This window comes from Manis javanica, chromosome 13 (assembly GCF_040802235.1).
Source record: "Manis javanica isolate MJ-LG chromosome 13, MJ_LKY, whole genome shotgun sequence".
NCBI lineage: Eukaryota > Metazoa > Chordata > Mammalia > Pholidota > Manidae > Manis > Manis javanica.
In genome coordinates, this window is record NC_133168.1 from 46404230 (window position 1) to 46523254 (window position 119025).

Here is a 119025-nt window from a genome sequence, read left to right on the forward strand (position 1 = left end):
GTCTGGAATCAGACAGACCTGAGTGCAGATTATTAATTTCCCAGTTAGTTGAATGCAGACTGGTTGCTCACCCTCTGGGGGCCTCAGTTCGCTTCTGTATAATGATGCAGGGCTCAGTGGCAGTGGTGAAGTTTAATGTACTTTCATTTAGAAGGTGCTCAGACAGTGCTCCCCATATTGCATGTGCTCATTAAATTGCAAATCTTATTATAAAATCTCCCTTCTTTAGATCAGAGCCAAGGTGAACTGAGCACAAGACACTATGGCTGAGGTAGTTTGTTGACAAGGTAGAGATGAGTAGCTTATCAGAGGCACCTTTGCTGAATCAAGAATGAATTCCAAGGAAAAACTTATGCCTCTCAATTAAGATTCAAGGCTGATTGGTTAAGGAAAAACTAAGAACCAGAAAGTCTCCCATTTTACCAGGATGCCAAATTAATTTTACTAATTCACTTTTCAAAGACTATTTAATGGTTTAAAGTTAAATCAATTTAGCAGTTTTCAAAAATGATTAAAAATGAATAATAGATGGTGGGGAAAGTTTGCAGATCTCCTAAGCCAGTCAAAACTGACTATGACCTCTCTTCTTAAGCCTCATGGCCACAGGACAGAACTGGTTGAAAGTGTAGGGTTTGGGACTTTTGTTCTTGTTTGAGATGTAATAAAGCCTCATGTAATGTTAAGTTTGCCTATGTAAATAGATACAGTTCCAGAAAACCAAATGGCTCTTTTCAGAATATATTAATTTTATTTTTCATGATTATGTGATTTGTTAGGTAGTTTCCTGTCTTGGCATTTTCCAAACACCAAATAGAGAAAGTCACAGAGACTTGGCCAATTCAGTCTCTTAAGCTAGGTGTTTTTATTCAGTTTGTAAACTAGTCCTTGAAGAGCATCGTAAGTGCCACATTTAAGGATTCAGTAACCAAAACCATAAATGTGCACCTGGAAACAAGCTGTACTAGAAAGTGGTGTGAGTGCCTTCGGGTTTGTATACCAAAGAGTTCTGTTCTTTTTGTTTATTACTGGCTCTGTTGTGGCTTTTTGATCACACAAACAAATGACTTAATTTTTCTGAGCTTTCAACTTCATCTTTATAATTGCATTTGTATCTACTGGGCTGTGGAGAGGAACATAGGGATTAGATTTGCTCATGTAAATTACTTTCTCAGAATGAGAGACCCCTGAAAAGAGGGACTTTCTGTGGAAGGAGACTCCGTGACTCAGAGAGTAGCGGGTGAAGAGGGAAGCTGGGTGCTGTCTGAGAACAATACTGGGATGCACGAGCAGGGATTCCAGGAGCTTTGTGGTCCTCCCATGTGTGTGTCCTCACTGGCATTCATTCTCTCACTCAGTGAGCAACCAGAGTTGGGACTTTACCAAGTTCAAGGCATTTTGCTAGATACTGAATATACAAAGATGACTAAGGAGATGGTGGTGGTGCAACTTCATAACCTCTGTCAAGTTGAATGGCCAAATGTCTTGCAGTTCTTTAAAAAATAAATCTATGAACATTCTAGTGCTTTATTTATTCAACTCTTCTTTTATATCTCCCAATACAATTTTATAGAAAATGGGAAAATTGTTACTTATTTCCCTGGAGGCTAGGGACACGGAATTCGCATGTACCTGTCTCCATATCTTTTCAGGTCTTTCTTCATGTAGTATTCATTGTTCCATTTTATTGCAGAGGAAAACTAGATTTTTGGAGAGATTAAGAGAATGGCTCAAGGTCATAAGTGACACAGCCAGGATTCCAAAGTTTTGTGGCCCATCCTACATTACAAAACCCCTGCAGTTGGATTTGGTGATGTATCTGTGAATCAGTGAACATTAGGGCTTGAGATGAGCAAGAAAGCCTCAGAGAGGTGCAAGAGGAAACAACTTTGTAGAGAAATAATTGCCATATAAACGATCAGTGACCACGCAATACAAAGGGCCAAGGATATCGCAAGCCCTGATCCACCTACTCCTTACATCATTTTTTTCTCAATGTACTACACAATCTCCTGATACCCTAGCAGTACTGAGGCATATATTGTAGCATTGAAAAGACAGGAGCATTGCCTGGTTTCAGTCTCAGTTCTCATGCAAACCTTCTTGACTGGTGAGTCATTTTACCTTTTCTTTGCTTCAGTTTCTTCACCTTGGAGTTTGGGGGCATCAGATGAGTTTATGATTGTAAAGTACGGGGCTTGGCATGAAGTATGCACTCTGGGCAGGATAGCTATGTTTTGTCGTCCATTTGCTTTGATGCCTGTTAGTAGGAGCTTTCTTTCTAGGCAGTGGAAACATGAAGACCCAAACCTTCCCTGGCCCTTTATATCGCATGGTCACCGATGGTTTACACGGCAATTATTTCTTTACAACGTTGTTTCCTCTTACACCTCTCTGAGGCTTTGTCTTGCTCATCTCAAGCCCTAATGTTCACTGATTCACAGTTACATTATAAAATCCAATTGTAGGGGTTTTATAATGTACATTGGACCATCAAACTTTGAAATCAGCTCTGGACAACTTTAAAAGTGGTTATTTCTTATATCTCTGGTCTTATTTAGACTTACTCAGGATATCGGTGGGGAATGGACCAGGTGACTTCTCGTGGTTGTTTTCAGCTTTGTGAATCAACACTAACAAAACTATTTGCTTTACCTTTAAAAGAGTAGGCGTATACTTCGCATCACATCTGCAGAACCTTAGTTATTAGAAAGTATCTGAACATAGGCACAGAGTGGTGGCCCTAAATTTCCTTTTCACCTGTGATATTTGAAATTATGCATTAGTGAGAACTAATTATCTCATGAATCAGATCACTCAAATTATACATAACCTCAAGCGCAGGTTCCTGGGGAAAAAAAAATCTATTTCTTCCTTAAAAATAACATGTTCTTATTTTCAAAAGAAACAGAAGTTTCTTTGAATGTTTAATAAAAATGTATTTAAATCGTGATGACAGGAAAGGAAAAGAATACAAATATCATCTCTCTTGCCCTGTACAGATGGTCACACAAAGATTGCTCTTTCTACCTTCACTCAAATATTGTCATAATGATCTAACACATCAAGTATTTTGGCAAAATTTTTATCTTGTGTTTCTTATTACAAATTCTGGGAAAAATTTTAAAAGAAATAAGCAAAAGGAAGAATGTTAAAAAACTTCCCTGTGGGTAAAATTATAATATTTTCAGAATCTCTCACCTGTCTTTAATGCATCTGCATATCAATAGGTGTTTCCAAGGGGTGGAGAATATTGGTCCATCTCCATATCAATAGGTAATTACAAGGGCATGTGAGGGTTTATCTGGACCGGAGAGGTTGGGCGGAGCTCTCTTCTGCTGCAGCCTGGTCAAGAGATGACTGCTTATAAGAAATAAACGGGTTTCTTAACTTTATTTCTCCCTTTGACTGATTTTGGTTTCAAAGGTATTTTGCCCCAGAATTTTTCCCCCCAGGAGTTACACTCCCACAGATAAAAACATACTAGTGTGTTCCTTCAGGCTTTAAAAACATGCATTTCTGGAGACATGTAATTGTTTCTTCAGTGTACATCCCCAACTATCTTCATCCTTCCTCCAGAAATGTGGTCAGGTGTCCTCCCATCCCTCCCATCCCCATGACCATGTGCTTTGGAGGGAGGGACTGACCCTGTCATCAGCCTCAGGGGTAGATCTTAAATCATCTAAGCCAGTCATGTTTGTTTCCCTTGCAAGTTATTGGCATAGGCATGTGATAAAATCTTGACCAACGAGACGCTGAAGAGAAGTCGGCTTGGCTTCTCTGTCTAACAGAGGAGACACTAAAGAGAAGTCAGGGGAAGGATTCTCTTCTCTTAAGAGATAAACACAGAAAGAGTTGGCTTCTTTCTTTCTTTGGACATTTTTATATCCAGGTGTGACCTGTAAGAACAATTTTTAACTTGCAGCCAGGAGGATTGCTTCCCTGAAAGGAAAGTGTTCACACTAAGGATGGCAGCACAAAAAACTGGAGATAACTTGAGTCCTTAATGGCATCACTGGGTTGCTGAATTAACCAACACTGGAGCTGCCTATCTCTGCTTGTACTTTCAATGATTGTAAATTACCTCATTATTGAAACCAGTGGTTTTCAAACCAAGCACCAGTACCCTGGAGAATTACAGACTTTCCAAGGGTAAATGGGTGGTGGATAGCTTTAAAGAAATCAGTTTCCAATTCCTCAGATTCTCTAAATACTCTTTCCTAAAGTAGATTGGCTTTGGAACCCATGTGAAATGAAGATGTGGTGCTTCTCCTTTCCCACTTGCTTTTTCAAAATCACTTCTTTTCTGTTTTGCAAAGGAGAGATTTACCACTCACTCACCCATCCCCAGTTTTACCAAGGTTCATTGCCCAATGTGTAATACAGCTTCAAGACACCTCCTTTAATTGCAACACCAAAGCCAATCCCCCATTTCTCTAATTAAGAGCTGCATTTACAATGAAATTTGACTTATGTTTAATAATTTGTCAAAATCTACAGTAATTTAAAACTCATAAAATCTAGGAGGCAGTGAAGTGCCAAAGGAAAACGTGAGCACAAAGGACATACACCAGTCTAACAAAAGGGCCTCTCATGACTTTATATAATAACTCAACTAGAAGGTATTTTGATTACATTGAGCTTTGTAGTATCAGGAAATTAATTTTTAAGTTTAAAATATTTAATATAGTTTTCTTGCTAAGAACTGCAATACAAGATCAGTAAAAGATTTTCAAGCATAAAAATATATACTTCATTACTATAGGTGTGAGGGTGGTGTAGTGGGAATACAAATTCAACAGAGAAAGAGGATAATTATTAAGGAAGGTATTGTTAATGCAGTCTTAAAAAGACAGAGGCTATAAAATTGCAAAGGTATTAACATGCCATTGTATATATTCAAAATTGAGATTAAGAACTTTTAAAGATATACAACTATTTATGTTATGCCAGATATTGTATACTTTGCTAATAACTAAACTTGTGATAAAAATTCTGTAATGTCAACTTAAAAATGAGTGGGTACATGATTTTCCAAATTATTTTATGGAATACACTGGCTAAAAACACTTGATATTTGCTGTATAAACTATTTGAATTGAGTTTTCTTGATGCCCAAAGCATGCATCTATCTATCATCTATCTATCTATCTATCTATCTATCTATCTATCTATCTATCTATCTATCTATCTATCTATCATCTATCTATATCTACCAACATTGCATGTATTTAATTTAATACATCATAAAATTGGATGATCCTGGCCACCCTTCTCTGCAGTTGGTTGAGTTTCCACCTCTCTGTTCCACCTGGCCAGTTACTGCTCCTTTGTCCACTTCCCAGCTTCCAACATTTGTTGGCATGTCTAGTTGGTTGTCATCTCCTTTCCTTTTTTGCTTTCTTTTAATTTATACCTTAGAAAAAATTTTTCTTGTAACGTAAGTGGTATTTCAAATTGGAACAAAGACAAGCGAATTGTTCAGTCTGCCATGTTCTATCCAGAGTTTGACAAACTGCTTTCTGATTTATAATTTTACTTAATCATAGAATGAGAATATTATTTGACATATTGTTAAATTTCCTTGTTCATCACCAATTTTAAAGGCCACATAGTATTTCACATCATAGAAAGTTATAAAAGGTGCAATTTTTGCTGGCTGGCCCAATCCATAAGGATTTTTTTTGTATTTGTTGGATATTTTTAACGCATCATTTGCACTACATTGAACAAAGCAGACCTGTTCCTCTTCCCTTCCTTCTACATCATTCAGCTTTATTATATCACTGACAAGATCTGTTATGAGTTAGGAATATGATAAGGACACAAATACATGGGTTTTCTTATTTGACCTTCTTTCCTCTTAGTGTCATATCCATCCATTTTGTGTGTGGTTCAAGATACCACAGTCCTGCTCCCTCGCTGCCCTCACCTTTCCTGAGGTGAAAACTCATAAAATCCAGGAGGCAGTGAAGGACCAAAGGAAAACATGAACACAAAGGACATACACCAGTCTAACAAAAGGGCCTCTCATGACAAGTAGACCCTTTCTTATCCAGGTGAGAAGAAATAATAAGGGCTCTTTATCAGTCAACTTGATCTGGAGTGGAGAAGAATGAATGCAGTCTTTGAAACAGCTTAATAAGGCAGAATAGACTTGGTGGGAACATTTTAGACATAGCTTACATTCTACTCTTAACCTTTCAGGACACAGTCACTGCCCTCTGTCAATTACTGCCATCTCTTCATTGACAAGCCTGATGGGTTATAAGTATAAGAATGTTCCAGATGCATGGCAGAGGAAAAAAAAAAGACCTCCAACATTGGAGTGGTGTGTCTGGTAGCAGGAATTTAGGGTCCGAAAGGGAGGAAACCGCTGTAGGGAAAGAACAAGGCCGGGACTGCTCTCTATCAAAAAAAAAAAATATGTCTTTATTCTCATAATGAGGTATGTAAGGATGTTCCTCTTTTTTGAGATAATTTTTAATGCATCTTCATGAAAGCTAAGAGAAAGTTTGATTTCTTCTACCATTCTCTATTTCTGCATCTTGTTTTCAGTTAAATCTGCCAGTGGATTCACACCTGAACCTGCTTGTAATTCCAGAAACACAAAGCCTGGATTCTTTGTGTTCACTACACTTATTCTGTCTTTCCATGAGCAGAGGCCGCAAATCCCACAGTGAAGCATGCATAAACACAAACTAGGCGGGATTAGACCACACTATTTAGTTAATCTCAGTTTACAAAACCCCTTCTTTCTTTTTCTGACAGGCTGCCACAGAAATTTAGCAAATGCAATTTGCAAACCAAACGTGAGAACTTCCTGCGCTATGGGTAGAGAGATGGTAAAAAATAACTACTGGCTTTCACAAGCCCTCCTCCTTTGAGAAACCCTAGGGATATTTTCCAGGGTGAAGGAGCTCTGCAGTTAATGCTTCAAATTATCATGAGGCAGAAGAACACAACAGCAGTTCCTTCCAAAATCTAAGCAGTATGACCTCCAAGAATCTTGACATGTATAGTTAAAAGTACCAAGAAAGGAGGCTCTCTCCCTGACCTCTACCCTCCAGCTCACCCTCTCTTCCCATGTTTAAAAGGTTTGTAGTTTTGGATCCAATGACAATAATACTGGTAGGACTTTAACTATAAAGTATTTTGAGTTCTAGGAGGAAAAACAAAGGATGGTATATACTGGACATCCATTAAAAAATTCATGTGCAGCTGGGAATAAAAATGGCTTAATGGAGAAAGTTCTTATAATGTATGTGAGCACAAAGCCAGAAAGGATTGTGAAGACTGAGCACTTCTCATATGCTGCCACAGTAACCTGATGTCTTTAGCACCTGCTTTATAGTAAAACCACTGTGGTAGAAACATCCGTGTGTGTATATGGGGTGACAAACTTTCCATTTCAGTTCTGTATTTAGATAAAAGATGCTCTGGGGAGTTTTTCTACAGTCCTCATGCCTATGGCTCTGCAGAGTGCTTTATGAATGTCCCTAAAATTCATGTATGCTTTAGTCAAATGTCAGATACATACCCTAATGCTCATATTTTCTGCTCTTTCAAGTTGAAACAATTTGAAGTTGCTTTTAGAGTCCAAATGTGTTAGACTCACCCAGGGCTCTTGAAGTGCATTATGAATTACAGAATTCATAATTTGTCACAGAACAAAACTTAATTTCACTGAAAACAGTGACTGTCATGGATATGTATGAAGGGAAGCTAATCGGCTATAGACCAAAGAGAAACTAAAACTAGTGAAGGGTGTTGATGGTGGCTATGGTGGTAGGAGAATGGGTATGTGTGTGGATGGTTTAAGTAGGAAAGATAACCACATTGTAAGATAGCCTGTAATTACCGTAATATTCTCTGAACTTAATGTTTATCATCTTCTCATCTAGAGAACAGCAGTGTTATTTTAAAGTACAAATTCAGAAATTAAAAAAAAAAACTTTACCACCATATTTTAATCTCTGGAGTTTATACCTTATTGTAAGTTCATTGCTAAGCAACGTATAATGATAAAACATTACTCTTTGGTGTTTAAATCTCCAACCTGGCCTAACAGGCATGAAGACTGACTCATCATTGGCTGGTCCTAATTTTTCTGACTTAGAGTAATTTCCAAGTTAAGGTGGTGGTTGTTAGATAATGGTGCATATATATATATATTCTTGAAGCATTAAGAATGTGGAATTGTGGAGATCTGTCTGCTAACAGGGCTTTAAATGCAGACCCAAGTAACCATCCAAAATGAGTTGCCTGCCAATATCATATTCCATAAGAAATCTTGGCATATTTACCAAATGATATATTTATTGATTAAATCTCCTTGGTAACTACTTGGTCCATGGACAGGTGCTTCTCTCTATCTGGGATAGCTTTGACAACGCTCATCACAACAGTCGTGAATATTGGCTATTGATTTTAAATAATGAAGTTGATGCCCCAAATTTGCTTCTGTTAATGAAAAGAAAATATTAATAGGAAAAATTGGACACAAATTTTATTCTAAATACTTACCTTACATAAAATAAAGATATAAAAGTTGGCAGTTATAAGGAAAGCGATGTTTAGATTGTATATCCTGCATGGTGCATGTCATGCTGCATGTTCTATGTGCCCCCACTCTACATGCTCCATATGGGACTATCGCCTTCCAAGAACTGGAGAGCATTTCCACAGATGTCCTTCCCTGTGGATTTGTCCTGATTCTGTCAATTACACAGTGGACCCAGGAAATTATAGAATAAGCCCACTTTCCTGTTTTTGTTCAAATGACATTTCACAGGCCTTCATTTGTCTCCGTTTCTCTCCTTGAGGTGCCTGACTCCAGTCCAGTCTCTCCTTGGTTCTTCATCATAGAGAATATCATGATCCCCTTTCTTCTTCTCTACCCTTCTCCTAGAATTTTTTTCCTTATCATCTCTCTTTACTTTTTTTTCCCTTAAATTATTTGCCTACCCCTTCATTCTTTCATTTTCCTCTTATATTCCATACTCACATGATTACAAAGAATTTTTTGCCTCCTACAATTAAAACTTGATTTAGAGTACCTTCATACTCTGTATTAAATTGTATGGAATGTACCTGTGGAAGCTTGTAACCTATGTGATGGGGCCTTTCCTCTCACATTAAGTTGTAATTATTGTGAATTCTTTAATCCTCCTCCACTATTCCATTTTATACCCCATTGGAACAGTCTTACTTGTTTTTATATTTGTCTTTGTATTCTTCCATGTCCAACACAGAGGGGATGCCCTGTAAGTGTTTGTTGAATGCTGAATAAGTTAACTTTATTTAACCCTTTTGTCAGATATAAAAATGAACTAACCTAAACTCTTTTGTAACCTTGGTCCATAACATGGTATCTGGTATGTAACAGGTGCTCAATATAGGTCTGTTTAATGAATAAATAATCAAATACCAAGATTACACCTAAAGGCTGTTTTAATATATTGCCCACATAAACATATTTTCTGTCTTTCTTAAGTTAATGTACCCATATCAGAAACTGTTTAACATGCAAAAAGTATTCAGGACTTGATGGGACACTCAGAATTTCATTCACTTTCTAAGGCTTGAATATGACAACATTTCTTCTGATTACCTATCTGTATTTATTTCTACTTTTTTTCCTGTAGCTCAGACCACAAAAAATCTTGACTGGCAGCTAGTATACATTTCCATGGAAACCAAGCCAAAAGCAATAGAAAAGGGAGGCACTGAATCTAAATGTCTCTTGGCTGCCAAATTTCAGTCTATTGCCTGATTTCTTTTAGTTTTGTGCTGATTTCTTTAATTCAATGTAAATACACAGACCAGGACCTTTTATATTAAAAAAAATTTTAAAGTACACTGTGCTTACTGATTTAAAACATGTACTTACAAACATGCACAAACGTACAGCATGTGGAAAAATAGCATTAGTGAATGAGGTTTGTGTTTCAATGTTAATTTTATGGAAGCTTCATCTTTACTGGGTTAAGTGTATTTGGTGTAATTTAACTGTTCACCAACAGATGAGGGCATTATTCATTTATAGAATTAAGGTGATTTTTTTTCTGCTATATGAATTGTAAACAAAGTGTGGTTGGATATAATTAATGAGAAGTTACAAATGGTTTTATTAGCAGTTGCATAAAGGATTCCTCCTGCTCTTAGCAACAATATGAATGTATGAGCAATAAATGAGTAGATCTAAAAACTGGTGATGTAATTATGGCAGAGAACTTCTGGGTGAGGATGAGACCAGTTTTGGCACCTGACACTTGTGTAGTTGCATAGAACTCTGTGTTCAGAAGGGCCCTGTGCTAGATTTTTAATGCTATTCTATTGCTGTACTGATATTCTCAATACTTTTTGAATAAAAAATTCCACATTTTTATTTTGCAGTAAGCCTGTAAATTATCTAGCTGGTCCTGCATGAGGCTTACCTTCAGATCTTCTTCATAGTTAGGGACGATTACATGGATTTTTTCCTAATCATTTTAGGGGTATAATAAAGATTCAAAAAGTATAAGTAGAAATATCAGTGAAGATGTAGTCTTGCATCAGAGACTCTCCAAATGTACTAGGAATCTGTTTTTTATTACTTCAGCCCACCCTAGTCACCACTGGTTGAGAGCAATCTATCCCATGGGCAGTGAAAAGCAATTTATATGGTGATGAGAAAAGGCTTGTCTCAAAACTAACTTGTACTAGTATATTTCAAAAGCCTTGAAATATGCATTTCTGTTAACTTAGTAATTCTACCTCTAGGATACAGACTGAAAACTCCATGTACAAGTGTCTTGCCAATGGGTTTCAGCCCCAGGCAAGTTCTCTATGGATTCAATGAGGCCAAAGAAATGGACAGTAAAACGTTCTTTGGGGTGAAAGGGTTTATTACCCGGCTTGTTCTCCCAGTGGTAGGTCGAGCACTAGCATCTCTGCCTCCGCCCTGAGCACTGGGCCAGGCTCTCTATATAGCGCAATAATAGCTTATTGCCTAAAGCTGTGGATGTGGCAGCCCAGCAACAGGCCAGTTACATCATCAGGTGGTTTAAGTTCAGTGAGGATCCTGGCCATAGGAACCCCAACTTCCCCACAACAAGCAAGTTCATTACAATGTTATTTATCATGGTAAATAATTAGAAGTGATCTAAATGTCTATCTACACATTAATACTTAGGTTATACTCTACTTGATGGCATATTAGTCAGCCATTAAAATATTTTAGGTGTAAACTACTAAATATGAAAAATCATATTCCAATATACCATTGCATAGTATGATCCATTTAAAAAAACCTATGCACAAATAAAAAGTTTACAAGGCTGTCTAACATAATGTAGTGGGTGTGGGGTAATAGATGTTTGTTTTTTCTTAACATACTGATATATTCTAACTATTCTAGAGTGAAGTCATAGAGCAAACATATTAGTTAAGAACAACCAAAACACCTAGCACAAAATAAGCAATTGCTGAGCTTTGTTTTCATGCTCAAGAAAACTATTATGACTTTTTATTATTTTCCCTTATGAACTCTAGGCATTGAAGAAACAACTAGGCATTGAAGGGAAAGTTTCAGTGGGATATTATTTTCCTTCCATCAAAGATAGAATAAACTTCTTCATTTTTGTCTAGCTAGTCAGCTATAATTTACTGTTGTCTGGCCTTCCTCTGAAACTTCTCCAGAAGCTGTGGCAGGTGCAGAATGCATCAGCTCAGCTGTTGCTGCATCGAGGTGTGAGAGAAGTGGCAAAGCCCTCGTCTGTGATGCTCATTGCTTGTCAGTTTGAGAAAAGGATTCCAGACCACATCCTTGTTTTCAGCTATGAAACTGTGGCTCTCTCTCACAGCCTCAGAAAACAAGTAGCTATTGTATATGTATAATATATACATTCCTTTCGTTTATGTGAACAATATATTAAAACAGCCTTTAGGTGCAATCTTGGTCTTTGATTGTTTAGTCATTAAACAGACCTTTATTGGGCACCTGTTATATGCCATATACCATGTTATATGCCTAGGTTACAAAGGTATTTAGGTTAGTTCATTTTTGTGTCTGGCAAAATGGTTAATGCACATACATACAATATAATAATATGTTATACATACACATAGGTATATATTATGCATATGCCTAAGTACGTGTATAATATATATAAGCTCCAGGTTATGTGGATGTATATGTACAACACAATATTGTATATTGTATAAGCAGCTATGCATATGATATCCTTTCAATTTTTTTCTACCATCATAGGCTTTCCTGATGGATACAGTTCACTTAGCTCTGATCCTCACTTTAGAGGATGGTGACAAGGATGAAAGTTTATGAAATCATCCTGCCTGTCCTTATGTGTGTGTATCCTCCTGTTATAGGTCAATTTCAGCTTAGTATGATAGACTGGCAAGAGCCCAAACTTGTCTCATGGTGACCAAATTTCATTTCCTTAGGTGTTGATGGAAGTGATTTCAGTTCTTTGTTTCTACCTCAAACTTCTGCCAACATTATGGAGCACCATGTACTAACTAATGTACAATATCATACAGTATAGCTTTGCCTACAGCAAAGCAACACTTGTTTGAGCCAAGGGATGAGTTAGAAAGTTGGGGAGGTCCAGTTGCCCAAACCTGTTGGCTTTTTAATAGAATCCTTATGATAACTAGATTTGTTAATATTTATTATAAACTATTGATAATTAGGGACATATTCTCTTTTCATTCAGTCTATATATCTATATAGGTGTGGGGAAGTTGGGGTTCCTATGGCCAGGATCCTCAGTGAACTTAAACCACCTGATGATGTAACTGGCCTGTTGCTAGGCTACCGCTTCCACACCTGTAGGCAATAAGCTATTATTGCGCTATATAGAGAGCTTGGCCCAGTGCTCGGGGCAGAGGCAGAGACGCTAGTGCTTGACCGACCACTGGGAGAACAAGCTGGATAATGAACCCTTTCACCTCAAAGAATGTTTGCTGCCCATTTCTTTGATCACATTGAATCCATAGCAAACTTGCTGGGAGCTGAAATCCACTGGCAAGACAACTGGCGAAAGTCAGCAGGGTTCGTTGTTGACCAAGGAAAAAGACAGACGGCCCTTATGGGAGGGGTGCTTCAGCAGGCAGCCCCTGTGAATGGGGAGACAGTGGATTGTCCCCCAATGGGTATGTGGTCTGAGGTGGCTTGCCTCCTACAGGACTGGGCCCCACCCCAGGACTGGAGGCAAGTGGAGGTGACACCTGAGGCTGTAGGGGTGGCCCTTGGTATAGTAAGAAGGTCTTTTGAGAGACAGAGTGCCCATGAGGCAGCAGGGACTGTGGGTTGGCTGCTTCTCACAGTATTTAAAAAGTCTACAGAAGAGAAGGACATGCTCCTGAAAAAGACCCAAGAAATGGTGGCACGAGAACGTGAGCTGCAAACTTCTGTGGATTCCCTGAAGAAGGAAATGGCATTGATGTGAGAGGGGGCAACATGAGAACATTGGCAGTGAGGTGCCCTTGAAAAGGTAAAAGATTCCTTACAGAATGAGATGGCAGCACTGCCAGGTGCTCTGAAGGAGGAAAAGGCCATCAGGGAAAAAGACTAACTCCTGAGGGAAGCACAGGCCGAGGTAGCATGAGAACACCAGCTGCGAAGCATTGAGGTGAAGGTAAGAGAGCTGCTGAAGACTGAGCTGGCATTGCTGCGAGGCACAGTAGAAAAGGTAAAGGTTGTAGCAGAGGCACTCAGGGGAGGGGAGAGAAAGGTGCAATCAGCTCCGGAAATGGAGGAGCTGGGGAAGGATGAAAGGGTGGTGCCAGAGGCACTGACTCCCCAACCCCCATATTGAAAGCACGCCCAGTGGTTTTAAAGAAAATAAAGACCCAGCAGCTGAAAGTTCCCCAAGGAGAGGAGCAGCCCCCTCCCCAGGTCGTGGAGCGCTCTATGGTCCACCCCTATACTCAGGCTGAGCTGGTGGATTTGGGCTCCCAGTTTAGGCAGAAGCCCTCGGCGTCAATATCAGCTTGGCTCCTGCATCTGTGGGACTTAGGGGTGGATGGACTTATGTTGGGTTCAGAGATGGTAAAGCTGGCTTCCCTCACAGTGCAGCCTGCCTTGAGGCAGTGATTACAAAATGCACATCAGACCCCAGGGAGTCACTCCCTCCTTGATTGGCTTATGGCTGCACTTTGTGCTGTGTGGCCAATCAGGGTAGATGGCAGACAGATGCTGAGCTCCAACAGGTGTTATGAGAGGTAGGCATAAGAAATGCCATCTATAGTCCAGAGAATTATGGTGCAGATGAAAAGATTTTCACTACTGGGATAAGAAATATTGTGCTTCAAATGTCTCCACATCCCTCTTTGGGTCTCTAGTGGCCATTCTTTTCCCTCACTTAGGGCAGCCCATAAGCGAGATGACATATACAGTAGCATACAGAGGCTGAAGCAATGAGAACATGGAAAGAAATAAGGTCTGCTACTCACAAGAAGTGTTTTAAGGGTCCCATGAAGGTTATGAGGACTCAGATGTGGGTTGATTTAGTATGGGCAGGAGCAGATGGAAGGAAATTAGATGGGAAGTCAAATAGGATCTTACTAGAGCTATGGCAACAGCTGAAACCAGAGCAGCAGTTCCAGCCATTAAGACCAAAGAGGCAGAGGTCAGAGACAGAGCCACAAGTCCAACCTGTATGTTTGCAAGACTTCCTGCTAGAGAACGAGCCAACCTCACTTGAGCCCACACAGGAAGATGATTGGGGAACATAGTTTTACTGAGGAGAAGGTTGAGGCATCTGCTGTAAGGGACCAGCAGAGGACTGGAGGCCACATGTTGAAATAGCTATCCACTGGTCCCCAGTGAACATACAACATGTCCTGGCTCTGGTGGACATGGGGGCTGAATGCTCACTGCTTCATGGTAACCCTGAGCGGTTCCCTGGAACCCCCACTATCCTAGATGGATACGGGGGTAAGGCTATCAGAGTGAAACAAGCCCAAATCCCTTTGGGAATAGGGCATCTACCCACAAAAGCTTGTATATATCTCCTATCCCTGAGTATATTTAGGGGATTGATATCCTGCAGGGTCTATGGTTGCAAACTACTGCAGGTGAGTTCAGACAGAGTATGTGTGGTGAAGGCAGTTCTGAGGGGACATGCTAGGCACCCACCCATAGCTTTGCCTGTGCCTCAGTGGGTGACTAATACCAAACAATACAAACTGCCTGGAGGGCATAAAGAGATTGGAGAAACCCTCCAGGAGCTGGAAAAGGTGGGTATTATAAAGCCCACCTATAGTCCTTTCAGTTCCCCAGTGTGGCCTGTAAAAACACCAGATGGCTCCTGGCATGTGACTGTGGATTACAGAGAACTGAATAAAGTTATATCCCTATGCATGCTGCTGTCCCCTCTATTGCAGGCCTGATGGATGGATACCCTCAGCCATGAACTAGGAACATACCATTATGTGGTAGATCTTGCTAATGCCTTCTTTTCCATTGACACTGAGCAGGAAAGTCAGGAACAGTTTGCCTTCACATAGGAACTATGGCAATGGACTTTCACCGTCCTTCCACAGGGATACCTCCACAGCCCCACCATCTGTCACAGACTTGTAGCCCAGGACTTGGCTACATAGGAGAAACTGCCAACGGTGCAGCTGTATCATTATACTGATGATGTCATGCTCACATCTGATTCTCTTTCAGATCTAGAAGGTGCAGCACCTAGACTGCTGCAACATCTACAGGAGAAAGGATGGGTTGTGACCAGTACCAAGGTTCAGGGACCTGGTTTGTCTGTCAAATTCTTGGGGGTCATCTGGTCAGGTAAGACCAAAGTTATAGTAGAAGCAGTTATAGACAAAGTCCAGGCCTTTCCTACCCCCACAACTGTGGCATTGCTACAGGAGATTCTTGGTCTTCTACGCTACTGGAGAGTGTTTATCACACTCTTGGCACAAATTCTGAAGCCCTTATACCGGTTGGTACAAAAGGGCGTCAGGTGGGACTGGGATGAGACATGCGCATCTGCCTTTATTACAGCAAAAAGGGGCAGTCAAGGCCATGTAGGCCTTGAGTGTGATAAACCCATCAAGGCACTGTGAGCTGGATGTTCATGTGACTGAAGATGGTTATGGCTGGGGTCTCTGGCAGTGGCTTGAACGAACTCTCTAACCTATTGGATTCTGGTCACAACTCTGGAAAGGGGCAGAGGTACGATACACTTTGATAGAAAAACAACTAGCTGTTGTGTATTATGCCTTGCTGGCTACAGAACTCATCACTGGAATGGCGCCCATAAAGGTAATAACCACCTATCCCATCTTGCGGTGGGTACGAGGCTGGACCCAAAAGCCAAGGAGTGGTATGGCACAAACACCCACATTGGCCAAGTGGGGTGCTTACCTGCAGCAGTGTAGTGCCCTCTCTAGTAGCCCCTTGAGTGAAGAACTCCAACACTTATTGGGGCTGGTGACATATACTAGTGAAAAGCAGGAAGAACTTGCTTTTGAACCATTAGTAGCAGAGAGTCCCTATCAGAAGGAAAGAGCCCCTATACCTGAAGATGCATGGTACACAGATGGCTTCAGCCATGGGCAGCCCCCAAAATGGAGGGCCATTGCTTTCCATCCTAAGACTGAGACAATATGGATGGAAGATGGTGAGGGGAAGACCAGCCAGTGGGCAGAGTTGCAGGCTGTGCGGCTTGTGATCAGCCAGGAGCCCTCTCCTATAGTTGTCTGCACTGACAGCTGGGCTGTCTATCGGGGCTTGACCCTGTGGCTACCAACCTGGTACCCTGCCAACTGGCTGCTTGGTCACTGACCCCTTTGGGGGCAAGAATTGTGGCAAGGCTTATGGGCCTGTGGTCAGACTAAAATAATTACAGTATACCATGTGACAGGTCATTTGCCACTGGCATCCCCAGGAAATGTTGAAGCAGATAAATTGGCCCAGACAGGTTTGTTAGAAGGAAAGCCTGCCTCTGATGTAGCCCAATAGTTATATCAGTGTTTGTTGCATGCAAGACAAAAGACAATGTGGGCTGTAGCCTGTCGGTGGGGCTTGCCTTTGACCTTTGAAGAAGTTAGCAGAGCCTGGCAGGATTGTGTCGTGTGCTCCAAAAGGGCCTTACACCAAGTTCCACAGTAACATGGGACAATAGCTAAGGGGCCTATACCTGTTGTCAGGTGGCAGATAGACTATATTGGGCATCTACCTGTATCAGAAGGATATCAGTACATGATGACTTGTGTGGACACAGCTACTGGACTTCTGATTGCTTTTCCTACCTGTTGTGCCGACCAACAGGTGACCAAAAGAGGCCTGGAGTGTCTCTTTGCTGCCTGTGGCTGACCACAGGTAATTGAGAGTGATCAGGGCACCCATTTTACTGGACATACACTGCAACAATGGGTGCAACAGCTGGAAATCAAATGGAAGTTTCATGTGCCATACAATCCTACCACAGCAAGTATGATAGTCAAAATGGCTTGTTAAAATGCTAAGTCAGATACTAGTCTGTGAGGATGGTCAGTCTACTTATGGACTGTGCTATTGCATTTGAATGAGAGACCCTGAAAGGGAGCCCTGTGCCCTGTAGACATATTAACACATATGGCTGCCTCCCCTGTACAACTGCAAGTACAGACCAAGGAAGAATCACTGAAGCTGAATTTCGGCCACCAGAATAATATCTTGCTGCCAGCACCAACTGCACTAAACCCCAGAGACTCCATTGAGAGGATGTGGCCTTGGACCTTTTGACACATGGACCCATGATGGCTGGCTCTCATGGTACCTTGGGGACAAGGCCTGGAAGCTGGCCTCCTGTATATTCCTGGAATAACAGCGGGTGGCTGCCAAAGGTCACAGTAGTATATCCTGAATGGCCAGAAGGTAGGAGAATCTTACTGGGGTGTTTTATTTTATTATTATGACCAGTGTATGTGCCTCCAATAACACTATATATAGACCCTTCAGAAATCCTCATGGAGAAAGGAGTAAAAGTATGGCATACTAGACCTGGAAGGGACCCCCTTCCTGCTACAGTCCTATCACAGGACCACTCTCTTGCATGTATCCTACCTGATGGACAAGATTTGCCTATGTTGGTGTCATTAAAACATGTGTCTTATCGCCCCTAAGGTCTTTGTGGATTGGGAACTTCCTCTGGCTTGAGGATTATTGTAATTTTGTTATTAGGAGTCTCCTCTGGCTTAAAGATTACAATTTTTGTTACCTGTATCAAAATCTTATATCTTAATTTTTGTTATTATCTCTAAGTTGTTGTTATCCTCTGTTGCTGTTGTGAAATCTGGTTACAGTGCTACAGCTTTCTCACACAGGGACTGTTGCAGCAGATTGAAAGCGTGTAGATTGTAAGGTGAGAACCCTGGTGGGATGGAGTGTGGGTAAGTTGGGGTTCCTATGGTCAGGAACCTCACTCAACTGAAACCACCTGATGATGTAACTGGCCTGTTGCTAGGCTACCACTTCCACACCTTTAGAAAATAAGCTATTATTGTACTATATAGAGAGCTTGGCCCAGTGCTCTGGGCGGAGGCAGAGATGCTAGTTCTTGACCTACTGCTGGGAGAAGAAGCTGGGTAATAAACCCTTTTACCCCAAAGAACGTTTGCTGTCATTTTCTTTGGTTGCATTGAATCCATAGTAAACTTGTCTGATGCTGAAACCCATTGGCAAGACAATAGGCTTTTTAAAAAAATGATCAAAGGCATCTGAGGAAGTTTGGTAAATATACATATATGTTTAAATAAATGATGAAACCACCATTTTAATATTGCAATTAGCAATGTATTTTAATGCTGGTACATTTGAGCCCAGGTCAAATTTTAACACATATAAAAGTTTGAAATAAGTGCATTTATAGAGAGAGGGGATAGAAAAGTAAGCCTCAATCTTGATCTCCAAGAATGAAAAAAGTAGAAAAAATTTCAAACATTTTTAAGATAAGACAGCATAATATTCAAAAGATGATTGTCCACCAGTCATTATTTTAAGGGAATGTACCTTCATTTATCATAAATTTAATTTGAATTGTCAATTAAACTGTATTTTGATTTACAAAATACTTGCATTCTTTCCTTGGGTGTTCTAAAGTATAAATTTAAAGCACTACTGTTTAGCCCAGTTTCCTTGTCTCTATTTCTTCCTGGCAGAAGAAATGGAAGGATAAATTGTGCTAGAAGATGGCAGTTATGGAGAACATCTAAGAGATGGGATGACAGAAGCAAAAGGTAGATGGCAGAAACTTCAGACAGACAACTGTGGATAAACTGAGAGTTCCTGTGGCCAGGATTCTCACCTGGCCCTGGTTGACTAGCTCACTGCACCCCTGTGGGCAATACATGGCTGTTGACTCTATATAAAGAGCTCCACCCAGTGCTCTGGGCATGACACGGTGGCAGGGCTGCAAGGCTGCAGGAAAGCAGAGCAGAGGCTGGAGTGGTGGCAGCACCGAGGACAGAGGCCCAAAGGACAGCTGTGTACAAAGAGGGGCCCAGAGGCAGAGACTGGCTTGCTGCATACAGACTCACTCTGAGTGAGTGGGATTTTAGTGACTGACCTGCCACCTGGAAATAAAGTTGGGTATAACCCTTTCACCCCAAGAACGTTTTGGTATCATTTTTTTTGGTCTCATTGAATCCACAGTGAACTTGCCTGGGGCTGAACCCACTGGCAAGACAACAACAAACTAAAACATGTGTACATGTTTGAGAATGCATCCACACCAACATTAGGAATCAAGTTTCCCAATCAAAGGTACTGCTATTAACTGAGGTTCTCACTTCAGTTTGTAGGTATGTATGTTCTCACATAAGCACTATCTCAGTAATAACGACCACTGTTATTCTTCTTGGGATTTGTTTCTGTTTAGAACTCTGCCTTTTAAGACCTGCCGTCTAACTTAGAAATGCCATTCTTCTGATTGTTCCTTATCAGGCAGGCCAAAGCTGTTTCTCAGTATTTACACTTTATCTACATTGCTTGACAAAATAACCTAGCCTGCTTTGGAGTTGATGTGCTCATAGGTTTACTCTAAGTCACTGCTCTCAAGCTTTAATGTCTTTGGGAATCTTGACTTTGGGGCCCAAGGTGCTTCCTTTCTAAAAAGCTCCCAGATCATGTGGAGGCTGCCAGTCTGAACCACACTTTGAGTAGCCAGGATTAGATCAGTTCACAGCACAGAGCTGTTTAATTGTCTTGTTACTGTTATTCTCAATATCTTATAGGGTTGGAGTGTTGAAAGGATTACATGAAACCTAGCTGTGCCTAATCATCCAATACTCAAAACAAGTCGTATTTTCCTCACAGCATTGGTGGAAAAGCTAATTGTAATCTGCAGTGGGTTACTTACTGAGTGCTGCTGGTTCAGAGTTCATAATCCTTAGGAACACTTCAGACCTCCCTGGGATCTGGTGTCCATGCCAAAGCTCAGGTTTCCTTCAGAGCACACTGGTGTTTGTGAATAGGCTTCTTGTTACCTTGTCAATGAGAGAATATTTGATCACTAGTCAGTTCTTTAAGGGAAATTCACCTTAATTTAGCATAACTTTGAATTAAACTGTTTTGATTTGGAAAATACCTTGTGAGGAAAATGGAAGTTCCTATGGCCAGGATCCTCACCTGACCCTAAACTATTTGATGATGTAACTGGCCTGCTGCTAGGCTACTGATTCCACACCTGTAGGCAATAAGTTGTTATTATTGACTGAGTCACTATATAAAGAGCTCTGCCCAGCGCTCTGGGTGGAGGTAGATTACAGGCCTGCAGACTATTGGAGGAAGACGTGATTCTAGTTCTCAACCTACAGCCAAGGAGGGTAAAGCCAGGTATAAACCCTTTTACCCTAAGAACGTTCTGTTGTCATTTCTTAGTCTCACTGAATCCATAGTGAACTTACCCAGGGCTGAAACCCTCAGGTAGACACACCTACACTCTTCTCTTGAGTATAATAAAGTGAAATTGTTCCTTTAAGGAAATAAAATGTAAAACCATATCTTTTAGCCAAGTATCCTTGTTTCTAGTTCTTGGCAGGAGAACTTGCAGACTTTATGACAGTAATTTAATGTTAACTTCTATATCTATGGTGTCTAATATCTGTGGTGGACATTATTATTTGTCCAGTGCAGTTCCTCCTGCCTTTGAGAATTTATTCTTTCCACATCTAATCAAGTGATTCTGGTAGGGCTTCCTTTTTTGGTACTCTGCCTTATGTGATACTCTATCCATAAGGGCAAACCCATGACTAATTATATTGCTGTATTCCCCAGTCTAAAATGATTTAGTTCAAAGAGTGGATCACTTACCCATCTTTGAACTAAATCATTTTAGACTGGGGGATACAGCAATATAATTAGCCAATCAAAGACCTCTTGGGAATTGTTCTGTCTGGAGCTGCTTGTGAAGGCTCAAAGTACCTGGGCCACACAGATGGTAGGAGGTGAATCAGAGAGCAAGAAGATAATGATTATGTTGGGAGAGAATAAAGTCATTCAAACACAAGCAAAGATGAGACATGGGTTATTCTCAACATCTTGTAGGACTTAGGGGACAGAGCAAGGGGCACTGAGTTGATAGCTCTGGTCACAGAAGATCTCACAGTCGTCTGGAGTCCCTTTGGCTGTTCTTTCAGATCTCATAGCTTTTCGTATCTTGTGACCAACTAAATTCCTTTTTGTAAAGCCAGTTTAAGTTGGTGGTTGAACTGTTATAACTGCAAGAAGTCTATTAAATACATAACACGTTTCTTTAGAAGAGTAAGTGAAGAGGTACCTCACTATATCTCATGGCCATGCTGTAGTCAGTGTGTGGAAACTCAAATTAATTAAGAACAACTGACACATGTCTGTACCAGCAAGTGCATTACATTAGTAAGTGATACCAAGGGGCTGAAAAATAAAATGTAATCATTACAGCTATTGTCATCACAAGTTTAACTGATGAACTTTTTGAATACAAAGTGAATAAAATGAACATGAAGTTTAAACTAAAGACATTGATTAAAGAAACAGAAAAATAAATCTGCCTGGCTCAAAAAGTAAATGAGGTCAGGCCATTGTAAAACTGAATATAGAAAAAGAAAAACAGCTTAGACTAATTTTAATAGGAACAAAGGATTACTGGTGAGTGATGATTTGCCATAAAGAAGAAGTGCTCTGGAGTTTATTTTACTCTTGATATATGTGCATCAGAACATTTGCTAATAGTATCTAGGGCTCTCAATGAGGAAGAGGGAAAGAAGAGGAAGCCACCTATACCTGGGGGGAGACCTCTGAATCACCTGGAGTACTTTTCAAACTATGCATGCTTCTCTCCCTTTTTGGAGCTTCTTGTATGCTTTTCTAGGGAGTATGTTTTCCCACACCAAATCCCAGAACAAGGGAATAATAGTTATTGATGAGAGTGCATAATGTTTCTCAGTTGTATGGAATTTTAATAAAGACTGATAATAACAAGTTTGGACTTAATAAGAGAGCTGGTTCTTATTTAATGAAACGAGTGATTTATATGAAAACCAAAGCATATATAATGCAAACATAAAAGCTAAAGTTTTGATGAAAGGGCATAGCTGCCCATGAAAGAAACCAGACATAGTGGAAGGAAAGGGACCAACACATTGAGAATCTATGGTGTGCTCTACGGGCACATTATATTTGTTAGCTCATTAAGTCATCATAAAAATATTATGAGTAAATATTCTTATATGTATTTAACAGATAAAACAGCAAGTTGCTATGGATAAAATGAAAGTTCCTGTGGTCAGGATTCTCACCTGGCTCTGGTTGACTCGCTCACTACACACATGTGGGCAATTTGTCATTATTGACTCTATATAAAGAGCTCTGCCCAGCACTCTGGGCAACATGGTGACATGGCTGCCAGGCTGTAAGAGAGCAGAGCAGAGGCTGGAGTGGTGGCAGCACTGAGGACAGGGGCCCATAGGATGGCTGTGTGGGATGACTGTGCAGGCAGAGAGGCCCAGGGGACAGCCATACAGACAGAGAGGCCCAGAGGAGGGCTGTGCGGAATGGCCGTGTAGGACAGTTGTGCAGGCAGAGACCAGCTTGCTGCATGAAGACTTGCTCTGAAAGAATGGGATTTTAGTGATTGACCTGCCACCGTGGGAATAAAGTTGGGTATAACCCTTTCACCACAAGAACGTTTTACTGTCATTTCTTTGGTCACAGTGAATCCATAGTGAACTTGTCCAGAGCTAGAACCCATTGGCAAGACATTGCTTTCAGAGAAGTAACTAAATCAAAATCACACAGTTATTATGTGTAGGGAAAATGGAAGTTCCATGGCCAGGATCCTTATCTGACCTTGGTGTGCTTGCCCACTGTGCACATGCAATGCTTGCAGGCACATGTTTGTACACGTGCTGGCAATGAGCTATTATTGACTCTATATAAAGAGCTTCACCCAGCACTCTGGGGTTGCAGCACTGGAGAGGTCTAGAGGCAGAGAGGGGCTTGCTGCATGCAGATTGCCCTGGAGACAGACGTGATTCCAGTGCTCAACCTGCCATCTCAAGAATAAAGCTTGGTGTAAAACCTTTTACTCCAAAAACATTCCATTGTCATTTTTTGACCCCATCGAATCCAGAGTGAACCTGCCTGGGGCTGAAACCCTCAGGTGAGACCTTATGTAATAGCGGCTGGACTCAAATCTATTATCTGTTCCCAAGCCAATGAACATTTTTGTCCTCCATGGATGGACAAAATATATATGAGTGCCCATATATATGGGCTGGTAGCGGAAAGCTAACATAGACAATTTATGACATAGTTCAAGAGTTTTGACCAGAGGCATGCAATATTATGCTTGTAATAGAAAGGAATATACCACATAATTCAAGGGGTTTCAGCAGAAATAGAGACAATATTCTTACCATAGAATTAAATAATATCAACTAATGTTTATGGCCTGTTGGATAGGTTATATAAAAGAAGTAATGGAGGAAAAGTTCCGGTAGCAGTAAGAAAAAGTTCTTCAATCTTTTCAAATCATCAATTTGGAGTATTTAAAAAACTCTACAAAATGGTTTAATATTGCATTAGCATGATTCCTTGTATGCCATTGGAAAGTGTAATTAGTAAGATGGGTGAGGGGATTTTATGAGAATTGTCTAGAAAACAGAGCATCCTAGGGCTTCCTTGCTATATCCTGAGTAAGGAAGGGTAAAGTAAGAAATAGAGTTGTGTCTCTTAAATAACTTTAATTTTATTGATTATAATTTTCTACATAAGAATCTTGACCAATTGTAATCTCCTGAAAAAGATTTAATAGTTAAAAAACCCAGTACTGATTTCAGAGTTTGGAGATCTGTGGTGCAGCCATTCATCGACTGAATGATTTTGGTGAAGTCGATATTATCTGTATCATCATTAGTAAAATATGGAGGCTTTACTAGGTCATTTATAACTTTTACTCTATTAGAAACTTTATGCATTATGAGTCTAAAATATTAGTGAACTTCTCAGGTCACATCAAACTTCTTTATTAAGTTTCAAAGTCTGAAATAGATCAATTATTTGAAATACTTTTACAGGTTATGGTTAAGCATATTGAACTTTATAATAATAAAAATAATAGAGCTTCTACTTCTCTATCTCAGTCTCTAAAACTTCTATCCCATTATTAAATATTGGAAAACTTCATGGTTGTTTTCCTAGGTGTTATGCTTTTCTCATTCTGTACTTTCTCCCTGGGATATCCCACTCTTGGGCATGTGTGGTAAAGCAAAAGTGTAAGATAGCAACCAAGAGCCCTTCCATCCCCTTCTCTCCCCCACAGAACACACAGGCTTTATATTCCTCATCCTTTAGTGTAGGTTGGACTGGTGAGCATTATGGGAAGATTTCACTCCTATGATTAAGTTACATCAAATGGCAAAAATGGGAAGATTTTGTAGATATAACTTAGGTCCTTAAGAAGTTCATTTTTAATTAATCAGAAGGGGTATCCTGGTTGTGCCTGATCAAATCAAGTGAGTTCTTTCAAAGAAGGTCTAGAGATTCAAATTAAGAAAGCCTTGAAATGAGAAAGTGGAAGCTCTCTTTTTGACCCTGTAGAAGCAAACTGTCATGTTATGGACAGGGTCACATGGCAGGGAATGGTGGGTGTCATCTGAGAGCTGAAGACCTCAGACCTACAATGGCAAAGAACTAAAATATGCCAACAACCACTAAGTCTGGAAGAGGACCCTTAACCTCAGATTAGATTGCAGTCTTGGCTGATACTTTGCGGCCTTGTGAAATCCTGAGCTGAAGACCCAGTTAATCCCTGCCTGGGCTCTTAACTCATGGAAACTGACATAATAGATGGGTGTTGTTTTAAGCTGCTAAATTGTGGTTATTTGTGATGCAGCAATAGAAAATGAATACAATATGACTTCAATTATCACCAGATGACTCATAAATTCATATCTCCAGCAAGACCTTCTCTTGTATATCCAACTATCTGACATCCTCTCATGACCATCTCAAAGGTACTCCTGTTTCAGTGTGTTCAACCCCAGATTCATGTTCATCACTGTTAAGCTGAGTTCAGTGAATAGCATCTTTCATCTCTCAAACTGGGAAGCAAAAAACCTAAGAGTAATTTTTAATATCTTTTTTAGCTTTATCCTTTATAACCAATCCTTCAAAAATTCCAATTCATTTCACTGTGTGGCATGTACTTCAGTCTGATTTACTCATCATCTTCTCTATGTATCATCAAATATTCCTTCCCCATACTTCTTCCCCCACTGAGCCCTTTTTATTTTAGTTTTTACAAGTTCTTAGACTTTGGTTATGGTAGCTTCTTGGCACACCCCTTCCCTATACTTTTAAGGCTGAAAAGCTAAAGATAGCATTTATTTTTCTTTGTGGCTAAGGTTTCTCATGACACTTAGGCTCTGTGAGACAAGTGCACTCACGTGAATTTTGTAAGATGGACATGCACTCTGAGAGGTGGCAGCCATTCGTGAGCAGCCCAGACTAGGAAGCATGTTGTGGAGATGACTGTTTTTTCTGGGGTAGCTATGGCAATGATTGTACTGTTTTCTCCTTAGTATCTTGAGGGCCATGGGGTTTCCACCAGAACAACCAGTCTTGTGTGATTGGGTGTTTTTCTTTGTGGCAGTGTTTCTGGCTGTTGATCATGCCATCTTAAGTTTTTAAAGTAACTTAACACTTTGAGATATATCTTCTTTGCTTACAATAGATTAGATGGATGGATAATACATTTTTTAAAGCCACCTAATCTATTTTTCTCCACTTCTACCACCACCATTATACCTTTTACAAGCTGTCCTTATCTATTGTATGAACTCTAACAATAGCCTCTTAGCTGGTTAACTTCTGTATCCACGGTGGCCCCTTAAGCTTATAATCCATTCTCTGCTCTTCAGCCTGAGTGATATTTTTGAAATGCAATCCTTTCCCACTTAAAATATTCAATAGCTGCCTATTGCACTTTAGATAAAGGTCAAAATTGCTAGCCTGCAAAACATGGCCCCTGCCTCTCTATCCTAATTTTGTACTTCTTTTTCCCTTGGTCACCACTTCAGCTGGAGGCTTTTAGGTCTCTTGTAGGTCTTGTAGGTACCATGTACCTTACCATAACAGATCTCTGCATACAAGGGTTGCCTTCTCTGAGCGGCATCGTCAGCACCTTGGTATTCCAGAATTCCAGGTGCCAGAGGCCTGTTTAAATCTCAGCTAAATATAGGAGACTCCCACTGAAATCAGTTAGAGAGATATATGAGCATTTTATCCAAGGAGGATAATCTTTTCTCTCTGCCATGGAGCCTGGATTTGAACATGTTTATATATCTCCACATAATGGGTGTCCATGTAACCATCTGAGAAAATTGCTTTAAGAAAAAAGGATGGTGTTTTACAGGTTTTGAAGAGAAGTTTAATCTCATCTTTAATAGTAATGAAATTCTCTTCTACCTTCTGAAATTAACATCCCAGGAGATATTTACAATATGCTTCTACTTTGTTACCTTAGGGTACTAGTCCCTCCTCTAGTTTAGCTAAGGTCTTTCCACTTTTACACTCTTTATAGACCAGATTTCATCTCTCTCATCTCTCTTTGTCTCTGTCTCTTTCTTTCTCTTTCTGTGTGTCTATTATGTCTGCTCTCACATGACAGTAGACTCTGCAGAGCACCCTTGGAAACGAGACTACTTCCAATTAAGTGGTCCTGGGGCATAGGGAATGTAAAGACAACTGAGAACAAGATAGTGTGTCCTGCTGAAACGATACATAAAAGCCATAAAACACCAGAGCAGGGGAGGAGCACTAGTGGGAGAAGAGGGTGGTGAGTTTTGCCATGTGCTGTTTCTCTCCGAATCTGTTTTTGAAAAGTCACTTCTGGCCCTTTGGACAATCTGCACTTAATTACCTGTTCTTGCTCTATTCCCCAGGAAGCCAGCAGTGTGGCCAGTCTATTCCCCATTCCCTCTGTGAGGCCCAGCTCTGGTTGATGCATTACAAATGCCTCGTGGACCAAAACAATGTATGTGCCTGATGGGATTTTCCCGAAGTGATCAGGATGCCAACTACAGTCCTGATCGTTTTAAATGGCTTGTGATCTGAGGATAGGGAGATGCTCATTAGCGGCTGTAGGAGACCAATATCAGGAACAGATTGAACTAAGTCACTCTGCCAGCACAAGCATTAATAGAAGAGACCATGTCAATAACGTTGCCAAGATGAAGCCGTAGAATGAGGCACTTATGGACGATTATAAACATTTTGCCCTGTAGTGACTCTCTATCAAACCTACTCCAAGCCTGATAAGCGCTGCCTCTTTAGGGGTCATTAATTTCCCTGAAAATTTAAACAGCTGTCACTTCTGATCCTCCTCAGGTGCTCATGTGGGAGAGATTAGCCTGTGTTTATACGCTAGTCTGTTCATTAAGCGCCTGCCCGCGTGGAACCCCCTCCACAGGCCTGCAGATCGCCCACAGATAATTGGGGGCAGCCGTGAATTACATGGAGGCGCTGCAGGCAGCAGGAACAGTGAGGCCTTATTAATATCAGCTGGGGAGAATGCACCATTTTAATGATGTCCAATAAACCAAAGCAAGTCCTGGGAGCTTCACAAGCACTTGGCTCTGACAGTTAAAGAGATTGTACAGATTTGAGATTCATATAGTTACTATCAATTTCTTTCTCATTAACGTTTGAAAATCTTAGTTTAACCCTTTGCAATGCATTTTTTCATCTATAGTCCACTTATAAGTTCCAGTTACTTCTGATACTTTTCATGCCTGCTAAATCTTCTTGTTATAGCAGAAAAAGATACTTTATGAAGATACATGGGTCCAAATGGAGGAAGTATAAGTTAGTCTGTGCTTTCTAAATCAAGATACTCATGTTTTAAATAGAATTCTCCAATTATATTATCTTTTAATGAAATTTGGTGTATTTCTGTATTCTCTGACCTTAAGTTCTTGCAAAATAATTTTTAAAATGTTATATTTTAACAGTTTTAATAGGAGTTCAAAACTTACTGAAAATTCTTACTGAAAATTTAATAACAAAATACTCTAAGAGTAGAAACATTCCCAAAGACCTTTTTCAAAATGCTGTCTTCATTGCAGGATTTGCTTTTGTAAAGTAGGCACTCATACTCTTTGTTGAAACAACCATCCACGGGCTATATGTGTTCACATTAAAAAAAAAATCTTGGGAGGATAATATGGGCAGCCATTGTAATCACACTAAAATGGTTGACAAATTTTTACATATTTAAAAGAAATGTATTTTACCTTTGAGTTCAACAATTTTTTACAGAACTTTGTCATGAGCTAGCCAGCAAGACTTTGAAGTACAAAAGATTTCCCTGATATTTTCCTCTCATTCAGAATATTCTCATTCTAATCTTAAAAGTCTTATTTCTATACAACTTATCATACTATTGGCATCCTATAGCTTGAAGAGCACCTCTGACTGTAATGTCTTTGCTACCACACTTGGCCTATGAAGGATGTAGGTAGTGGGCTCTTGCACAAGACTATGCCTGTAAGCTTAACCTTCATCCTCTTCCCACATTCTAGTCCAATCAGTGGCTCTAGCAAAGGTTATATTATCAATTGTATAAAACAGTGTTTTGTTAAATAATTTTTATGCTATTGAGAATCTACCTTCTCTGTTTCATCTTTCCTTTGATGGCTGATAAAAAAAAGTAGTTCTTTATGTATTTCATTTGAATAAAATCTGACAGATGCCGTAAGTTGAGACTTGAGGGAACATCACTATGTTCACCTAACTTAGAGCAAATCTCCCACGTTTCATCATGCTTATTTTGCCAAATCTTCAGCGATGTTTCCTTTGCACCTTCCAAATCTATCTGTTGATAAAAGAATGCTTTGTAGTTTGTTAGTATATTGATTTCCATAAATTATACCAGACATTTTTATTAGGAAGAGAAAGTGTTACCCCAGCGTTATGTGGCTTGTACTATTAACTAAGGAACTGTAAAAGTGGCTCCTAAATATTTATCATTACATGTAGTAAAATATTATAAGTTGCCAGCTTGAGAATAACATGCCTTTAAACACTATTGAGAAATGATTATGATTATGCTGCATTTTACATGCTTACATTAAAACTGTCTTGCTTCTCAAAATCATGAGTTACTTTTTTAAATTATGATATGCCTTTAACATGAGGCATTGATAAAAATGGTGGCTATGCATTGTTAAAAATAGTGAAGGTAAGCCCATACTTCAAATGTTCCTGACAGTTTTGGTTTTCAGATGGAGATCTTTTTATACATGACTACATGATTTTTAAAAAATATATTATGTGGCTGATAAAAAAAATTATAGTTGGAGCTAAAACATTAATTTTGCCATTTTCCTAGTAGTTTGCTTGTGTTTAAATTCCTATAATTTTTCAGTCCATGAATTACTTTTAGAAACTTTTTTATCTTGACATTCTGTGAGGGTAAATTCATTTAAAACTCAGTAATTATTTAGTCCATTAACTGGAGCCACAAAAACTACAACATGATAGCATATACTGGTAGCAAGCATATGAAATAGTATATTGCTGTCACTCCTGACTTGTTTTGAAACTAGCTTCTTATTTCCAGAAACTTTGCTTATTGTATGTGACAGAGGGCTCTGACATACAGACTGAGTGAGGGGAGAGGTGTTGGTCTGTGTAGTAAAGCTTGTTGCGTGGATAACAAAGTTCCAATATTTTCCTCCACATCATAACAAATGGTGTTTCACTAATGCTATTTTGGGGGTTACTCCTAGAGAGGCGAAGAGTACCTTTGCCTTACATTCCTTTATTTAACTCTGGCTCTGGCTACCAGTCTTTTTGACAGGATGAACAATGACTGACCAGTTATGGTTTTCTGTCTTTGTGGACCAGCTTTGATCTTGGGAGATAAAAGTGTACAGTCGCAAGGTTAGTCTTCTGGCGATACTCCTATTGCTTTATCCAAAATGAAAAAACAAGTTGGAAGTTTAAAAATATTTACTATTGGGGGATATGGGATATAATAAGTATATCTGAGTATTGCACATTCTGTGTATATATCTATGAGGGAGAAGCTTGATTTTTTTTTTTAACACTTCCAAGATGACCTAGACTCACCTAAGAAAGGAAAAGAGTTCCAGGGAGAAAATGATATCTGTGCTCCTTTCTTTTGTTTACTCTAATCAACAATGAATACAAGACCCCCCACACTCACTGAAGTATCTTTTTAAAATAAAATATGGCTTTTATAGAATAGTAGAAATTTCCTTTGCTTGCTGGTTACTTTGAAAGAAAAGATTCGAAAACCAGGTGTATACATGGAATATCTTAATCTTTAAAAATGTGAAATTCACTTAGTAACCAGGCTGTTTAGTGTATGCAAAGAACAAGAGTAAGTGTTTGGGCCGGGGTCCTAGTTCATGTTACAGTGAGGAAACTGAGGCACAGATGTGTTTTCTCAGTGTATTCAACACAAACCCACTTGGCTGCAGGGACACGTTGGTAAGGCAGGAAAGGCTCAGGAGGGATGAACCTATATTCTCAGGGTGAGTAGGAAACAACTGGTATATTTGTAAATATTTCCAACTAAAATGCTTTTTCCTGGAATATTTTGTAGACTCTTACCTCAGTGAGACACTTGGTGTCAGTGGAAATTAGAAATTATCAGAGCCAAAAATAATATAAAAACTTACAGTTAAAGCTAACAGATAAGTAAAATGCACTGATCCATCATTTATGTGAACTATCCCTTTCTTGGAAAGTTTCTAATACTTCCTGGAAGTAGTCATAATTCAAGATGTCAAGTCATGCGGTACTGGCAACAATACATATTGAATGTTTCATTTTTTTCTTTCCATTTGTTTTTTGTTTGGATTCTCTTTTGATGGCATTTATTGCTTCATAAAGTTTATGCTCTCTTCTTTCTCTCATAATTGCTTTGTTCTCTGTGCTTTTTGTTTCTCTGAACCAAGAAGACAATGTGGCAAGGCAGTAAATAGAGCATAGGTTTTGAATATGGATAGGTTTTGAATATTTGCTGTGTTTTAATTTGTGCTGAATCCATCGAGAAAAACACATCTGTGCCTCAGTTTCCTCACTGTAAATGTGATTCTGTTACTTTGTCTATGGGTTTGGCTGTATGTAATCAAAACCCCAAATAGAAGGTTCTTAAACTAAATAGACATTTATTTCTCATTCATATACAATTTGGGCTGGTATTGTCACTTTGTTCTGAGAAGTCATCAGGGATCCATGAGGTGTCAGACCCAGGCTCTTTCTATCTGTTTGTTCTAGCATCTTTAGAGTGTTGTCCCCACTTACACGGTCTTGATGATTCATTCCTACCACTGCCAAATCCCAACTGTAGGAAAGTGCCCTTTGCTTCTACTTACTTTCCATTGGCTAAACTTGGTATCTGGCCACACATAGCTGCAAGGGAGGCTGGGAGCTGTAGTCTTTATTTTGGTTGTCCATGTGTCTGGCTAAAAATTGGGGGTTTCCTTATTCTAGAAGATAGGGTGAATAGCGATTGGGGTTTAACTAGCATTATCTGTCATTGGCAGGACTGACTTACACATTAGCCAGTAGGCACATTACCAAGTGCCTACACTTTTAGAGGACCCCCAAAAGATTACAATTTTAATTTCTTTTAAAATCAGAAGAAAAAATCAAAGAAGACAATAATGGATATATAATAATGGAATCCAGTTGGGGTTATATTTGCCTTTATTCCAATGCAGTCATAAAATATTAAAATACACTTTTAATAGTCTCTTATTTTTTATTATTTTCTTATAGAGGAAGAGAACCCCAGAGGAAAAAGTGCCCATAGCCTACAGAAGTCATGATGTGAATTGAGCCATTGAGATGATAATAAACCTTCCATACCATAATGTAAATATAAAGATACTGTAGGACTAAATAGATATTATAACTACTTTTTCTTCGTGTCCTTTGCCTTTAATCCTTACATTATCACTGCAATATTAATTTTCTTAAAAGATACTAACTTTTGTGAATTTTGTACCATCATCTTAATTTCTACTGAACCTCTTCTTTTATATATAATAGCTATATCTCTAATGGGAGATAGCTCAGCTAATTTGAGGACAAAGGGCATATTTGTCTCTAAATCTCTCATCTACTAATCTGTCCTGTTAGAGACATTCCTTGGTTTAAGACATCAGCTCTGGGATGCCCTAGTTAAAAGTTGAACACAGTATTTAAAAAACTTCAAAACAGAATATGCAATATTGTTTTTTTGTCACTTGGGAAAGATAAACACCAAAATGTTTATAAAATTTCCACTGCAAGGTGGGATATTTTTACTGTTTTCTTATCTATCTGATTTAATAATTTAAATGAATGATTTTTATAACCAGAAGCACACAGTAAATATGATTTGAAAATTTAAATATATTGATCAATTGGCAGTTACAACTCATTAGAATTTATTTTATTAAGATAGTCATCTCTTGACTGAGAACAAGCCCTAAGGGTAAGAGATCATGGGATAAATGGAGGAACTTCTGGAAGCAAATCAAGAATATACCAGATTTATAAGGATAGCTTATATCACGCTCATTCTTTCTTTTCTCAAAAATCTTAAGAGGCAGTTCATTTTCTCTACTGAATGACACTGAGATATGATTATATTTATAATGTAATATTCTGTGAATATCAGTATTTAAAACTAAAAATGAATAAACCCACAGCCAACATCATACTGAACAGTGAGAAGCTGAAAGCTTTTCCTCTGTGATTGGGAACAAGACAGGGAAGCCCACTCTCCCCACTGTTATTCAACATAGTACTGGAGGTCCTAGCCATGGCAATTAGACAAAACAAAGAAATACAAGGAATCCAGATTGGTAAAGAAGAAGTTAAACTGTCACTATTTGCAGATGACATGATATTGTACATAAAAAACCCTAAAGACTCGACTCCGAAATATCGGAGCTAATATCGGACTAGAGCTAATATCGGAATTCAGCAAAGATGCAGGATACAAAATTAACACACAGAAATCTGTGGCTTTCCTATACACTAACAATAAACTAATAGAAAGAGAAATCAGGAAGACAATTCCATTCACAATAGCATCAAAAAGAATAAAATATCTAGGAATAAACCTAACCAAGGAAGTGAAAGACCTATACCCTGAAAACTACAAGACACTCTTAAGAGAAATTAAAGAGGTTACTAACAAATGGAAACTCATCCCATGCTCCTGGCTAGGAAGAACTAATATCGTCAAAATGGCCATCCTGCCCAAAGCAATATACACATTTGAAGCAATCCCTATCAAATAACCAACAGCATTCTTCAATGAACTGGAACAAATAGTTCAACAATTCATATGGAAACACCAAAGACCCCGAATAGCTAAAGCAATCCTGAGAAGGAAGAATAAAGTGGGGGGGATCTCACTCCCCAACTTCAAGCTGTACTACAAAGCTACAGTAATCAAGACAATTGGTACTGGCACAAGAACAGAGCCACAGACCAAGGGAACAGAATAAGACTCCAAACATTAACCCAAACATATATGGTCAACTAATATTCGATAAAGGGGCCATGGACATACAATGGGGAAATGACAGTCTCTTCAACAGATGGTGCTGGAAAAACTGGACAGCTACATGTAAGAGAATGAAACTGGATCATTGTCTAACCCCATACACAAAAGTAAATTTGAAATGGATCAAAGATTTCAATGTAAGTCATGAAACCATAAAACTCTTAGAAAAAAAACATAGGCAAAAATCTCTTAGACAAACATGAGTGACCTCTTCTTGAACATATCTCCCTGGGCAAGGGAAACAAAAGCAAAAATGAACAAATGGGACTATATCAAGCTGAAAAGCTTCTATACAGCAAAGGACACCATGAATAGAACAAAAAGGTATCCCACAGTATGGGAAAATATATTTGTAAATGACAGATCCGATAAAGGGTTGACATCCAAAATATATAAAGAGATCACACACCTCAACAAACAAAAAGCAAATAATCCAATTAAAAAATGGGCAGAGGAGCTGAATAGACAGTTCTCTAAAGAAGAAATTCAGATGGCCAACAGACACATGAAAAGATGCTCCACATCACTTGTCATCAGAGAAATGCAAATTAAAACCACAATGAGATATCATCTCACACCAGTAAGGATGGCTACCATCCAAAAGACAAACAACAACAAATGTTGGTGAGGTTGTGGAGAAAGGGGAACCCTTCTACACTGCTGGTGGGAATGTAAATTAGTTCAACCATTGTGGAAAGCAGTATGGAGGTTCCTCAAAATGCTCAAAATAGAAATACTATTTGACCCAGGAATTCCACTTCTAGGAATTTACCCCAAGAATGCAGCACTCCAGTTTGAAAAAGACAGATGCCCCTCTATGTTTATCGCTGCACTATTTACAATAGCCAAGATATGGAAGCAACCTAAATGTCCATCAGTAGATGAATGGATAAAGAATATGTGGTACATATACACAATGGAATATTACTCAGCTATAAGAAAAAAACAGATCCTACCATTTGCAACAACATGGATGGACCTAGAGGGTATTATGCTCAGTGAACTAAGCCAGGCGGAGAAAGACAAGTACCAAATGATTTCACTCATATGTGGAGTATAAGAACAAAAGAAAACTGAAGGAACAAAACAGCAGCAGAAGCACAGAACCCAAGAATGGGCTAACAGTTACCAAAGGGAAAGGGACTGGGGAGGACGGGTAGGAAGGGAGGGATAAAGGCGGGAAAAAAGAAAGGGGGCATTACGATTAACATGTATAATGTTGGGGGGGCACAGGGAGGGCTGTGCAACACAGAGAAGACAAGTAGTGATTTTATAGCATCTTACTATGTTGATGGACAGTGACTGTGAATGGGTATGTGGGGGGGACTTAGTGAAGGGGGATCCTAGTAAACATAATGTCCTTCATGTAATTGTAGATTAGTGATACCAAATTAAAAAAAAAACTAAAAATGAATATGTATTTTTCAATCATATCAGTAGTATTTACAATGACAACCGATTTTTACCCACACTTTCTTCAAAGACTCTGATTAAAACTCTAATAACTTTGACCCCAAAGGCTTGTTTTCCAAGCTAGTATTCTGCATATATTGATGGAGTATTTGAAATCACAGGATCAATAGAGCACATCTTTCTGAGGCGTAAATTTTACTCCATGTTATATTTATAGTAAGACAAAAGTATTATGGACTAGAATGAGATCTCCACATGAATTTTCAAAACAAAATAAAAGGTTTCAAAGAGATTTCAATCACATGACTGAGAACTCTTGGGTATGCCTATAGAGGTCATACTTTCCTTGGCCCTTAAAATTATTTCAGTAAGAAAGTTTGAGAACTATTATTTTAAGTATTTGAGGATCCACCTAACCCAGCTCCAGAACATGGATACCGCACATATTATGAATACTTGAGTGGGCCATTTGAAGCAGGAAACCTTGGCACAATCAGTTAGGAGATGGCCCATTACACTGGAGGGGTCATGGCCTACTGAGGAGGAGAATATCTCATGATTATATCTAGAGATGGGCCCATATAAGCTAGGGTCTCAACAAAGCCATTTGCTTTGCAGTCAAGTGCATTATCAGGATCTTGTATCCTTAAGAACTTGAGTTATCTATAACATGTTCCTGCGTCCTTTGGAAAAGGGCTGGTGTCAAAATGCCTCAACTACCTTATTTTTTTAAAAAAGACTAATTTGGTGATTGGAGACTTTTACCAAAATTGAATCCCTAATTTTAAAGCTTAACAAATTCACTTTTTCTGTTTTTTTTCTGGCAACCAAGTAGTACTTAGCAGTTTTACTGACTCTAACCAATCCTTTCCAACTAGACAAGGATGGCTATTTTCTTTGGCTTGACTATTTGGAATCATCTGCATGAATTTGGTTGGTTGAAAATCTATTTGACAGTTGAGTCCCTATTCTCTCTGCCTTGGCTCTGTAGACCGAGCTTGTAAAGTTATTCTGTGTGAGTATGTTGGCACCTGAAACATGTGTATTTGTACATGTCACAGGGGTCTTATTCAATAATTTATTACTTTGATTCCTTAAGTAGACACTTGTGACCTGAGTTAAGATTCCTTTAAATGGACTAAACCAGTTACACTCAGGAAGTAAACTTTCTCTCATGTGGAAGTTTAGGTTTAGAAAATGTTTGCATTAGCCCTTAAGCATTTGACATGGTATAGGATATAGCACATAACATAGAAAGGCAAGATTAAACAAACTACAGGCCCTTCTGTGACGGTTTCTTATTGAAACCTTTCATTGCTTTGTTTGGCCTAATGTTAATGTCCTTGAGTGGTTAGGGCTCCACTTCTTCATCATGGATATGATTTCACTCTCTGTACTCTGTTACCTTCTGAGATTAATTGATTAATATTCAAATGTAATTTTACTTCTTTGTATCTAAGTTGTATTCAGCCAGCATGGGGTGAGAAATTACCTTGCCATAGATAACTATTAACTCCCATTCTTCCTAATCATTTCTCATATCATAAAAATAGATGGAATGGAGATGAATCTCTGTTTACAGAGTTGAGTGTGAAGAATATAACTTAAAAATTTTTGTGTTACTCAGTTTACTGTCTATTTTGAGCTCTCTTTCTGTTAGAGTGGGGTAGAATATTTCTATTAATTTGGGATTTCCCCTCGTTCACATTTCTCTAGGGCTTATATCTAAGAATATATCTAGGATTTTGGAGAAGATATACAGTGCCAAGGCACTGGAAGAGGGGATCCATGTCATCTCTGGGACATTTTTCCATGAAGATAGCAGAATGAGATACCCACTCTCCGATTTGGTCCAGGTTGTCACTTCATGTGCTTTGCTGCTGAGATGTCCTTAGCAGCCTAGGCATACCTCTTTGGCCATGTGGGCTCTTTTTTCTGCTTCTGTGGCATTCATAGAAGCAGGAAACATCTCTGCTTTCTCTCTGCCATGTTGAGACATAGGCAACTTTGTGAAGCTGTCCATGGCCTCTTAAACTAGAGATGTTACAGAACCTTTCCCTTTCTAGGTACTTGTTTACTTAGAGAAATTGAAAGAGTGAGACTAATTATTGACATATGTATGTATAAACAACCCTTAGAGCAAGCATATACAATTGTGGTTCCTGAGGCTTTTCCTGGGAACCAGGTACCTTTTGTTTTGGTGACCCATAAAAATAGCTCAGATCTCCCTTGGGATCTTCTCTGGGATGCAGGGCATAGTACCCTCTTCCTGTGATCCAGGGAAGTTTTGTTCTAATTAGACCTCTCTTCTATCTTTCTCTATCTACCATGCTGGAAAGTATTTTTCTAGTCTAGATGGAGTTCAGATTATCTTCACTTTTAAAAATCTCTTCAACAAAAATTAGGAAACTTGCCTTAAACCCTCAGTCAAGGAACATGGGTCATATAACTTGTTCAAATTGGGGGAAAGGAAAGCAAGAAATACCAGGAGAAAAAAGGAACATGAGTGACTATCACATAAGTATGATCTCAGTCTATTTAGGTTTTAATTGTCTACATAAGTTTCTTCTATCTGAGCCTTCTGAAAGAAAATTAAGGTCTCTATTTTTCTAAAGTTTCCTTGGAATTGAACATTGTTGATTCAGTCATCCAAGTGATGGTTTTCTAAGCATCTTGTCTTTTTTCCTTCTCATACTACTTCCTTCATTTAGAAAAAATACTCCATCAATGTGTGGGAGAAAGAAGACAAAGTAGAACAAAAATTCAGATCATAAGTAGTTTTTTATTATAAGCTTAGCATGGAGAAAGACACATTACTGGCAGAGTTTGGTACATTCTATAAATTTATCTAATCTAATTTATCTATGCCTTTTCTGAGACTTGTTTATACACAGGTCAATGATATCTCTGTCTCTAACTCTGTCTTTCACTTTCTTGCCCTCCTAAAGAAAGTGAATAGTAAGTACCTAGTATAATGATTCACAACTCCAATGTGCTCATGGTTGACATTATTGCTCAGTTTTGATACTGACTCACACTGTTTGGTGACCAAGTTTTTTTAACACCCTGTTCTATGTAGTTCTATGTATGTTCTATGTAGTAACTACCAATCAGTCAACATTGACATACAAGGTGAAATCTGTTTGATATCCTTGCCTAGTGGTTAAAAATGTGTGCTCTGATATCAGATTGCCTAGGTTCAGGTCCCAGTTCTATATTTATGGTCTGGGGAAATGACTTGGGCAAGACTAACTTTTCTAAGCCTCAGTTCTCTATGGGATAATAATAAAACCTACCCCAAAAGTTATTGCAAAAAGTTGAATGAAATATTCTATATAATGAGTTTAGAGTAGTACTGAGCCCTCAACATGTGTTAGATATTATTATTATTATTAGTCATATGATGTTTTTTCTTTTTTGCAATATCCAGAGAAAAGTTGACATATGACTCCAAATATGTGTAAAAACCATTTGTCTACAGTTCTCAAATTTAAGAAAGGTTTTATGGTTTCACTGGAAGAATATGTGAGTAATCATTGTTGGAAGCCTTGAATGTGGGGGCAGATTGGCTGGACCAATTCATGATTAGAGCTAGAATAAGAGCTATCACTGTGTATGGAACAAACACCGTTTCATTAGGGGATGGATAATGGCACTGTGTAGACAAAGAACCTTGTTTTGTTTTGTTTTTTAAACATTGAAAGAATCCATAGTGTTGGGGGACCTTGGCTAATTTTAAGCTTTCCCTCATTCTGGAAGAATTGGACAGAATCTATGTCCAGTATCAAAAGTTATTGCAGTTGAAATGCTCAGACTAGAAGAGTGACTGTTATTAGCTTTTCTTCCATAGGAAATCAGGCTTAAAATGAGTAATTTAAAGCCAAAACAAAGGGCAGACTGGCAGAGGTAAGCATATCCACTTAGGGACAGATGGATTGAATCTGCACTTGCATTTGGTAGCCAACTAGGTAAGTGAAAACTTCTGCTTTGAGTGTTTTAGCTTGAAAAACTTGATATAACAGATGTTTGATTATAGTAACTGAAATTAGAAATAGAATTATAGTGTTATATTGTAACTAGAAACTGGAAATTGGTGTGGTTCTTGGTTCCTGTCAAGTTTTTTAGTTGCCACTCTTTAGGGAGGTGAGATAAATGAAGTTTGAATACATTGTTATTAGAAAATAAATTACATATAAAATTTGGTAAAGAGGAGGCACTGGGTAAGGTGAATGAAAAATTCATTAATTATTCATTTAATATTCATTAATTATTTTTTACACTTAGGAAATAATATGGTATAGTAGAAAGATTACCTTAAAGCCAGTTCTAGATCCTTTAAGCATTTGTTAATTAATTAATTAGTTGATAAAAATTACTGAGTATCTATCTTTTCCTGACATTGGGTAGTATCTCGCCTGAGGGTTTCAGGCCCTGGCAAATTCATTCTGGATTTGGTGAGACCGAAAAATGGCAATGGCACGTTTTTGGGGTAAAAGGTCTTAGGCAAAACTTTTTTCTCATTGTCTTGCCAATGGGTTCCAGTCCCAGGCAAGTTTGCTATGGATTCAGTGTGATCAAAGAAAATGATAGCAAAATGTTCTTGGGGTGAAAGGGTTATACCCGACTTTATTTCCAGGTGGCAGTTCAGTCACTAAAATCCCATTCACTCAGAGTGAGTCTGCATGCAGCAAGCCAGTCTCGCCGTCCTCTGGGCCCCTCTGTCTGCACAGCTGTCCCGCACAGCCATCCTCTGGGCCTCTCTGCACATTTGTCCCACACAGCCATCCTCCAGGCCTCTCTGCACATTTGTCTCACACAGCTGTCCTCTGGGCCTCTCTGAACAGTCATCCTACACAGCTGTCCTCTGGGCCTCTCTGCCTACACAGCCATCCCTTACAGCCATCCTCTGGGCCTCTCTGCCTGCACAGCCATCACTCATAGCTGTCCTCCAGGCCTCTCTGCACAGTCATCCTGCACAGCCATCCTCCGTGCCTCTCTGCAAAGTTGTCCCACACAGCTGTCCTCTGGGCCTCTGTCCTCAGCGCTGCCACCACTCCAGCCTCTGCTCTGCTCTCCTGCAGCTTTGCAGCTCTGCCACCGTGTCATGCCCAGAGCACTGGGTAGAGCTCTTTTTATAGAGTCAACAGCCATGTATTACCCACAGGTGTGCAGTGAGCTAATCAACCAGGGCCAGGAGAGAATCCTGGCCATAGGAACTCTCGTTTTATCCATACTCATGCTAGCAGGTAGAGTGCTAGAATCATGTTTGCCTCTGGGGAAGTCTGCATGCAACAAGCCAGTCTTTGCCTCTGGGCATTTCATAGGCCTTGCAGCCCAGAGTACCCTTTAAACAAAGTCAATAATAGTCCATTTCCCACACGTGTGCAAGCATTCTCCTGTGAGCATTCATGAGCACAGTGGGCAAGCAGACCAGGGTTAGGTGAGGATCCTGGCCATGAATCTTCCATTTTCCCTACAGGAAGAAAAATTTAATATGTCAAATATATAATAGTCTGTAGAGGATACAAAGCTGGAGCTCAGAAAAGAAATGAGAGCTGGTCATTAATGGGTTCACTGGCTTAAAGTGAGAGTTAAATCTCTGGGAGTGAGTGAAAGTCATCCATACAGAATAAATAGGGCAAAAAGAGGGACAGACAAGCATGGAACACCAACATTCAGGAAAAGGTAAAAGGAAAAAAGTCAGCACAAGTGGGACAGATAAGTATCAAAGAAGTGGCAGAGAGTAGGCTAGGGGAGAGGGCTTTGAGATTGAGAAAGTGAAGCTTCTGGTTCAAGGTAACAAGTTGAATATGCATACATCTCGTCTCCTTTCACAAATCCCAGTGCAATAAAGTGTAAAAGTACCAAGAGTGACACATTTATGGCAGTTCACAAATCAGGAAAAGGTATACACAAACTATTAACCTTGATGAATTTCTGGAAGATGGAAAATATGTGATACAGTAAGAAATACAGTAGCAGGAGCACAGCCCACATGTGCACACACAAGGGTTGCTGTGAAGATAGAAACCTTATCCCTAACCATCATGCCTCTGAAATGCTCCCAAACTGGAGATAAAAGGTCCAGTGTAAGAAGCAAGTGGTGTTCAGAGACCAGGGTTGATGTTTGTGGGGAAAATGGAACGTTCTGACCAGTATTCCCACCTGGCCTTACTAACATCCACTATGTATATAATAAGAGCATGTTTGCATATTTATGGGATGTATACCAGCAACAGAGACACTAGTCAGTCAAGGGATTGCCAGTCCAGCGTAGGGGTGGAGAGGAAGCAGCCACTCTCTCCTCCCCTCCATTCCTGGTCTGTAATTGGTCAGACACCTGCCAGTCACCGGGGACCCACCCACAGAGTTCCTCCTGGTGCACTGTGGAGCATGGCCAGGTGCAAGCAGGAAGGGAGAGCTGAGCAACTTAGGTTGTGAGCAAGAAGAAACTGAGCTGTAAGAATAAACTCTTTCTCTCCTAACTTCTTGCCCCTGTCTTCCTTCAGTCTCACCAAATTCATAAAGAACTTGTGCCTGGCAGAGAACCCCCTCTTCCCCGAGCTACAGTGTTTGTTCTCTGAACAGCTGGGCAAGTTAGCACTTCTTGTACTGCTTGCCAAAAAAATAAGCTTGGGATTCCCATAATAAAACCCAGTTAGTGTGGGCCTAGCCTGATCCCTGCTCTCTACTCACACGATTTAAAGGAAAGTTGTCCATGAGCTCAGAGCTCACGATTTGTACCTCTCATTGAAGGGAGGCTAGTGGGGGAAGGAATGAGAGGGAACTCAGGATAGAAAAGTGTACCAAGTAAACTAGCCTTCAGTTCACTATTTAAAATAAACAAATATAATATTAAAAACAGGAAATATAATCAAATCGGAAAAATATTCTCACACACCTCCACAGTGCCAATGTGAACCAATGAATCAACCCTGAAAGAAACAAATAATTCTGGACATGGCATATAATTTTACCTATATCTTCATAGATCCCAAAGAACAATAAAGACTTACTGGAAATTTAAAAATACAATGTCTGAAAGTGAGAAAAATTAAAAAGAAGTTTTGGAATAAAAACCTGAGGAAATCTCCCAGAAATCAGGCAAAAAGGAAACAAGGAACATTCAGGAGAAACTGTAAGGTCTTAGAAGAGCCATCCAGGAGAGCTATAATCTTTCAAAAACAGTTTCAGAAAGAATAGAGAGTAAAATTAAAGAAACTTCCAGAGAAATAATAGAAGAAAATTTATTTTTTTAGACAGAAACACATACATTATCAACTTGAAAGGGCACACAGAGTGAAAAGCAATCAAATGAAGAAGAAAGGCCATATCTAGACAGATTTGTGAAAGCTAAGAGAAGACCCTGAAAGCCTCCACTATTGCCTCTAACAAATGGGATTCTAGCTTCTCATCAGAGACATTGTATGCTTCAAGACAGAGGTCTAAGAAAAATGTGACTTGAAAACTTAAATTAAATGTCCAGCCAAACTATCAATTAAGAGTTCAGGTAAACCAAGGACACTTTGAGATATGCAAGACTTAGAAAATTTTACCATTCATAAACAATCCTCTTTGAAAGATTTGTTTACTATCTATCCAACAAAACAACAAAAAGGCTGGAAAAGGGAAAAGTGAGATCCCTGAAACAGGAAGCAGGGGCACGAAACACAGTATAAATTGTTTTCAAGAAGTTCTGATGAGCAAAGGGAAGGGAGAGAGTATGTTGAAGCTAAATAGCTAACATTTAAAGAACATGGTTATTTAATGATCACTCAGATTATAAAACAAACAACTGTAAAACAATTGTATCTAATACCTTTAATTTAAAAATGAAAGGATCATGATATATAAAGAACATTGAACGCTTACATAAAGATTTTCCAATAAAAGATAATTTCTACATCTTTCCGTTTTGGATGAGGTCAATATCCATGCCATTTTGGAAGATTAGTTTTACAATTTTAAGGCTTTTCCCATCTCCCTTCCTTTGGCCCACATTTTCAGAAATGCCTTTCACAGACATTCCCTACAGAGGCTTCTAAAGCTGTTGAGAAGTAATTATGTCTCTGTATTGTATTATATTCCAGGTATCTTTCACTATATCTGACTACTGATGTATTTCTAAAAAGGCAGTAAAATAGCAAGTGTTTTCTATTTTACTTCATAAAATTATGCTACATTAAAACTCAAACCCAGTCCTTAGCCATTATGACAAATACACTAAATTGATTAACCATCTATTTTTGCTGCCCATAAATGATTACTGTTGCCTCTGCCTTTCAAGGCCAGATACCAATTTATGCTGTCAGACTGGATTGATAAAACAATATCTGAAGTCATTTTTTCCCCTCTGTCTTCTCTTGTTCTTATTCTTCCTCCATCCTCTGTACTGCCTGCTGCTTATTCATGCTCAGCATCCTAGTATACTTAGCATCTTGCCCAGTGCCTCGACAACCCAACTTTGAGTGAAGCCTGATCTCCAGAAGGAATCAGAGAAATTCATCCAACCTGAAAGAAAGCTCTTCATTAGGCCCTTATGATAAATGTTAAATACATGGATATGTAAATTACTAATAATGATTCTTCTGGCTGGTGATTGTTTGTAACAAACTACCACAAACTGAGTAGAGTAAAAAAAGCCATTTTATTATGTTCACAGATTCTGAGGATCAAGAATCCAGAACAGTATAGAAAGACAGCTTTTCTCTTCTTTTTATTTGGGACCTTAGCTAGAATGACTCAAATAGGTAGGGGTCACTCAATGGCAGAGTTGGGACAGCTCAAGATGGCTTGTTCACTCACCTGTCTGGTGTCCAACCTGAGATGGCTGAGGGTCAGGGCTTACCTGGGATTGTCAACAAGAGTACCTATATGTGGCTTCTTCAGTGTGGTGGTTTCAGGGTAATTGGATTTCTCACAAGGCAGCTTAGGGCTTGGAGAATGGGTATCCCCTGAGTCCCAGGGGGAAGCTGCATGGTCTCTTATGATGGTTCATAAGTTCATAAGGTAGCCTTGGGACTCCCCTAGTGTCATGAGTCAAAGCAGTCAGAGCCCACCAGAACTTGAGAGGACACCAAGGCCTCCTATCAAGGAGCCCTGGCAAACTTGGGACTCTGATCAAAATGGGGCTGTGATTAAAATAGTCACAATGCTTCATTAGTTATCTAGGATGATTTCCCTCTTTGAAGAAAATTAGAAGTGAAAAGGCTAAATAGTAAATAGAAGACATACAAGTAAGTTAACATGAGCAGGTGGAGAAAATATTTTTAAGAAAGGAATCGTTTCAGCGATGCATAAATGACTCAAAACATTTCCAAGAAGCCTCTCTTTAGGATGTTGGAATGACTTTATTGAACTTTTCCAGACTACTAAAAACATTGCTATACCAACTTTTAACTATGCATTTTCCAACATTTCTTCAGAGTAGATGGGAATAGGGGAAAGAAACTAACATTGATGGAATGCCTTCTGTGTCCCAAGAACCCAAGGACTGCTCCACTGCAGTCCTTTTGACTACCATGTGTGGTGGTCAAAGCTGTGATCAGTTCCAATGCAGAGCCTGAATGAGAATTCATGGGAGTTCGTGTGCATGTCATCACATATCTTTATAAGAATGATATAGTTTCAGTGTCTTTGGATTAAATGGAAAAATGTTGTAATCTAAAATGTGCATATAAATGCTGTATTTATAGTTACATTTGGTATAACATATGGTAAAGTTTTTAGTGTAGTGTTTATAATAGATAGTTGGGTTCCTCAGAACATTTGTACTATCAAGTATTATTTACAAAAATGAATTTTTTTCAGTGAGGGGAAACTAGAGGCTACTGAGTTTCAGATTTCCAATATAAGAGTTATACTTCCTATATTAATTTTAATAATAAAACTTTTCCTATCTGTAGTTGTAATAGTTATGGCAACACACTAAATTCTAAAAATTGTTAAAATGTAATGAAAAAAATATAAGCATTATTAAATGTATTCTGAAGAATGTATAAGGCTAACCAAATGTGAGTTTCTAGTCCATAATTAACATAGTCTAGTTTTATAATAAGTAGAGCATTGCTTCAGGATAAAATGGTATTAAAAACAGAAAATAAACAACAAATTGCAGAATTGTTCGCAATGCCAATGGTAAATAAAGGAATGCAATTATGAAATCATGCAATTAGCCAATCGTAAAAAAAGAACTTGTGTAATCTCTTTCACTGGTCAAAAGAATGTTTTGTTCTGTAGGCTGTGCAAAGTTGTCCTGGTAAATGGTTGTAAGTAGTTCTGGGAAAAGCTTTGTAGAAAACTCATGGTATATATACCTGTTGTCATATTGCAGGGTCCTTTCTCAAATAGACTTAGTCTGTTTCAGGGACCACCGGCTTGTCAATAGTCCTAGGTCTGAAACAAGGAAAAGCCATCAATCTCTACTTGGGTGACTCAATTTAAGTTTATTCTCAGCAGGCCTAGAAATTTTCCATCTATGTTTCTTCCCAGCAAACCTAGCATTTTTCCATGTATATGTCAAATAGCACCTTAGTAAACTGTTCATCTAGTTTATTGCTAGAGACCAAGTGATCAATTTGGGTAAAACACTCTTATTCTCATTCTAGCACTTTGATTTGTTATGGTAATTTCTTAACTTGTCTGTGATCTTAAAGCTCCATCCTGGCCTCTTTCATGTTGGGATCCCATCATTCATACTGAGATCAGGGAAGCCAACTCCACCGCAGCATCAGTAGAGAAGTTTTGTCTGCTACAGAGCTCTTCAGGCACCCAAGGCCCTAATGCACTGAGTTAAAGGAATTCTTTAGTTAAGGGAATGATCTTTGAGATCTGTCAGGTGGGCACGGTAAGTGCTAGTGATGGTATTACAAATGCTGTGTCGACACTGTACATTTCTAAGTAGAGATAATGTGGATGTAAATAAAGTTATACTTGTCATTAATTTTCATTCATTTTTAGAATTTAGGGTCTAAAGACTTCTTTCATTCATGTTTATATTTTAGGGTCTAAAGACCTCTTTCCATTTTCTACTGTGCTCGTTCCCTTTAGTCCAATCTGATGGTATTTATGCTAATATAGTTCACTTTAAGACATTATGAGTCTAAGTATTATTGGGGCTCACTCCTGAGATAGGCATTACATTCATAAAACTCTTCAGGATAAGCCCTGCTCCACTATGGGCTTCTGCTGAGATTGCTGAGGGATAGCAGTTTAGAAACCCAATTTTTTAAATGAGAGGAGGCACCTCCAAATCCCTAGGGGGCTTTTTTACTAACTGAAAATGTCTCTTAGGCCTTCCTAAGACCTCAACAAAGAATTTTACAGTTACACCCTTAGTTTCATCTTTATACCTTTTTTCCTAATTGAACTTTGGATTTGTTCTACTTAGAGCCAATATTTTGTTTTAGCATTGTCTGGAGTCTGGAGAGGCCACAAATCCAGTTCTGGCTTTTTAACAGTTCTTCCTTTTGTTTCTCTGTCATGTTGCATTTTACTGTAAGCAGACAAGCAACCAGATGAGACTTTCAGTGCTGCCTGGAAATCTCCTTGGCTCTGTCACCCGGCTCACTAGGGACAGTTTTTCTTTTCCACCGTAACACAGTCAACAATGTTGCTAAACCTTTTGGCACACATAACCAAGATCCTTTTTCCAATAGCATTTTCCTTATTTTTTTGCCTTTGTCAACTACCTTGCAGAAGACTACAAGATTCTTCTAAGACTTCTACTCAGAGTCTGTTCAAGACCCTTGCATTTTCACAAACAGTCTCCTCAAAGTTCTTCAAGCCTTTGCTCATCATGTAATCCCTAAGCCACTCCTGTGTTTTGGGGATTTTGTTATGGTAGCACCCAACTTCCAGATAACAAAATGTATGTTAATCATCTATTGCTGTGTAACAAATTACCCAAGAATTTTGTGTATTAATAAAAATAATATTTTATTTCTCACAAACACTGTGGGTAAGGGATTCAGACAGGGCACAAAAGATCCATGACATCTAGGTTGTCAGCTAGAAGATTTAAAGTCTGGAAGCCAGAAATGTGAAGACTGGTTCATCCGCATGTCTAGTGCTTGATGCGGATGTTGGCTGGAGGTCCGGCTGGGAATGTTGCTTGTAAGAGCCACATGTGTGGTGTCTCAGCTTTTATTTCTTTATAACGTGGTGGCTAGATTACAAAATGCAAGCACCTGGAGAGTCAGATGCATCTGTATCTTTTAATGATCTAGTCTTGGAAGTCACATAGCATCACTTCTAATGTATTACATTGGTTCGGTCATTTACAATTTCTCAGGCAGATGTAAGGGGAGGAAACACATATCATCTTTTGGTGGGAAGAATATCAGCCATATTATAAAAAGAACATGTGTCTGTGATAACATATAGGTGTATGCTATATATATAAATAAACAAATATAAACATAATAAATATAATATATATCAATTATTATATATAAGTATATAATTGTGTATTAAACATGTATATATACATTATAAATATGTTTTATATAGCACATATATAAGTATATATTACATATACTTTATCTAAATTTTAATTATTTTAATGGTGACATGAAATTCTAATTTTACAGAAAAAATTAAATCATGAATATAGTATTAACAGATAATTTAATGAAAATACAAATATTTTTACTATTATAATTGATGACAAAAATAATAGAATTTCAAAATATAAGAGCAAATGTTAAAGACTTGGCTTGAAAGTTTTGAAACTTTGAGAACAATTTCACCGAATTTTCAGAATAATACAAATTCTTCCATTTAGAACATTATATCAAATTTTGCTGAAGTTGAATTTTTGTGTTATATACTTGTATTTATGCAGTATATAGTTAATCAAAAGAGAGGGCAGAATGAAATGCAACTCCATATTGATGGACATTAGCATGAAAAGGGAAATCTCAGCCATCTGGAAACATTGGTTCCAAGGTTCCAAATACAGACACATAGAATATCTATATAAATCTCTGCATGGGAAAGTTTGTATCATACATATGCAACTTGGTGGGAAACAGATGCTTTTTGCACTGTTTTGACTTTCACTGTTTATTGGATATATATTTGGTCAATAATATAAATTCAAGATCCAAAATGTGGCCCATGTACCAGCAGTAACAGCATTGCTGGAAGTCATAGAAAGGAAGAGAATCTGGTCCTGCTGGAGCCACTGACCTGGACTCTGCGTTTTCATAAGATCACGTGATGATTTGTGACCACACTGAGTGAGCTCTGAGGCAGACAGTATTTTTTAACATGAATATATTCACATTCCATAAGAGATATATAAGTCAGTTTATGGACTGACCTCTACTCTAATTTCCCTGTGTGTTTCAATTATGACTGACTTGTGATTTGCCACTTGGCCACATGAAACAATAGTTGTTTAACTCTACAGTATTTTCTGACCCAGCCATATTTTCACTTTTTTCCTGTCATATAGACAAGAGATTGACCAGGTTGGCAAACGATTTTAACATTAGATGTTGCCTCCTCCACTTTCATAATGAACCATGCACCCTAAACATTTTTCTGGAAGGTGATTTTTTGTAATAATGCATTTTGTTTTTTCAAGTATTTAAGATGAAAATTTCAAAATTTAATACAGAAAAATTTAAAGAATAGCACAGAGCATATTGATTTTACTGCTACTGAATTTAGGGAGTTACAGACTGGGGGTTTTATGCAGTCCCCTCACCATCAGCACTTGTTCTAAGCTAACTACTAGTTCTTAAGATTTGTGTACTGACTGCCTAGATTCGATTTTTGCCATTTTCTTTAGCCTTCTGTATGTAAGACTTTTTTTTCTGAATTATTAAAAGTATAATTTAGGGATATAATAAAACTTCACCTATCAAGATTTTCCACCAGTCCATATTCAAATCATACCAAGTGTCTTTTATAGTTTCCTTTTAAAATCCAGGAGCAAAGATTATTTTTGTTTCATTTTGTTTGGAAAAGGGCAGGGCAAAAATCAAGAGTTTATTTTTTAAACCTTTTCTTTGAAAAATAGTTTCAACCTGTGGCCTCAGTTTAGGTACAAGTTATGTGAAGAAATTTAGAGGCAAAAATTTTGGACATTATTCAGATAGGGAAGACAAATGTGGTTCAAATATTTATGAATTAAGAAAATGGAGCATAACAAGACATTTGAATCTGAACAAACATTTTTTAACAAGATTCCATCAGCTTTTTCTTAAAAATAAATATTTGTATAGTGTCCCTGCGCACAGGAGCTCTGCAGCCTCCTTCAAATATGAAAAGGAAAAAGGAGGCAGTTACCTTTTCCTTTTTTCTGTTCATTCATCTTTATGTTCTTTATCCAGACAATGGCCATAGCAATGTTTGCCCTAAGCAAGAATCTTCACTCTGTGCCTAATTTCTCAAGCATTAGAAGTCCTAGCTGATGCATCATATTGTAGAGCGCACTGTATTAAACAGAGCAGCAGTTTTGAAGAGCAAAAACTTTAGGTTCATAAAAGGCCAGTTCTGTAGGTTTGTCTCTTAAGTGAGTTTAAATCCTGCTTCCTCTAGCTTCACAGCTCTGGCGCTCAGGAGGGAAGGAAGAAGACGGTGAGAATTCAGGAGAAAAGGTGAAGATTGTATGGGATACTGATTTTATGGCTGAGAAGAAGGAATACTAGCTGGGCCAACATTTATTCTGACCACTCTCAAAGGCACTGGTTAACTTGTTGGACTGAAACCTTTGTAACATTGACTAAAATATTAGTAATTGACATAGTTTGATAAAATATTCACAAGATTGATATAGTTTTATATCATACTGATTATTCCATTTTCTGACTGCATACTTTGGCATTATGTGGACAACAAACTATATACGAATGTTTGATAGAAATTGCAGATTTTCTACTGAAATGGGGCAAGGGGTAACACAGTGGAGAGGACTTAGACTCTGGATGTAGACAGAATTCAGAATCTTGGTTCTGTCAATGGTTATGAATCTGGGTAAGTTATTTAACTTCCCTAAGCCTCACTTATAAAATGAGGGTAATAATGATGACTTCCTAAGGTCGTCACTAGGAATACCTGGACAGATACAGAGTACAGTGTCTGGCAAAGGCAGGATGTGCATCAGCTTCCCTTTCATTTCCTTACTGATTTTGACTATTTTGCATATCTGATCCTTGGGCCACCAAACTGCACACAGAGGGACAACCTAAAACATTAAATCTTCAAAACTGAGTAATTCCTGCCCCTGTGTAATTTGCTCTGAACTGGTAAGTTGTTTATTGTCCACTCTGTCGGTTTAGATGGGGAGGAATAGTTTCTAATAGTTTTCTCTGTTAACCTAATTCTAAGGTGCTCTGTGATAAAAAGTCTATAAGCAAATGATGTTGGAACATGTTCTACACTTTATTTCCTTTCTGGAGTATCTCAATTTGACATATTACACTAAATGATATATTTCCTAATAACTACCTTTATAAAAATCCACATCTGTACCCCTTCTCTGTCTGCTCTGCCAACAGTCTAATCTCTCACCATCTCTCACCTGAACACTGATGGTAACTGCTTTGTCTGCAGGCCTCCTCTTCTGTCCACAGAGCAGCTGGAATTATTTTTTCAGGCTTAAATCAAATCCTCCCACTCAATTGTTACAGACCCGCAATGCTTTCCATCACTCATAGAATTGCATTCCCTGACTACCCTGTTTAAAATAATCACCTAGTTACTCTACTTTTTTTTCATTTTGGTATCATTAATATACAATTACATGAGCAACATTGTGGTTACTAGATTCCCTCCATTATCAAGTCCCCACCACATACCCCATTACAGTCACTGTCCCTCAGTGTAGTAAGATGCTGTAGAATCACTACTAGTCTTCTCTGTGCTCTATCGCCTTCCCCGTGCCTCCCAGCTACATTATATGTGCTAATCATAATGCCCCTTATTTCTCATTTTCCTCCCTTCCCACCCTCCCACCCCCAGGCCCTATCCCTTTGGCAACTGTTTTTCCATTCTTCAGTTCTGTGAGTCTGCTGCTGTTTTTTTCCTTCAGTTTTTGCTTTGTTCTTATGCTCCACAGATGAGTGAAATCATTTGGTGCTTGTCTTTCTCTGCCTTGCTTATTTCACTGAGCATAATACCCTCTAGCTCCACCCATGTTGTCACAAATGGTAAGATTTGTTTTATTCTTATGGCTGAATAATACTCCACTGTGTATATGTACCACCTCTTCTTTATCCATTCATCTACTGTTGGACACTTAGGTTGCTTCTATTTCTTGGCTATTGTAAATACTGCGGCGATAGACATAGGGGTGCATATGTCTTTTTGAATCTGAGAAATTATATTCTTTGGGTAAATTCCTAAGAGTGGAATTCCCAGGTCAAATGGTATTTCTATTTTTAGTTTTTGAGGAACTTTCATACTCCTTTCCACAATGGTTGAACTAGTTTATATTCCCACCAGCAGTCTGGGAGGGTCCACTTTCTTCACATCCTTGCCAACATTTGTTGATCCTATTTTCTTTGTTGGCCATTCTAACTGGTGAGAGGTGATATCTCATTGTGGTTTTAATTTGCATTTCCCTGATAATTAGTGATGTGGAGCATCTTTTCATGTGACTGTTGGCCATGTGAAGTTCTTCTTTGGAGAAGTGTCTGTTCATATCCTCCACCCATTTTTTAATAGGGTTATTTGCTTTTTGGGTGTTGAGGTGTATGAGTTCGTTATATATTTTGGATGTTAACCGCTTGTCAGATATATTATTTACAAACATATTCTTCCATACTGTAGAATGCCTTTTTGTTCTGCTGATAGTGTCCTTTGCTGTACAGAAGCTTTTCAGCATGATGTAGTCCCATTTGTTCATTTTTGATTTTGTTTCCCTTGCCTGAGGAGATGTGTGGAGGAAAAAGTTGCTCATGTTTATATTCAAGAGTTTTTTGTCTATGTTTTCTCATAAGAGTTTTATAGTTTCATGACTTACATTCATGTCTTTGATCCATTTTGAGTTTACTTTTGTCTATGGGGTTAGACAATAATTCAAGACAATAATTCAGTTTCATTCTCTTGCATATAGCTGTCCAGTTTTGCCAAAATCAGCTGTTGAAGAGGCTGTCATTTTCCCATTGTATATCCATGGCTCCTTTATCGTATATAAGTTGACCATATACGCTTGGGTTTATATCTGAGCTCTCTAGTCTATTCCATTGATCTATGGGTCTGTTCTTGTGCCAGTACCAAACTGTCATGATTACTGTGGCTTTGTAGTAGAGCTTGAAGTTGGGGAACATAATTCCCCCAGCTTTATTCTTCCTTCTTAGAATTGCTTTGGTAATTCAGGGTCTTCTGTGGTTCCATATGAATTTTAGAAATATTTGCTCTAGTTCATTGAAGAATGCTCTTGGTATTTTGATAGGGATTGCATTGAATCTGTAGATTGCTTTAGGCAGGATGGCCATTTTGACAATATTAATTCTTCCTAGCCAAGAGCATGGGATGAATTTCCATTTGTTAGTGTCCTCTTTAATTTCTCTTAAGCATATCCTGTAGTTTTCAGGGTATAGATCTTTCACCATCTTTGTTAGGTTTATTCCTAGGTATTTTATTATTTTTGATGCAATTGTGAATGGAATTGTTTTCCTAATTTCTCTTTCTGCTAGTTCATCATTAGTATATAGGAATACAACAGATTTCTGTGTATTAATTTTGTATTCTGCAACTTTGCTGAATTCAGATATTAGATCTAGTAGTTTTGGAGTGGATTCTTAAGGGTTTTTTTTATGTACAATATCATGTCATCTGCAAACAGGGACAGTTTAACTTCTTCCTTTCCAATCTGGATGCCTTTTATTTTTTTGTGTTGTCTGATTACTATGGCTAGGACCTCCAGTACTATGTTGAATAAAGTGGGAAAAGTGGGCATCCTTGTCTTGTTCCAGATCTTGAAAGAAAAGCTTTCAGCTTCTTGCTGTTAAGTATGATTTTGGCTGTGGGTTTGTCATGTATGGCCTTTATTATGTTGAGGTACTTGCCCTCTATACCCATTTTGTTGAGAGTTTTTATCGTGAATGGATGTTGAATTTTGTCAAATGCTTTTTCAGCATCTATGGAGATGATCATGTGGTTTTTGTCCTTTTTGTTGATGTGGTGGATGATGTTGATGGATTTTCAAATGTTGTACCATCCTTGCATCCCTGGGATGAATCCCACTTGATCATGATGGATAATCTTTTTGATGTATTTTTGAATTCAGTTTGCTAATATTTTGTTGAGTATTTTTGCATCTATGTTCCTCAGGGATATTGGTCTGTAATTTTCTTTTTCTGTGGTGCCTTTGCCTGGTTTTGGTATTAGAGTGATGTTGGCCTCATAGGATGAGTTTGGGAGTATTCCCTCCTCTTCTACTTTTTGGAAAACTTTAAGGAGGATGGGTATTAGGTCTTCACTAAATGTTTGATAAAATTCAGCAGTGAAACCATCTGGTCCAGGAGTTTTGTTCTTAGGTAGTGTTTTGATTACCAGTTCAATTTCCTTACTGATAATTGATGTGTTCAGTTTCTGTTTCTTCCTGGGTCAGCCTTGGAAGGTTGTATTTTTCTAAATAGTTGTCCATTTCTTCTAGGTTATCCAGTTTGTTAGCATATAATTTTTCATAGTATTCTCTCATAATTCTTTGTATTTCTGTGGTGTCCGTAGTGATTTTTCCTTTCTCATTTCTGATTCTGTTTATGTGTGTAGACTCCCTTTTTTTCTTGATAAGTTTGGCTAGGGTTTATCTATTTTGTTTATTTCCTCAAAGAACCAACTCTTGCTTTCATTGATTCTTTCTATTGTTTTATTCTTCTCAATTTTATTTATTTCTCCTCTAATCTTTATTATGTCCCTCTTTCTACTGACTTTGAGCTTCATTTGTTCTTCCTTTCCTAGTTTTGTTAATTGTGAGTTTAGACTCTTCTTTTGGGATTGTTCCTCTCTCCTGAGGTAGTCCTGTATTGCCATACTTCCCTCTTAGCATCTCACAGATTTTTGCGGAGTTGAATTATTGTTGTCATTTGTCTCCAAATATTGCTTGATCTCTGTTTTTATTTGGTCATTGATCCATTCATTATTTAGTAGCATGTTATTAAGCCTCCATGTGTTTGTTGGCTTTTTCATTTTCTTTGTGTAATTTATTTCTAGTTTCATACCTTTGTGATCTGAGAAGCTGGTTGGTACAATTTCAGTCTTTTTGAATTTACTGAGGCTCTTTTTGTGGCTTAGTATATGATCTGTTCTTGAAAATGTTCCATGTGTACTTGAGAAGAATGTGTATTCTGTTGCTTTTGGATAGAATGTTCTGTAGATGTCTGTTGGGTCCATCTTTTCTAATACGTTGTTCAGTGCCTCTTTCTCTTTACTTATTTTCTGTCTGGTTGATCTGTCCTTTGGAGTGAGTGGTGTGTGGAAGTCTCCTAAAATTAATGCATTACATTCTATTTCCCCCTTTAATTCTGTTAGTATTTGTTTGACATATGTAGGTGCTTCTGTGTTGGGTGCATAGATATTTATAAAAGTTACATCCTCTTGTGGACTGACCCCTTTATCATTATGTAATGTTCTTCTTTGTCTTTTGTTACTTTCTTTGTTTTGAAGTCTATTTTGTCTGATACAAGTACTGCAACTCCTGCTTTATTCTCTCTATTAGTTGCATGAAATATCTTTTTCCATCCCTTGACTTTCAGTCTGTGTATGTCTTTGGGTTTGAAGGGAGTCTCTTGTAGGCAGCATATATACAGGTCTTATTTTTTTATCCGTTCAGTGACTGTATGTCTTTTGATTGGTGCATTCAGACCATTTACATTTCGGGTGAATATCAGTAGTATGGACTTATTGACATTGCAGGCTTTAGATTCATGGTTACCAGTGGTTCAAGGGTAATTCTCTTTCTATCTAACAATCTAATTTAACTCACTTAGTATGCTATTACAAACACAACCTAAAGGTTCCTTTTTGTTTTTCCTCCTTTTTCTTCCTCTTCCATTCTTTATATGTTAGGTATCATATTCTGTATTCTTTGTCTATCCCTTGATTGACTTTGGGGGTAGTTTATTTGATTTTGCATCTGCTTAGTAATTAATTTTTCTACTTTGCTGTGGTTTTATTTCACCTGGTGACAGCTATTTAGCCTTAGGAATACTTAGGAATTAGCCTTAGGAATCCATGTATAGCAGTCCCTCCAAAATGCACTGTAGAGGTCGTTTCTGGGAGGTAAATTCTCTCATCTTTTGCTTATCTGAAAATTGTTTAATCCCTTCTTCAAATTTAAATGATAACCTTGCCAGGTAGAGTATTCTTGGTTCAAAGCCCTTCTTTTTCACTGCATTAAATATATCATGCCACTTGCTTCTGGCCTGTAGGGTTTCTATTGAGAAATCTGATGATAGCCTGATGGGTTTCTTTTGTATGTGATCTTTTTTATCTCTCTGGCTACTTTTAAAAGTGTGTCTTTATTCTTGATCTTTGCCATTTTAATTATTGTACGTCTTGATATTGTCTTCCTTGGGTCCCTTGTGTTGGGAGATTTGTGCACCTCCATGGCCTGAGAGACTATTTCCTTCCCCAGATTGGGGAATTTTCAGCAGTTACCTCCTCAATGACACTTTCTATCCCTTTTTCTCTCTCTTCTTCTTCTGGTACCCCTATAATGTGAATACTGTTCTGTTTGGATTGGTAAAACAGTTCTCTCAATATTCTTTCATTCTCAGACATCCTTTTTTCTCTCTGTGCCTCAGCTTCTTTGTATTCCTCTTCTCTAATTTCTATTTCATTTACTGTCTCTTCTGCTACATCTAATCTGCTCTTAAATTCTTCCATTTTATATTTCATTTCAGATATGGAATTTCTTAATGATTGAATCTCCATATTAAATTTGTTACTGAGTTCTTGAATATTTTTCTGTACCTCCATGAGCATGTTTATGATTTTTATTTTGATCTCTCTTTCAGGAAGATTGGTGAGTTCAGTTTCATTTGGCCCTTTTTCTGGGGTTTGTGAGATTTTGGTCTGAACCAGGTTCCTTTGACCTTTCTTTTTTCTATGTGGCACCCTCTAGTGCCCAGAAGCTCTAGTCTCTGGAGCTGCTCAGCCCCGGGAGTGAGGTTGGGGATCACAGGGGAGTGGTGCTGGTTCCTGGGGGGAGGAAAGAGCTGTTTCCTGCTTCCCAGCTGCAGTGCCTGTCCTCAGTGTCTGAACCAGTGGGCTGAGCACACAGGTGTAAGCCTCTGTGCTTTGCATCTCTAGCTGTTGTAGGCGGGGCCTCCCTCTGGCTGGCCTGATGCCAGCACAGTGACTGCCGGTTTGTGAGCCAGTGCTGGGAGGCCAGGAGGAACATGCAGCAGGCTGCATATCACAGTGAGGGTCCTCGGAGCTGAGTAGCCAGCCAGGTGGATGGAGTGCCTGAAGCTCCTCAAAGTTACCAACCTGCTGGGTGGAGCATGCCTAGACAACCTTGTCCATCTCCCCCTTCTCCCGTGCAGCAAGCTCCATGCAATCCCCACCTCTTCAGCAGCCCTCTCACTGCTAGGAAGCCTCTCAGACTGCCCACCTTTTCTTTGTCCCAGAGCTGACAGTTGTGGATCCCTGTCCTCCACAAACAGCTGGAATCTCAGTCTCTCAATCACTGTGCCTGTCCCAGCTCCCCAACCCACCAACCTCCAGAGCACCACACAATGTAGGTTTGTGTTCCAAAGTAGATCTCCAGGGATGGGTGTTCAGCAGTTCTAGGCTTCCACTCCCTCCCTGGTCTGTTTCTCTTCCTCCCTCCAATGAGCTGGGGTGGAGGAAGAGCTTGGGTCCCCCAGATCAAGGCTTTGGTACATTACCCTGTTTTTGTGAGGTCTGCTCTGTTCTACAGGTGTATTCAGTCTGGTGCAGCCTTCTTTCCTGTTGCTGTCTTAGGATTAGTTGTATTAACTATATGTTTGTATTCTATGTGGTTTTGGGAGGAGTTCTTTGTCTCACTTCTCATGCTGCCATCTTGAATCCTTCTCCTAGTTACTCTATTTTATTTTTTTGCATAGCATTTACCTTTAATATTCTTCTCACTTATATCTATCTACTTACTTACCTATATTTCCATCTTCATTTATTATTTGTGATACTTGAGAGCAGGGACCTTTGCCTTTCTTTTTCTCTGCTTTCTCCTGCATCTAGACTAGTGCTTAGCCTAAGTTTCAGCTTAACAGATGCAGTTGAATGATTCAAATGGCATGTACCACCTCTTCTGTCTTTGTTCTTGGCTTCAAGATAGTCTGATAAAAAGAGGAGATACTAGGAAAAAAGTACAATGAAAGGCAAAGATGCCATGAATATGCTTATCTAAGAAAGTTTCTATTGGTCAGACACTGGAAGATGATTTTATGCTACCAAAGATTCTTGAAGTTTTATTTTCATAAGCAAGAAAGTGTCTTACCACCAACAGCAATGTCTGATAATTGTTAATTTGATGAGGCTGGACTTTCTAAATGATTGTAGGTATGCTATGTTGTTTGATGATAAGTTGATAATTAATCATTGTGCTGAGGTTTATAAGATATAATCTTGATTCTTTACTCCTTTTTCATTTTTTCCCACCATGTACTATTAGAGTACATAGGTTTCACTTGTAGATCATAAATGCCTGAGAGTCAAGTAGCATATATTCTAATGAAAATGTTCTACATCTGTGTTACACTTCATACACTGTAAAATGTTTTCACATTTATTATTCCATTTGACCCTCTAAAATATTTGATTTCTAAGTTGGGTTTATTTCATATATTGCCTATGTTCATTTATTGTCAATTCATCTCTTATTATCAAAGTAGTGGAAAGAGTTTTAGAAATATTGTGTAAGCATTTCTTCTGAATTCAATATCCAATTGTCCCCCCATTAACTTTTGGGTTTTTCTAATGTGTTTTACCCTTTTGATATTTGTTTTGCCAGTGCTTTTTGATATATCTATGGGAATTTTTCCATGTCTGTTAAAGAGATATTTAAGCCTTAATCATTTTGTCTTGTTTTCATCTAATTCTCTCATCTTTGTTCAATAAATCCCCATGAAAACCTTTTTGGAGCTTTTCTACTTTTTTCTGTCTGATGCTTGGAACTTCTATCTTCCAATCCTCTGGCTGTGGCAGAGCTCAGAAGTGGTCTTGACCTATTTTAAATAATTTCTTGCAAAAGTGTAGGTATTTTTATATTGCTCATCCTTTAATTCCATCAATTTTTACTTTATAAATATTAATTTTTAATATATATCTTGACAGAATAGAATCCTGACTTTTGGTTTTGGTCTTTTTAAATTTAGTTTGTCTTTTCTTCAACAGACCTTTTTAGGTATTGCTGTTTCTTATAATGAAATGGTTTGTCTTACTGGAAAACTCTCTCATCTGATTTTTAACAGAGCAGGAAAATTTGATTTCTGACATCTCTCTCTGCCCCTTCACCTTACCAACCTATTGTGTTCCTCCCTTGAAAAATTTATTTTCCAGAATATTACTCTATGTCATAGTCTGTTTGGGCTGCTGTAATGAAGTATTATAGACTGTGTGGGTTATAAATAATAGAAATTTATTTCTTACAGTACTGGAGGCTGGCAAGGACCAAGGCACCAGCAGATTCAGTGTCTGGTGAGGACCTGCTTCCTGGTTCCTAGACTGCCCTTTTCTTGCTGTGTCCTCATGTGGTGGAAATGGGCAAGGGGTCTCATTTACAAATGCACTAATCCCATTTATGAGGGTTATACCTGCATGACCTAATCACCTCCCAAAGGCCCCACCTCCAAATACCTTCACATTGAGGATTAGGTTTCAATTTATGAATTTTGTGAGCACACAAACATTGAGTTTATCACCTATAGTAAGGCAATTTTGAATTACTACAGAGTAACATGTCTCTGCAGTAAAGGTGAAGTAAATGTGTTTGCCTGTACTTAAATCCATGGAATGGGCCTTAAAAATGCCTATCTATTCAATTGATGGCTGCAATACAGAGATAACAATGCAAGTAATGGCTTAGTCTTAACTATTTTCCCAATAGTCTTTCCTACTATTTGCTGAGCTCTTACTATCTCACCTTCAACATTTTTCTTCCCTAGGAAGGCTTTTGTCTTGCCAATGGGTTTCAGCCCTGGACAAGTTAACTATGGATTCCATGTGACCAAAGAAATGACAGTAGAATGTCTTGGGGTGAAAGGGTTATACCCAACTTTATTTCCATGGTGGCAGGTCATCACTAAAATCCCATCCACTCAGAGTGAGTCTGCATGCAGCAAGCTGGTCTCTGCCTCTGGGCCTCTGTCCTCGGCGCTGTCACCACTCCAGCCTCTACTCTGCTCTCCTGCAGCCTTGCAGCTGTGCCACTGGGTTGCTCAGACCACTGGGAAGAGCTTTTTATATAAAGTCAACAGCCATGTATTGCCCACACCTGTGTAGCGAGCTAGCCAACCAGGGCCAGTTGAGAATCCTGGCCACAGGAACTTTCATTTTATCCACAGCTTTCCTGACACTTGAAGGCCTGGATTAGATTCTCTCCCTATATACTTCCATAGCACCTTGCACTAAACCATCACAGCCCTGATCAATATTACCTATTTTGTTCCTTTTTCTACATTTGTTGGTAGGTACCAGGAATGTAGGGAACACCCTGTTTGCTGCTATATTCCCAGTTTTAACAAAATGCTTGCATACTTGTTACTTAATATTATTAGATTTAAATTCTTTGGTGATTTAAGCCTCTGTAGAATATTTTTTGCTCTAAGCCCTCATTTAGTCTTGTCAGATTTTCAAACAAGATTCTTGAAAGAGTCTTGTAATCTTGCTCACTAACCTTCAGGAGCTCAGTAGCTTTCAGTTTCTAATACCTGTTTTCTCTTCATTTATAAAATAGTTTGATTTTGCATCTGTCTCAGGACAATTGATTATTAAGCTGTAGTGTGATTCAAGGAAAAATTCACCTACAATCCCCCTTCCCCGTTTTAAGGATGAAGGCACTTAGGCCCAGAGATGTCTGTGTGCATATGAATCAGCCTGTTGAACTCAGCACAAGAACCTGACTCCCATGTCGCACTGCCTCCTGCTGCTGTCATTCAGAGTGATAGTGGATGGCTTACTCTGAGAATCCTCATAAGTCACAAAAAGTATTAGGGTGTGGGCATCAGAGGTATGACTGTTTCTTTTCTTTCCCCACCTGATAATCCTGTTCATCTCTTGAGCTGTGACATCCTTCTTCTAGATGGATTCCTTTTTGGGATTTTTCTTTGACCTCAGTCTACTGCATTGCCTGTGTTTCCTTGTATAATCTTGGCAGAGGTTTTCCTGCTGGATGGAGAATCATGCCTCATTGTTGAATAAGACTCAGTAGTTAGATGATGAACTCCCACAGGGATTAACCAGGCTAGTGCTGTGCTTTGAAAGGAAATGAGACCATCGATAATGTAAGCAAAGATTGTCATGGATGACAACACAACACCATCTGTATTTTAGGCCTTCCTTCTCATTCTCACCTCTGATTCGGTACCTGTTGATCCTGTATCTGCAAGCCTATGTTAGCTTTCTTATTGTAATCCCTTCCTGTAAATTCTAGGCTACCCCTTTCTTGGTCTGTTTTTACCACATCAACACTGTTCCATCTTATTTCTGATTTGCATAAATTTGTTGCAATCTCCTAACACTAGGATCCCCTTCCTAATCTCTTCACTCTCAAAAGTTTATCCTTAACTATCATTTTTGGGGAGATTTGTAGTTGTGGGAGAGAGTTGTATTCAGCTCAGTGGCCATCTTGAGCCATTATCCTTCAAAAAAAATTTTTTTCCAAATAAAAATGGATTCGCTTCTCTTGGTTTCCCATCTAGATTCTGAAACCTTTAACTGTTATTCATGCTGGTTACACTGGTGGGAAAAATAGTGAATCATAGTTCTGTATCATAGGCTCCTGTCTGCCATAGAATTAGGTGATCTCCATTTATATGTCTAAAACTTGTACCTCTTAAAGTATGAAATGCTATTTGTGCTTGGCAAAAATATAAGTGAATCAGTAAATGCTTCTTTATTTCCTCTTTTGACTTTAATTTATTGAAATACTACAAGACAAAAATTTCCACCAACCAAAACATGCAAAATGTCATATGTGTAATATCTTAGTATTGTGTGAGATCCAGATATGTCTAAGACATGGAGAGCTAATTAGAGGTCCTATTTATTCCCAGTTATAAGAGCTAATATTGGGCAAAACTTGGAAGTCTCAGTTCAGATAAGCATCCAAGTGCTTGGCTGCTATCAAACTTTATTTCAACTGTCTGAACCTCTCAAGTCTTGAAAGCTGGACTGGACATCATATGAGAACAGTCTCATCTGTGGTATTTGGGTATATTTGATTCCAGCTGGAACCCAGAATTGCAGAGAGAGGCAAAATGAATAATTGGGGGAAAATGCTGAACTTCCTCAAACCTCAGAAAGAGATACTGGTTCAATTTGGAGCAAAGGTCGGGGATTATGAGCAGCTTCTATTTTATCTGGTTGCATTTGTCCATCCTTAAAATATCCTGTTTTAATCTTCCTGATGAAAGGTGATTAATATTCCTGTGCTTTTGGTTGGTCATTGTTCTTTAAAACAGTGAAACTCTGCTGATATTACATGTCACAAGTAAGCATTTGACAGCAGATGATTGCTCCAGAATGTCAAAGTGCATATCACTGGTCATTAACACATACCTAAGTTTGCTTTGGGGCATCACACCAAATGAAGCCTTAAATTGAGTTTTACGAACCCCACAAAATACAGTCCACTGTAACCATAGAGAGTAGACAAGAGTAAAATATTCTTTATTGTGTTGTTCTTATCAACTCTGTGAGAAGTGCATGTATTCAAAACACATTTTTTTTGTTTTTATCTTCCATTGTTTAACATTTCATTTCACTTTAAATACACCAATTACAACTGACAGATTTGAACATATGAATATCCAGGAGCAGAACAGTAATATATTTGTTAATTTCCTACTATATGCAAACTGTATATACATAATTTTACAACTTTAAGAGGTAAATATTATTTGCCTAATTTTATAGAGATTCAGGGTCAGGTAGGTCTGTTTGCTTGCTTAAACTTGCAAGAATTATTGTGATAATTAATTTTACATGTCAGCTTGCCTGGACCATGGTGCCCAGATATTTTGGCAAACGTTGTTTTGGATGTTTCTATGAAGGTATTTTTGGATAAGATTTACATTTAAATTGGTGATTTTGAGTAAAGTATGTTATCCTCCATAATGTGGGTGCCTTGTCCAATCAGTTGAAGGCTTAAATAGAACAAAATACTGACCTCAAATAAGTGGGAGTTCTGCCAATAGTCTGCCTTTGTAGTTCATCTGCAATACTGGCTCTTCCAGGTTCAACAGCCGATTGATTTTGGACTCTATTTGTAACTCTTTTCTTGCATCCTTAGCTGTAGGCCATCCCTATCAGATTTGGACTCACCAAGCCTCCACAATGGCATGAGCCAATTCCTTAAAATAAATCTCTTTCTCTATATACACACATCTAACTGGTTCTGTTTCTCTGGAGAATCTTGGCTAATACAGCTTATAACTGGAGAAGCTAAGATTCAAACATAGTTCTGCTGACTTTCAGAGCATTACACCAAATCTCATTTTATATGAATACTTCTTTTTCTGCCGAGTTTGTAATTCAGTTTGTTACTATAGTGTCAGGAAAATAGAAGTTCTTATGGCCAGGATTCTCACCTGACCTTGAACTACTTCATGTAATTGGCCTGCTGCTAGGCTAATGCTTCCACACTCATAGGCAATAAGCTATTACTGCCTGAGTCACTATATAAAGAGCTCTGCCCAGTGGTCTGCGCAGAGACAGAGATGAAGGAGGATCACAGACATAATTCTAGTGCTCCATTTAGCTGGAAGAACAAAGCCAGGTAATAAACCCTTTACCCCAAGAATGTTCCATTGTCATTCCTCAGTCTCACTGAACTTGCCTGGGTCTGATACCTTCAGGCAAGACATATATGTTCACATTTACACTCATATACACACATGTACACCTGTATACATGTCAATATGTAGTTATTGAGTGTCTGCTATGTAGTCTTATATATGTATGAGTTAGAAAGTTTTGGCTTTTGTCATGGAATCCTTAATCAAAGAGAATGATTAATCTTGTGAAAACAGACACACTTCACCAAACTTACTATTACATAATAGTAATATTTTGCCCCTGTGATACTATTATTGGCTAAATTTATCACTAAAATCTAGGGTTTATGCTTAAATCGTCATTTTTGAGAACATTTTCCTAAATTTCCCTCAAAATTTGGCTTCATAGAAGATATTTCTTATTTTTACTGTTAAAATAATAATTCTGTCCACTTACTCCTCATTTACTCTTATGACTATGAAACTGAAACATATATAGCAAAAAAAAATTACAGAAAAGTAGGACATGAAACAATAGGGAAATACTATGGAAAACTCTGAAATACTATTTGCAAATGCCCTCTAAGAGTTTCCTAAATAAGAAGAATTTCCAGTAATATACCTGTACCTTTTAAAAGAGGTAGACTGAAAGAGGTGAATGAAGGTTTACTGTCTTGCCAATGGGTTTCAGTCTGGGCAAGTTCACTATGGATTCAATGAGTCCAAAAAATGATAATGGAATGTTCTTGGGATGAAAGGGTTTATACCCAACTTTATTCCGATGGTGGCAGGTCAATCACTAGAATCCCGTCCACTCGGAGCGTGTCTGCATGCAGCAAGCTGGTCTCAGCCTCTGGGACTCTCTACCCCCAGAGCTGTCTTAGTCTCTGTCCTCAGTGGTGCCACCATTCCACTCTCTCCTCTCCTGCAGCCATACAGCAGCCATGCTACCTGTGAGCCCAGAGTACTGGGCGGAGCTCTTTATATAGAGTCAATAGCAGTGTATTACCCACATGTGTGTAGTGAGCTAGCCGTCCAGGGCCAGGTGAGAATCCTGGCCATAGGAACCTTCACTTTATCTGCATTTACTTTCACTAATGTGTTTACATATATTTTTATATTTGATGTAGTTATTCCACTATGAATGTTGAGCCAGGTTATTTTGTAGTTAACTGTTTATACCTGCTTTATATATTCATTGTGAACTGCATCACTTCTGTAATAAGATGCCTTTTTTGTCTTGTTTACTATCTTATGGCTTCAATTCAATCTTAAACTGATATTAAAATAGCTTCCTCTGTGTATTAGTTTTCTATTGCTGCATAACAATTGTCATAAGCTTAGTGGCTTAAAGCACCACCCATTTATTTGCTCACAGTTCTCTGTGTCAAAAAGCTGGGGCAGAGTTACTGGGTTCTAAAGGCTGAAATCAAGGTGTAGGGCTTAATTGTTGTCTGGAGGCTTTGGAGAAAAATCTGCCTTCAAGTTTATTCTCGTTGGCATAATTCAGTTCTTGGTGTTTGTAAGACTGAGGTCCTTGTTTGCTTTTGGGCTGTCAGCTGGGGGGCTGCTCACAGCTCCTAGAGACTGCCAAGTGGCTTCCTCCATTTTCAAGCCAGAAAAGGTGAACTCAATCCTTCCAGTGCTTCAGATCTCTGACTTTTCTTCTACCAGCTGGAGACAACTCTTTCCTTTTAAAGGGCTCATGTGAATAGATTAGGCCCATCTAAATAATTTCCCTATTTAAGGCCAACTTGTGTCATATAACATAATTTCAGCATGGAAATAAAATCCATTATATTCTAGGGGAATATTCATAGTCTAGGGGATTGTGCAAGGCATGCACATCATGGAATAGGAAATCTTGGGAGCTGTCTTAGAGTTCTAGTTACCATACAGTCGGAAAAATGGAAGTTCCTATGGTCAGGATCCTCACCTGACTCTAAACTACTTGATGATGTAATTGGCCTGCTGAGTAGGTTAATGCTTACACAGCCATTGGCAATGACCTTTATTGTCAGTGTTACTAATAAAGAGCTCTGTCCAGTGCTCTGCCTGGAGGCAGAGAGGGAGATGGATTGCAAACAATGCAGAGGCAGATGTAATTCCAGCATTCAACCTGCGACCATGGAAACTTTTACCCCTACAGTTCCATTGTTATTATTTGGTCTCACTGAATCCAGAGTGAACTTTTCCAGGGCTGAAACCCATCGGCAAGACAGACACATACTGTGCTTACTTTTTGTGTACATTTTTAAAATGTTGTATCTATGACTATTTTAGTAACCTTTTTGAATCAACTCTTAAAATATGCATTTATTGTAAATAATATTTGGTAGGGTTTTACTTTGTGATCCAAAATGAGTTTATGCCCTCTAAAATAGGAATTTAGCCCATATTGATTAATTGATTTATCGACATGTAGTCTTAATTGTTTCAGCATAATTTAGGTTCTACTTTCTGTTTTTATTATTGCCATAAAATAATCACTATTTTAGTTATACTTTTTCACATTGATTGGTGTGTGATTCTTCTAATAATTTATAAGCTTTGTAGTTCAATTCCTTATATAACCTTAAATACCATATCATTTATACTTTTATAATTCATAGCATTTACCTTTTATATATAACTTTACCTGATATATTTAATCTTCATTTGTTTTTTTCTTTTTTTAGATGAGCTTAGTGCTAGTTTTATTTTTCTTTTTACTTCCCCACACATGGTTCTTTTTTTTAATTAAAGTATCATTGATATATAATCTTTTGAAGGTTTCACATGAGCAACACTGTGGTTTTAACATTCATTCATATTAATAAGTCCCCCCCGACCCCACTGCAATCACTGCTCATCAGTGTAGTAAGATGCTATAGAGTCATTACTTGTCTTCTCCATGCTATATTGCCTTCCCTGTGACCTACCTATATTGTGTGTGCTAATTATAATGTCCTTAATCTCCTTCTCCCTCCCTCCCTGCCCACCCTCCTAAACCCATTCCCTTTGGTAACCACTAGTCTTAGAGTCTGTGAGTCTGCTGCTGTTCTGTTCCCTCAGTTTTGCTTTGTTGTTATACTCCACAAATGAGGGAAATCATTTGGTACTTGTCTGCCTGGCTTATTTCACTGAGCATAATACCCTCTAGCACCATCCATGTTGTTGCAAATGGTAGGATTTGTTTTCTTTTTATGGCTGAGTAATATTCTATTGTGTATATGTACCACATCTTTTTTATCCATTCATCTACTGATGGACCCTTAGGATGCTTCCATATCTTGGATACTGTAAATGGTGCTGTAATAAACATAGGGGTGCATATGTCTTTTTGAATCAGGGATCTTGTTTTCTTCAGGTAGATTCTTAGGAGTGGAATTCCTGGATCAAATGGTATTTCAATTTTTAGTTTTCTGAGGAACTTCCATGTTGCTTTCCACAATGGTTGAGCTAATTTACATTCCTACCAACAGTGAGGGAGGGCTCCCCTTTCTCTGCATTCTTCTAAGAGTTTTATGGTTTTATGACTTCCTTTCAGGTATTTGATCCATTTTGAGTTTATTTTTGTGTATGGGTTAGACAATAATCCAGTTTCATTCTCTTACATGTAGCTGTCCAGTTTTACTGACACAAGTTGTTGAAGAGGCTCTCATTTCCCCATTGTATATCCATAGCTCCTTTATCATATATTAATTTTCCATATACACTTCGGTTTATATCTGGGCTCTCTATTCTATTCCATCAATGCATCTGTTCTTGTGCCAGTACCAAATTGATTTGATTACTATGGCTTTGTAGTAGAGCTTGAAATTGGGGAGCATAATCCCCCTAGCTTTATTCTTACTTCTCAGGGTTGCTTTGGCTATTTGGGGTCATTTGTGGTTCGATATGAATTTTAGAACTATTTGCTCTAGTTCGTTGAAGAATGCTGTTGGTATTTTGATAGGGATTGTACTGAGTCTGTAGATTGCCCTTGGCATGGTGACCATTTTGACAATATTAATTCATCCTATCCATGGGCATGGGATGTATTTCCATTTATTGATATCTTATTTAATTTCTCTCATGAGTGTCTTGTAGTTTTCAGAGTATAAGTCTTTCACTTTCTTGGTTAGGTTTATTCCTAGGTATTTTATTCTTTTTGATGCAATTGTGAATGGAATTGTTTTCCTGATTTCTCTTCCTGCTAGTTCATCATTAGTGTATAGGAATGCAACAGATTTCTGTGTATTAGTTTTATATCCTGCAACTTTGCTGAATTCAGATATTAGATCTAGTAGTTTGGGAGTGGATTCTTCAGGGTTTTTTATGTGAATCTTTATTTATTTTTAACAGATGCTATTTACTCATGTGGACAAAATTTTACCAGGTTTCCAATGGTTAATTAACACAAGTGAAGTGATTCTGGCTGAGAGCCAGGAAACTTGATTTTAGCATCAATAATATTTACCTTTGCATGCTAGTTATGAAAAAAGAATTATGTTCTAGAGACATTATATATCATTCTTTTTTAAGTTATATCAGCAGGATATAACTTTGTAAATACTAAAGTCAAAAGGAACATGTCAATAATTTATCAGAGTTTTCTCTAAATGTGATCTTCCATTGATGTTCCCATAAACCCTTAGTCTGATTTTCCCCCTTTTGGGGAAGAGCCTAAGGAACTCAGGATTATGAGCTACCATTTTAAACAGAAATTCTGTATTGACAAAATGTAGCTCATAATCAGAATTTTACCCTTGAAAATGATCTTTGATTATCTCTAAACTAATTATTACTTAATCAGTATTATGTTATATTTTACTGATGAAGAAACTATGGCTCACATAGATAAAGTGACCTACCTGGGTGACTCAGCTGGACTAAAATACAGTTTGCCAAACTTCTAGTGGAATTTATTTCTTCAAGAGACTATCTTGCTTTCTTTACAACAAGAGCCCTAAGAAATACTAAACAGAAATATTACTTGAACCACTTAGACTGTGAACAGTAAATTTTAATCTGTGACCTGATTCACTTCTTACCATGTTCTTATTCAGCATCAGAGCTTCTAATAAGCTCCCTTTGTTGTGTTTACTGGAAGATTTTGTGTTTTAACAGCTATATCTTATAAAATGCTGCATTTCTTTGCTTGATGCAAACCCCCTGCATTCAATTCTTATTTTAGGTATCGATTCTTTAATATAAGATTGCCTTCTGCATAGGGTCCTTTTTGTAAAAGTTATCCATCTTTTCTTTTTGTCTTCTGGGTGATAACACAAATGAGATGCAAAGTCTCTCTCTCTCTCATGTTCTATTATTGTTCTAAACTGCATTTCAAACAAAATCAAATTTCATTTTCATTGCCATAGCATTCAACAATTTTTCCTGGCTTCACCCTGTTTCTAAAAGGGAATTGTTCTTTTATTATAACTTCCTTTCATGCCTAATCCTAGTTTGTTTATAGTCTGAGTTGGATTCATGACAGCACAGGCAAAACAGTTGAAGATTATAGATTTTCTTCTTTTGCACTCTCGCTCTTTTACCTCTATACATTTAATAATATCCTGAGTGTATTGGTGACAATGTGCTAGAAAGAAGACTGACGTGTACATATATCATTATTATGGTTAATTTTATTATGGTAACTGTTATTGCATACTTTGTTATATCATTTGTAGGCCCTGTTTCCTCATGGGCCTGCCCATTGCTAATTTGTAACTCTGGAATGAGCATAGACTTTTGGAATGAATTTTAACTTTTCATGTGCCAGTTGTGTGAGTTTCAGCAGGTCATTTAATCAATTGTGGGGGGTGGTGTCACAATTTCTTCATTTATAAAATTGATAATAGGTGTTTGTTTCATAGTTATAAGTATTAAATGATCTAATGTTTATATGATATAATGATATAATGAAAGGGTTTAGGAGAAAGGCTTGCACACTGCAGTGCTCAGCAAGTATTAATTTCATTTTCTTCTTAATCTCTACTGCTGCCTTTAATTTCAGGATTTATGATTCCTCCTTTGTAATGGCCCACCCACCTGAAGGCCTTCTAGTCAATCACTCATCGTCTCTAACACTTCCAGGGGGAAGATATTACAGCCCAAGTATCTGCTTGAAAATAAGTGTGTGCACATTAAGTGTGTCCCCAGTTGATTTCTCTTTCATTCAATTATGATGATGTTTAGGATTAATTTAGTCATCGTGCAAAATCTACCATGGTGAAAGAATAGATACTAGAATATTTTATTAGTGATAGATAACAATAGGAAAGCTCTCTGGTGAGGTTAGAAGATAGTTTAGGCAGTTTTGTTTGTTTAAGGAAAAATGAGCAAGAAAATTTTGCTTAATGCCTTTTGGAGCAGTTTTGTTCTTCATGATTGCCTGAGATATTTCAAGGTGCTTTGCTATAAATCTGAAGACTTAAAAACATTGTTTTACAGTCTGGCCCACTAAGAATAATGGCCTCTCCCATTCCTTGTTTTTCTGGGTGATTAAGGGTTTCCTGACTGGCCCCTGGCCATCTGCTCTGACTTTTTCTTCCCAAGGATTTAGAACCATATTGTCAAAAATAATCTCTTACTCTGAAAGATTTTTGTAGCCCCAGAAGATAGAAAGCATTTGCTGTGTGTGCTCAAACATTGCATTAAAAATCTTACAAGTGATGCTTCTTATTGATGGCATAAAGCAGTCCCATCATTTATGCTCCTTTAACTAAATTAGGTGTAAATTATTTCAAGGAGGGCAAAGTTCTTCTCTGTGTCCCTATGAGGATCATTTCACAAATACACAGCAGGTCCCTACAACCACAGATTTTGGGCAGGGAGAAGAAAACAAGAAGAAGAGAGCTCTGGCCTGAAGCCAGTGCACACCTCTCCACAGGGGGTTTCCAGCATGGGGGTGATTTTTAACCAAGCTGATATAAATCAGATTGTGTGGAGCAATGACATTCAGATCCCTATGCTGAGAGACGCCTGGATAGTGTTACGCTTCCCTCATTAGGAGGGACTGGAGTTGAACTTTTAGCTGTATCAAAATAACAGTGTGGGAGCAAAGAAGAGGCTAGGATAAGGGGATGTAGCCATAATAACCTTACCTCTACAAACAGGTTATGTGAAGTGTCCTGAACCCTCATCCTTCAAGATCATTTATTTGCAAACTGAGCTCAATATAATCAAAAAAGAATTTGGTCCATGAACGCTATGGTTTAAATCTTCTGGGCAAGATGTGAGCTTCATTCTTTCTCAGCTGGGACATTCTATTACAGTGGTCTACACTCCCAAGCCCTGTTTAAACTTACAATGTGTGATAAAAGTGTTTGTTAGAATTTAGCAACACTTTATTTAGACCAAATTATTTATTTATAGCCACTGATTTTTTTTGTGAAAATTGAACATTAGAAACCCCAAATTGGGTATACACAAAAATACAGGCCTTCCTAAACCAAACAAAAAGTTAAATATAGTAAATAATCATACCACAAGGAGAAATAAAAAGCGTAAATACAACATAGTAAACCAAGTAATTATAATTTAGAATAGTATGCTAGAGTTGGTAAAAGACATGTCAGTCATATTAAAAATGTGAAAGGGCCTAAACCACCTATTAAAAGAATAAAGATTTTGAAATTGGTTGATAAAGCAAAATACAACCCTGTATGTATCCAGGAGACATACCAAATATGTACAGATCCAAAAAGGCTAAAAATAAAGATATTGGAAAAGATATATCAGGCACATAAAAACAAAAAAACAATCAGAAGGTTAAATCTTGATATCAGAGAAAGTAGAATTGAACAAGACTATATATGCTCTCTCCTTTTAGCTTGGCAAGCCCACTTCTAGGAATTTACTCTGAAAATATGCTTCCAACTATACAAAATTACATATGCACAAATTTTTCATTATAACATTACTTGTAGTTGAAAATAATTATAAATGCTTGAATATAGGAGATTGGTTGAAAAAACTATACACATATACCTAATGGAATACTATGCTGCTGTAAAAAGGGCTCTATGAACTGATAAGAGATTTCTAGGATTTATTAAACAAGAAAAGTAAAGCATAAAAGAATGTATATAGTAAGCTACCTATTATGCAAGAAACAGAGAGGTATAAGGAAACAAATATGTATCTATCTATTTTTCCCAAAAGTAACATAAGAAGAACAAATCAGGAAACATTAAAAGTGGCTACATATAAGGGAAGAATGAGGAGGAAGAGATATGAAGGGAAACAGATCTCTGAGTATACCTTTATGTACAGCTTTGGCATTTGGAAGCATGTTGATATTCAACATGTTTAAAAATAGAATTAAAACAATAAGAAAGGGGGAAAAAACCCACACTGGTTGTAAACTATATTTCAACTAAATGATGTAACCAAATTGAAGGGGTGAAGAACTAACACAAATAATTTGAATACAGTAATTTGACTCTATAGCCTAAACTTCTCTAGTTAAGTTTTTTTTTTCTAATTATTTGAATGTAGAAATTTTGAAGCTATTTGTTGTGATTCTAGGATTAGGCAAATGGGGAAGTGTGTTGATGATGGGGGCCAGAGTTCTCACTGTGGAGGAAGGGAGATACAAATATGACACAGGGATGGCAAGAAGAACTCTGTGAGGTTGGACTGAATTTGGTGGTATCAGAATGACCTCCTGGTTTCTACCATGTTTCTCTTCTAAAAGCTTTGATGTAATGAACAACAAAGTTAGGCAGATATTCTTTTCCAAATTAAATGAGACTAAAGAAACATGGCATATAAATGCATTACATGATCCTAGATGGATCATGGACCAAAGGGAAAAAAATATTATAAAGGATATTGGAGCAATTGGCATATGGACTATAAATCAAATAAAATTAGATAAAACTATTTTCATATCAATGTCATACTTTCTAAATTTGATAATTGTACTGTGATTATATAAGCAAATATCCTTGTTCTTAAGAAATACATGCTGAAGTATAAAGCAGCAAAATGTTCAGACATAATGATGCCACAAATTTTGCAAAACATTAAAAATTGGTAAAAGATATGTTCTTAAATTCTTTAAACATTTTTCTAGGTTTGCAATTATTTCAATATAACAAGCCAAAGAAAAAATCCCATATAAAAATATAACATTCTGAATTGATTCCCTAATGTCTTGTTTTCCAAGAAAAGTAAAATGTATCTGTGTGTCATTGTGTCACTGTTATTTTCCCTTGGTTCTCAAACTTTATACTTTCTATGATTTTTGTGAATACTTGCAAAGCACATCAAGTGTTCTTACTTTTCAAAACTTGAATCTTCTGATTCTTTTGGTTGCATTTTTTCTAAATATTTGTTGATTTAATTTTGCATATACATAAAACAAGTGTTTCTAAAGTATAGTCTTCTCTTAATTCATTCCAAACATGTTCCCATGAGACATGTTTTTCAAGAGACAGAGTAAGGTCTTATTTCATAGTAAGTAAATCACATAGCTTTGGCCTGAGACACTGATTTCAGCCATTTTAGTAAAACTTGAAAGCAAAATTGACCTATGTGTTACTTTAATAATTTCCACTTCTCATCATTTTGTTTTCTTATTTCCCAAATGGATTTACACATAGATAACTCATGTTTGAAACATTCCTATACATGTTAATGACCATTAATGATATATATCAAGAGAAATCACAGGCAAAAATATGGTAAAAATGTGTCATTAAAATCTGCCTAAAAGAAAATTTATAGACTATTTACCAGAATACTGTATTTAATGTCTTACATATGTCATCCATACAATATCGGGCATTTAGAAACTGACACTGTTGTCAAAGGGTTGAAAATGGATTGCACATGAAATGTCTAGGGGTTGAGTAAAGGGAGGATCAGTTTTCAATTATGATTCTAAGAAGGTCATAATTTTATTTTACCTAGCAAGAGGGCCTTAAAATTCTGGAATCAAAGTTATACAACTAAAATATAAAAAGAAAGAAAAGACCCTAAAGAGATCACAAGATGCAAAGCTATCACATGCTGATCTCTCTGGGAGAATACAAACTCCAAGCAGTTGTCTGAGATGCAAAGGAAAGCAAGCCGAGGTTAACACTTCTGTCTGTGAACACTGTGAAGGATCCAGAACCAAGAAAGGGCAGTATCAGTAAAGGCCAGACTGTACTGGGCAAGAACAGCAGAGGACATGCAAAAGATGACAGGGAGGGCAAAGTCTATCTCCAGACACACTGGAAATGGATTATTGTGGGGGCCCGGCCTACGGCCAAGGCTGAGCCCCACTCTAACTGGACAATGCCCTAAAGATGGCGCCTGCTTCCCTGTTGGGGATTGGCCCAGCAGACTTCCGTACCAGTGCACAGCTCGTGCTGCCCGCTTAGAGTGGCGCGTGACACCTATCCGCTTAAAGGTCACGCATGATACTGTCCCGGATTGGTTGGGTGACTGAATATAAGGGAGCCCCCCGGGGAGGGAGAGAGCTTCCCGACAACTGCTGTAACCGCCGCGAGAGATTAGACAATAAAGCCTAGAGAAGAATCAAGACCTTGGGCGTGTTGCTTCGGTCCCTGAAGGGTCGCGACAATTATCACCAGTTCCATAATGAGGAGAAAGTAGAGACAAATACCAATGCTGAATGTTAGATAGTTTACATAGAAGTGCAATAAAGAAATACAAATAGTTATAGAATATGGGCTTAGTCATTCTCCTAAAGTTCCTTAAGTTTTAAGTACTTAAAGCACATGTAAATATTATATATAGGTGCTTTGGGCGGAGCATGTTTTAACAGATTCTGGTGCCCAAGGTAACCCAAGTCAAGTGATCCCTTTTCAGAATTCCATGTTCAAGGGGCTACTTTTTAAAAAAATTTCTATACATTACATGTTGTTCTCTGAGTATAGTTATTATAAGACTTGACTTACTTTAAAAAACATTTTTACTTTTTTTTGATACTTCTTAAAATGAGCAATTGACAATGAACTAGTGAAGTCTTTTCATTGTTAGATGCTTTATGAAAAAGGAATAAATGAAATAGTACAAATGTCAAACACTGCGTGTGTATGTGTTGCCAGAAAGCTATGTGACTCGTTTTACACCGTATGATTTAAAACAGAGTAAGGGCATTATAGTAATTTGAATCTCTTGCATTACATGGGCATTTCTTTGTTAACCTTCTAGGTTTACTTTGTGCAGGACACTTTCCATAGATTATTTCATTGACTCCACATGGGAATACTGTGAGGTTGGAATTATTATCTTTGTTTTACAGATGAAGAAACCAAGGATCAGTAATGTGAAGTGAATTGCCTGAGGCTGATGGTACCAAGGGAGGGAGCCAAGATTCCATTCGGAAATGATCTGAACACAGACAGCCTATCAACCATTACAACTTTCCCAGCACCCTTAGAGTTGAATCAATTTTACAGCATTTTCCCTTTTAATCCTGACGTTTCCACAGTCTCCAAAAGGTCAATGTCTAAATCAGAAAGCAGGGAACCAAGCACTCCATGTAGACCCTGTGTGTGGTTGGGACAGCTTTGAACACTATTTTGAAGGCAATATTAAATGTTGATTCCACAAAAAGGGCTATTTATTGAATCCCTGCATGTAGTCACACCTTGGATTTTCTTTGGTGGTCTTGCTTCCAAGTAATGACAAAGTAAGACCTAGTTTATTTTATGGGGACTGAGAAAGTCACAGCACAGGGTGGTCTTAAGTTTCAGAAAAAAGTTTAGCTTTTGTTAACAAAGATTTTTCCAGTCCTGAAAGTCACACTTCTGTGTATAAACAAAAGTTTTAAGAGTCATATGTTTTCAATGGGCTCCTCGGGAACTCCTCGGGAAGCACCGCTAGACATTTGCCTTTCAGCCGTGGTAACTGAATAGGTTAGACCTGTGATAAAACTCATCAGCTTTGGAAGTCAGGTCTTTCTGCCAAAGTTTTCCCTAGATTGAACTTTTATGGGTTTTTAAAGTTACCAATTGCTGAAAAACGGAGTTCCACAAACTTTGCTGCTTTCTGATTAATTTCTCACTTCAAACACATGAGGACTGACTTTCTACATTCCAATATGTATTTCCCTAGGCATAACTGGCTGAAAGGAATTAAACTCAACTAGTATTTTTTCTTTCTTTTTGTCTTGAAACAGTCCCAAGACTTTGTGAAATATGAACTCAGCCTATATTTATGGTCAAAATAAAAAGATTTAAATATATATTAAGTTGTGGAGTCATATAATGATACAGCATACATCTATTAAATTGGATATATTTGGGTTTATTTGAATTAAAATAATTACTAAGTTAAATATAATACTTAGTTATGATCAGTGTGCTAGTTGCATTCCTTCTTTATTCCCCATGAAATATTGTAATAAATAGGGGATAAAATAATAGACAAAGACTTCCTTTTTAAAAGATAAAAATATGGATTTCAACTTCGATTGATGATTATTGCGTTTAACATTTCTTTTCACGTAAATTCATAATTATAAATAAATTGCACCATTTATTTGTAAACAATATTTTATTGTATTTCCTAGTAAGTTTTTAAAAATGTAATAAAATACATTTAGTTAATCACTTCTCACAAGAGTGCTTTCAGTATGACCTTTCACTTAGGGTAAGTATCTCTTTTTGTCAGAGCTCAGTCAGGGAGAAAAAAGCACACAGTATTTTAAATAGGGAAAGTTTAATGTAACATATTATTAGCTATGTCAGGGATTTGTGTAATGTGGGACTGGCTAGTAAGAAGTGAAGAGAACGCTAAAGAATACATGAATAGGAGATATAAGAAGCAATCACTACTCTAAAGCCTGAGAGAAGAACCCAGCGAAGAGTTCCCATTCTCCCAAGGCTGGAATCCAGGTCATGGTGGAGAGGACACAGACAGGGCTCTCTAGATGAAAAAGAGTGATGCCGCCACACTCATGGAATGTGCTAGATATCTACCTTTAGCATGCTGGGGGAAGGTTTTCACAAGAAAGTTCTCATCAGAAATACTCTGAAATACGGCCTCAGGGTTGTGCCAGGGAAAGCTGCTGGGCACTCCACAGTGTAGGAGCCTGGTGCTGGGGGACTGCCTGTGTGCGGGAACCTGCCTAGGGAGGATATGCCGACCAGGAAGTGAAACTCTTTTCCTCCTGTCAGGTCTCTCCAGCACCTTCTATTGAGAGAGCTTCAGTGCCAGTTGGCAAAGAGAAAATAAATTTAAAGAGACCAGATCCATGAACACAGAGCAAGCAAGAAAGGATGAAGATGGAGCAAACAGGTAATAAATCAATAACTGGCACAGTATTGGATTTTTATAAAATTACTACATTTATATCAACTATACATCAATAAAAAATGACTAAATACATTGTATTTTATTATTGGTTATAGCCATGTCAAATATTGCTTTTAATGAAAGAATTCTTACATATTACGGTAGATCTATTTACAGGAACAGATTTTATTTTAAACAACTCTTGGAAATCAACATTCATGTAAGACGACAGTAAGTAGTTAAGAGAACTGATTCAGCAATCAGGTAAAACTGCTTAGTTCCTAGCTCTATTCCTTGGCAACTGTGACCTTGGGCAAGGCATTTCCCCTCTGTGTGCCTATATCCTCATCTGTAAAGTAGGACTGAGATTGAATATACCTCAGATTGGTTGTTGAGAATGTTAAATGAAGAAAATGTACATATAGCACATAGATATGCGATTGTCACAGGAAAAATCTCAAAATAGCTACTGTTTTTTATTAAGATTTTATATTTATCAAACTGGGAGTTAAAATTTTTTAAATAATTTAATATAAACAGTTTATTCTCCAAGTAAAATCTTTTGGGACTCCAAGTGTTTAGAAATTCATGAGGTCATGGTCTGTTCTTTAGTTTGTGCACACAATTTTGATTGATAGCCATTATGGATGTAAGTGGGGGCAAAGCATGGCTTTCTTAATTTCAGTGCAGTTTAATCAGAATTCAGAATAAATATGCTACAAAATAAATGCATCTTTTAGGTAAGTGTCAGATGTAATCATACTGCTACATGCTGTCAATATACTTCCTAGGAGAGGCAGCATAGGAAGATCCTGAATTACCTCTTCCCACAGACACAACAAATATTCAAGTACACATGGGACAGTTCCTTCTGAAAAGAACCTGAGAACTACCTGAACACCTGCTCCACAACAAAGGATAAATGGACCACATTGAGACAGGTAGGAGAGGCGGAGACACACTCTTGCCAAAAACTCCACCCCTGGCACAGTGACCCACAACTGAGAGGCATCTAAGAAATATATATATGTGTGTGTGTGTGTGTGTGTGTGTGTGTGTGTGTGTGTGTATGGTATATGCTCCCTAGGGAGCAAGAGGTTTGTACCCTACACCAGGTGCCCGCAAACCTTGGGTCTTCACTAAAGAGACATACCTCCAAAACATCTGGTTTTAAAAACAAAGGGGATTCTATTCAGAAGAAATAGGGCTGTAGGAAACAAAGAATCAGCTCTTACAAGTTCATGTTGAGACCCGTCCACCCAGGACCCAGCACAAAAGCAGCAGTTTGAAAGAGCCTAGAACATCACTGAGGGAGATTCACTTGTTCAACGTGAAGCATATGCCAGATGGGCCTAAGTTGGCTAGGACTCCCCCTGGGAGTGGAAAGCTGGCAGACGCTGTTTTTATGGGCTTCCTCTACCTGGCCAGCACCACTTGCTGTACGCACCGTTTTTACACCCGCACTCTAACCACCTAACGGGGCAGACAAGCAGCAATCCCCTGACCCCGGCACACCACCAGAATGACAGCACCATTTTTCCATTTGGAAATGGAAAATTTTTCAGATGTATGTTTTATAGAAAAGCTGCATTCCCTTTTGAAGCTAGAATTTACATTATCCCTATGTTTTAGTATTTTTTTGTACTGATAATGATGATGTCAGACTTGAGTGTTCAGAGCACATTAATCCAAATGGCCTACATAAGAAATGCTAAAATTGGATGACAGTATTTGGCCAACCTCTCAGGATCACCCACAAAACTGGAAGAAAAATGATTTGTTTTAAGGCCAGTTTTAGCACAGCATCTAAAAGAAATACAAATATAACTACATAAAACTTAAGAAATATGTAGGTATTTATTGCAAATCTCCCAATGAGGTGGCAAAGAGGAAATTGCGTTGTGTCACACAGAGCAAAACTTCTTAAAAATCCTCTTTCACTTTACCCTAATTGCTTTCTCACTTCTCATAGGAGGGGTCATTTTCTCTCCTCTTAGGTTTTAGTTTCATAGCTAAAATAGCACTTTAGTATCTGCCTCCATTCTGCACACTCAACCTAAATACCTTGGTCTTGCCACCTCTTTGTGAAGAAAGGCCAACCCAGAGAGGGATCAGAGGAAAAGGAATGAGAGTTGACATTAACTCATAGAGAACTTGCAGAAGAAGAGGATTCATTCAAAAGGGCTACATTTAAGGGAGCTCTACATTTTATCCCCTTTTAAACTCTGCCCACTGCAAGTGTAACCACTGTAAGGCCTGGGAATTTGACCAATTACACCAATTCTGCTCCTCCCTGAGAGAGAACTGGAGATAAAAGTTGGAGATAGAGAGAAATGTTAATTTACCCTTAAAGTCCAAGAGTTATGAAAACATAGTACCAACTAAAATGGAACACTCAAACTGTAGAAATAATTCTGTCTTCTAATTAAGCATTTTAACTTTAGATTTTTGTAGACATTGATATAAATGAGGACTTTGGATTCTGAGGAGTTTGGTTTCCATTTACAAATTGAAAATATAATTATAAAAACTTAAGGGAGGGCCATCATACTTAGAAATCTATTTTCATTCCAGAAGGACAGCAGTGGCAGTTTACAGTGTGTGTACCTTTGAGCTATATCCTTGGACATGTGTGAATCCCTAAATTTTCAAGTAACCTTATAACCCATACTTTATCCTCTCCCCCCAATGCAGTAATGTGTAACTTAAAAAGATGTGACGCCTTTAGACTATTCATGATTCTATTAATACAGGATTAAAGCCACTCACAAAGCTATTACATAAAATCTGCCACAAAAATAAACTCTATATGACACTATAGGCATATTGTTTTGGGAATATTAACCTTAAACTTATCTGACAATGGTGATATTTTAATGAGAACTTCTTTTTTATGATACAGAGTGCATAAAGCACTTTGGAAGGGTATCAGAAGGGAGGTAGCTTGGGAAATGATAGCTTATTAAGGAATATTATTAGTGGCAGATATTTTGTCCTTTGCAATTATATTTGCCTTTCCTAGAATATAGCCAATATACTTATCAGTTATGAATAATAAATTTATGTGTTTTAAATTTTGCATTTGCATATTGGAAGGCCTCAAAAGATAAAAAATAGCTTGTTCTAATTCCTTAATATTGTAATTGTGGCCACTTTGAAACCAACTCCCTGGTTTTCTGCACATTTAACCAATCTTCTTCATGATCTACAATGGTGTCCACAAAATCTTCACCACACATTTTCCATGCAACTCTAATAATGAACATCAGACTATCATCTGTGAATGGAGCCCTGCTTCCAACCATATGGCCTTCTAAAAATTTCACTTTGCAGATTTCACCTCACCCACTAGTGACTTAATGTTTATCAGTCATTTAGCAATGTGATCATAAAAGAATCTTTTCATTCTTCAAAAACTGGCATCAGTGCCTAGATTTTTTTTATTAAGGTATTATCGATATACACTCTTGTGAAGGTTTCACATGAAAAAACAATGTGGTTACTACATTCACCCATATTATCAAGTCCCCACCCATACCCCATTGCATGTCACTGTCCAGCACTGTAGTAAGATGCCACAGATTCATTATTTGCCTTCTCTGTGCTACACTGTCTTCCCCGTGACCCCTCACATCATGTATACTAAACATAATACACCTCAATTCCCTTATCCCTCCGTCCTCACCTGCCATCCCCCACCCCTCCCCTTTGGTAACCACTAGTCCCTTCTTGGAGTCTGAGTCTGCTGCTGTTTCGTTCCTTCAGTTTTGCTTTATTGTTATACTCCACAAATGAGGGAAATCATTTGGTACTTGTCTTTCTTTGCCTGGCTTATTTCACTGAGCATAATATCCTCCAGCTCCATCCATGTTGTTGCAAATGGTAGGATTTGTTTCTTTCTTATGGCTGAATAGTATTCCATTATATATATGTACCACCTCTTCTTTATCCATTAGTCTACTGATGGACACTTAGGTTGCTTCCATATCTTGGCTATTGTAAAAAGTGCTGCAATAAACATAGGGGTGCATATGTCTTTTTGAATCTGAGAAATTGTATTCTTTGGGCAAATTCCAAGGAGTGGAATTCCCGGGTCAAATAGTATTTATATTTTTAGTTTTTTTAGGAACCTCCATATTGCTTTCCACAATGGTTGAACTAGCTTACATTCCCACTAGCAGTGTAGGAGAGTTCTCCTTTCTCCACATCCTCACCAGCATTTGTTCTTAGTCTTTTCGATGATGGCCATCCTTACTGGTGTGAGGTGATATTTCATTGTGCTTTTAATTTGCATTTCCCTGATGATTAGTGATATGGAGCATCTTTTCATGTGTCTGTTGGCCATTTGATTTTCTTCTTTGGAGAATTGTCTCTTTATATCCTCTGCCATTTTTTAATTGGGTTATTTGCTTTTTGGGTTGAGGCATGTGAGTTCTTTATATATTTTGGATGTTAACCCCTTGTCAGATACGTCGTTTACAAATATATTCTCCCGTACTGTTAGATACCTTTTTGTTCTGTTGATGGTGTCCTCTGCTGTACAGAAGCTTTTTAGTTTGATGTAGTTCTATGTGTTCATTTTTGCATTTGTTTCCCTTGCTCAAGGAGATATCAGTGCTTAGATGTTTTTCCATAGCGTTTATGTCATCATGCCTTAGTTTGGAAGACTAAGAGAGTCATGATATTAGAGGAAGGGAATGCAATATGAACTGAAACTCAGCCATGAAAATGGAAGAATTTGTACATATTTGGTTATTATTAGAATCTTAAATTCACAGTTATGGAAAGCAATACAATTTTATACTTTTGGACAGCATTTATTAAAGTAGCCTCAAAAGAGAGCTACTATGATCCACATTGTCATATATGTTTCCCAAGGAAATATGGAGTCTTGGTGCCCTGCATTTTGCAGAATGGTAAATAAGAATGGCTTAATTACCCTGTCTGGTGCACTGCCCTAAAGTCAAGTTCAGTCTGGATTTAGCCTCCTGAAAACTTGGGTTCTGTATCTCTTGAGTATTCTCACAAGGATATTTCTGCCAACCAGCTTCATTTGGAGCTGAATATTATTTTAACTTTCTTTAGTGTTTTTTTTAGCTTGGAGGATAACATATTTATAAAGTTATGGTCTAACAATGTTGCCTTTCCAGTTTACATTATGTAAAAGTATATGGTCCTTCAAATTAAAAAAAGAAATCTTTTTGCATGGTAAGTTATTCCCATACCTGAATTAGTAATATGCCTCATGTAGCTTTAGAGATATATTTCTATAGGCTTCTTTCTTATTCCCAAATAAAATTTATATTGAAAGTCAAACATTTTCCAGATGTGTTATTATACTCTAACATCTTTACATTATTCACCTTTTTTGCACTTATAGTTTTGCACATGCTAAAGCACCTATTGAAGTAACTTCACAAATTCTCTTGCTTATTTCCAATAGAATATATGGTGGAATCATTCACATCATGAAGACATCAGCAAATTTGCTATTTGTGCTCATAATTTATCTGAAACTTATTACTTCATCTCTAATCCTAGCAGTATACTACAGCAAAAAAGAATTTAGTGAAATGTGTGTGTGTGGAGTAAGAAAACTCACTAACACTATCCTGAGCTCCTATCTCACTGAGGTATGTTTTCTCACTTCCACTTACTTCACTCAATACCATGCTGAGCAATGACTTCACTCCCATCACAACAACTAGGACTTGATTTCATTTTCAGGAACATTGGCCCAAGAAATAAACTTCATGATTTCAGAAATTTCACTATTTATGGTCAAAATGAGAGAATAGTTGACTACATTGAAAAATAGATGGTTTCTAGGAGGTTAGACTGCAGTTAGTAAACCAACCCTGTGGTATTTTCAGTTGTAATTTGTGCCTAAGCCAAAATCAAGTTATTATAGATCAAGTCCTTTCACAATTGCATAAATTGTGAAAGCCAAAAATATTAATTCTACAAATATAAAAGAAATGTAACATAAGATGTACTGCTCCTCTAGCTTTGACTAGGCAAAATATTTAGGCATATAAATAAATATTTAGGCATTAACTATTCAACATTTGATAAACTTTGAGCATCTATTATATGTCCAAAACTCTCATTGACCTTTTGGGGATTGAAATAAAATAGATGAGTTTATTTTGTCTCTCAAAGCCTTTACAATGAAAGGTCTTCTGGGACATTCCACAAATGTTTGCATTTTTTTCTTAAGTATGAGTTTAAGAAAATCCAAATAAAACAATGTATATTTTTAAGTATCAGCAGGGGAGAAAGCACTGGGTATGTAACTTTAATAACAGAATTTTAGTTCTCCATGCAAAGGACTGTCTTTGTCATTGTCATCGTTTTCGGCATCATCACCTGGGTGGTCATTCTTCCTATGGTTCCTATATATTCACTTACATGTTCACAGGCCAAGCTCATACTAGAACTGACTGTAAATTGTGAGGCTGGTTTACACTGTCAGTATAGTGTCAACAGCTAAGACTATTGGCTTTACATACTGACTCTGTAGCCAAGCCTTAACCCTCCACTTATTACTCTAAATTAAATATTAAGTTCTCAAATTAGGCCATTACTGGAATAAAACATTCAACACATATTCTAGACCACTGTTTGCAACCATTTAGGTTTTTCAGAACTGAAACTAGTGAGATGACACGGTAACCTACATGTAACTAGTCGAGTAAGAGTGAGTACATGATGAACATCCCATAATACTTTCCTTTTTGGGACAATAACAAGCGCTGTGACCTTTCAGGGAAATCAGGAGCGGTAGTATGACAGCTTTTGAAGTTCCAAGAGTCAGAAAACGTTAGAATTAGAGTTAGAATTTCCCTGTCAGCGCATCAGGAGACTGGCACCCCGCCGGGACCACCTCGTCCGGGGATGGCAACTGGGAGGGCCTGGAACTGGAGACCCGGGCCAAGGCCCAGCTGGCCCGGAACAAGCATGAGGAGCGTGGGTGGGAGATGGAGGCCACACTCGCTTCCAGGGCTGGTGAAGCTAGGAGCCCAGAGCTGGACCAAGCTTCCCGTGTGAGCGCTTCCCACAGCGGAGAGCAGGCAGGGCGGGTGATTTATTGTACAAACCATGTAAGCCCAGCTGGCTTGTGTACATAATCAGAGCCACAGTAAATTCTATCTCACCACCAACCCCTACAAGAAAGTACAGTTTTAGGGAAACTCACATTAAGGTCTGGAGGTAATTTGTCCAGGCACTTCTAGGCTTCATATTTCTATCTGTGGGAACGTTGTGATGAGTCAGACTCCTCGAGCTATTGCCATTGTTAAGAATCATTTAAGCAAAAATCAATGACGTTGGTCTCCATTATGAACGGAGTGTTTGTGTCCCCTCAAAATGTATATGCTGAAATCTAATTACTAACATGATGGTATTTGGAGGTGTGGCCCTTTGAGAGGTAATTAGGTCATGAGGGTGGAGCCCATGAATGGGATTCCTACCTTTCTAAGAAAAGATAGCTCATCCTCTTTTCACTGGGTGAGGACGCAAAAGGAAGTTGGTTGTCTGCACCCCCGCACCCAGCCCTGCCCGCACACTCATCTTAGACTTCCAGCCTCCAGAGCTGTGAGAAATAAATTTCAGTTGTTTATAAGACACTCACTCTGTAGAACATTTATAGCAGCCCGAGCTAAGACAGTCTCTAAATATAAACCTGTATATTCTTTGTGTTATAGAGAACTAGTGCAGAATTTGGGAAGATTTTTTGTATTGTCAACACCTTTTTTGTAGAAAATTGGTTGAAGTTCTTTTCTACCTCTTTTGATAAAATATAATTTTAGATAGATTTAAACTAGGGAGAGGAAAATATGTACACTGACAAAATTGTTTCAGTAGTATGTGATAATGTGATTCCAGGTAGTTAAATCTTTTTATGTCTCAATTTTCCCATTAATCATAGTTAAATTGAACGAGTCAGGACTATACTTTTATTCAAGTTGTTCATTAAACATTTATTCAATATTTGTTTATCAAACACCTCTTAGATTTCCTCTACGGCCCAGGCACTGGGCTAGGTGGTAGAGGTACAAAGGTAAATCATTTGTTCCTGTTTCAAGGAATTCAGTCTAGTAAGAGAAAAAATAGTTTTATAGACAAGAAACATTCAAAGTGTTGTGGATGAAAAAAGAAGAAAAGAAAGAAACTGCCTAGAAAGCCAAGGAATTCAGAAGAGAGAGGAAAACTGCCCTGAACCATCAAGGGCAGGGAGAACGAACAGAGTCCCAGACAAAAGAACAGTGAGCAAAGGTATGGGGAAAAAAATGAGTGTTTTTGAGAAGCAGTGAGAAACTCAGTATAAGTTGAGGACAAGAAAGAGGAGATGCTGGTACAGCCAGGCAAGACAATGAAAGAAATACATGGTGAAAGATTTTGTTTCCCAGATCAGAAAGGCTAAAATTAATCCTGCATATAATGGGGAGCCATTATAGGTTCTTAAGCACTAATGGTAATTTTTTTAAAAGTTAGTGTGTTTGAAATGTATGGTATATAATCTCTTTTGATGTCCTTTCTTAGTTCTGCTTAAGTGGTCTGCTATGGGAGTCCTCAAAATATCATTATTTTTATAGTTGTTAGGGCCTCATTGGCCCTCTTTTTGACTCTGAATTGCTTCCATTTTAAATTACATTTAAGTCCATGCCAACTGTGCCAAAGTGAGAAGATATGGTAATGTAATCCCTAAAGAGAACTCAATTATGAAATGTAAATATATTCCTGAATCATTTGGTTTTGACATCCATGCCTTCACATTATCTGTATAATTGCCACACTTGGGCTTCAATCACTTTGGCTGCTTCTACGCAGCTGAAAATGGCTGATGTGCGACACGAACCAGGGTACTCTCTGGAGGGATAAAAACTTAAAATAGTAAATGTAGACAGGTCCAATTGTGTTCGCCAAACCAAGTTTCTGTGGGCATTGTGAACTTGGAAACTATAAAACTGACCTAAGAATATTTGTAGAACACACTTTTGGATAAAAGTCTCCGGGTAGGGCATCAAGTATGATTTCACTGAGTGTCCAAGACTTTGAAATAGTATTCTTGCATGTTCTAAAATACTTGGATTAATTGATATTTTGAAATGTACCTTTCCTGGAACTTGAAAAGGGTTGGTGCTCTAGTCTGAGATAAAATATTTCATGTTTTCTTACTTCATTGTCATTTTTATGAACTTCTTAAAAATTTGTATAATTATAGTTATATTTACTTGCTGCTGATTAGAATGTCTAAATTTAATTAGGATGAAAACATTCATCATTCATCTTTTTTAAATGAACTGATGGTAAAATATCTCCACAGTTAAAAGTTGGGGCTGGGAATGGGAAAAGAAGATAATGTGTGAATATACGATTATAATATACCCTGTGCATATTTAATATAAAACACACAATATTATATAATTCAGAATTTCACAAGCAATGAAACACTAATCTTCTGAAGTGTTCAAGTTGTTTCATGAAAAGAATCCATAATCAAATAAGTTTGGCAATGTCCATTTGTTATTTTATTCCCCCTTAGAAAACCTTACACATACTAACTCCTTAAAGTCTTCTGGAAGTTCTGCCATAAAGAAACCCACTGTTTAACTTAATGCTTCCAAAATGTATTGTGTTGGGAAACTCTCCTCTCCCCAAAACATTTATTAATGTCTTATGGAATGCTAGTGTTCTAAGGAACATTTTCTTGGAAAAGTTGGCATAGAATATGTAAGTAACTATATTTTTTATACACACAGAGGTGCATACAATAAACACAACACATTACCAGTAAGTGGAGCAGGGTGTCTTGACATAAGCTATATTCTTTGAGCAACTGAAAATAGTGCCTGGGACACAATAGGTACTAAATAAATACATCTACTGGAGTGAATGATTTTATTATGTAGACACTTCACTCTCCCCACCTCCCACCTGTTGGAGGGAGTTTCCTGTTGCACTCCCTGCAGGTACTTTTTCCTGAGGACAGACAAGCCTACTAAGTTATTCTGATCCCTTGTAATTAAAACGCTGTGCTCAGCATATTTCAACTTGTGTTACAGCTTCTTTGGGTGGGTTGTAAAACATCCTCTTATTCCTGAAACCCTAGCGTACAGAAGATCATGTAGCCATTAACTATCAGAGGGTTGTTTTCTCAGTATTACAGCACCTCTGCCCATGTTGAAGAAGACATTAGTCTCCAGGGCTCAGCACCCTCCCTGGGCCTCATGCATTTTCAGCATTCTCTGCCCTGGTGACATTTCTTCTCTTTGGGTCTGAGCATTCCAGGTTTATGGCTGTGCTTCCCATCGCCATGGGAACTCAGGTGCGGAAGAGCACTCTATATCTTGTGAAATTTAAAAGAATCTAATATCTTTTTCTATATTCACCTATCTTCCAAGGTTTTTCTATGAACTTCTTCAGCAAACAGTTAGTGCCTACTAATTTTTAAAACTGCAGATGTGAAATACAGACTATTCAAAATGGTCTCATGGTCTAATAACAAAGCATGCACATTTCTGGGTAGTAATAATTATGCTGAATGTATGCACAAGAGGCCATGTGACCTCAGGAGAGTCATTTCCTCAAAGTGGTCTCCACAAAATAGCTTCTGACTGTTTGCCCTTCTCCTTCCACCACCCACTTGAAAAAAATCCATCCTTTTTGTCTCTTCAGGACACAAACCACAACTGGAAAAAAAAAATCACACAACTAGGCTAATGCATTTGACGTTTGTGATTACATACTCCAAATAAGCTTTCAACAATGCTCAATATAATTCTGTATGTCTTTCTTTAGGTTCAGTTTGGGATTCTTTAAGACAACTCATACCAGTTTCTCTTCTCTTCTTCTCCCATCTTTTAATTACACATTCTCAGTTGACAATCTTACCTTATTATTTTAAAAAATAGAAGACCCTATAATAACCCCTACATTTTCTCACCACCAAACTTTCAGGCTGCCCGCCCCTATACTGTATTTGCCTTATTCCTTCCTGTTGTCTTGGAAGAAGTGTCCCTCCTTCATTCAAAGGTCAGTGCCTCTACTTTGCTTCATATAGAAATTTATCTCTCCTATTGCGTCTCTATTCCATTTAATTAATTTCTCTTTCTCTGCTGGGCTCTTTCCACCAGCTAAACATCTTCCATTGTCTCCCATGTTGAAAAACCACAACATGGAAGAGGAGGTGGAAGAGAAGAAAAGAAAGGGAACTTGTCCTTTAAGTACTATACCTACCAACCCATTTCTCTGCCCTGTATTATAACAGAATTTATTTAAAAAATTGTCTACACAATCTGCCTCAACCTCCTTGCCTCTACTTTAATCTGATTCCTTTCTCATATCTTCCTTGATGCTGAGCTTTTTGTTTTTGAAGCCAATAATCTCTTTTTCTGTCCTTATCCTACTAGTCCTCTTAGCATCATGTGGTGTGAAGTCTAGGTCTTTTGCAAAGGCTCCTTGGCTGGGTTTCTGTTTCTCCTGGTTATTTCCCAGCCACACTGGCCACTTTCATTCCTCTTTGGTCAGGGCTGCTGCTAACAGTTATTCTTTAGGACTTGGCTCTCTCCTGTATGTGAACTCTCTCAGTGTATGATATCATCCATTTCTATGGCTTTATATGTTTCTGTTGTATCATGACTCCTTTGAGCTTCAGATTCATATCCAAGTCACCTTTTGAATGTATTTCATCACTGTCTTGGGTTAGGAAGCATCATGGGTTGCCTCACTTGGCATCCCACTCCACTCACTGCAGGTGTGGGCAGTCATCCCTTCCAGACGGCCATCTGAGTACCTAGGGTTTTCTCAAGCACTGTGAGTCACTGGGATATTGAAAAATGATTTGTCCATTTGTCCATATGTAAGTCAGAGAAGGGCAAAATCTGGAGCACCAACAGTTGTCACTCCTGCTAAGCAGTGGCTGGGAGAAGTGCCAGAGGCTATTGAAGAGATGCCTTTTTTAGACGTTGATGAAAAGAATGGCTTGCCTGAGGGCACAAGGGATAGCCGATTACTGCATCAACACAGGTTGGGGCACTCCTCAGATGATGATTTCCACGTGGTTCCTTAGGTGCCTTGTCAGGATTCCTCACTGTAGCCCTTTGTGGAGTCAGGCCCCATTCCTGCCCATGTGGCCCATTTAGGTCTGGCTCTCTTGACCCATACCACCCATACCTCTCTACTCTCATCACTTCCATCTCTTTATTCCTTTATATCTCAAGGAATCTCTTTTTTTTTCTGGCTACTGGGGAAGGGACCGGGACGTCAGGGGTGTGGGAGGGTATGGTGGAGTAAAGGCCTGACCTGCCTATCACATCCTGCGAAACAGTTTATCCATGCTAAGAATTGTCTCTGTGTCCTAAAGATATGCAAAGCTGGGAAGTCTTCCTCTTTTCTCTGGATTCTACTCAGATCCTTACCTTACTTTAATTGAGTACAGAATAGCATGGCTTTTGTATAGCGGTTGGGAGAGGAGAAAAGTAAACCTCAGGTAATACATCAAACTATTATCCTACTAAGATGTCTGTATTAGTCAGCTCAGGTTGTTGTAACAAAGTACCATAGACTGGGTGGCTTAAACATAAATTTATTTTCCCACGGTTCTGGAAGCTAAAAGTCCAAGATCAAGGTCCAGCAGGGTTCGGTTTCTGCAGAGAATTCTGGCTTACTGAAAACCACTTTCTTGCTGTGTCCTCACATGGTGGAAGGAATGAAGGGGAAATGAGGGAAGGGTGAGTGAGGGAGAGGGAGGAGAATAGGGGGAAGAACAGGGACAGGGAGAAAAAAAGAGGTGTCTCTGGTGTCTCTTTTTCTTTTATAAAGATATCAGTTCTATTGGATCAGGATCTAATAGATCCTTATGATCTCATTTAACCTTAATCATCTCCTTAAAGGCCGTATTTCTAATACAGTCACAGTGGGGGTTAGGCCTTTAATACATGACGTGAAGAAGGACATAGTCCATAGAAATGTCTAATGGGAATTTCAAGTTTTAACTTGTCTAATAGATCACCTGATTCTCCCCAACCCCCACACCCTCATCCACTAAAATTTCCTATCGTAGTCCTTTTTTTTTCAAACTGAGTAATCAGCACAATTATTTGACCATTTGCTTAACAGTAAGACTTGGAGACATTTATTCTAATCTTCTCATTTCCTTGCCCTGAGTATCTAATGCAAGAGGAAGACTTTATCTCCACAGAATTCCTTGAATTTGTTCACCTGTTTTTGCAATCCATACATTAATGCATGCTACCATCACCACCTAAAATGATGTCTCTATTTCCAATTTTTCCACTTAAGAATCCACTCCCACAACTAGAGCAATTTTATCAAAATGTTGATCAGGTTATTACACACACTTGAATGAAACTTTTCAATGCATCTCATTGCGTGAAAATATACAATCTTGTCTTACCTTGGCCTACAAGACTCTGGTAAAGGTCTTTGAATGTTTTAGGAAAGATGTTTGTTATAGGATTTCAAGTTGGGGGAGAAACTCTTCAGTCTGCTTTGTGAGAACTGACAATTTGGAAGCAGTAGAGACGATAGAAAAAAGATTAAGCTGTTGAAGGAAGAGATATATATATATATAGTCTACTGATGTAACCCAGAAGGGAAGTTATAAAAGTTGAAAATAAGGTGGTAAGGATTGGGAAGGGGAACTATACTGAGGGATATTTATGAGACAGAAAAAAAGAAGCCATGCTGACCTGGCATGAGGGTGGAAGAGAGACAATCAAGGCGCAGGCTCTTCCAGGCCTTTTGGCTCTGGTGCCTGTATGTAGAATCATTCACTTGGATAGAAATTTAGGATGAGAAGATAGTTGTAAAAGAATTGGTAAGTTCCTTCTGACAAGTTTGAAAGTCTAGGGAAAATCAAAATGGGTCACATTCATTGGGCTGTTGGTTATAGATTTTTTAGACCTGAGGTGTAAAGATTTGGTAATCAAAGAGAGTTTAAAGGGCAAAGGATAGCATCCTTGATTGCACACTGTTTCAGTGTATAGTGGAGGAAGAGGGTTCAATAGATGAGGTAGAGGAGAAGTGGATAGAGATGTCAGAAATCTAAGGAGTGAGTGGGAGATAATGACAAATATGGCCAAAGAAATCAACTAGAAACAAAAAATTGTTCTTTGCTTTAGAAGCCAAAAGTCATTTGTGATATTTTGAGAACAGCTGGGATGAAGCTGTAGGGACAGAAAGTGGATTGCAGTGTTTTGAGGAAAGAATGAAGTTTAGTTGTATTTTCAAGGAGTGCTAGAGTTTTGGCTAGTCAGAGCCATACAACCAAGGGAAGGTTTTGTTGTGGAGTTTTTTATTTTTGTTTTGTTTGCAATTGGAAGGGAAGGAGCCAGTAATTATGGAGATGCCTATCAAATAACTAACAACAGGAGAAGAGGAAGAGAGGAGAAGGGATGGCGGGGTGAATCCCAGGGCACAGGGAAGGAGGAGACTTTGTCAGGTAAGGCAACACACTTCTCCAAACTTGTGCTTGTCTCCCTGCCAGTCAATAGCTTGGGAATGAGGCATAGATTTTGTTGCCTGTTGAACAGAGTTTTATGTTTTCTATGAGTTTAAAAGGGAATGATGTTTTTGTGTGTGTTTCATCTGCAAAATGTCTAAATTAATTTTGTGTTTGCCTTTTGTATGGCTATGGTAATTTCTTTCCTCATTGCTGGGCAGTCTTGGATAGATAAAAACTGACTACACCCTACAGTGGCATTATATTCTCCCTATACAAACAGAAGTCTATATGACTATTGTAAGTTAAACTATAAAAGTTTCAAAATTCATTGCCACTTCTGTGCTGTCCATTGCTCAGGTCCTAATCACTCCAGCTGCAGCATGTTTTGCTTTGTTTTATTTTATGTTTTTAGATCTTTGATATCAATTCCTTTCTCTACCATTCAGTTACTTTTTGACAACTCAGCTTGTTATAGGAGCAATTGAAAAACTCACCTAATTAAAATTCACAGATCATAAAGTTTAATTCAGTGGTGATGCTAGTTTTCCTCTAAGCTATTGAATGTCAGTGATTACTTTTTCAGTGGGAGTAAAGACAAAACCTAAAAAGAACTTCTCATCTCTTTCATCGTTAACATAAATTATCACCAACCAAAATACAAAATTGAAAGTCCTAGAAAAAATCCTCAGTACGGATCAAAACTGCATGGCAGTAGACAGCAAAGATTCTGTTCTCAATAAGTTTCAGATAATTAGAAAAGAAAGTGTTAAATATAAATTCTAAAGAACTAAGTGACTGAGGTACGATCATCTTAGAAATAGTTCACTGCTTAGAGGTTTCACTAGTTGACATAAATTCTAATTCATTAGTTCACTATAGTCTGAAGTATTAAGTGCACTCTGCTTTGGGGAAAGGAAATAGGTGAGAGGAAAAAAATGTTTAGAGAATAGACACCTCAGAATTGTGAATTTTTGCCCTTTCTGCTTTGTGAGTGTCATCCAACCATGGTAGGGATATTTGGCCATGGAAGCAGAGTATGTATCTGTCCTTATAATTACTTCTAAAACAAACATGGATTCATTGAAATGAGTACTTTTTAAAGAGATGGTGGTGCAGTAGTATTTTGCTGGAGATAGATTTATTTATGAGGTAACCCTCTCCCACTGTTTTTGGCAGGCTTAGCCCACTGCTGTATTGTGGGAAGCTGTGTGAATCTTCAAGACTTTTCTCCCCTTTTTCAGAGACCTTCATTGCAATTACATGGCACATAAGTTTATTTTGGTTTATTTGTATATTTGCATAATTAAATTTATTTATCTTTAAAATAGTAATAATAACACCACATTCCTCACAGGGCATTTTAAAAATAAAATGAGACTGATCTATCACAGCAATTAGATGTATCCAGCACAGCTTAAATATCCATAAGTATTAGTAATTATTATTAATTATTCACTTATACAATATATATTTACTAACTACAGGTTATATTCAGGGTTCTGTGCTGACATTGGCATTTATTTATTTCTTCACTCAATACATATTTAGTGAGCACACACAAGGAATTGGGTATTGTTCTAGATGTTGGGAACATAGCAGTGAATAAAACAAAATTCAGGCCTTCATGAATCTTATGGTGTAAGGGAATAGGAGACAACAAACAAATATAGAATGTAATATCAGGAAATAAGGCTCAGAAAGATAAATTGTATAAGATACAATGATAAGTAATATAGACTTTATACTCACTAGTTAAATTCTGGGCAAAATAAAGATAACCATGGAAGTTTAAAATTAAACAATGGAAAAGTTCATGTAAGTTTAAAATTAAACAATGGAAAAGTTCTGAATGGTGACAAGTTCCAGGGAGTGGCTCACTGGGGTTCAGAGGCCAAGAATTTGTGAACTAGGGAGTTGAATGGCTCATCCATATATATCCTGATTTGGTGTTAACCTGGGAAAGCCTAGACTAGAACCTCCTTAAGTCAGACAACACAGATGTTATAAAATACAAATGAGATGTTGGTCCAGATTAGAAATTCATTGTAATGGAAAAACATCTGGCTCATAATTAGGGAAGTCCCATCCTGGAATTTTAAGTTTTTGTTTTTTGATATCCTTTATGTTTTTTTTTAGGTAAAATGACTTGGTGTTTAATAGGCATCTTGAAGACTTGGTTGCATAACAAGTCTGTAAGAACTCTGTATATTTGGCAGATATATAGATATATAGTTCCTTCAGGAAAATGCATTTGGTTCAAGTTTATATAGTAATGAACCCCCAGTTCAGCATTGACCCTCAGAGCATCCTTGGCTAGGCAGGATATCTGAAAGTGTTATTTAGAAAGTTTTAGACCCTCAGTGTTGGCTCACCAGTGGTGTCCTCAAGTAACACCTTAGGCCCATATAAGAAGGGTCCATCCCCTGAATTCTGTACTCTAGCATGTTCTATATATCTCCAGTGAACAAAAATAAATTACTTAAAGAACAAAAGAGACCATTTCTTCTGCTCTTGGTGGTGTGACCTGTTTCCCTGTGTAGCATCAAGACTCCAGCTCTCCATTTGCATCATCTTAGAGTAGATTTCTCAAAAAGATAAACTTTGCCTTTTAAAAGGGAGATTAGAAAGCTTGTTTTCTCAGTTCATAGCTACTTCTCTATGTCTGAAGTTACCAAAGAAAAGAAGAAATGACCTATCATAGAGATTGATTAATGGAAGGGAGGAATCTAGTAAAAAAAAAAAGATGTGAAACTGTAAATAAAAAACACAAATGTAATGAAAAATGTTCTTCTTTTAGGTCTAATAGATGTTAATTATTTACTGTAATTTGTCTTCTTCAGGAGGCCATTTTGAATAGTTTTTACGGTGTCAATTATGTTAGCATAACATTTTGACACCATTCCTTCAGTAGCTTTTTAAAAAAGTAATTATTTTTAAAATGTAGACATGACGAACTCTTTAGAAGACAAAATTTTTTATTATAGTTTTTAAAATTAGAAACTAAAATGTTATTACAGAAGTTTGTCTTATCTGAGGGCTTCAGCCCTGGACAAGTTCACTATAGATTCAGTGAGACTGTGAAATGACAACGGAACATTCTTAGGGTAAAAGGGTTTATACCTGCCTTTATTCTCCTGGAGATAGGTTGAGCACTAGAATCACGTCTGCATCCAGTAGTCTGCAGGTCTGTAATCCACCTCCATCTCTGCCTCTGAATCAGTGGGCAGAGCTCTTCATAGAGTGATTCAATCAATAATAGCTTATTGCCTATGGGTGTGGAAGTATTAGCCTAGCAGTAGGCCAATTATATCATCAAGTAGTTAGGGTCAGATAAGGATCCTGGCCATAGGACCTTCCATTTTCCCCACAAGCCTCTTGCAGGGTAAGTTATCATATTGCATCACCTGGAGAAATTCTGTATGTCTTGTACAGTTGACATTGCTGAATACCTGCTGATGAAAAAATCAGCAAAAGGGAACTGCCCTTTCAAATGCTACAATAATTCTTCATATTATAACTTTAGCCTCACACATGAAGTTATTATGTCTTCTTCAATATCAATATCTCTATAGAACTAGACCTTTTCCTTAAAAAATACCCACAGCTGTAGCTGGGCTTGCCACTTTGCTTATATTCTAGTATCAGCTGTTGAGTATCAGCACAAACCACCGATCTATTCGAAGAATTGAATATATTATTTTGAATCATATGGTTTCTTCTGAAACAACTCTGTTGACATTCGTTTTGATGGTGCAAAAACAATTGGTGAATAAAACTATTGGCATAAATGAGAGCCATGGTTCCAAACAGTATCAGTAGTCATCCTTTTCTTCATCACTCTGCACAGACAGAAAAAAAGGCTCCAGTTTTATTTAATGTTCTTGAAAAAGCAGTACAAATTATTTTTATTAAATCTTAACCTTTGAGTACATGGCTTTTTAATATTCTGTGTGATAAAAATTATAAGCGTGCATAAACCACTGCTGCAAACCAAAGGATGGTGTTTGTCAAGACGAGCAGCACTCAACTCATGCAATTGTTTCAGCTGAAATGCTCGCTTTTTTCATGGGATGCCATTTTTACTTGAAAAAATGACTATAGGCAAAATTATGGTTATTTAGTCTTGGAGGTTTGGTAGGTATTTTAGCAAGTGAACCAAATGATTTTTGAAGCCAAATGTGATTTTTTTTATGATTATATAATGAAATGTATAAACCTTTAGATCTACACAACTCTGAACTGATATTCTCTAAATAATCAGTAAGGATGCAACCAAGTGGCATATGGATAAATGATCCACATGAAGTACAAGAGGGACCAGTGGCTTCTAATGTCACAGAGTATGAAAGTTCATTGACATTGCATCAAAATTTAAGAAGCTACCCTTAACTTTTCATATACTATCAAAGAAGAATTTCCAAAATTATCTGAAAAGATAATTAAATTAACCTTTTCTTCATTACATATATGCATACAGCTGGATTTTCTTTATCTACTTCACAAACAACATATGGCAACAGATTAAATACAGAAACAGATATGACCTGTCTTCCATTAAGTCAGACATAAGTGAGACTTGCTAAAACATAAAATAACTCCATTTTTCTCATTAATGTTTCTGTTTAGAAGAGAATAAGGTCAGTTTTCATAAAAAACTGTTATTCATGCTAACATCTAATGCATTTATTTTCATTTTAAAATGAATTAACAAATAAATATTATTTTTAGAAGGAAAAATGGACATTTTTCATATTTAAGTTCCAGCATTCAGCAATGATACAGAAGCCCCACAATCTTAAACATCCACCCTTATGATTAAATCAAACTGGATAGACCTTGGGGGAATCCTTCCTCATATCTCTTGACTTACCTTTTTGAACCAAAAGACAATTCCTCAAAATACCTTGGAAACTGCCAGTATTGGTGATGGGCATATCTTTGAAGTAGAGGGAGGATTTCAGCAACAAGAATGTATAGGGGGAGGAGAAATGATAAGTTAATCAGCTTGTCAAATCCTTCTTCTTAGCTAATGTAATAGAGTCCTACATAATAAAGCATGGTGTCTTAGTAGTACTCTGTCCATTTCCTCCTCTTCATATTCCATTTTATGGTTTCAGAAGTAATAAAAAATTTGGATGGTTATTTGTAGGCGAAGAGCATATAGTGATATGAAAACACGAGTATCAAATAATTTATATTATACTTAGTTCATATATGATTATAGACATAACATAAATGAAAAACGATACTGAGTTTACCTTATTGTATGAATCCAGACATTGCTTTAAAAGATGGGTGAAGACTGGTGAAACAGCAGTATTTTATTTGATGACATCAAGTATTTTACATTCCTGTGATTACAAATATTCCTGATCCCATTTTAATGTTTGAACAAGATATACAAAATTTATGACTCACTTCCAGATCTTTGAATTTCTTTAACAATGTTATCGATTTTATTGCTACTTTCCCAAAAGAAAAAAATTTCTACAGACTGCAATTTGTAAAATCATACTTAAGAACTACTTTGACTCAAAAAGTTTTCTTGGTGTCACTGTTAATGGAACATAAAATATGTAAAATGATTGATTATAACAACATAATTAGTGATTTGTTGAATTGAAGACAGTTTTATGACATAAATATATAGCGAGATTTGTCTTTATTCTACTGCTTACCTAAACATTTTTAGCTTGGTGAACAGCATGTTCAGAAGTACCCAATAATAATTAAATTAAGTTGCCTTTATAGATTTTAATTCACATATAAACCAGCATTATACACATATTTTTCAATTTTGTATTTGAAAGGTATATTTGTCAAGGTTGGGGGATAGAACATATTTCATTTAATTGTTTATGTCTTTAATTGGAACTTGTAAATATTTACATGCATGTTAAATGAACCTCCATTTGTACTCTTGAGCAGGCCCCTCAAGTGTCAGAGAAGCCTGAATTTCCACGGACCCACCGTTTGTCCCTAGCCTACATAACAGAGGCAGTGTTCATTTAGAGAATGACAATATGGCGATGAATTTTTTTCTTGAAAGAGCATTAGTAGTGTACTATGTTCTTTCTATCATGCTATAGGGGAGAAGTGATAGCATTTTCTTTAATTCAAATCAAACAAGGAAGTCTTCAAGAAAAATATCTGAAATATCAAGAAAAAGGTTGATATGTCCCCATGAGGTGGTTAGAAGGCTTAAGGACTACTATCTGGTGCTTACCTATCGATCCTAAGGACTGGATAAAACAACCTGGCAGCAGAGCAAATGGATATTGAGAGTGAGGTAAGGAAGGGGAAAATTGGGTATTTCCCAGAACTAACATGGATCCCACAAAATAGCTAGCATGGAGTTATTCTGAAAGGTACCCACCCTACAGGCCCTACAAGGGAGAAAGGACCGTATAGGGCCTCTAGGGAGAAGGTAATGCTATAAATGAGCTGAGGGAGAAATCAGTAGTGACTTCCAGAGGAAACAGCTCTTGTATCAAGGGAAATGAATTTGGTCAAATAGTTGAGGGTGGCCAGAGTCAAAATCCAAATAGAAACAAATGGCTAAAATTACTTTATGCAGGTTCCTTTATGGATCAGGGTTCCATACAAACAAAATCTTAGGCAGTGTATAAAAACTTCTTTGTAGACACTGACACTCTCTTCCTCACCTCCTCTCTGGAGTAAGAGCCAGTAAGATATTTGTGTGTGTGTGTGTGTGTGTGTGTGTGTGTGTGTGCGCGCGCGCGTGCGTGCACATTATTAATGAATTAGTTTATTCTTTTATCATGGGAAGTTTTAATCATGTGATTATGGAGCCTGAGAAGTCCCAGAACCCTCCTTCTGCAAGCAGAAGACCCAGGAAAGCCAGTGGTGTAATTCAGTCAGAATACAAAGGCTCAAGAACGAGGGCAGCCAATGGTTTACATCCTACTTTGAAGGCCAGAGGTGAGATGAGATGTCCTACTTCAAGCAGTCAGGCAGGAAACAAAGAAAGGGTGGATTCTTCCTTCCTCTGCCTTTTAAACTTCTACTCAGGCCCTCAATGCTCTGGATAATGCACACCCACATTGGAGAGGAAAATAGATAGCAAAGGACTTAATGAAAAAGCATGGTAGGACCTGAAACAATTTTGATGGTGGGGGTGGTCATTTTCCTGGAGCAGGGACATTAAAGTTGAAATCGGAAGCATACATACCAAGTCAGCCAGGTGAACTCTGATGGGAAATGGGTTTTCAGGCGGAGGCAATAACATTCGCTAATGTCCTAAGCAGTGAGACCCAGGGTGCATGTGAGGAACTGAAAGAAATTCGTTGTGGCCAGGGCTTATTAGAGAAAGGAGGGTGGAAAGAGATGAGGTTCCCAAGGGTGGTAGGAGCTCAACAAGGCATGCCTGTGAGTGATGTGAAAGCTCCTGAAGGGAATTAAGTGGAGAGAGATTAATAAGTACTTTGGTTGCATGGGACTGAATGACCAGGCCTGGCCGATAGTGGAGGGAGAGACATAAAGCAACAAAACTCACAATTTAGATGAAACTTTGAGATAATCTATGATTTGTGCTCACTCATTTTATACTCATTAGGGAATAATAGTTTAAGATTTTCCAAACTGAACAAAACTGTGGTTTTGTTTGTTTATACTCTTAGAATATGCTCTGCCTCTGTTCTTGACATACAAATCCCTGCCTGTTCCCTGAATTGAATTCAGAAGCCTCCTTTAATTGAAGCATTTTTGGACTTCACATAAAAGTAAAGGAGGATCAAGAGAATGCTGCAGTACTGTTTGTAGTTCTCTGTTTAGAAGAACATATAGCAATCAATGTTTGCACTCCATGGAAATATGGTTTCAATTTTGTCCTTGAAATATGAGAAGAGATGTGTCACCAGCAAATATTTATTCCTGCAAAGCATCTTCTTATTTCTAGAGTGTACAGACATCCTATGAAGTTTTGCCTTCAGTTTTTTCGAGTTTAGTTTCATTTGAATGTGATGAACACCTGATAAATGACAGCACTTATTACAATGATGAGAATACCAGAGGGAATGACGTGCCATGAGAGAGGGTGGATACAGACCAATTGCCAAGACTCTACTAAGATTATCAACTGCTGTCTTATTTATTGGGATTTATATTTGAACATACTGGCTAACTTTCAGATCTCAATTTTGTATTGATTAGAATCAAAAGAAGGGGCCAGGATTTTGAGTCTGGGTATTTAGAATTTGTTGCATTTTGAACTGTGTAGCCTATCACCATATTGAATTGTATGGCAGAAAAAGATGATTAACAATCATGACCTTGAAAGTTCATTATAAACATGTGTTCATTTACCAAAAATTTGAAATCTTGAAGTTCACTTATGACCAACAATATGACCTGCAAATAACAAAAGAATAATAAATGTTAAATAGATTTTTTTTTATTTTCTCAAATCAGTAGTCCTTTGGGCTTCATATTCATACTTTTCTTATGTTTTAGCCTTTGTGGAGAAACAATAGTATACAAACTAGCACTGGTACAAAGAAGGGTAAAATATAAAATATATTATTTTGGTGGATTCACTCTGGGATACAGAAGTTCTATCACAATAAGCAGGTAAAGGTTATCAGACTTGGTGCGGAATGTATTTCAGCATTTCTTACCATTATTATATTCAATCCTACTTCTTCTCTTACATCAACAACACCTTATTGTTTCACCTTATTCACTACAGTGCCCATATTTTTGGACTCTCCAGAAAAAAAAGTTCCTTTACTACATATCTTCAAGTTCTTGATATCAAACTCATACATGGAAGAGGCTTTAAAAAAAGCTTAGAATCTGAGTGCATGGGAAGGCTTTGTTAAGCTTATCCAACAAAGTCTTTCTTACTATTTCTCCAAACGTTATGCTATTCATATTTCTGCACAATTGGGAACTGATTTTCAGCTAAGGTTAAAACGTCTTCCCAAATCTAGATTCTAGTCTTATTACTCCACTGAAGTTACTTGCATAAAGTTCAAATAGCCCACTTGTAAAGTCCATGGAATTTCATAACTTCTTTAGTATCATTTGTCATGTTGACTGCTTTCTTACCCACCACTTACCTTTTTCCTGCCTCTATGTTCTTATATATAAAATAGGGTTGTTAAATTTAAATAATGTATGTAGAAATCTTAAAATAGTGTTTAATACATAGGAAGCACATAATACTTTTTTGCTATTATTTTATTACTTGCCTTCCTACTATGCCCTAGCCTGCATTCTCCTGAAAGCAGAGCCTGAAACCAAAGACGGAAGAAAGGTAGTTTATTGTGAAATGATCTCGGGGAAGGAGGGAGGAACCAAGGAAATAAAACAAGGAAGGAGGGAAAACCAACACACAGGTATGTTATCAGGTTGCCAACTCTATGGGGGCTTGAAACACTCAGTTGACCCTTGAACAATGCAGGTTTGAACAGTGCAAATCCACTTACACAGAGATTTTTTTCAATAAATATATTGGAAAATTTCTTGAAGATTTGTGAAATTTTGCAAAAAAGGTTTTCATTTTTTCTAGATTACTTTATTGTGAGAATACAGTATATAATACATATTACACACAAAATATATGTTAATCAACTGTGGTAAGGCTTCTGGTCAACAGTAGGCTATTATTAAATTTTGGAGGGAGTCAAAAGTTACATGGGGATTTTCAACTATAGGGGTGTTGGCACCCCTACTGACCGTGTTGTTCAAGGGCCACCTGTACATTTGTTCATTGTCTCTCATACCCTATCGGTCAGGATAGCTCCATGAACTTGAATTTCCTATACTTTTAGATTGAGAAACTATTAGTGCCAACCTGGTTTAAGGTATCAGAAAAGGCAAGAAGTAGTAGGACAGAGCATAGGCTGAGGTGAGATGCTCTCGGGGTCCAACTGTGCAAAGCCTGCCAGAGACTGCAAAGACCTAGACATTGTTGCAGTGGCTGTAGTAAGAGGTGTGGCCAATAGCATTTTAAGTGGTGTCCAGTTCTAAATTTTCTCTTACCTCCTTGGCTACTCTTTCTCCCCTTCTTCACATTTAGCTGCCTTGTTTTGTGATGTTTTTTTAAAAAATCAGATTTTGCGATACTATTCAAAATTAAATGTACCCATTTTACATGCACAGTTGGATGGTTCTGAGAAATGCTTGCACACCTATGTAACCACCACACCAATTGAAAGTCATAAGACATACTCGTTTCTCCCCAGATTCTATCTTGCCCCTTTGTAACCAATAGCCCCAGCCCTGCTTCCAGGTAATTACTGATATAGATATTGAACATAGTTTTGTGTGCATATTGGCTGTTTTTCCTCTTCTGTGAAATATGTGTTCAAATACTGTGTCCATTTTTCCTTCAGTTCTTTGTTTTCTTATTAATGAGTTCGAAGAGGTGTTCTGGAAATATGGCCTTTATGTGATCTGGATATAAGTCCTTGGTCGGATATACATATCATGAATTTTTCCTATTCTGTGGCTTGCCTTTTTGTTTATTTTTAACAGTGTCTTTCAAAGAGCAGAAATTTAAAATTTTGATGATGTCTAATTTATCAATTTTTTATCTTATGATTTTGCTTTTTGTGTGCAATCTAACAAATCTACCTATCTAAATAAAGCAGATTTTCTCCAGTTTTCTACTAAAAGTTATGTGGTTTTACATCATATTAGACCTATGATGTATTACAAGTTAATTTTATATGTGGTGAAAAGTAAGAGTTAAGGCTTTTTTTTTTTTTAATATGGTTACTCCATTGTTCCAATACCATTTGTTGAAAAGATCACCGTTTCTTCACTGAATTGCCTCGGCATATTTGTAAAAAAATGAACTAGCCATATATATGTGGGTTTATTCTTAGATTTTTCTGTTTTTTATTGATCTGTATGTTTAATCTTATGTCAGTGCCACACTCTCTGTATTAATGGAGCTTTCAGTAAGTGTAGAAATCAGGTAGTTCATTTTTCTAATTTTGTTCATCTTTGTAAAAATTGTATTGGCTTTACTAGTTCCTTTATATTTTAATATGAATTTCAGAATCCTTTTGTCAATTTTTACAAAAGCTTGCTGGTATTTTAGTTGAGATTACATTGAATTTATAGACCAATTTGGGTGGAATTGATATCTTGACAATTGTGACTTCCTGTCAATAAGTATGATATGCCAATCCATTTATTTCCCATTTCTTTAGTTTCTCTCAACAGGGTTCTGTAATTTTCAGGTACAGGTGTCTTACATATGTTACTAATCTGATGCCTGGGTATTTTATGGTTATGCTACTTTTGTAAATGATATTTTATAATTTTGAATGCCCATTTTTTAATTGATAATATATACTCAGACAATTAATTTTATATGTTCTTTATTTTTTAATATGATATATTCTGCAGCCTTATTAAATTCACATATTAGCTCTTATATGTTCTGTTGTTGATTCCTTATAAATTTCTATGTACTCAATTATTTCATTTGTGAGTAAAGACAGTTCCGTTTTAAAAAAATTAAAAGTTTCCTTTTGTATCTGTATGTCTTTTTACTTCTTTTTCTTGCTTTATTTCCCTAAGACTTTCAGTGCAATGTTTAATAGAAGAAGTGAGAGTACATATCCCTGTTTGGTTCCTAATCTTGGGGGAAAGAATTTAGTTTTTCACCAGTAACTATTTATTAATTATAAGAGTTTATTTCTTTTTTTGAATTCCTTATTATTTCTTATAGCTACATAGTATTCTGTGACATGACTATACCATCATTTAGAAAACTATTGCCCTTATATAGAAATATGGATTATTTCCAATCTTTTGCTGCTGCAGTGAATAACCATATATATATGTCAATTCCTATAATTAGCAACCCAGTTCAAAGAGTATATGTATTTGTAATTTTGGTAGTACAAATTTGCATTAACTTTCAATTTCTCATTACCATGAAATGATGAGACTCTTGGGCAACTGTGTTATGGAAAGTTGTGTCCCATTTTTGTCTAGATCTTATCCATTTATTATCCTGGCTCCAAGTCATGTTATCTTTCTATTTTGGTTTCAACAATGTATCTCAGGCTACACTGTCAGAATGATTACAATATTTTATCATGATTATATGCCAACTGGAAAGAATTCATAATCCCTTGATTTGCAATTGCTTGTTGTTCACTGTCAGTAACATTCAATTGTATTTTTATAACTAAATTTATTATTCTGTCTTGATTTCTAAAGAAAATGTAAGTGCAAAATTACAACATGAAAAGCTTTTTATTCTTCCCTAACATGTAAGCTAGAAAATATCTACTTAAAGATTCAGTCTTCTTTCTTTCTTTGCACTGCACTCTTTCTTTTCGTACTATTTGTATTTGAGAAAAGGGTTATACTCAGAGTTGAGGAAGGAAGAAAAAGACAAGTGCAGTAATACCTAATTAATTTCCCACATTTTGAAAAAGCTATTGACTCTATCTACTTCTGTCTAAAACAATCTCAATGGCTGTAGCATTAAAGCATATTTTATTGAACTGTTTATGTGCCTTGAGTGGAAACCGTACCTACTTTTGTCATCTAATCAAAAGGAATGATGGAAAATTTCACAAATCTAGTAGATTGAGGCCTCAAATATTACTTGCATATATGTATGGTTGGTCCTGGATTTTCTTGTTATATTAAAACAAATGCTAGCTTCATCTTCTTTGTTCTCCCCCTAGAAAAGAACTAGAAATGATTATGCTGGAATTAACAGTTCAGATGACCAGTAAATCCCAACAAAATAACAAACTTTGATAATACATTATCCTTCTTTCTCTGAAGTTTATGATAATATGCCCTTTTCATCCCATTCCTAGCTTTTCTATCTCGATGCACCTCTGAAAAGAGTACAAAAGGCAGAAGGGGAAATGTATGCCCAAAGAATAGAATTTACTATACAGAAATTAAATGTATGATTCAATCTCTTAACGAAACAGTATGCGAAGCATTCTTGGGAGACTTTAACTTGAACAAATGACAATGTGGTAGATTTTAAATAATCAACAGTGTTTGAAGAAATACTATAGAAATATAAGGTGTCAAAATATCTTAGACTCTGTGTTAGATTTATATTCCTCTCAAATATCTTTGGATGTTGGTGTGAAGGAAGAGGAAGACTAAGTGTGCTGGAGACTCAGTAGAGTAATAAATTTCCTCCTACTGTTTTATTCAATTATTATAATCTCTTTAATGAACCATACTTAATTAGAATTACCTTTTTATCCCATTTTACTAGTATATTGAGTTAATTGAAAAATACCTTCTTTATAATTCATTGTAAGGATTAGATGAAATAATATATGTTAAATATTCAACATAGTTTCTGGCAAATAATAAATAACTAATGAATGATAGTGAAAATGAAAAATACAAAAACTATTTTCTGTTCCAGTATAGGTACACTAAGTGAATATGAGAAAATACACTGAGAGAATTGAACATATGGCAAAACTTTATATATATATATATGTGTATATATACACACACACACACATATATACACACACACACATGCTTATGTGCAAAGTAAAGGAGAAAAAATGATTTTCACTCTTTCCTCTTGATTCACATAAATTTAATAAAGAAATGAATATGCTTAGGTCATTTATGTATGTTTTACAATTATTCATTCTAATATTTCTATTTGTCTCTATATTAGAACATTCCAGAAGGATAAGTAATATTCCTAGCACTGAATATTCAGAAAAACACATCTGCATGTACTTGAACAATTCATTGGGGTGCTAGGCTCCCTATAGTATAATGCTGTGAGTATAACTTAGGCTGGAAATCTTTCAGGGATAGCATCATAACACAGCCCGTGATTTCATGCATTACCCGGTTGGCATTGTTCCCAGTGGGGCAGGATGGACACAGACACTAACATAGCTGTTGAAACAGGTTAAGATGAATCATCTGAAAATATTTTAAAACTAGGATTAGTGAAGACAGCCTACTAATTTTCATTTAAGTGTTTTATAACATCTCTTGATATTAGACTGTCTATTCATAACCATACCACCTGCAAATTCTATTTCTTTATTCAATCCAAAACGTTTAACTTTGGAATAGATGACAGAGAGCTAAAAGGAAATTGGGGAAAGTAGAAACTTGTAAAGAATAAGTTTGAAATAAGATGACTGAAATTATCCAGAGAGTAATTTTTATCATCAGTAAATATACTTTTCACCCTTTCCTCTTGATTCACATAAACTGAATAAAGGAAGTAAAAAAAAATGTGTACTGGCTTGCATTTTATTATGTAATAACATTTGCATGGTACCGCTTTTCTGTTTCTCACTTCATCAGAGCTGTTTTTCATTTGGTTGGACCTCCTCAGCTGTGACAGTGTTGGAAAAAGCATCTGTAGTTGTGCAATCATCTACTGAAAGCTGTTCTCTTTCCATGTAACTATATGTCTCTTTGAGACCAAATGGGAGATGCCTAATGTTAATAAATAAGGAGTTTCTGCGTAAATAAAGACCAGGCCCTGAGATCTACAGACTTGATTAATTATTTTTTTTCTGTGCCAAGCCAAATGGACTCATAAAACAAGCGATAAAGCTGTGAAATTGTACACTTAGTTACAAATGCATTCAGAATAAATATGGTTTCTATTTGTAAATACAAATATTATATTGCTGCAGGATTCAACCTTAATCCATTACAATAGAGAAAAATACAAATATATGACCCTTGTGCATAAAGCACATTTGTGCCAAAGTACTGAAGCAATAGATAATATATTTGCTTTGTTATATGCCAAAAATGTGACCAACTTACCTCCTTTCTGGCCTCTCTGCACCCCCTCCAAACTTTAATATTTACTTTGTCTGATCAAATGGGGACATTTCATGGTGATTTTCATACAAGCTATATATATTTGTGTGCATTTAAGAATATGGTCCTTAAAAAAGTGGATGTGTTAATTTTTTTAAAAGAGGATGCTTTATAGTTCTATGAATGTAGAAACTGAGGAATATAATAAAGAAGGTGCTATTTTAGCTTTTATTTTCTATTACTATGAGATTAATGTTTACTACTGTTTGAATAATTGGTACAAATATCCTCTTTTGCTGCAATTTTCTCTTTTCTTACAGTGAGACCATAAATTAATGATTGACCACTCTAACAAATGGTTGCCCTAGATTGAATTTTTATGTCAAAAATTTACCATTTCACTTAATCATATAGATGGAGAATTTAAGCTAGGAAGAAGCAAAACCCTGCTTAAATATAAAAGCTTTGATTCTTGTCTGGGATAGTTAAAAGGATTATGAGAAACATATGAAAAGTAATCGATACATGTTCATTTGACAATCGAGTTCAAAGTTTCTTCTGTTCTGAATGTTCTACTTTACAAAGATAAGTCATTATATTTGATTTATGGCATTTTTCCACTTAATAACAAAAACTGTACTGGTAAGATTTTGGCAAACTTGCCTTTTTAAAATAAACTTTTTTATTAGTAATATATTTGGAAAAATTCATACTTCAGAAATACTCATTTGTGATTAACATAAAAATATACTTTTTACAATTAAACAATGCATTAAGAAATATGAGGCCCATTAAGAAATCCCATGTGTTTTAAGAAGTTCTGATAGACTTAAGTGGCCCAACTAGTAACCACTTCTGTCCCAGTATGTATTTAATACTTACTACATTCAGTTACTCCCCCCCAACCTGAATCCAGCATCTATGTCCCACTAACTGTAAGTATAGGTTTATCAACTCCTAAAAAGTAGGATGGTGATCAAAGCCACTTCTATACCAGTATATATTTTCATGCCTAAACTGAAAATTGAATTTGGTTCTCAAATCAAATGTTACCTCTTCTGTGGAACTTTTTTCAATCATCCCATCTCAACCCAGGTATATTTAGGTGTTACTCCTATAACCCTATTACATTTTACACACACACATTTCCATTAGAGCCATGATCACATTTTAATGTATATACTGAGTTTGTCTGGTCATCTCCTTTACTTGATCATAAGACTCGTAGACGACAAGGAAATTATCTTATTGTACACTTGTTAAATAAAAAAGCCCAATTAATATGTGATGAATAAGTAATGAATTAATGAAAAATAGTTAGGAGAAAATTTATTTTGAAACCCTATATCACAGATAAGTTACTCATTCTATGGACTCTTTCTCCATTTTATGTGAATCTGCTTCTAGGCCCTAGAAACTCTAAATTGCATTCAAAGGCAAAATGGATAATATAATTCACTTCAGCCTGCTATGTAAATGTGAAATCATATTACTTATGTGACAAATGTTTCTAAATTCTGGGGAAATTAAATAGATTTCACCTTAATGCTTTCTATGAAAAGTATCTGAAGCCAGGAGCAAATAATAATGGCCAAATTATTCATAAGATTACTTGAATGCAATGTATCTTAAATATTTTGGAGACTCCTTGTGTGGTATATAAGTTGTTAGAAGTTTGAAATCCAAGTTCTCCTTTGTTACTTCAAGTCTTTTTTTGAAGGAGGAGAGAAATAAACAGGTGAAAGCAAATAAGTATATCTTAATATGTCTGGATTTAGATTGCTAATGCTTTATGTTCTCATGTTTTGTTTCTGTTGAGAAGTGAAATATACCTATTTCTCTTCCTATTATATGTATTTTGTAATTGAAAACAATGCTCTCATTAACCATTAATTAATCTATGCTTGCTTTAATTAATGAACTTGCTACATCAACCTTTGGTTTCCAGGACCTAAAAGAAACAGGAGCATAATTCACTTAAGTGTCACAAAATCACCAGAATGAAAAGATATGTTCATTGTTTTCTATTTCTACTGTCGACTCATTCCCTTGAATGTTAAATAGTGAAATATCTTCTTTTATTCTTTGTCCATGCCTTTTAGAATGATTGTAGCTAACTACTAATAATAGTATAGTTGCCCTTAAAATTGAGCCTAGTATTGTTTATCTGGGATTAAAATATTTTATGATACTACACATTATATACACTTTGAGAAGAGAATAATCAAGAGTCTTTGCATGTTTGATTGAAAATGATTGAAATAGTTCTCAAACTAGTTTAACAAAAGGATTTATAGGAAAGATAATTGAGCAGATCATGTTAAGAAAGATAAAGGAACTAAGACACAATAGCCTTTTGTATGTCAGAAACTTTTTGCCTCTGATCAGTGCTTCTTTCTGGGAGTTAGCAACATCGCTGCCTGAAGTTCTGGGGTCTGAAATAGGAGCTACATGTTCAAAGAGAAAAGAGTCTTATCATTTCTAGCAGAAAAATCCTAGGAAAGAATCTGATTGGCTCACCTGGACACATATGCTCATCCCTGGACCAATCTGTATGTCCAGAACTAAAATGAATTAGAAGTAATCCAGCCTGGGTCACATGATCAAGATATGGGACTGTTTTTCAAGGGACAGTGGTAAAATGCCTGGCCAACAATAGCAATAGCCACTACAAAGAAAAAAAAATTATTTCTATTTCAGTAACCTTTTATACCTCATTCAGTAACATTATAGAGATTATAGAAAAAGAAGATTAAACAACTCCAGTATTATAATTATTAACATAATAATACAGAACAGATTAAAGAGGAAAAAATGATTGCATCAGGTGTCAAATATTTATAATGGTACAATTAATTCAAAGATGGAAATATTTTGTACAACATTGAAACATTTGCTCTAGTTAGGGATTATTATGAAAAAATAAAAAAAGTAAACACTACTGAGGCCAGATGTTAAAGTGAAAATTTAATTGAAATATAAGAATGTAATGGGTTATGAAATTCTAAAGTGAGATGCCAGACCAAGGTGAAAATTTTCAAAGGAAATGTCTGTATGTGGGCTTCTTGATTCTAAAACCTCTTATTTACATTGGGAATATAAATAGTAAAGAGAGCAGAGGGAGTGGAGATGAGTGAAGAGGATTTTTTTGAACCAAGTTATGATTCCCTCTTCATCTCAAGTAAGGAGAGAGGATTTGTAACAGGATTACTCAAAGAGGCTGACCTATGGAGAGTTAGGGAGGCACAGGGAATATAGAGGGCAAGGGAGTGGCGAGCTGCAATGAGAGCAGCATGACCCTCCTCTGCTGGAATTGGCCCGCTGTATTAGCTGTGTGCAGTCAAGGATGCCTGAGTGTCTGTGCACATCAAATGTGGTTGAGAGAGAGACTTGGCATGGATGTTTTATTAGATACTGTATAAACAGGTCCACAAGAGAGTAAGCATGCCTCAACAGGAGAAGTTAGAGGTAAATTACCAGGCTCGTTATGGCAGAGAAATGGTAAACAACCACGAAAAAGGAGTGCATTCACCCTAGTCAAGGGAACTGTAGATCCCGGACCATGTTAAATGGGAGGAGGGTAGGCAGGGCATTCCAAACAATGTAAGTTTCCTGAAGAGGAGGTGTTAACTTAGTTTTTTAAACTGAAGTATAGTTGATAAACAATATTATATCAGTTTCCTGTATACAACCTAGTGATTCAGCAGTTATCTACATTAAATTCTCACTCCAACTAGTATAGTTACTATCTGCCAATGTAGAAAGATTTTACAATGTTATTAACTATATTCTATACTTTGACTTATTTGACTATATATATATATTCTATATATTGACTATATTCTGTACTTTCATCCTCATGACCAATTTATGTTATGATTGAGATTTTATGGCCCCTTTCCCCATTCACCTGTTCACCCACGCACCCCAACCACTTTCCCATACTAATCACTAGTCACTTCTCAGTGTCTTGGAGTCTTTCTGTATTGTTAATTTGTTTTGTTAGCCTCCATATGTAAATGAAATCATACAGTATTTGTCTTTCTCTGCACTAATACCCTCTAGGTCTAGCCATGTTGTTGCAAATGGCAAGATGTCTTTTTTTTACGGTTAAATAAAATTTTTTTATGGTTGAATAAAATTCCATTGTATATGCCACATTTTCTTTATCCATTCATCTAGTGGTAGACATTTTGGTTGCTTCATATCTTGGCTATTGTAAATAATGTGCAATAAACATAGGGGTGTATGTACCTTTTTGAATCAGTGATGCTGTTTTTTTGGTAAGTTCCCGGAAGAGGAATTGCTGGGTTGTATGGTAGTTCTAGTTTTAGTTTTTTGAGGAACCTCCATACTGCTTTCCATAATGGCTGCATCAATTTACCTACCCACTAACAGTATAGGAGGGTTCCCTTTTCTCCACATACTTACCAACATTTGTTATTTCTTATGAAAGTATTGACTTCAAACATCTGCCATCCCTTGAGAGAGAGAAAACAACTAGGGACAATGGCAGTCAAGTAAGAATTTTCTTGCCCCAGCTCAACCCTTGTCCTTCCTCTCATGTTGCCTCTAGAAGGAAGCTTCAAAAACCAATAGTTAGTAAGATGGAGGTGTACTTGTGAAAGCCTAAGAAGAGTAAGAGAGAAAAAGATTCAAAATGAGTACATCTTCTGGCTTTACTAGCTAATTACAGCAGGCCTACAAGCTCCACTTTGGGATGTAGCTCTAATTTCTGATGTAGCTGGATATTTGATGTGGGTAAAATTGCAGTATCTCCAGAATCTCTCGCCTGGCCTTAGTGCATCTCCATATCAATAGGTGTTCAACGGGTGGTGAGAAGTAGTCCATCTCCATATCAGTAGGTAATTACAAGCGAAAGCAAGGCCTTATCTGGACCAGAGAGGTTGGGTGGGGCCTTTTCTTCTGCAGCCAGGTCACAGGAGACATGGGAGAGCAGAAGTGGATGACTGATTGTAAGAAACAAATGCGTTTCTCCCACTTTATTTCTCCCTTTGACTGATTTTGGTTTCAAAGGTATTTTGCACTGGGATTTTTCCGGTTACACTTGGTTACATGAAACTGGACATTCTCAGTACCAAATCCAGGCTTTGAAACCCAGAGTGATCATAGTATTTTCATTATCTGAAAGTGAGAAGAACAGTCATGGGGCTCCTTGTGCTTACTGCAGAATCAAAGTGAAGAGCTCAGATCACTGAATAATTTTCAAGGGAGAGTGGGTGGAAAAAATGTATATTTCTGATTATAATGTTTGGGTTCTGTTTTTTCCTTTTTTCTTTTTTAAAGGTGATTGTCTTGCCAATGGGTTTCAGCCCTGGGCACGTTCACTATGGATTCAGTGTGTCCAAAGAAATTGACAGCAAAACGTTCTTTGGGGTGAAAGGGTTATACCCAACTTTATTTCCAGGTGGCAGGTCAGTCACTAGAATCCCATTCACTAAGAGTGACTCTGTATGCAGCAAGCCAGTCCCTGCTTCTAGGCCCCTCTGTCTGCACAGCTGTCCTCTGGGCTTCTCCGCACAGTCCCGCTCAGCCATCCACTGGGCCTCTGTCCATGGCGCTGCCACCACTCCAGCCTCTGCTCTGCTCTCCTGCAGCCTTGCAGCCTTGCCGCCATGTCGCGCCCAGAGCACTGGGCAGAGGCTACAGCCATGTATTGCCTGCAGGTGTGCAGTGAGCTAGTCAACCATGGCCAGGTGAGAATCCTGGCCACAGGAACTCTCATTTTATCCACAGTAATGCAGATGTAATCTCTTAATTGAATTATCAGTTATTTAGGCTATACCTAACCAATCAATTGTGAAGTGCTGGACATTTTGTCCTATCAGGTATGATGCATAGAAATTCTGTATGCTACATTATTTGTGTCTATGTGTATCAATGCATGTATATTTTATATTCTTTTTGGTTTAATTCATCTGGTATCCCAATATAATATCAATTATAGCAACACCTTTGTTGAACTTAAAAAATTATTTGAAAGTCAGATTTATATTATAAAAGCAATAGAGAAAAACCAACCAATTAGAACTTGCAAAATATATTTTTACAGATTAAAATTAAAAGCAAAATACCATTTAAATGTTTTAATTGGTTTCAGTTTTACAACTGCAAACCAGATGGTTTCTTTTCAAGTAGTTTACAATGGCTTTGCTGAATAACTGAATTACCAAACCAGCTGTGATTATTAACATTTACCCAAACAGAAAAACATGTCTGCTATTTGTTTGCTAAGAAAGTACCTGCTTTGCAAAATTTTGGCAAACAACTCATGACCTTACTCTGGATAGCATAGTATTTTAATAAAATAGAGAGCAGAGATAGAGATGCATATATTAATTTATATCCTAAAATTGCTGATTTAAAATTTTAATATATTTACCAGGTGCAATCTCTTGTGGATTCTTCCAATTTTATGATTCTACACTTGTAAAATTAATTTAAATTTTTAATGTGAAAAACTGCTTTTAGGCTTATTTTAAACCTCCATTAATAATTCTCTTTAACTGCTTATTAAAATGTTATATTCCAGAAGTAACTGGTTCTTACAGAAATTTGTTTCTGGTATAAACTGAGATCTTCCAACTCTAAACTCTTAGCAAATGTGAATTTCTAGCTACTAATTGTAACTGGAGTACTGAGTGAAAATTCAATTAAATTTAGAGCCAATTAAGGAAGGAGAGATTTAAGGGGAAGTAATAGTGAGTAATGCTTTATCAAATCTTTAACCTTAAAAATTGCCTTACACACATGTCTGAATCTTTTTTTAAAATTTAATGAAATTTTAAATGTACACAAATATGTTCTCACCACTGAGATAAAACATCTCTTCATATTTTGTAAAAGATTTTAATAAATTGCAAAATGACATGTAAACATTCTCTGACAGTTATTTTCCAACCAAAGTTTTCCTTGGTAATTTTGGTTTTGGTTAAAGCATTGAAAAAATAAATTTTTGTCTCACAAGTGCATGATTGGCTAAGTATTTTTATTGACCTGGCTGTAGCTTGACTGATCTCTGCAGGACTCAGCCAGACATTCATCCCTTGTCAACTGGAGGCACCGAGGGGGCTGGCTGGTGTCGGATTGTCAGTATCATGATGACCCAGCTCTCCTCCAGGTGTTCCTCACATTTACTCTGCAAGCTAGCCTGGGCACTTTCCCATGGTTCTGGTGAAGGAGCGAGAGCAGCAAGAGAGCCCTTTCGAGTGAGTGCACAAGAACTTTTCTTGCCTTTGGTTCTGTCATGTTTGATAACATTCCATTGGCCAATACAGTAAGTAGTCAAGCCCAGAGTCAAACAGTGGGGCAGTTTCCTCTGCCTTTGATGAGAGGGGGAACGAATCAGAGCCATTAATGCAATCAATCAAACTCATGTTCATTTAGGTTTACATTACTCATACTACACTGGGTGTGGTGTACTAAATTTACATATTCATTTCCCTATTAATGGAGATTCAGTTGATTCGAATGCTTTTGCAATTATGACGTTGCAATAAAACTCAATTTACAAACTGCCTTACACACATGTATGGATCTTTTTTTAATTTGATGAAATTTTAAACATACAAAAATATGTTCTCACCACTGAGTTAAAACAGCCCTTCATATTTTGTCATATTTGTTTCAGTGTTTTTGAGTATCTTGCTTGTAAAGAAATGGGAACTACTAAAGACCCTTAGTATTCTATCCTCCATTTCTAGAGGCAACCACTATCCAAAGTTAGTATATGTCATTCCTGTGTGTGCTATATATGTGCTTATTATATATGTAAAACTGTACTGTTGTGTTACATTTGAACATTATTTTTTGCATGCAGAAACCATTGTTTTATTAAGGTATTACTGATATACACTCTTATGAAGGTTTCACATGAAAAAACAATGTGGTTACTATATTCACCATATTATCGAGTCTCCCCCATACCCCACTGTAGTCACTGTCCATCAGTGTAGTAAGACCCTACAGATCCACTATATGCCTTCTCTGTGCTACACTGTCTTCCCCTTAACACCCCTACACCATGTGTACTAAACATAATACCACTCAATCCCCTTCTCCCTCCCCGACCATGCACCCTCCCATACCCATCCCATTTGGTAACACTAGTCCCTTCTTGGACTCTGTGAGTCTGCTACTGTTTTGTTCCTTCAGTTTTGCTTCGTTGCTGTACTCCACTAATGAGGGAAATCATTTGGCACTTGTGTTTCTCTGCCTGGCTTATTTCACTGAGCATAATATCCTCCACCTACATCCATGTTGTTGCAAATGGTAGGATTTGTTTCTTCCTTGTGGCCGAATAGTATTCCATTGTATATATATATACCACCTCTTCTTTATCCATTCATCTACTGATGGACACTTAGGTTGCTTCCAATTCTTGGCTATTGTAAATAGTGCTGCAATAAACATAGGGGTGCATCTGTCTTTTTCAAACTGGAGTGCTGCATTCTTAGGGTAAATTCCTAGGAGTGGAATTCCTGGGTCAAATGGTAAGTCTATTTTGAGCATTTTGAGGAACCTCCATACTACTTTCCACAATGGTTGAACTAATTTACATTCCCACCAGCAGTGTAGGAGGGTTTCCCTTTCTCCTCACTGTTCAGTATGATGTTGGCTGTGCATTTATCATATATGGCCTTTATTATGTTGAGGTACTTGCCCTCTATACCCATTTTGCTGAGAGTTTTTATCATGAATGGATATTGAATTTTGTCAAATGCTTTTTCATCATCTATGGAGATGATCATGTGGTTTTTGTCCTTTTTGTTGATGTGGTGGATGATGTTGATGGATTTTCGAATGTTGTACCATCCTTGCACTGCTGGGATGAATCCCACTTGGTCATGGTGTATGATCCTTTAGACATACTTTTGAATTCGGTTTGCTAATATTTCATTGAGTATTTTTGCATCTACATTCATCAGGGATATTGGTCTGTAATTTTCTTTTTTGGTGGGGTCTTTGCCTGGTTTTGGTATTAGGGTGATGTTGGCTTCATAGAATCAGTTTGGGAGTATTCCCTCCTCTTCTATTTTTTGGAAAACTTTAAGGAGAATGGGTATTACATCTTCTCTGTATGTCCGATAAAATTCCGAGGTAAATCCGTCTGGTCCGGGGGTTTTGTTCTTGGGTAGTTTTTTGATTACCATTTCATTTTCTTTGCTCGTAATTGGTTTGTTTAACTTTTGTGTTTCTTCCTTGGTCAGTCTTGGAAGGTTGTATTTTTCTAGTAAGTTGTCCATTTCTTCTAGGTTTTCCAGCTTGTTAGCATATAGGTTTTCATAGTAGTCTTTAATAATTCTTTGTATTTCTGTGGAGTCTGTCATGATTTTTCCATTCTCATTTCTGATTCTGCTGATGTGTGTTGATTCTCTTTTTCTCTTAATAAGTTTGGCTAGAGGCTTATCTATTTTGTTTATTTTCTCAAAGAAGCAGCTCTTGGTTTCATTGATATTTTCTATTGTTTTATTCTTCTCAATTTTGTTTATTTATTCTCTGATCTTTATTATGTCCCTCCTTCTGCTGACTTTAGGCCTCATTTGTTCTTCTTTTTCCAGTTTCGATAATTGTGATGTTAGACTATTCATTTGGGATTGTTTTCCTTCTTCAAGTGTGCCTGGATCACTACATACTTTCCTCTTAAGACTGCTTTCGCTGCGTCCTACAGAAATTGGGGCTTTGTGTTGTTGTTGTCATTTGTTTCCATATATTCCTTGATCTCTATTTTAATTTGTTTGTTGATCCATCGATTATTTTGGAGCATGTTGTTAAGCCTCCATGTGTTTGTGAGCCTTTTTATTTTCTTTGTAGAATTTATTTCTAGTTTTATACCTTTGTGGTCTGAAAAGTTGGTTGGTAGAATTTCAATCTTTTGGAATTTACTGAGGCTCTTTTTGTGAGCTAGCATGTGGTGTATTCTGGAGAATGTTTCATGTGTACTTGAGAAGAATGTATATCCTGTTGCTTTTGGATGTAGAGTTCTATAGATGTCTATTAGGTCCATCTGTTCTAGTGTTTTGTTCAGTGCCTGTGTGTCCTTACTTATTTTCTGCCCGGTGGATCTATCCTTTGGGGTGAGTGGCATGTTGAAGTCTCCTAAAATGAATGCATTGCATTCTATTTCCCCCTTTATTTCTGTTAGTATTTGTTTCACATATGCTGGTGCTCCTGTTTTGGGTGCATATATATTTAGAATGGTTATATCCTCTTGTTGGACTGAGCCCTTTATCATTATGTAATGTCCTTCTTTAGCTCTTGTTACTTTCTTTGTTTTGAAGTCTATTTTGTCTAATACTAGCACTGTAGCCCCTGCTTTCTACTCACTGTTGTTTGCCTGAAATATGTTTTTCCACCCCTTGACTTTTAGTCTGTGCATGTCTTTGGGTTTGAGATGAGTTTCTTGTAAGCAGCATATAGATGGGTCTTGCTTTTTTATCCATTCTGTTACTCTGTGTCTTTTGATTGATACATTTAGTCCATTTACATTTAGGATGACTATTGAAAGATATGTACTTATTGCCATTGCAGGCTTTAGATTCATGGTTACCAAAGGTTCAAGGTTAGCTTCTTTAGTATCTTACTGCCTAACTTAGCTCACTTGTTGAGCTGTTATATATACTGTCTGGAGATTTTTTTCTTCTCTCACTTCGTATTCCTCCTCCTCCATTTTTTATATGTTGGTTGTTTTATTCTGTGCTCTTTCGTGTGTTCTTTAACTGCTTGTAGTGGGTAGTTGATTTTATTTTTTGCCTTTAGTTAGTATTTGGTTGGTCTGCTCTCTTTGCTGTGATTTTATTTTCTCTGGTGACATCTGTTTAGTCTTAGGAGTGCTCCATTCTAGAACAGTCCCTCTAAAATACCCTGTGGAGTTGGTTTGTGGGAAGCAAATTCCCTCAACTTTTTCTTGTCTGGGAATTGTTTAATCCCTCCTTCATATTTAAATAATAATCATGCTGGATACAGTATTCTTGGTTCAAGGCCCTTCTGTTTCATTGCATTAAATATATCATGCCATTCTCTTCTGGCCTGTAAGGTTTCTGTTGAGAAGTCTGATGATAGCCTGATGGGTTTTCCTTTATAGGTGACCTTTTCCTCTCTAGCTGCCTTTAAAACTCTTTCCTTGTCCTTGATCTTTGCCATTTTAATTATTATGTGTCTTCATGTTGTCCTCCTTGGGTCCTTTCTTTTGGGAGTTCTGTGTATTTCTGTGGTCTGTTCGATTATTTCCTCCCCCAGTTTGGGGAAGTTTTCAGCAATTATTTCTTCAAAGACACTTTCTATCCCTTTTTCTCTCTCTTCTTCTTCTGGTACCCCTATAATATGGATATTGTTCCTTTTGGATTGGTTACACAGTTCTCTTAATATTGTTTCATTCCTGGAGATCCTTTTATCTCTCTCTGTGTCAGGTTCTATGTGTTCCTGTTCTCTGGTTTCTATTCTATCAATGGCCTCTTGCATCTTATCCATTCTGCTTATAAATCCTTCCAGAGTTTGTTTCACTTCTGTGCTCTCTTTCCTGGAGTCTGTAATCTCCCTCCGGACTTCATCCCTTAGCTCTTGTATATTTCTCTGCATCTTCGTCAGCATGTTTATGATTTTTATTTTGAATTCTTTTTCAGGAAGACTGGTTAGGTCTGTCTCCTTCTCTGGTATTGTCTCTGTTTTCTTTGTCTGCCTGTAATTTTGCCTTTTCATGCTGATAGAGATAGTTTGCAAAGCTGGCACGAGTGACGGCTGGAAGAACTTCCCTTCATGTTGGTTTGTGGCCTCCCTCTCCTGGGAGAACAGTGACCTCTAGTGGCTTGTGCTGGGCAGCTGCATGCAGAAAGGGCTTCTGATTCTTGCCCAGCTGCTATGGAGTTTGTCTCCGCTGTTGCTGTGAGTGTGGCCTGCCTTGGGCTGCCGCTCCGATATGGTGGAGCCGTGTTGGAGGGGGAATGGCTGGGGGCTATTTATCTCCATGAGGGGCCTCCGTGCTCCCTGCTGCCCAGGGGGTTAGAGTGCCCAGAGTTCTCCAGATTCCCTGCTGTTGGACTAAGTGTCCCAGGACGCTTCCGTCCGATGGTGGGATCCCTGTCCCTTTAAGACTTCCAAAAAACACTCGCTTTGCTTAGTCCCGGGTGCACCTGGCTGCAGGGATCCACTCACCGGTCTTACTGTCCTGTTTCCCTAGTTTCCAGCACCCCATGCATGCACTGTTTCTGCGCTCTGGTGCGGATGGCTAAGGCTAGCTATGTAGCAGTCCTGGGCTCCCTTTCCCTTCCCGCTCTGATTCCTTTCCTCCCCCCCGGAGCTGGGGTGTGGGGCATTCAGGTCCTGCTGGGCCAGGGCTTGTATCTTACCCCCTTTGCAAGGCGCTGGGTTCTCACAGGTGTGGATGTGGTCTGGCTATTGTCCTGTGTCTTCTGGTCTCTCTTTTAGGAAGAGTTGTCTTTGCTGTATTTTCAAAAATATATGTGGTTTTGGGAGGAGATTTCCACTGCTCTACTCACGCCGCCATCTTGGCTCCCCATTTGAACATTTTTATATCAGTTAGTATATTGTCGATAAATGAGGTTTCTATGGCCAGGATCCTCACCTGGACCTAAACTACTTGATGATGTATCTGGCCAGCTGTTAAGCTACTGCTTCTACATCCGTAGGCAATAAGTTATTATTGACTGAGTCACTATATAAAGAGCTCTGCCCAGTGCTCTGAATGGACAAGACAAAGGAAGATTACAGACTTGAAGACTGTTAGATGCAGATGTAATTCTAGTACTTGAACTATCACTGGAAGAACAAGCCAGGTAATAAACCTTTTCACCCCAAGAATGTTCCATTGTCATTCCTCAGTCTCACTGAATCCATAGTGAGCTTTCCTGGGGCTGAAACTCATTGACAATGTCAGCAGAGTTCATTGTTGACCAAGTAAAAGAACAGGCTGCCCTATGGGAAGGATGCTTCAGCAGGCAGCCTGAATGAATGGGGAGACAGTGGATTGTTCCCCATTGGGTATGTGGTCTGAGGTGGCTTGCCTCCTAGAAGGCTGGGCTCCACCTCAGGATTGGAGGCAGTTGGAGGTGATACCTGAAGCAGCAGGGGTACTAGGTTCTTTGAGAAACAG

At 37.6% G+C, this 119025-nt stretch overlaps 1 long non-coding RNA gene across 3 annotated transcripts; it reads left to right on the plus strand.

Annotated features, from left to right (window-relative positions):
- Positions 1-39278: 39278 nt before the first annotated feature.
- LOC108407110 (uncharacterized) lies at positions 39279-111738 on the plus strand. 3 transcript variants are annotated; one of them, XR_012124218.1, is made up of 4 exons: positions 39279-39454; positions 76528-76648; positions 77437-77586; positions 111204-111738. It is a non-coding gene; the product is annotated as an uncharacterized lncRNA (long non-coding RNA). The 3 variants fall into 3 exon arrangements; XR_012124217.1 differs by having other exon boundaries at positions 77479-77586; XR_001855646.3 differs by lacking the exon at positions 111204-111738 and adding an exon at positions 90994-91104 and having other exon boundaries at positions 77479-77586.
- Positions 111739-119025: the final 7287 nt, after the last annotated feature.